The sequence below is a fragment of the Sciurus carolinensis genome, chromosome 7, assembly GCF_902686445.1.
Source record: "Sciurus carolinensis chromosome 7, mSciCar1.2, whole genome shotgun sequence".
Lineage (NCBI taxonomy): Eukaryota > Metazoa > Chordata > Mammalia > Rodentia > Sciuridae > Sciurus > Sciurus carolinensis.
In genome coordinates this window covers 139,362,681-139,505,842 of record NC_062219.1, presented here as the reverse complement: position 1 = coordinate 139,505,842, position 143,162 = coordinate 139,362,681, and the positions used below count along the sequence as shown (strand labels likewise).

General features: G+C 39.7%; 2 protein-coding genes across 4 annotated transcripts; both read left to right on the top strand.

The window, feature by feature from the left end:
- The first annotated feature begins 35,806 nt into the window (after nucleotides 1-35,806).
- On the top strand, nucleotides 35,807-62,418 carry Eef1e1 (eukaryotic translation elongation factor 1 epsilon 1). 2 transcript variants are annotated; one of them, XM_047557863.1, is made up of 4 exons: nucleotides 35,807-35,964; nucleotides 39,790-39,990; nucleotides 44,609-44,704; nucleotides 60,701-62,418. In XM_047557863.1, the coding sequence occupies exons 1-4, from the start codon at nucleotides 35,878-35,880 to the stop codon at nucleotides 60,722-60,724; spliced, it is 408 nt and encodes a 135-aa protein (XP_047413819.1). In that variant the 5' UTR covers nucleotides 35,807-35,877; the 3' UTR covers nucleotides 60,725-62,418. The 2 variants fall into 2 exon arrangements, with proteins under 2 accessions (XP_047413819.1, XP_047413818.1); XM_047557862.1 differs by lacking the exon at nucleotides 60,701-62,418 and adding an exon at nucleotides 52,936-53,586.
- Nucleotides 62,419-64,418: 2,000 nt separating this feature from the next.
- On the top strand, nucleotides 64,419-98,987 carry Bloc1s5 (biogenesis of lysosomal organelles complex 1 subunit 5). Of its 2 annotated transcripts, XM_047557861.1 has the most exons (6): nucleotides 64,436-64,567; nucleotides 64,843-65,104; nucleotides 68,579-68,629; nucleotides 80,242-80,371; nucleotides 89,647-89,705; nucleotides 97,489-98,987. In XM_047557861.1, exons 2-6 carry the CDS (start codon nucleotides 65,078-65,080, stop codon nucleotides 97,813-97,815), a joined length of 594 nt encoding a protein of 197 aa, XP_047413817.1. In that variant the 5' UTR covers nucleotides 64,436-64,567; nucleotides 64,843-65,077; the 3' UTR covers nucleotides 97,816-98,987. The 2 variants fall into 2 exon arrangements, with proteins under 2 accessions (XP_047413816.1, XP_047413817.1); XM_047557860.1 differs by lacking the exon at nucleotides 64,843-65,104 and having other exon boundaries at nucleotides 64,419-64,567; nucleotides 68,579-68,661.
- Nucleotides 98,988-143,162: the final 44,175 nt, after the last annotated feature.

Below are 143,162 nucleotides of genomic sequence, written 5' to 3'. Positions count from 1 at the left end.
TTAGAGGAGCAATAACAACATTCTCCTGGCCCTGTTCTGATGAAGTACACAACATTTGTAGTTTTCCATCAGTTCTCACACTTAGAAAAAAAAAAAAAAAGTGTTGATATAAAGACGGAGTTTTAATTATTTTTGCAATTTGAGATCTTGTTTGTTCTCTGGTCAAATTTTAATCTATTATTTTTACTGAATGCTTGAATCTCACTCACCTCAAATTGCATGACTCAAGATGCAGGACTGTATCAATTTAATTCCATTTTTATGGCATTCTAAATGCTACTCAGTATACACACGGTACCCAATGGTAATGAAACTAAGGATGACGCCGATGAAGATGATGCTGATTAGGTGGCGACAAGACTCACAGCGATTAATGATACATCCTGACTCTTGAATAACTTCTGCATCTGGTACAAGACATTTCTCTATGGCTTCGGAATTTCTTTCCTTCTTTGGTAATATCGAGTTTCACTAAAAGGTTTTTATCTGCTCCTCAGGATGATTTGGTAGGACGGAAGAAAAGAAGTTTTCTGTAACTCAGAACTCTTACTTTATCACAAGGGAATTCAACAATAAAATATGTCAGGTGGGATACAAGAGAAGTTGCAGAAGAAATAAACCCTAACAAGCCTCGGATGACCTTCCCCAAGTAGGAAGCCCATTAAAAGAGAACAGAAAAATAAATGTAAGAAAGTTAAGTTTTGCCAGCAGATGTTTGAAACTTGAGCACATCTACGGAGATGCTGAGGGCACAGAAGCCACCCATGAACAATGCTTGGTCTGAAAAGGCAGGTCTAGGTCACCTCTTCCCCTCAGTTGAGCCAGAGCTGATTACCCCTGACAGGTAGCTCTGAATAATTGCTCTGATCGCTCCAGTGAGCCCCTGACCTTGTCGGAGCAAAGGAGCGATGCCTTAGCCGACTTCAGAGGCCAGGCATCCCTAAATCTGACATCTCTAACAAAGATGCCTTTATTTTAATGGAAGCATTATTTGATGTGGTTCATCAGAGGAAAGGATGGGAGAGAGTTCAGTAGAGGCCTCAAAGCTGGCCATAGATAAGGGTCTCATTAAATGGTTTGGGAGTTTGTGTTTGCAGGTTGATTTGATGATGACCAGTTAGTGGAGACTGATAATAGCAAGAAAGGCACAAACACGTCACCCAGAATCGCATTGTGGATTCTGCTCTTCCAGAGAGTGGAAGATAATTAGGGCCGTGTGTCATCAGAACTTCTCATGTCAACTGAGGAGCACACTCTCTTTAAATAAGAAACTGTCGGATCTGCTTAAAGTTGTGCGAGGCAGGGACTCTTTCAACCTCTACCTTCTCCTTGGATATGCCAACTTATTTTAGAAGACCAAATGGTGAGATGCTTCATTTGGGTCTTTTATGCATTCTTTGGATTTGCTATAAAATACAACAAATGATAACATTTTTAACCCTTGAGGAAACTGAGGATCTATAGGTTACCCCAATGAAAAAGCATTCTGCCTCCCTGTCAGATAATTTTTACAGAAGCCAAATTGTCATTCTTTGTCTGAGCAACAAATTATTCCAACTGTCCAGCCAATGACAAGGAATTTTCCCAGATAAATACGCCGTGAAGAACTCCCTGTAATGTGTTGGAGACTAAAGCGCTTGTGGAGCTAAATTGAAGTCTTCCCTCTATTATAATGACAAGGACACCCAACCATCAATGTGCAGCCTCTTCTTTGTTACAGAATTTGGCCTATCTTGTTAGAGATATTTTTTGTGCCTATTTTCTCACATGAAATTAAACTCCTAGAGGGCTAGCACCTTTGAATCCCTGTACCTGGTACTTAGTGGGTGTTAGATAAATGTACTACCGATTCTTTTTAAATTTTGAATTAATTTCTTTGTTTAGCATAATATTAAACAATCATTTTAACTAACACTGTGTATTCAAACTAATACTCATGTTATATTGATACCATTTCTTGACTCTTTTTTCTCTTCCCCTTTTTTCCCTTTTTCTCCCTTTCTTTTTCCATCTTCATTCATTCCATCTCATTGACTATCAGGTGGATGCAAGGTTTTCCTTAAGGAAAGAGCATGTCAGAGAAAAAACAAAAGGGAGTGATATTTATTGGGTGATTACCATATATTTGATATGATGCTAACTGTTTTCACATATTAGCTCATTTAACCCTCAGAAAAACACTGAGAGACAGCTTACCTTATGTCAACTGAGGAACTGGACCTCAAAAAAGCAAGGAATTTTCCCCCCACGTCTATTCTAACACTAAATTGTGTGTGCTTTTCCCTGTACCAAACTGATAGGGGACAAAAATAGAAAAATTGCTAACTGGACAAAGGTAGATATCCCAAAAAGTCTCAAAGTCTCAAAGGATTCTTTTATTATCTATTCAAGTAACAGAACCAGCTGATTTTTGTACACTTTGCTTCTAAAGAAACCAGCCAAAGCTCTTCAGCCTTGGCTGACTGTATAAGTGTGGAGTTCAAAGAGGTTGCTATGAAAACGAATGTTGTAGAAAGCAACACACATACCCAGACAAAGCCTCTGCTCTTTTCTCCAGGGAACTTTTATGGAGCGAAGGGAGACAAATGGTGGAAGGAGTAGAATCCATATCTTTCTTCTAGCAAATTTCTGGACTGCTGCAAAAGATCCCCTGCCCCATCTCTTCAGTACTACCTGATCATCTGCCCACAAAGCAAACCTTCCAAACCTTCCAAGACTTGCTGTGACTTTTAATCTTGGATGTCAACTTGACTGGGTTAAGAGACGCCCAGAAAATTGGTAAAGCACACTGGGTGTGTCTGTGAGGGTGTTTCCAGAGGCCATTGGCATGTATGTCTGAAAACTCAGTGGGGAGATCTGCCCACTCTGAATGTGGGTGGCACCACCCAATAGGCTGGGGACCAGGATGAAATGAAAAGAGGAAGGGGGTCTCCCACACACTGCAAGCTCAATTGTTCTTGAGCGGGTGTGGCTTTTTGATGCTGCTGATGTCTGCAGACATCGGGCTCCAACTTCTTTAGCCTTGGAAGGAGGACACACATCAGCAACTCTCCAGGGAGTTTCCGGGCTTTCGGCCCCAGACTGGAGCTGCATCATTGGCCCCTCTCATTTGGAGGCTTCTGGCTTTCTTGAAGCTGGTCCTCCAACCTGCAGATGGCCACTGTGGGACGATCCAGCCTCCGATCATGCAAGCCAATCTAATCAACCCTCTCTTATAATTACATACACATTCTATTGTTTCTGGTCCTCTACAGAGCACTGACAAACACTTCCAAGCTCCGAGCACTGACTGGCTGTGGTGGCCATGGTTACTGTGGTCACTATAGCCCTCTTGACCTGGTCCCACTCTTATTCTCCAGCACTCTCTTTTGATGCTTCCAGTTTCACCCATATACATCTTACCCTTATCTCCACCTTTCAGCTACTCAAAAGAAAACAAAAACCTACCATCAGGTCCATCTCACATGCTAATCCCAATTTATATGTGGTTTTACTTCCCAAAGTTTTAGTTACCCATGACCAACCACTGTCTGAAAATATTAAATGAAAAATACAGAATTAAATATTTCAGCCTGGCACAGTGGCACACCCCTGTAATCCCAGTGGCTAAGGAGGCTGAGGCAGGAGGATAGAGAGTTCAAAGTCAGCCTCAGCAAAAGTGAGGCACTCAGCAGCTCAGTGAGACCCCATCTCTAAGTAAAATAGAAAATAGGGTTGGGGATGTGACTCAGCAGCCAAGTGCCCCTGAGCTCAATACCTGCTACCCAAAAAATAAATAATAGTTTATAAATTTTAAATTGTGCACGATGAAATCTCCCACCATCCCACTCCATCCTACCTGGCACCTAAATCATCCTTTCATCCAGTGTATCCATACTGTATAAGCTACCCACCCGTCAGTCACTTAGTAGCCATCTCTGCTATCAGATCAACGGTGGGGGGATTGCAGTGCTTGTGTTTTCAAGTAGCCCTTATTGAACTTAAATACTGGCCCCAAAGCACAAGGATAGTGATGTTGGCTTGGGTATGCCAAAGAGAAAACCATAAAGTTCTTCCTTTATGTGAAAAGGCAGAAGTTCTCGATGTAATAAAGAAAGAAAAAACATATGCTGAGGTTGCTAAGATCTCTAGAACAGAAAGATATTTTGTAAGAAATATTGAGAGAGAACACATTCACATAAAATTTGCTACAGAACAATGTTTTAATTGTTCTATTTTCTTATTTATGATAGTTGTTTATCTCTCTACTGTGCCTAATTTACAAATTAAACTTCATCACAGGCTGGAAATTTGGCTCAGTGGTACAGTGCTTGCCTAGCACACATGAGGCTCTGGGTTCAATCCCCAGCAACACATAAAAATAAATAAATACAGGTATTGTGTCCATCTACAGCTAAAAAAAAATGTAAAAAAAAAAAAAAAAAAAAAAAAAAAACCTTTATTGCAGGTATATATGAATAGGAAAAAGTAGTATATACAGAGTCCAATAATAGTCACAATTTCAGGCATCTGATGCATCCCCTGTGAATAAAAGGTGACTACTGTATTCTCTATGGGTATATCCATTCCACCATTCCATTTCCAATTCTTAAGAAATCCACTGCCTTTGGTCCAGAAAGTTTCTTCCTTCACGTCCTTCAAGCTGCCACTTGAGAGCAGCTTCATAGAAAACCCTCCTTGGGAACCAGTGTCTGGGCTCAGCTTCCCTGGTTGGTACACGGACGCCTGGGAAGCATCCGCTTCACCCACAAGCCACCGAGTTCCCAACAACAGCAAGTCAATTACTGTTTCCAGAGCTTCCATTTTCATAGAAATGATGCAGGATACCTGGCATGCCTCTGTCGCAGCTCTTCTTAGGCTTTATGCTCACTTCCTGTTGAATTATCTGACTTCTTCAATAGACTCTTAAATGACAGTGAGGGAACCAATGAACTGAGGAGGTCTGGGGGCAGACCAAAGAGATCTTAGAGTCCAGGGAATCCCCAGGAGGCGCTGGGGGGATGCCTGGCACCCAAGCAGACCTTACCACACTCAGCACTTCCCTGTGCTGGATACAAAGCAACCAGGAACACCAGGACATCTCAGTTCCCAAGAGACCCATGAGCTTTCCCTTTTGTCATGTCCCAGGAAGGTTGAGTAGGGGGAGAGATAGAGAATTTGAAGTTTATCAATTGATCCAATTTATTTTTTTAAAGAAAAATAAAACATTACCTTTAGTTGTCAATTTTAAGTCCTTCTGAAATCAAGGAGAATGAACATTCAAGCACAGTACATGTTCAGGTTTAAAACAATGAGGAAAATTTCAGTATTTCTTGCACCCCTACATTAGAGAATATTAAATTAGACCCATTTTTACCAATACAGCAAATTATCAAGACCTCTGCTCAAATTATTATGTATGAACATTATAGATGTTAGGAGAATAATTAAATAATACTTTTAAGAAACAGTCAATATTCTTTATATAATATTCCTTCATTATGATCCATTCATGTGATGTATTTAGAATTATACAATGGATGATATTTATGGAGTGTCTGTAACTTCTCAGTACAAGCATTCTCATGTGATAAATGAAGAGCTTGAAGGAAAGAACATCACCTAGGTAACACCACCAGCAGCGGGCTCTAAGCCATTATGTGCAACTACAGAGCCTATGCATGTTCCATTTTTCCAAAACTTTGCAACAGGAACTTCTTCCTTTAAGACATGCAATTTTTTTAAAAATCTATAACACAAGATTTAAACTTCTGTAAACATAAAATGTTATCTATACAAATAAATAGTATCATTTCCTTTAAAAGATTAAAAGGTAAGTTATGATTTTAGGAATCAAAAGTTGAACTCTTCTGTTGATATCTGTGTTAGTCAGCTTTCCATTGCTATAACAAAATACCTGAGATAAACAACTTAAAAGGAGGAAAAGTTTATTTTGGCTCATAGTTTCAGAGGTTCCAGTCCATGATTGCTTGGCCACATTGCTTTTGGACCTGTAGTAAAGCATATTATGGAGAGAGCAAGGGCAGAGGAGGCCTGTTCACCTTATGGTAACTGGGAAGCAAAGAAGGAATATGGAGGGGCCTGAGTTCCAATATCCCCTTCAAGGGCATATCCCCAGTGACTTAACTTCCTCCCACTAGGTCCCACCTCTTGAAACTTTCACTGCCTCCTAGTAGCACCACTGGGGGATCAAGTCTCTAACACATGGACCTTTGGGGAATATTCCAGATCCAAACTATAGCAATACCTATGTGACCTTGGGCATGTGGCTTAACCATGTTGAGCCCTGTGTTTTCTCAGTTGTAAAGTGAGAGGAATGACACTGACATCGAAGGAAGTGCCCAAGGTATAGTGAACATTTAAGGAATCTGAAGTCCCCTTGCCCCTTCTTTTCCCCATGGGAGTCTAGAGAAGAAAGATTTACTTTGAAGACAATGGAGGTGAGTTTTACCTCTTAACTCACCGGCTTCTTCCAACTGCATTGCACTGCATTGTTCAGGTTGTCGGAAAAGGCTGGTGTTTCCATCAGAAAAACAGTCTTTGGTTCCCTTCCACCCTCCCACGTTCCTCTTTACCTGTGAGATCAGCAAAGATGGACAATTTTTCCCAACTGTTGCTCTTCATTGACACCCATAAAGCCAGAGCAGAGCTGGGTTACATGTCCCCAGAATTAGAACTAAAACTGAGGCCCTTCTCCATGTACTGTTGAGTCTCCCAAGAGCAATGACAGTCACGTACCATGGACTTCTGTTCCATGAGTACCAAGATGCAAAACCAGAGAGAAGACAACCACGTGCCAACGCAGGATAGTAGAGCAAATTCAGTGCTGATGGTTTTATTGATTAAACTTCAGATAACAGCGAAGTGATTCTATTTGGTCATATTTTACTGTTGAGAACATTCTTTCCCAAAACCTCACATCAAATTTGGCTAATGCTCGTAAAAATACAGTTGCACAGATAATATGAACCACATCTAGGCTATCACAAACACCTCCACTGCTCTTAGTATGGCGGATTCTGCCCTTGACTAGAATCCCATAAACGGGTATTCATGGCAAAAAGAGAGAGAAATTCTTTTAAACAACAACACAAGCCCCTCTTCCAGTTAAATTAAGAAATCACATTTTTCACCAGCAACTTAGTGAGGCCCTAAGCAATTTAGCAAGACCCTATCTCAAAATAAAAACATAAAAGGGGTTGAAGATGTAGCTCTGTGGTTAAGCACCCTTGGGTTCAATCCCTGATAACAAAAAAGAATCACATTTTTTCTTTAAATAAAATGAATCATCAGATATTAGAATAGGGAGTACAAACGACATGTTATTTGTATCTGTATTGTTTTTAGGTTTTTTAAAGTGCAAGTCATATTCCAACACTTTGCCATCTAACACATTTTAAAATTAAAATTATAAAGTCATTCAAAGAAATTAAACACTGAATATAACTCTCCTGGGTCTAGAGTTAGAGAATTACGGAACGGCTGGGTATGATGGTGAACACTTATAATCCCAGAAGCTCAGGAAGTTGAGACAGGAGAATCACAAGTTCAAAGGCAGCCTCAGCAATTTAGGGAGATTCTAAGCAACTTAGTGAGATCCTGCCTCAAAATAAAATATAAAAAGGGCTGGGAATGTGGCTCACTGATTTAGCAGCCCTGGGTTCAATCCCTGGTTAAAGAGAGAGAGAGAGAATTAGGTAACAGGTTTTCCTTGAAAATGTATTTGATTTTGAGAAGATATTTGATAAAAATGATTATAAGAAATAAATAGGACAATAGCAACAAAATTTCCTGATAAGCAGAACAACCTGACTGGAACTCTAAGTGATCATAATTGGGATGGTGTACGTTGTCCCACATGCTCCTGGGAGGGGCAGACAGGGAGGCAGAGATCAAGTTCTTCATTTAATGCTTATGATCTAAAACCCACTGTAAAAAAAAAATCATTGATTTACTCAAGGAATTGATCCCACTTAAAATGCAAAGCATTTATGAAGGAGTGCAACTTAAGCTTTTATAAGTCACTTACCACTTCATATATATTAGCTCCTAAAAGTAAATTTTGGAAGCACAAATGTGTAGCAGAGGTAAGGCAGGCAAAAAGGTGGGGTGGGGAATCAAAGACACTCACTAGACCCCTGAAAGGTGATGTCTATAGCACTAAGGGAAAATTTACTCAAAATGATATTTGAACTCCTGAAGACCAACTTCTCTTGATTCACAGTTCCATCAAAGCTCAGTCCTAATATTGAGATAATTAAACAATTTCCAGATAGTTTTATCAAGAGGCATCTACAGTCCATTTAATGGTGTCCATTTATATCTTACAAATATGGAATAAAAGATTGATTTAAAATGCTGACACGTTTGCCACATTGTATGTTATTTTTTTATTAGTTGGGCAGAGAAAGTAGAAGGAACTAGACAGGTAGGTCAGGCATTGGAGCAGTATACCATCAAATGTCAGCCTGCAAAGGACAGATGCTCTACTCAGTGCCAAGCACAGACCTCCAGGTTCAATTATTCAATGAACGAGTATCATTGGCCACATGAATGAATACCATGGGACCATCACTAAGCCCCTGACAAGCAAGGGGGGCTACTATCATAAGTTGAGGAATTCCCATAAACTCATGCAGAAACTTGGCAGGAGAACCAGGACAAAAATAAAGGTGCTTCTGGTTCTGACAGTAGACCCAAGGTCATGCCCCACAATCCTGCAAACCACTTCTGTCTACCTGGGTGCCTCCAAGTTTACCTCGAATTTATTTGAGTCACTAATCACCATCTCTCAAAATCTAAAATTTTGACGTGTATCACTATTTTTTGTCCACTGAGGAGAAAACCACTATTTGAACATGCTTCTTTTTTAGACAAGCATTGCATATTCACTAAAAGAACTTTTTCAACTTAATGAGGCATAAATTGTATCATGCATCACCTTTATGCACACATTTTTAAGACATGAAATGAATCAGTTAAGATAGTGCTAATTTTTTTTTCACAGAGTCTCATCTTCCTGAGTTATCTTTCAGCTCAGAGTTGTTTTCTGTTCACATTTTGGCACACAATGTCATTTTTGGTAACTTAAGGTCATTGATCACTCAGCTTTTCTTAAATCTTTAATAGAACATAAATTCTCCTGCATGATACATGTAGGCCTACTGGACCCAGCTTCCAGAAAAAGGCTACATTTCTATGATTGTCACTGCTGCCATCCCACCCACAACCATTGATCATAGAGAATTCTCTGTCTTCACTGGGATTTTCTCCTAAGTTCCTGATGCCCATTTGGAAATTGTTCATTTCCCACGTTTTCAGGTTGTAATGCTATAGGCCTTCAGAGACTGTAAGATGCATCCCAATATCAGAGCTGTTTAAAAAACAAATCACACATTGGAACCAACGAAATGCAGTGTGCATTGAGTTGCTATCTGCTATCTGTGTCCCCCCTCTAGAATGTGGGTGCAAGGACTTGGTCTATTTTATTCACTGCCATGTCCAACCCCAGGATGGCACTAGGCCATCAACGTGTATTGAATAGATGACTGAATTAACCAATTCATATCTTCCATTAAGTTGCTAATTGGAGAGACTTTTTCTTTTCATTTAAAACTTTTTTCTTTGTTAAAAAGCAGTATTTAGGGGCTACATCTATAGTTCATGGCAGAGCATGTGTTTAACATGGATGACACACTGGGTATAATCCCAGCACCAAAAAAGAAAAGAAAAAAGAAAAGAAAAGAAAAGAAAAGCAGTATTTATACTACGGTCTTTGTTTTTTGTTTTGTTTTATTTGTTGTTTGTTTTGTAAAATATGCTTATACACTGAGAGAAATAAGGAAAAGACCAAAAACCCTATATTGAATCACATCTGACGTTTTTTCCTTTTTTACCTTTACTCTCTAAATTTTCTAACATGAACATTTTTCCTTGTGATTTAATAACAAATGCATATTATTTGTGTATTATTTTGATGCATGATGCTTTACTTTTATGTAGTAAAGTATGAAAGTTCTCCATACTGCCTAGAAAAAAAACATATTATCCATTTGATTATATTTGTATTGAAAATTAATGTTTTGAGCATGTTGGTATAAGAGGTTCTTTCAAATGCCCATCTAACACTCAGGAGTAGGAGACCAGGCTGACACTTTGGGATCAATCACAAACTCCTTACGAACCGCAAACCCAACCCAACTCCTGTGTGTGTAAGCAGGTCCCTCGGTTCTCCCAGGTTCTTCCGGAGGTTCTGGGCATCAAGAAGAAATCCTCATAGTCCTGAAAAGGGGATCATAGACTGCTGGCTCTGACTGTACTTTGCTACTCAAAGCAGCAGAAGTTAAGGAAATTGAAGGACATATTGCAGCCATACATGTCAACTTCTGTATAGTCACGTGATGGAGGTAGGCTGGAACGGTATTCCCTAAAATTCATATGTTGAAGTCCTAATACTAGTAATTCAATTATTTGGAGATATGGATTTTAAAGAGGAAATTCAGTTAAAATGAGGGTATTGGGTGGACCCTAATCCAATCTAACTGGTATCCTTATAAGAAGAGGAGATTGAGACACACACAGAGGGAAGACCACGTGAGGACACAGGGAGAAGAGGGCCATGTACAAGCCAAGAAGAGAGGCCTCAGAAGACACAAACGCTGCCCACACCTTGACCTTGGACTTACAGACTATGGAACCATGAGGAGTTCAATGTCCACAGTTGAAGTGTCCCTTGCCCCAGGTTCAGCACTTTGTTATGACAGCCCCAGGTGACTACAACAGGGGTATGCAGTTAGTAAGCCTGAGTCAGCATGCCTCGTAATGCAACTTTGAACTCAAAGGTTTTTCTGATCTCCTGTGTCCTGTAAAAGATGCACACGATTTACAGGAGAAATGCTTCCACCTGTAACTAATCCAAAACTCTCCTTAGCTCCTATCTCAAACTTCCTCTACCAAACCTCCACAATTGCTAAAACTTTGTGTCCAAGAGATGGATTCAAAATTCAAAATCCATCTGGGATTCTCTGATGGTCCAAATGGTTGAAGGGCAGATAGTGGAGAAGAAAGACCCTGAGAAACATACCACTCGCTTCATCAGCCCCTTTACAGAGAGTTCTGGTTCATCATACCTAACAAACTGGAAAAGGAAGTTTGTAGTGTAGGGGAAAGAAACCAATGGATTATTAGCCTGATAGTCCCCATTTGCTAAGTGTAGATCATAGATTCATTACCTCAGCCTCCCTCTCCTAACAGTATAGGTTTGATAGCCCTCTTGCCTATAGGTAATTCTCCATCAAAATTAAATCCATCAGCTAATTTTCAATTTTATAAACTACGCAGAGACGGGGTAGGTGGAAGGGAGGTTATCTTTCCCAGGGCTACAATGCCAATCCAAAGTTTTCCTGAACCAAGATCCCTGGATATACCTGCATTCATGGTCCCATAGTGACATCAGCTGGTCAGATCCCAAACAACACCCTCGGTGGGGAGGAAATGGCTCAGCTGGGCACACTGTGCTCAGAATGACATACACGCAGCCCTGTATACCAGCCAGCTTTCCTGACTGTGCCTGTTCTGAGGTAAATAACATGTACAGTGTGAGGCATCAATAGGCCCATGTGTTTATAATAAATACATAAAAGACACAGAAGTGCATGGATACTTTGGCTTTTATAGGCTCCTCCTCCCTCTCTCAAAATCAACCACATTGTTGATGCTTAAATGTCAGCTTTTTCTCTCCCTAGCAACTGCACACCCAGACCCATCAGATGGGCTAAGTTAGCAGAGGTCCTCACCAGTCTAACAATGAAGGGAAGGTGCAGCTGTGAGACGAAACTGTCTGGAAGTTTGATTTCCATGCGGCAGATGGAGAGGATAGGTGAGAAGGTCAATGTCTAAATATTTCCATTAGTTTCAGAGCTGTTGGATCTCCAGAACCCCCCACCCCACCATGTGCACAGGTCTTTTCCCCAAAAAGGTCCCAAGGGATGCCTTTCCAGGAAGATTCACTTTTACTCCTGATGTTGTACCCAGAATCTTGCAGTCTTTGCTGTAAAGAGGGTGCCTCAAACTGCATATGCCTCAGACTCCAAAAAACTGAGACCCACACCGACAACACTGTATGCTCAAGTGCTATCATCAGATGGTAAATACAAGGTGCTCTGGCATATGCAGGGATGGGAAAGGAAGTCTTCCAGGAACTTCCCACTTAGGAACCATAGCGGCCCCTACAACTAGTCAGCAGAGCAGTCTTTGATTAATGGCCAAGTTGTACAATCAAGTTCATGTACACAGTAGTCTAGAAATTGAAGGGGAGAGGTTAGATACTATTAAAGAACTGGAGCAATCATGGAATGCTTCATTGAACAGGTGGGTTTTAAATAGAACCAGAGAATTATGAGCAAGAGATTTAAAGAAAATGATCTAACCAAGGGGGAGAGTGAATGAGTGGAAGCTTCAAGATGGGAATGAGGCCAATTTTAATGAGCAACTACAAAGCACCCTGGTGGAAGGCCAGCTGCATATTGAGAAATCATGGGAGCATTGGCATGAAGGAGGTGGGGATGGGATTACAGAAGACAGATGAAACCTCTTGGATATTTGTCTTTGATCAGAAATATCAAGTGAGAAAAGCCACACGATGGCATTTTACACAATCCTTACATTCTTCCAATAACTTGCTGAAAATATAATCAGCACAGTGGTGCCATTGACACTCCTCCAGATGGGCAGGACAGCACCTGATCATTGCCTCCACCTGCAGCAATATCGCCCTCAGTCCTGTGGCCATGATTGAAGGATTGAATCATTAGCTTCCCCTCTGTTTGTGCTGAAAGGTCACAGTGCACAATGACCAGCTGGTTTCAGACAAGGCAGGTAGGTGCTAGTGGCAAAGTTTAGGATACAAAATTCTTACACCAAATTCTTGTATTCACAATACCCATTCCCCTTTCACTGCCTAACTTCTTGGCTCTCTAAATATCCAACTTCCTGCTCTCTTTAAATGCCTGTAGTATTTGTAATACTATGTCTTTCAAATAAGTAGATAAGTCTTTACATGCTACCATATAAATGTTTCAAAATAGTCCCTGAACAGGTAAATATCTCTTGTAGTAGCCTAATGAAATGCCAGAATTTTCAGTGCTTAGGATCATTTCCTATGGATTAATCCAACATCACTTTCAGAAAGTCTGGAGTTCCCCCAATATATCCTGTGCATAGCAGTTGCCTAGCACATAGAAGGTGTTCCATTAATGTTTGTGTATGGACAGATGGACCTGTGAAAGAATACATTCAAAACAAAATGAAAAACTGGAAATCTGCATGGCTTGGTTCTGATAGCAGGGGACCCAACTCACTGCCATTGTTTTCAGCATCAGGATCACAAATACATTGACCAACTGGAATAAAAAGAAGAGGAAGGCTATAAAAAAAGATGGATGGGTGGGGAGAACAAATACTACAAAAGGAGAATTCTGTAGACTGACTTTACTTCTCATAGGGCCAGTCCTCTGGCAAGCAAGATGCTGGATGAAACCTCAACTCCATCAAACCTCCTTACAGATCCACCTTGTACCTCTGAAGGCACCAGCAGATCCACATGGGTGCTCAGCCACAGTAGAGCTGTCTGGGCAGATTCATCCTACTAAACATTGCTAACATTTGCATAGCACTATATAAATTAAACACACACACACACACACACACACACACACACACACACACACACATAGTTTGTCCTCCATGTTCAAGAGATCCACATCCATGGATTCAATCAACCATAAATTGGAAATACTCCAAAATAAAACAACAATACAGAATAACGAATATTTATGCAGCATTTTCGTGGCCTTAGGTATTGTAAGCAATCTAAAGATGATTTGAACTACACACAAGGATATGTGGACATTATAGGCATATGCTGTATCATTTAATAAAAGGGACTTGAACACCTCGGATTTTGGTGTCCATGGGGAGTTCTGGAACCGATCTCACTTCAACACGGAGGGATGACTGCATTATTAATTCCTTTGGTCCTCATGACTAACCTACGAGGGGATTGTATTTTAGAAATATCCCATTTGGGCTGGGGATATAGCTCAGTTGGTAGAGTGCTTGCTTTGCAAGCACAGGGCCCTGGGTTCAATCTCCAGCACCGCCAAAAAGAAAAAGAAATACCCATTTTACAGATTAAAAAAATAACTAAAGTACAGAAATGCAGAGTAAGTGGCTCCCAGGCTGCATTCCTAATAAATAGAAGGAGTAATGTTAAACAAAACAGCCAGATACCAAAAATCACTTACTAGTAGCTAAGTAGAGGGAAAAACAATGTGTTGAATCCACACTCTGCAATAAAAAGGAACAAGTTAATGATACATAGAATAGTATGGGTGAATCTTTAAATTATTATGAGGAGTGAAAGACCAAAACAAGAGTAATTCCACATGATTCCACAGACATCTAGAAAATGCACACTAATTTATAGTGACAGAAAGCAGACCAGCGGTGGCCTGGGGAGAGAAGAGGTGGGAGCAGGAAGAGGGGAGATAAGGGAACTTCAGGGGTGATGGATATGTTCATTATCTTGATTGTGGTGATGGTTTCATGGGTGTATTCTTATGTCAAAACTCATCAAATTGCATCCTCTAAGTTATGCAATTTATTGTATGTCATTATGCCTCAATAAAGCTTTAAGAAAAGATACCATATGATTATGTTTATATAAAGTTTCAGCAAAGGCAAAACTAACATATGGTGTTTGAAGGAAGGTGGTGGTTACTCTTAGGATGAGTAACTGAAAGCATTACCAAGGGGTGCCGGAGACGTTGCTTTACGCTGTTAACACAGGTGTGTTCTATTTGTGAAATTTCACGGAGCTGAACCTTTGCAATTGGCGCACTTTTCCATATACAAGTTATTTGGCAATAAAACTTTTTTTTAAATGTGCCATTTCTCTTTTAAAAAAAAAAAAGGTACTATTAGCCCCCTTAAAATATCAAAAAAAAAATCTTTGTAAATTATTTATTTGTGACCAAAAAATAGTAGTTGTGGTGATTGCATGCATTCATCATCTTCTTTTGAACCTCAAAGGTGATAAGTGGATTTTTTTCCAGAAAGTATACATGGCAGGGCTTGTAGGTGACGGACATGGGAGGGAGCAGTTGCAGGGACTGAGAGGGAGTGCATCATCCGCGTGCCCACTATGGCACCATGGCCAGCTCCGGTCTGTCTGTGGGAAGTGCTCACGCTCCTGTTCTTCCCCTGCTCTTAATTTGAATCATGTCCCTGAAATCTCTTCATACACAGAGGCACGAAGGAAGTCACATTGGCAAAATGGAACAAAACCCTGAAAACACAGAGAAGCTATGTTCAATTCCCATGGATGGGATTAAACCGCTGCAGACAGCTGACCTAAGGTGAGAAATGGAAACTCCTAGACACTTTTATGAACCCATCATTCTTACCATTGAATATAGTTTAAAAAGAAAACCCAGCCAGCAGAGTGGTGCACACCTGTAATCCCAGCAGCTCAGGAGGCTGAGGCAGAAGGTTCATGAGTTCAAAGCCAGCCTCAGTAACTTAGTGAGGCCCTAAGCAACTCAGTGAGACCCTGTCTCTAACTTAAGTACAAAAAAGGACTGGGGATGTGGCTCGGTTGTTAAGTGCAACTGGGGTTCAATCCGCGGTACCAAAAAAAAAAAAAAATTTATTCCCACTGATTGATTAAAGAATAAATACATAAGCAATGATTTGGTGATTAGAATGCATTAACTTTTCCTGACTGGCAAAAAGAATTCTAAACAAAAATGAATGGAAGATTTATCTTTTCCAACAACTTCCCCCACACTCCACAAAAAAAAAAAGAAAATCATTTCGGATCTCAAGTGATTTTGATTTTTGTTATTATTTTATGTTATTCACTGGTTCCCAAGAATGCCCCCAAAAGTAAGAACAAAATATAGTGTCTTAAATTATGAATGTTCAAGTAACTTCAAAAGATAATACTTATAAATGTCATTGATCTGCTCTTAAAAATTACCCTCTTCCAGGCATAAGACTTTAAGAGACCCCACTAGATTTCATCTGAGCACAAAGGAAAATAATCACAGCTACCTATGTCTATCAATTAAAATGGGAAAGGGCAATAAATAAATAAAAGAACTAAAAATTGAATTCCACATCAAATAGTCCTATCTAATAGGTGTGATACAGTGTAGATAAACAACAACCAGATTTTGGTACCTGGAAGGGGGGTTCTGCTCTTGCAAAATTCTACACCACATGCCACCAAAATAGGGCTTTAGGACTGAGTGGTTGGAAGTTTCAAGGACCTGAAAAACTACCAGCAGAATCTTGAGGAAGCCCCTAGTAGGTCCCTGAGGAGGACTCAAAGCAAAGTGAAATAAAGGTTACCAGAAGCTAAGGGGTATTTGTTCTGCAATAGCAAAGAATTAGTAACACTGTTGCCTATGGAAAAAGGGAAAGAGAAAGTAGAGCTTGGAAAGGGAAATCCTGCAAAGATTTCCAAGCAAAGCGTGGATAGTGCTACTGGTCTCTTTGCTGCTTATAGTAAAATGTGAGTAGAGAAATACACTTTAATAAACTAGAGGAAGAAGAGTTACTGGGAAGGAGCCAGGTCTTGCTGAACTTAAAAATAGTTTATTTCTCACTCCAAGACTTTTCAGATAGCAAACAATGCTAGCAAAAGCAAGGAATACCTTAGAGCACCACCACCCTTAGAGCACCACAAAATAAAATCTAGGAAAGGATGGCCTAAAGGTGAAGCCAAGGGTGTGACAATAAAACCTTTTGCTAAGCTCACAGAAGGCACTGCCCCTTTCAAACAGAAAGAAAAATAAAAGTCTCTAAGATTAGTCTTGATGTCACTGTCCCTTGCTGCCATACAGTGAATCTTAGCTACAGGAAAGTTCATTGAAGAGTTTGGGGTATGCCTTTTTCTAATGGACTGAATTACAAATCATTTCACACACGTGTGCACAAGGGCTTGCCTTTAACATGCAAGTTGCATGTTCTAGCTTAAATGAAAGCTATAGACAGTACAAAAAGAAATAAACTTTCAAATTTGAGCTCTCATATTCCTATAGGTAGGAAACAGGGTGAAAAAAATTACTCAGTTCCAAACAGGGCCACATTTTCAGGGGAAAAGAAGGATATTTCAGAAGATGGAGCTAAGGACCGCAGCAAATTATTCCCAGGCATTGGAACTGAGCCCTGATCAAGGACCAGGCAACACAGGCTGGATTTCAACTTGTTGTTTATGCCCATAACTGCTGTGACTTTATCCTTTCTTTTTACTCTTAAGAAACAGTTCTATTGATATGACTGACATAAAAGCTATACAATTTATATTGTACAATTTGATATGTAGAAATCAAGAAATCATCACAATTCAGGTAAAGAACATGTATATCACATAGTGTGTTCTTCATGAATCTTGGTCACAAAGATGCCACATCATCCTCCTGCCCATGACAGACATTGTTCCCGTCTTCCTAATAAGCCCAAAGAAGCCTCATAATCCTTCCCACAATGTCCAGGTCATCCCCATCCATCTAACCAGTTCAAGTCTCCTTACCATCCCAACTGCAAAAGCTTCCTTCCGCCCATTCACCCACCAGAGAAGGTCTTCCAGGTGAATGTGTCCGCTGCTGGAGAGAGGAGAGGAAGCAATGCCTCTTCTCCCACCTCTGCATCCACATGAAAGTGAGCTTGAGCCCACAGAAGTTAGAGTATCCGCTTGACCATGGTTCAGTGTAGGATTTATTGACTTTATGATGTGGGAAAGGGAGATGCAGTCTGTAGAAACCACACTTGGAATTTTGAATGTGGCTCTCCTCTGTAGAGATCTGCTGTCCAGTCCTCTCACAGTGCTAGGCAGCAGCAGTGAGCTGCAGTTCCCAGTCAGCTCCGGGATCATGAGGGGACACAACCAACACTCAGCTGTGCACTGTGTGCTAATCTAGAATGGTCTTCATGTTAATGCATTTTCAAATTGTATTGTTTTCAATGGATTGGTTTATTGGGATATAGCCCCCTCATAAGTTGAGAAGCATCTGTATCTTCAAGTCCAACAGTTATTTTCAGGAGAATGTGGTTAAGACCTGAACTCCCTGGTGAAAGGACTTGAAAGCCATTTAATGACTAAAGTTTACTTTAGTTCTATTTTTTTTTTTCTTTTGTACCAGGGTCACTTAAGCACTGAGCCATGCTCCTCAGAAATTTTTTTAATGTCTTATTTTGAGACAGGGTCTCATTAAGTCTTTATGGCCTCACTCAGTTGCTGCTGCTGGTCTTAGACTTGCAATCCTCCTACTTCAGCTTCCGGAGTCTCTGGGATTACAGGCATACACCACCATGCCTGGCTTAGTTCTGTTCTTCACCTGTGTTAGTCAGCTTTCCTTCATTGTGACAAAATACCTGACAAAAAAATCAACTTAGAGGAGGAAAAGCTTATTTTGGCTCATGGGTTCAGAGGTTTTAGTTCATGGTTAACTGGATCCCTTGCTTCTGGGTCACAGTGTGGCAGAACAGAGCTGCTCTCCTCATAGTAGACAGAGAGAGAAAGGGGCTGGACCGAAGACAAGATACTACCTCAAGGACATGAACCCAAAGACCCTCTCCCTTCAACTTGGCCCCACCTCTTACACTTTCCACCACCTCCCAATAGCCTATTCAATTCTGAACCTACCAATGGATTGATCCATTGATGATATAAGCTCTCAAGAACAAACAAACCACTTCCCCAAAGCCCTACCTCTGGACATTTCTGCCTCAGGAACCAAGCTTTCAACACAGGAGACTTTGAGGGACATCCTAGATCTAAAGTATGCCCTCACCAATAAACCACCAAGGATGTTTCCTTCCCTAAACTCTACATTTTTCTTGCAAAGTTTCACCCAAGCTAATCCAAACTTCATTCTTGGGGAAGGGTGTGAGGGGAGGGATTAGGTTTTAGTTACTTGCTGCTATTAACATAAAACCTCTAAATTTATATATTCCTCTTAAAGGAGTCCCTTTGCTCTTTTGGAATAGGAGTGTCTGCAGTGGACATGCCATGTCTTTTCCACCATTGCGTGTTGGCAAAGCGGAGTCCAGGTGACTCATAACTTAGTTACAGTCTTCCCATCACAAGAAAGTCGTGGAAGACTTGTTCTCAAATGAACTTTGAAAACTTGATCCTCACCTTGACCTGACTTTTTTCTTTTTCCCCAGGGGTGGGAATCAAACCCAGGGCTTTACATACCCCAGGCAAGTGCTGTTCACCTGAGCTGCTCTCCCAACCTGGATCAGTTTTAAATGATGAAACACCGGAGATTGAGTTGGAGCTGGTCACAGGAGATGAAGTTTTAGATGAAGTTTTACGTATGAGAGGGAAATACAGCCAGCGGTGTCCTGTAGCAAACTGCATGTTCCAAAAATGCATGTGACAATAGTTTTAGTCCCTTGTGCCCTTCCAGAACCTTGCCATGATCCCTTGAAGAGGAAGCGTCTATGTCCCTTACCCTTGAATCTGGATGGCCTTGATAAATAGAATATGATAGAAATGTCACCATGAGACCTCCAAGACTGGGTAATTTTAGAAGTACATTTTTCAAAATGTCATTGATCTATATGAAAGCTGCAACTCCATTCTCATGCATAAAGCTTTAAGATGACTCCAGTAATCCTCACCATAAAAGAGAAGAAATTGTAACACATAACCATGACCATCACTTGAAATGTAAAAGGGACCAAATAAAGAACTGAAAGTCCAAGTCAATTTTGATTGTCTGACATTTAGCTGGTGCTGTGATAAGACTGGAAATAAGCCAAAAAAAGAAAACAAACAAACAAATATAGTTCACTAGCAGGTAGAGCAGTCATAATATATAAGCCATTAATATGACATAATATAAGTCATTCTAGAAAAGATGTCTTCATACTACACTCTAGATAAGAAATAGGAGCGCAAATGAATCTATTATGGAGAAGACAAAAATAATGACATGAGGTTTATATTTAAGTATTAAAGAATGAATAAGAGGGGCTGGGTTTGTGGCTCAGTGGTAAAGTGTTTGCCTAGCATGTGTGAGGCACTGGGTTTGATCCTCAGCATTGTATATAAATAAATGAATAAAACAAAGAACCATCAACAACCAAAATCATTTTTTAAAATGAATAAGAATTTGCCAGATAGGCAAGAGACATTCAAATAAATAAATAGGACTAGGTTTGGTTATATATGTGACAGAAAAATAATCAAACACAAAAATTAATGACTTAAACAAACCAAAATTTTATTTCTCTATTGAACAGAGGTATCTGAAGCCGATATGACAAATCTATAACTGCCCATGACTTAAGTTTCTCTTGTTTTCTTGCCATAAATTGGGCAGCTTCCCTACTTGTGGTCCAACATGACTGTTCCAGTTTAAGCCATTACATCTGCATTCCAGTCAGCAGAAGGAAAAAAAATCAAAGAGAGGAGTGTTCCTTCACATGACACGTTAGCCCAAATCCCACTAAGCAGACCTTAGCACCATGACCTCACCTAGACACACAGGAGCCTGGGAAATGCGGTCCTCATTTTGGACAGTCATGAGTCCACCTGAGAAACTGGTTCTACAATCGCCTGTCATTATGCTCTACCATCTTCTCTTCAAAGGGCTGCCAAAGCGACCTTTGAAGGTGAAGATTCTGAAGACTCTCCAGTGTGTCTGAAATAAAACCCAAAGGTACCTGTGACATCCTGGTCACTCTGACCTCATCTCATTTTGCTCTTCAAACTATTTCATGAAGCCCTGTTTCACTTCAGGATGTTGTGTGTCTTATACCAGAGAAAACACTTCCGAGCTGGCTCTTTCCCATCATTCACATCTCATTCCAAATATCATCTCCTTAGAGAAGTTGTTCCTAGATCCACTTCCTGATAAATCTCTACTTTATTTTCTTCATAGCACTTATAACCATTGATATCATATAAAGTATTTACTGTTTGCTTGTTAATTGTCTCTATCTAGAAGCCAAAATCATGCTACACATAGAAGAACTTATTCTTTTACGAGGAAATTAAATGAAAATATTAGTTTGTTCTATTTCAGGGTTTCCACTAACGAATAGAGGTGATATAATATTTAATCAAGGTTTTAAGTCACAAACTGCTGAAAAATGAAATCACTCCTTTCCCTATATTCCCTTCCCCCAGATTGTGAGGCTGAGAATGGACCTTAGTATGAAACTCATGAAGTCATTTCAAAACTTGCCATTCATTTGGGGATTTACAGAGGTAAATCGTGAAGAGATGTTTACTCAGGATTGAACCTTTTGCAAAATTCCTGTAGGATAGGGAAAAAGAAATTTGAATGCATGGGAGGTTATAAAAAATGGAACCCTTCTTTGTGCAATAAAGAGAATTGCATTGAGTGTTAACAGGGTGGGCAGGAAAATATTGCTCTTCGTGGATTTTTCATCTATAGACACAAATTCAAATGGCTAAAGAGGCCAGATAAGAAATAGAAATAGTAGAAATAGGCTAATGTAAGAAAATAAAGAGTAACTAGTGCCCAGGATACTAGAAAAAGGATGAGGTCTGTATCAAGCCAAAGAAAGGATGAGCTTCAAAGGAGAGCTACTCAGCTCCTACACTTGGACCTAAGTAGAAATGATGCTCAGCATTGCCAGATTTTCCTACTCCTCAATGAAAATTAGATATCTGGGGTTTTATGTTAACTCTCCTGATTTTAAAGGTTGGCAGCAAATGCAAATTTTCTTAACTGTGTAGGCCAGCATCATACTGGCTAAACAAAACACATCTACAGATTGAGTCTGGCTTACTGACTACAATTTTGTGACTTTTGGTTTCAACAATATAGCCTGAGCTAAAAATTGAAGTTTGTCCTTAGGAAATGGGCGTGTTTGATTTAAAAGTTGCTCACTGAACAAAATAGAGAATACAGGGGGTAGTGGCCACCCTGGAGAGCATTAGACTTGGAATGTCCGTATCTTCCATAGCATTGGACTTGGAATGTCCGTATCTTCCACAGCATTGGACTCGGAATGTCCATATCTTCCACAGCATTGGACTCGGAATGTCCATATCTTCCACAGCATTGGACTTGGAATGTCCATATCTTCCACAGCATTGGCAATGCAAGACCAAAACTACTATCATTCTGGAACCCTTCTCCCCAGAGGGGTTTTCCAACTGAAGGAGTAACATTGCAGAAATGGAAAGAGAGAGACCAATCCCAGTGAGTGTACCATGGTGTTTTCTGAAAGATCAATGGATCTAGCATGTCATGGGAGTTAGAAAAATTAAGAGCACCTTTGTGAAATTGTCAATCTGTGGACACAAGAAATGAGATCTGGCATGTCCATGAGAAGATCCCTTGGGAAGCATAGCTTCTTGAATGGGGACTAGTTCTTGAACCAAAGAGAGTTAAATTTGAAACAGCATTTGTTGACATTCTTTAGAGTTGCTTTGATCCACTGGTAAAGTCTGATGGTGCCGAAGAAATCAAAGGGTGAGAACAGAAAAGGCAGCTGGAACCTGCCCCATTTCCCTCTTCACAGGTAACACAGGGAGTGGGCAATATTTATTCAGGAATTTTATCCAGAACTACCAAACAGTAACCAACAGACAAACAAGTAACTGTTACCAGCAAAGCTGAGAGTGGGGATGAAGAAGACCAATGAAGAAGAGGGCACTTCAGGAGGTGCATGAATAAGAACGTCTTTCAACTTACTTTAAGAAAATGGCACTTTAGTGACCATTGGCAGACAAGTGGGTAAAGAAAATGTAATGGAATAATATTCAGCCACAAAAAATGAAATCCTGCCATTCGTAGCACCACAAGGGAGCCCAGAGGATATCGTGTTAAGTGAAATAATCCAGTCACAGATAGGCAAATGCAGTCTGATCTCACTAAGATGTGAAAGCTTAGAGTTGAACACATACAAGTAGCGAGTAGTATATTGTGCCAGGAAATGGAGCAGAGGGCAGGGAATGGGTAGGAAATAATGGGATGACAGGTACCAAAGTACAATTAGTAGGAGGAGTAAGTTCTAGTATTCTATCACTCTGTAAGTGAACTATAGTTTACAGCACCTAATATTTTATGGAGACCTAGAAGAGAGGAGTTTGAAGTCCCCAAATACTAAGAAATGATAAACATATACAGAGATAGAAATGCTAATTACCTTGATCTTATCATTATACACGTGTGCATATATTGAATTATCACACTATACCCCACAAGTAAGTAAAATTATTATTTGTCAGTTAAAAAGAAAAAAATGGTTCTTGGGGAAGCTGACCCTTATGTTGCCTATAATATTGAATGGTGGGGTCTTCAGACATCATCTAATCCAGTAATTTTTAAACTACTTTTATTAGTAGCCCCTCTTTTCAAAAGAAATTTTATAATTGTTGAAACTCAGGTTCATTATTATTCACTCAACTTTGTTTGTACTTTTAAAATTTTTCCATAGTAAATATTTTTAAAGAAATATTACATTGAAATGTAATATATAAACTAGACTGAATGCATGCAGGTAAAACAACTGCCAAAGTATTCTTCTACTATTTTGAATACTTGCTAAGGAATTCTTGGCAGATGATTTGCAATTGCTAAAATACAAAGAGCATGCTAATTTTGAGGCAGCCATAGCTATCTCTGCCTATGAGAAAATAATGTTTATATTGATCCAAACTATGCCCCCTTATGACTTCAAGTGAGATTGAGACCATTTCTACACCCCAAAAGTATTATTATTATCCTTTTTAAGTTATCCACTGCCTTTTCAAATAATCCCAAGTAACCGGCAAAGTCTGATATTCTGTATCACACTAACGCATGGTACAAAGTCAGCTAGAAAGATGCTAAGGGCTATGTTTTCCTCCTCTGGGTTAAAAAGATGTGAGCAAAATATTTAAGTAAAATTAAGATACCTACAGGCAAAACCTGACAAAGTGTTGCACTCCGTGCTACATAATAGATTGAGATTTTTTTAATATCATGATACTCTCCATCTTCACCTACCTGTCAGCTCTGCATCAGTTGTTATTAATTTAACATCAGAGAGTCTAGAAAGAGCTGCAAGCCAGCAAGAGCACACAAATCAGGAACAGAGATAGCAAAACCTCCTCAGAGATTCTTGTCCACAAACTTTATGGGAATTTGAAAAATGCCTCTCAATGCAGAGAATGCTTGATATGAAATCAAATAAAGGATATGTACAGAGTTTCAGTTGCCTAACTTCATGCAGTAACCAAGTAAGATAGAAGCAGGGAGGTCGTTTATGGAATTCCAAGCAGTGCTGTGGGAACACAGGCCTTTCTTCAGTCCCTGCCCCCTTGATGGAACCCAGCTCCTTCCCAGCATCAGCAGATTTTAGGCTACAGACAGCTGTGCATGTCACAGCAGATGAGTAGAAGGGGTGTGTCTAGTTTGCGGGCTGATTGTTACAGGTGTCCACACTAAGGATCACTTTGGATCCTGCTGTGATTTGAAAATGGATAGCATCCCCACAAAGACCCATGTGTTAAAAGTTTAGTTCTAAGTGATGCTATTGAGAGGTGATGGGACCTTTAGGAGGTGGGTTCTAATGTAGGTCACTGGGGGTGTGCCCCCAACGTGGGTTATGGAACCCCAGGTCATGCAAGTGCACGCTTGCTCGCTCTCGCTCTCTCTCTCTCTCTCTCTCTCTCTCTCTCTCTCTCTCTCCCTCCCTCTCCCCCCCGTTGTATCATTGTAATAACTCAAAGCTGACTCATACTGGCTCTACACTGAGACTTATTAAAATCTGTTTCCTATTACCTAAAGTCCAATCACACATGAGTAACCTCTATCTCAATATATGTCCAAATACCATCCTAATCTCAAAAATGTTTTAAAGCAAAATGACACTTTAGCATCAACTGTTTGATAAAGACCCTTCTCCACTAAATTTATACTCATGCATACACACACACACACACACACACACACACACTAAATGATATGAAACATATATATCCATATCTGCTGAAAGTGAAGGATAAAATTTAAAGGTTGGCACTGACCATGATGAGACAAGTTAATAAATGCTCACCAAACCGTTTCATCTTCTTCTGGTACAATCAAAATCCTTGCAGGAACAGAATCTTCAAGAAACTTCAATGGAAGGACTATATACAGAGACATGAAAGGGATTCAGAAAATGAACAAGGAATGTCAAGATACTGTGCTCTGCAATGCTGTGACCAAGATACCTGACAAGAACAAGTTAGAGGAGGAAAAAAGCATTTGGGATTATGGTTTCAGAGGATTCAATCCACCACCAGCTGGTTCCAAGGCAGAAACAACATGGTGGAAGGGTATGAGTGAGGAAAGCTGTGCAGTTCATGGTATCTTGAAAGCAAAGAAAGAGGAAGGAGTCAGGGTGGGGGGACACTTCCACGGAATATGCTCTGCTTCCTCCAAATAAATTCCATCTCCAAGTTGCCCATGCAGCCATCAATGGATTAATCTCCTGATGGGATAAGAGCCTTCATGATCCAATTACTTCCCAAAAACCCTACCTCTGAACACTTAAGACTTTGGGAGACATTATACATCTAAACCCTAAGAGATACTTAGGTATGAGCAAGAACAGAAAGTCATTAACATCCCTCGATTACCAACTCTTATCAGATAACATGGCTTGTTTTGTGGTCATCCCACAAATAAGAGATGGACTCCTCCCAATCAACAGGCTGTACATAGATGCCGATGACAATTCTTCATTGTCTTAGTTCATTTTCTGTGCTACAACAGGATGCCAGAGATTGGGTAATTTGTAAAGAATGAGGTCTATTTAGCTCACAGTTCTGAGACTGGGAAGTCTAAGGGCATGACATCGGCATCTGATGCGGGCCTTCTTGCTAGTAGGGATGCTCTGTAGGATCCCAAGACAATGCAGGACATCACATGACAAGAAGGCTCCTGAGAGATGGCCCAGTTGGCTTTTATTACAGACTCACTCTCAAGATAACCAACTCACTCCCTTGATCCATAAATAGATTCATGCATTGTGAGGGCAGAATCCTCATGACCCAATCTTCTCTCAGAGATTTCACTTTTCAATATTGCTACATTGGGAACCAAGTTTCCAACTCATAAACTGTGGGAGGACATATTCAAACTATAGTATTCAAATACCAAAATAATTTTAAAGCAAGTTTATTACTTACACACATGGAACTTCTAGGGAAGGAAGGGCAGAGGAAAGCCTTTCTAACTGGAAAGAACAAAGAGTAGAGACTGGGTTTGGCCTTCATAGTGCCTGAGGTAGGGGGTTTGCCTGGAGAAGGGTTCGGGGATTCAAACCCCTGGTGCATGAAGAGCTAAGGAGTTAGCCAGCTGGGTATGGTGGCACATGCCTACAATCCTAGTTACTCAAGAAGCAGAGGCAGAATGATTGCAAGTTCAGGGCTAGCCGGGGCAACTTAGCAAGACCTTGTCTCAAAATAAAAAATAGAAAGAGCTGGGGATGTAACCCAGTGATAGAGTACTTGCATGAGGCCCTGGATTCCATCCTATCCTGGGGAAAAAGAAAAAAAAGCTCAGGAGCTGTTGGGGAAGGGGTCCCTTCATAAAGCACCAGATGTGTTTTGTGTGATTCATCATCATCTGAAGGGTAACACCAAGGACATGTTTTACCCTTGAACCTTTCTCCAGATTGCTGAGTAAAATGTGCTGTTGCTAAAAATCCTATGATTTCAGGCAAGGAGGTCTAAATGCTATTGGTTGTCAAATATCACAGACTAATGCATGGCCAAATGCAGGGAGGGAGCAAGGTATAAATGCTCCCAACCGTAGCTCTCCAGACTGCTGCCTGTGCCTCCCACACTGACCGTATCTGGAAGCCAGAAGGTAGGAGACCTGGGTGATGTCATCCACAGGGTAGATCTTCTGAGGCACTGACAGAGCTGAAAGGAGCAGAGAATGGAACTGGAGGCAGATGCAGAATAAAATAACCAGCAGACAGACATTTCTTGGTCTCCTTCCACCCAGGTGTGGCTTTTGGACAAAGTTCTGGCCCATGGGATGTGGACAGAAGGACGTACAATATTTTCAGACGTGGCCCTTAACACTTGGCATGGCCCTCCATGCCCTCCCTCTTTGACATCTACAGTTCAAATGACAGAGGGGACTTACAGGATAATGGAGCTATAAAACCTGGGTTCCTTAGTGAGTGTCAGAGACTCATACTGACCAGTGGCACAAGGGAGTTGCAAACTTTATATGCTAAGCTTCTAAGACTGTGGAATCACTTGTTATAGAGACAGCTGTATCTGTAACACACGTGAATATTGTTAAAGAGAGAAAGTGCAGAATAAACTGAAGTTGTAAAAGGAAAGTAGAATGAACAAAAGATTCCAAGAATAATTGTCAAATTCATTAGGAGAATGCCTGCCCCTCACACATGAGCACTTGGGTTCCGTCCCATTCTGCAGAAGGTCAGTAGTGGCCAGAAGGTAGTGTGGGTCCAGGCACAGATCCAGTCTTCCCTGAAGTCACCCTAAGATTAATGGAGGATTATTCCATGTGTCCCCTGAGTTTAGTTTAGGGCCTTGTTTTAGTCAGTTTTCTCGCTGCTGTGACTAAAAGATTAGACCAGAACAACTGTAGAGGAGAAAAAGATTATTTGAGGGCTCATGGTTTCAGAGGTCTCAGTCCATAAAAGGCTGACTCCATTCCTTGGGGCTCGGGGTGAGGCAGAACATCAAGGTGGGAGAGTGTGGTGGAGGAAAGCAGCTCACATGGTGATCAGAGAGAGAGTCTCCACTCCCTAGATACAAATACGTACCCCAAAGCCACATACCCCCCAATGCCCCACCTCCTCCAGCCACACCCCACCTGCCTTCAGTTACCACTCAATTAATCCTTAATAGGCGATTAATTCACTGATTGGGTTAAGGCCCTTGTAATCCGATCATTGCTTTTCTGAACCTTCTTGCATTGTCTCACACGTGAGCGTTAGGGACAAATGTCACACAAACCCAAACAGGCCTGGTGCATAGAAACAACTTAGTGAACAGGTGGGGAAAATACAAGGCACACATAGCCGTGAGAGGTGTCTGTGACAAGAGAGATAAAGCACACACAGCACCCGGGTCAGCACTCTATTTACCACACATTCGCTATCATTTAAACCCAAGTTAAAAACCCCAACATACTCTGAAGTGGAATGATAAACGCTCCTAAAACAGAGCAATTTCAGATGATAGTACCACTCAGAGAGACCTCGATACAGGAAAAGCTGCTGGCATGTGCAGCTCATTTTAACAGACGCTAGTGTGACATGGAGAGAACGGTCAGGTCTGCTCCAGAAAGGAAGGCCATCCAGTTCATGTTCCCTTGCCACATTAATTTCATCTGACATTTAATTTGTATCCTAAGGTACCATGGATTTAAACTTTGTGCTATCAGGAGACCTAAGCAGCTTTCTATTTGACAAATTCAATTCCTCAAATTGTTTTTCTTCTGAGTAAGGCTGTCTTGATACAGACATCTCCAAAATCAAACATACAGATCACCCCGAAATTACAAGTATTGATTCTTTGAAATAAAATATAAGCTCTCTCCCTTTCTTATACCCAGTGTTATGCACAGTGGATCACACATCATCTCACCGTCAAAGAAAGGAGATCCCAACATGGGAAGGAGAGAGTAGAAAATTAGAACTCTGGGTTTGAAAACCAGGAATCTGAATTCAGGATGCTCCATCCATCATAGAGCCTCTGAAATCTGGCTGCACATTAGAAGCAGCTGGAAATTTTTGCCTAGTAACCAATACTTGGCCCCACACTACACAAAATAAATATGAATCTCCAATATGACATGGCATCTGCATTTTTCAAAAACTTTCCAGGTGATTTATGCACATGGTTATCTGTTTATGAATTTGAGCATGTGATTTAATATCACTGATATATAAAATGGAGTATAGTTGATATTTGCAAACCCTGGTGCTATTGTTTGAATGTCGATTATCCCCCAAAAGTCCATGTGTTAAAGGTCTGGTCCTCAGGGCAGTGCTATTGGGAATTATGAAAACTTTGGGAAGTAGGTCCCAGTGGAGGTTCTTAGATTCCTGAGGGTATACCCTTGAAAAGGATTGTGGGATGTACCCCAGTTTCTTCCTCTTCCTGTTGCTTCTGTTTCCTGGTTTGTGAGGTAAATGATTTTCTCCATGATGTGCTGCCTCACCACAGGTCCAAAGCAAATGAGGCCTTTCCATTATGGACTGAAACTTCCAAAACTGTGGGCCAAAATAAACCTTTTCTCTTTATAAGTTAATTGTCTTGGATGTTTCATTATAGTGAGGGAAAACTGACTAAAACATGACTACCAACTTTTTTTTTTCAATAGTTTATTTGTTAGAATGAGATTGGAAATAAGTTACATACTTTGCAGTTGGTTGCTATGTCCTTTATAATTCTTTACCTTTGTAGGTTTCACCTACTTCTGTTTTTTTCCCTCCTTCTTTCCCTCCCTCTCTTCCTTCATTTTCTTTTCGGAATTTATTTGTGGACACAACCAGATCACGTTGATATCATTGGGGTGTCCAGTTGGGGTCCAGGTTCTTGACAACCAAACAAAGAATTGAGCAAGACATGTGGAAATAGCAGGCAATGTTACAAAGGTGAGGCCTTCTGAGCAACTGAGACAGTGTGAAGACCTCCTCTCCAGACCCCAATTCTTGCAATCAAGTCAGAAAGAATTCAGAAAAGCCTCTCAGAGTAACGGGAATGAGTTTATCGAGGGATTAAAAAAAAAGGGGGATGGGGATATTTTCAAGGGAGAGAGTGGGTCCTCTCAGAGAGGAGGACAGCATGCTTTTGTGCATTCCAGTTTTATGGGGGATCCTAGAAAAGTTTCCAGTCCCAACCCGGTCCACCTCTTGACTTTTGACTGACAGAAGATGATATCAGACTTTCAAGTTCGGAGTTTCAAGGTGATTCTAGGTCACCTTGGCCCATGCTGACCAGTTTTAACTGGATTCTTAACCATACATTCTTACAGATTTTTTGTGTAGGAGGACTGTCCTTATCTCCCTGAGTTTCAGAATCCGGTCTATGAAAAGGGTCTCAAGAGTCTCCCCCTTCAGGTAACCTGGGTTTTGTTAGGTCCTCAGGCCAAAGTAACTCCATTTTGAAAATCAGAACCTGCCCACCCAGGCATGACCTTCCCATTTATCCCACCCCCAAAGAGTCCCTAACTACCAAAACCACAACAAGCATACCAAATAACAATCTCAGGGCCAGAGAGGTTATTTTTTAACGACTCCATTGTTCATGACTGTATGGTTAAGAAGTTTTTCCCAGCAGGCTGCTATGCCTTGCAGAAGGGCAGCCTGGCAGACTCTCTCTGTCAATAAACCTTTGCTTGAACTCGGATGTGTCTCTTGTGGATATTTGCGCCAGCAACCCTGACAGGGTCCTCCCATTGACATTATCCCAGGCCTGCATTTCTCCTGCAGATAGCCGGTAGTTTGCTGAGGAATGTGACATAGCCTGTCCGTCTAAACCAGGAAGAGTTTCAGGTATATTGTTTCTTGGAAAAGAAAGCATTCTGAGGTCAGCACAGTGGGTCCATTTTATAGAATTATTTTCTTAACCTCCTGTTCCCACTACCCTCATCGGTCTGTCTCCTAACAGCAGCAGATAGATTTATTAAAGTAAAAGTAACCCTTCATAAAGTAGAGTTCAGTGGGCCCCGCTAGAGAGAGAGGCTCAAGCCCTGACGTCCGGACTAGTCTGCAGAGCTGTGCCACCTTCCCCTCTCCTCATGGACCTGATTGAAGGCTCTGCCCACGTCTTTCCATTAGTTACTTTATTTTTGCCTAATTAAAATGTAGAGCCTGTGGCAAGATTGCCATGGGCAATAACCCTCAGTGGTGGAGTCATCGCAGTAATGACAACCACTGTTAACAGGGACAGGGTAACTCATCTCCCTCTCTTGTACTCCAGTCGCATTTTTCTTGTATCCTGCCTCTGCCATCCTGATGTCCCTAAACTCCTATCTCAATGTGTCAAACAGCATTTTCCGTGGTCTAGAATTTGCCTTTGCATCTCCGTGGACACGACACATGGTCTTCTTTCCCACTGCAATTCACTGGAAATTTACTGTCAGATCAGAAGGCTTGATCAAAATCAGATTCATCTGTCAAGCCTATTTCGTGGGCTATGAACAGCTCTCAGCGATCATTACCTAGATCCACTATTTCACTGGAGGATGCAAAACAATGGTATCCTATTATGCTGCCTTCATTTATTAGTTGGAACACATCTATGAAGAAAGGGAAGTCCTTCATCAGTGCCTGATTTCCCTGAAATACAGTTTGTATAGAATAATTAAGAAAAATGTTGATCTCTTTGTTTTTTGCTATCATTTTTCAAAATAATAAATTAGATCTCTAACATCATAATAAATTAGATCTCTAATTAGATCTCTAACTTATCACAATAAATTAGACCTCTAATCAGGTCTCATCTTCAAATGCTGACCAGTACTGGTTGTTTCAATTTTGTTTTTATTTTTGTTTTCCAGTATCATTATAAACTGATAGAATTAAACATATTTTAAGTGTTTCAATTCATTGTAACTACTCTTACTGACCCTGAAATGATCTTATCCTATCCTCTGACATCCATCATTACTCTTAAATAGTTTCTTGGGGCTGGGGAGATAGCTCAGTCAGTAGAGTGCTTGCCTTGTAAGCACAAGGCCCTGGGTTTGATCCCCAGCACCCAAATAATAATAATAATAATAATAATAATAATAATAATTTCTTCATTTTCTGCTCCACAAGATGGTCCAGGCTCAATGTGGACATTTCCTGCTCAGGTTTGGAATTGGCCAATCTCCAAACCGTTTTCAGTTTTCCAGGCATTTTCCTTTTGGTGAGAAATAGTACCTTGAAACTAGAACCTGGGTGCTTAGGGGTGTTCATTGCTACTGAATGGTCCCTGTTTTGAGGCCTTTTAAATAAACAGGAAGGAAATGCTTTTTATTTTTCTTAAGATAAAATCATGAACTCAGATGGCTACTTCAATTCAAATTCAGGACTGAAGAGTTTTGATTTAGCTTTGCCTAAGTTGTATCTACTTCCTTTCTGCAACACCAAAGCTCCAAGTTTCAGCAATACTCCTTAACTCCTCTGGTTTTGTCCCATATATATGTATGTGTGTTGGAATAACAATACCAATACTGACACTGCCAACATGCTCACCAAGTACCACCACCAAAACTCCAAAAACTTGTTCACAACTTTATGTCCTCAGAGCATATCTCACAAAAAATACAATTAAATTGTGTTATAAAGACACAAAAGACTTCTGCACTGTGTAGTCACGCCACCAATTTGATATACAATACGTTTTTGCTTTCCTTTTGTCTCAGTATCTCTTTTTAAATATTTTTATAATTATTTTTAAACATGTCTATCTGGTTCCCAAAGTCAAATCTATAGAAAAAGATGTAGTTTAAAAAGTCTGATTTCGGGGCTGGAGTGGTAGAGCACTTGCCTAGCATGTGAGAGGCACTGGGTTCCATCCTCAGCACCACATAAAAATAAATCAAATAAAAGGCATTGTGTCCATCTACAACTAAAGAAAAAAAGAGTCTGGTTTCAAAGGACAAATGTTCTCTCTGATTTGTGGATACTAACCCAAAACAGGGGAGGTTGGAGAGGGAAATAACAGAAATAGATTGGACTGGACAGGGGGTACCAGAGGAACCAAGTGGGTAGGGGAATAGGAAGGACTTTACTGGTCATGTCTGTCCTAGCCTTGTATTTATACACACGACCAGGATAACTCCACATTATGCACGACCATAAGAGGGGGAACCTAAGAGAATAAGTTATACTTTTTGTATGTATATTCTGCCAAAATACATTACTACTGTCACATTCTACTGTCATGTAAAACGAAAACTAAAAAAAAAAAAAAAAAAAAGTCTGGTTTCTATTTCTGCTTCCTACATACTATTCCCTTCCTCACAGGTAATCTTTTTTCTTTTTTTACTTTTTTGGTATAGAATTTATTTTTAAAATGAAAGCAAAAATGTGTTTATATTTGTACCACCCCAAATTTATTAGATGAATGATATAGCATGCCATAAACACTTTCTCTGAGCTGCTTTTTTCTCTTAACGTATCCTCGAGATCATTCCAATTTTACCAATTCATTATGTAAGAATATCTGTTTACCATTATTATTTTCACCAACAGAACAGCATTCAATAACCTTATGCATGCCTATTTCTTTTTTGGTACTTTTGCCAATATTGCATGGGTTGGATTGTATCATTTGACCCTCACCTGAAATATAAGCAAGTACCTGTTTCTTCACAGTAACCTGCCTGCGTGTGTTGTTACACCTCTGGATGGTTGCCAGTCTGATAGATGACAAATGGGCAAATGTAGGTGTGGTTGTAATTTGCATTCCTTTAATTATGAGTAAATTTGAGCATCTTTTACCTTTAATAGGACACTTGTGTAACATTTTGTGAAATTTCTGTCCATATTCTATTTTTCTATACAATTGGTCTAGACCTTTTCTTCAGAATTTTTTTCATACATTAAGGATATTCAATTTTTATAAGTTGTGTTACCACTTCACCTACCTTTTAAACTTTACATATGACTTTTTTTGTGGGGGTATAGGGAATTGAACCCATGGTCTGGCAAATAGTAGTCAAATATTCTACTGTTGAGCTACATTCCTAGCTCTTTTATTTTTATTTTTTACTTTGAGACAGAGTCTCACTAAAAACCTCTAAATTTTCCCATTAAATAAAAAATAAACTACTACTTTTGCTTTTTTATTGTGTATTCTTAACATGACTGAACAGTAAATGATGTCAAATGACTTCTGAGTCTGTAGAAATGATTCTATTCTATTTTCTCCTTAGCTCTATTAACAAATTATATTAATAGATTTCCTAATACTGTACCCTATTATATTATATATATAATAATATATATATTATATTCTTGAAATAAATTTCACTCAATGATGCTGCATTATTTGTTTTATGATTTTTTTAAAAATTTATGATTTTAATAATTAAAAAAATTTATGATTTTAACTGAAATTGTTCTTTAATTTTCTCATTCATAGAGATCTTTGACAGGTATGGTGTTTAGTGTTTCTGCTCTGTAAAATAAATCTCCAAATTTTTTTTCTATGCTCCGTAATAGTCTTATAAACATTAAGATGATTTGATATGCTCCCCCCGCCCCCCACCCGGTACTGGGGATTTAACCCAAGGACTTATCCCCAACCCTTCATATTTTTTATTTTGAAACAGGGTCTCACTAAAGTGCTTAGGCTGGCTTTGAACCTGTGATCCTCCTTCCTTAGCCTCCCAATCCTCCGGGATTACAGGCATGCAGCACACACCAGGCAAGATACACTACTCTTGTGAAAACATCTGGAGTTGGTACTTTTTATCAGAAATTTCTTTTACTTCTTTTATTTCTACCATAGTAATTGATATATTTAAAATTTCTGTCCCACCAATGTCAGTTAGGTTGCATTTTCGTAAAAAATTATTCTGAAAAATTGTTCTGAAATGCTTCATCCAAGTTTACACATTTATTTACATAACTTCTGAAAAAGTAGGTCTCATCATCTTCTTTTAATTTCCTTTGCTATGCTCACATTTCCTTGTCACTTCCAATTTTGTGTATTTATGCATTTTCCCCTTTTTAATTTTTTTCTTATATTAGCAATTGGTGTGTTAATTTCGAATTTATTAATTCTTCTCCACTGTTAGTTTTCTTATACAGTTCTCTTATTTTTATTACTTCTTTTCTTCTGCTTTTTGTCTTATTTTAAATTCCTTATCTAGAATTTAACTTTATTTTCATTTTTATTAATATGAATATTTCATAGTATAAATTTTCTTCTCATTACTATAACCCTCATAACAGAATCTGCACATTTTCACCCTGGATTTTCTCTTTGACCAAAGAGTTTTCTACTAGAATGTTTTTATACTTCTAGTTTTCAAAAGTCTTTAACATTTTTATTTTATTATTGGTTTCTAATAAATCTTATTTTTGGTTCGTTAGAATTTATGTTTTCTTTGAACCCTAAAATACAATTTTAAGAATGTTCCACATGTTCTGGAAATGAAAGTCTGAAAGGCTGACCATGGGCCCTATCTATATCAGACCTTAATCCCTGGAAGCTGTAAACGTGACTTTTTCAGGAAAAAGGATCGGTACAGGTGTGATTAAGGATTTTCAGGTTTTCCATCACCCTTACATCACAATTAAAATTCCCATGAATCATGTTGTATGTTAGAGACTCTTAATGGACTGTGAACTATTATTCAATCTGTTCAAATTCACAGACTTCTGAGCCAAACTACAGTACATTTCTTTTTTTTTTTTTTAATTTTTTTTATTGTAAACAAATGGGATACATGTTGTTTCTCTGTTTGTACATGGAGTAAAGGCATATGCTGTTCTCATTATAAACAAAGTCTCAGCCTGTCAAATGAAGTAACTAGTTAACTCTGGCAGCCAGGCCAGCAGTCTGCCCTTAAAAAGCTGGCAAAGCCAGACGACGGCAGCAACCCAAGCTCGGTTCTGCTGCTCGCTCTGCTTGTAGGCGAAGGGCACCGAAGGAGACTTGCCATCACCTCTCCACCTGTCCCGCATCCCTCTCTAGACCCCGCCCCCGTTTGGCCACGCCTCTTGCGCGCGGGCACGCCCAACGCTCCCCTGCTTTCAGCCAATCGCCGGTGACGCTTGCGGCGGTCGGCCTTCCCTCTCCGCCAATGCAGGAGGCCTTTGCTCCCCTGGTCCCATCCTCCGAGGAGCTGGGGCCGGAAGATGGCGGCGGCCGCGGAATTGAAGCTGCTAGAGAAGTCCTTGGGGCTGAGTAAGGGAAATAAGTACAGTGCCCAGGGCGAGCGGCAGGTGAGAGGCGGAGGCGGCGCGGAGGGGAAGGAGCGGGCTGGAGCGGGGCTTGCTGAGCCTGGCAGGCCCGAGCCGGCCGGGGTGAGGATGCAGCTCCGCGGCTCCCCACGTGTCCGCGTTTGAGTCGCGGGGTCGGCTGGTCCTCGCCAGGTTCTGGAGGGAGGAAGGGGAACCCGCTCAGGACGGGCTCGGCCTGAGCTTTGCCTCCACGGAAATTCTCAACCATCCATTTAGCGAAAACGAAACCATTTGCGGGAGGGCGCAAAGAACCCTTAGATAGTGCAAGCTGGAGACCGCGCGTTCGCCTTCACCGACTGCTTTTACCAAAATTGCATCTTTGGTTCAGTGACGCAACGACTCCATCCATTACGCAGCGCAAATGGGGCCCGGGTGGTACTGTACTGGGCCTGGGGAATACTGCGTTGAATAAAAGGGGACACGCCTCCTGTCCTCAGGAAGCTTGCCTTTGGGCTGGGTGGACAGACATGGCAGTGATTTAAATTATACTAGCAGAAAGTGCTACTTTGAAGCGTGTATAGCTAAGGGAACACGTGCTGGGGCTCAATCTGGAGGATTCAGGGAAGGCTTTTTGGAGGCCTGTGATCCCAGGTTCAGTGTGCCTTGTGCAAAGAATGAGGGAGAGTTACAGGGCGTGCGACTGACTAATGAAGCGTAAAGACCCAGATTTCCCAGGGTATTAAAGAACATTTGCGTTTTATAAAGGTCGTTGTTTGCCATGGAGCGAATGTCTTACAGGAAGAAACTACTGTAGAAACACTAATGTATTCGTTTCTGGTCACTTTGAGGATTTTCCAGACAAGTGTGTTTTGGCCTTAACTTTTTTCTTTCTTTGATCCATGTTAAAATCTTGTCTCAAGAGTAGCAGTATTGTAGATTTTACATCTAAAATAACTTGAAGCCTGGAGAGGTTGTGACTTGCCTAAGATCGGCCCTCTGATTGGTGGCAGAGTAGTCTAGGCATTAGCCCTAAGATGTCCTGTTTTTTTCTTTTTCCTCCTACCGGTATTGATAACTTCCCGTCAGCCACCTTTCCCAAGTTTGGTTTATATTTTTTCAGAAACATTGGGAACTCTTAAACCTTTTTACCTAGTGTGAGAAGCAGCCAACAGCAATTAATTTAAAGCACAACCGAATATATACTAATGGAAGAAAACAGTGAGAAATGTGAAAGGTGAAGTTAATTCTGACTTGAACATGGGTTTATATTCTTCCCAGAAAAGCTGGCCTTTAGGGATTAGGCTTTGAAAGATGTGTGAAAGCAATAAATTATAAAAGATTGGGAAGTTCGAGGCAATAAGTAAAATCAGTATGGGGATTTTTCTGCAATGACAGGTAAACCCAAAGTCAGTTTGAGAGCTACATTTGAGGGCTTTCTAGTTCAGAATGTTTTTTAATTTTATTTTGATTAAAACATTTTACCGTTAGGTAGCTATTGAAAGTTTCTGTGTATAGGGAAAGGCCTGGGGATAGCAGATAAGTTTCAACAATTTTTTGAGTAAACAACTGACAGCAAATAAGCCAGAATTAAGGCTCTACCACATAACCAAAAATAATAAAAATTGAAAACAGTCTAGCGATTAAGCTGTAGAAGAATGTTTCATTAAATTATGAACCATCAGGGCTAGGGTTGTAGCTAAGTGGTAGAGTGCTAGTCTTAAATGTGTGAGACCCTGAATTCTATCCCCACCACTGCCTACCCCCGCCAAAAAAAAATTGTACATCACCACATTGGAGTATTACTTATGCAGCCATTAAAAGTAATTGCTTTGGAGATTATAAACTGTAAGATTGATGTGAAAGTAGTATGTGTTCCATGTTTGCAACTACAGAAGACTAGCAGTTGTATATTTAGGCTGTATAAAGGAAAGAGAATAGACTTTTGAGATAGTAGTACTTTATTCAAATCCTGACTCTGCCATTATAAACCAGGTGGCCTTTTTTCTTGTTCTTTAAGTGAGAAAGAGATTAATTACCTTATCTTAGAAGATCTAATGATTACATAAAAAGGTAATGGAATTTTTGGGGTTAGCATGGTGGGGTTGTGAGTGGTTTATTTTTGCAAATTGTTTTGCTTTGTTTTGTGCTGGGGAGTGAACCTAGAACCTTGAGTGCACTAGGCAAGCACCTTAGCACTGAGCTAGACCCCAGCCCCACAAATAGTTTTCTTTGGATATAATTGCCCCCCCACCCCCCACCCCGCACACACATCATTCCCAATTGCGAGTTATTTTCTTTCTTCCTGAAGCACATTCAGAAGAATGCACAGATCTTGAAGAGTTACTGCAAAGTGAATGCCCCCAGGTAACCATCTGGTCAAGGAATAGTTTATCAGCACCTGCAGAGGCTTCCCTGTTTTTCTTTCAATGTATGTTTTCAAACAGTGGACCAAGCCTAACTGGCAAAAGTGAGAATTCAAAATACTCATTAGTGAATGGGAAGTGAAAAGTACCTTTAGTTACCCACTTTTCCTTTTAGAAGGAAACTTCTGCATCTATATCTGTAAAATGTTAATCTTCCTGTGTACTTCACAGAGTTTCTGTTTACATAGCTGTGAATATAAAAGTGCCCTACAAAGCATAAATCACTATACAGTACAAGATGCTGTTCTGTGGCTTAAAAGAGCAGTCCTGTCCATGAAAATATTTTTTTATTTGGCTAGGTTGTTTAGATTACTTTTTGGTTTTGGTCAGTCTCCCTGATGGATAATTCTTTCCATTTTCTTTTAAATTTAATGCTTTGTCCTTAGTTGTGCTTCAAGAAAATTTGAATTAATTGGCAAATTTTTATAAGCTATTCCAAAACCGATCTTTTGTATTGTTACTGTAATACAAGAAATAAAGTCAGATTTAAGTACATTCACCTTCTTTTTAACTTTGTATTATAGTTATCATTTGTCATCTCATTATAAAGCCACATTCTTAGAGATTTAATTTTCAAATTTGAAGTGTAAAATAGACAACATGCAAATAGTCATTGAGAAATTAGTACACATAAAATATTCAAATATTCTTCATTCTCATGTCTTCATTCTCATGAAATTTGCATTCTTTTAGAGGGGAAACATTTTCTTTCTTTCTTTCTTTCTTTCTTTTTTTTTTTTTTTCCCCTCCTTCAGTGCTAGGGATCAAACCTTAGACGTTGCACATGGTAGGTAAGCATTCAACTGCAGAGCTATGTAGCTCCAAGAAATCTGTTTTTTTAATCCAAGAATTGATTTTAGGTAAAATCAGTGACAGCATCCATGATAGAGCTTCCTAAGTGTGTCACTTTCTCTTCTGACACCTGGGAGGGTTGCATTTGCCCACAATCTGACTCCTTGCTCTTTCATGATGGGGGTGGGGGTGGAGAAGGTGGTGAGTAGTTTGTCATCTGACTAGTTCTGGCTGTGAGTTGTGTGATGAAGTAACAGACGTCACTTCCAGTTAGAAACATTTGCTTGCTGATGCAAATATCACTGTGGTCTATTCCCCCACTGTGGTGATTATAGACATATTTCATGAGAGAGTTGCCACAGATGGAAGAAGCCAAAATTGTTGGGCTATACTCTAGTCACTTCAAACCTCAGTAGACTTTCTTAGGTTAGAAATGAGCTTATATTGTGCCAAGCTAAGAGCTGAGATTTTTGTTACTGCTGTTTAATCTAGTCTGCCTAGATTAGTACTATTTGATTTATCATTATAGATAATCGTGATTTTCAAAACTTAGACTATTAGAAAAATAGTTGCATGTATAGTGATTACTTAGAACTTATAGTCATGATGGCCTTTAGTTTTTAAATTTATCTGAAGAATTTTCTTTTTTAAGATTCCAGTTCTTCAAACAAACAATGGTCCAAGCCTAACAGGATTGACTACGATAGCAACTCATCTAGTCAAAGAAGCCAACAAGGAGTATTTGCTGGGAAGTACTGCAGAAGAAAAAGCAACCGTTCAGCAGTGGCTGGAATACAGGGTCACTCGAGTAGATGGACACTCCAATAAAGAGGATATCCACACCCTGTTGAAGGTATTGTGATTTGTTGGAACGTGTGGACTCTAGTAAGCTGAAATCTCTCCCCATGGGTGTCAGACCTGGGAACAGGCTGCTTTTACCTGCTGTCTTTTACTGAAGGTAGGCAGACCTATAGCTCTTGGCTGCCTTTGCCTATTGCCTTTTGCCCTCAAGGTAGCTTGTGTCTGTTAGGATCTCTGCCTGGAACAGGCTGTTCTGTCTCTGGTGGGGGAGATGAATGGACTACAGTGTGAATTTTTTCACCGTAGGAGCACAGAGAGGAAAGAATTGTTCTTTTTTGTTTTGTTTGCTACTGTGCTGTTTCAAGACAGTATTATCTTAAAGGCAGTCAATATTGTTACAGAAATTTAGGAAATATAAGTAAGCAAATGTAAGACATTTAAACAGTCATCTTCCCATGATCTAGAGTGAACTATTGGTGCTTGCATTCAGCATCAAATCTCTATTAAACCCCTTTTGTAGTCTTCCTGTGCGCACATGTGCGGGTTTTATTTAAAGTGGACACAGCAACTTGCTGTGGTTTTTGTTCGCTGTCAGTGTGTTGGGAACATCGTTTCATGTCAGTGTGTTCACTTTCCTTTTGATAACCTATATCTTCCCCACATAGTTGTACCACGGTTTAAATCATCTGCCCCCGGCTAGTTACCAGCTTGTTGCTAGATAATTGAACATGTTCCCATTTGTTTCATACGCTTAATTCTTATAAGGGAAGTTGCTAGACAAAAAACTATGCTTTCCACCCCCCACCCCCAGTTTGCTATTTTTTTTCCACCCTTTTTTTTTATTGGTGCATTGTAGTTGTACATAATGGTGGAATTTGTTGTTACATATTCATACGTGCACACAATATAACAATATATAATTTGGCCAATATCACTCCCCAGCACTTCCCCCTCCCTCCCTATATTCCACTTCTTGGTCCCTTTCCATCACTGATCTTCCTTTGATTTTCATGAGATACCTCCCTCCACCTTTCTTTTCCTTTTTCCTAACTTCCACATGAGAGAAAACATATAACCCTTGACCATCTGAGTTTATTCCACTTAACTTAATGGTCTCAAATTACATCCATTTTTTTTTTTTTGCAAATGGCATAATTTCATTTTTCTTTATGACTAAATAAAACTCCATTGTGTATATACCACATTTTCTTTATCCATTCATCCATTGATGGATACCTAAGCTGGTTCCAGTTTAGCTATTGTGAATTGGCTTTTATAAACGTGGGTGTGCATGTATCACTGTAGTATGACTCCATACCTAGTTTTTTGAGGAAACTCCATACTGGTTTCCATAGTGGTCGTACTAATTTAAAATCCTACCAACAGTGTAATACTCTCCAGCATTTTCTATTGTTTATATTCTTGATAATTGCCATTCTGATTGCTGTGATGTAAATAATATAGGTTTGATTTGCCTTTTCTAGTTGCTAATGATGCTGAACATTTTTTTATATTTGTTGACCATTTGTATTTCTTCTTTTGAGAAGTGTCTGTTTAATTCATTTGCTCTTTATTAATTGGGTTTTATTTTGGTTTTAAGTTTTTTGAGTTCTTTATATATTCTAGGTAGTACTCTTCTGTCAGCTAGCAACAATATTATTCTATTCTATAGGTTCTCTCCTCACATTCTAAATTGTTTACTTTGCTGTACAAAAGCTTTATAATTTGATGCCATCCCATTTATTAACTCTTGGCATTGTTTTCTGGGCTTTAGGGGTTCCTACCGAGAAAGTTGTTGCCTGTGCCTGTATGTTGGAGTGTTGACCCTATATTTTCTCCTATGAGTTGCATCATTTCTGGTCTAATTTCTAGGTTTTTTAATCCATTTTGACTTGCTTTTTGTGCAGGATAAGAGTTAAGGTTCTATTCTCTTTCTTCTACATATGAATATCCAGTTTTCTCCACACCATTTGCTTTAAAAAAAAAAAAAAAAACATAAAACAAAAAACCCTTTTAAGGCTACATTGCTTATTTGGACTCCAAAACAGTGTAATCTTGTGATGTGGTAGTATATGATAGTGGCCTCTTCCATGAAATAAAAGTTTACTTGTATGTATTCTTCAACCATGTTTATGGGCTGTCTTTCTTATTATTTATGTTTAAGTCTTTTGCTCTTAGAATATTAAGAAAGGATTTAATTCTTAATTGTCAAAGTTCCATTTTGATGCCAAAACCACAGTTCTTAAGATTAAATGCCTTATAAGTAAGGTAACATATAATTGTTTTAAAAGCATTGCAAAATACTAACATTGTTTTACTCCAGATGAATGATATATGTAGTTGTTGTAACTTTTTTAACTTTTCTATCATATAATATTAAAAAGTTTAATAATAGGTGGGAAGAAAAAGAAAAATCAGGTGAATCTCTAGAGGGAAATATTTTAGCAAGTTTGGCAATAGTATCAGAAAGACTTGTTTTTAAAAACGAAATGTCACACATTTCTCTTCTGAATATTTTGAGTGTGAAATTCTATCTTTTGGTAAGAAACGTTTTATATCACTAATCAGGAAAATATTTCCCATTCATAGTTTATGAAAACTACATTTTAAAAAGTCTTACTGGCTAAAATATAGTTATGAATTCTGTTTTTAGGCACAAAAATAGTTTTTAATTCTCAGTTTAATTTTCTGTATATCCAATGACACAATCATAAGGTTAAAAAGCTAACCTCACTGGGAGAAAAAAAAAAAAATATATATATATATATATATATGATAAGTTGTTAATATATCTGATATGTTGTGACTATCCAGAATACAAAAAAAAAACCCTAATAACTTGATTTTAAAATGGGCAAAAGAGGGCTGGGGAGATAGCTCAGTTGGTAGAGTACTTGCCTCGCAAGCACAAGGCCGTGGGTTCAATCCCCAGCACTGCAAAAAAAAAAAAAAAAAAAAAATGGGCAAAAGACTTTAGTAAACATTTCCAAATAAGATACACTAATTGCAAATAAGTTTTTGAAAAGATGCTGAAATTATTATCAAACTCACAATGAGATACTGTCTTGCACTCTAGGATGACTGCCACCCCCCAAAATAAATCCCACAAAAAACCCAGAAGATAACAAGGGTTGGCAAAGATGTGGAAAATTGTAACTTGTACATTGTTGTTAAGAATGTAAAATAATGCAACTGTTAACAAAAAACAGGGCGGCACTTCCTCAAGACATTCATAGAGTTGCTGTATGATCCAGCAGTCCCACTTCTTGGTTTATACCCAGAAGAATCCAGCATTGTCTTGAAGAGATATTTATACACTTGCATTCTTAGCAGCATTATTCACTACAGCCAAGGCAGGGTGGATAACCCATGTGTCTATTGACAGATGAATGGACAAACAAAATATGGTGTATATGTACAGCCTTTAAAAAGGAAGGCAGTTCTGACATATGTTACAACATGGATGAACTTTGACATTGTGCAAGTGAAATAAGCCCGTCACAGAAGTTCAATTACTCCATGACTCCACTTAAGAGGTACCTGGAGTAGTCAGTCATAGAAACAGTTGAATGGTTGTTGTCAGGCTTCCGGGGAAGGGAAATGGAAATTGATAAATGGGCATAGAGTTCTAGTTTGGCAAAGTGAAAAAGTTTAGAGATTGGTTGTGTAGCAGTGTGAACAACTGCAAACCTTACTGAAGTGTATACTCAAAAGTAGTTAAGATGGTAAATTTTGTGTTATGTGTATTGTATTTCCAGTTAAAGTTTTTAAAATATATTTGTATGCATAAAATATACATACACATATCCAAATGTACTGCAAAACCCAGTAACTTAGAATTCTCAACTTTTTTTTTTTTGAACTACATCTCCCGCTCTTGCTTTTCATTAAACTTGGGATTGAACTTGAGAGTACTTCATGACTGAGCTGAATCCCCAGTTCTTTTTCAGATTTTTTATTTTGAGACAGGATCTTGCTAGGCTACTGAGGGTCTCACTAAATTGCTGGGGTTGACCTTGAACCTGGGATCTTCCTTGCTCAGCCTCCCAAGTTGCTGGATTGCCCTGTGGTTGCCACCATGCCTGACCATCCTCGGCTCTTATTTTTTATGTTGAGACAGGTCTTGCTGAGTTGCCCGGGCTGAACTCAAATTTTTGGACCCCTTACTTTAGTCTCCCTAATTATTGAGGTTGTAATCTTAAGCCACTGTGCCCAGCAAAAAAGGTGGAAATTGATTAGGTGCCTTTTATGTTTTAATGGAAAAAAGTAAATTTGTCATGAGCATGATTTACAGATTGTTCCCAAAACAAATTCTAGACTCTGAAATGCTCATAGATGACACTTCAAGTATCTTTTCTAATGTTTTATTTCTTTAAAATAAAATGAGACCAATAATGTTCATTGTGTTGTTTTAGATGATGTGATTGGAGTCTAATTTGTGAGTTTGAGCGAATTTTTGTCTATTAATGTCAAAGATTAATTTATTAGACTGGGGTGTGGGTTCAGTGGCAGAGCACTTGCTTAGCATGTGCAAGACCCAGAGTTCCTTCCCCACCAAGGCAAAAATGAATGAGTGAATTTATTAAAAATCATTATTTAATTTCTGGTAGCCTTCTAAATGTTTTCAAGTTAATACTGTTGATTAATATTTTATTGTTTTTTTTTTCTAGGATCTTAATTTGTATCTTGAAGATAAAGTCTACCTTACAGGATACAACTTTACCTTAGCAGATATCCTACTGTACTATGGACTTCATCGCTTTATAGTGAGTATCTGAATACTTTCTGGCTTATTTTCTGTAATGTCCAGAATAATTTTAAGATTTGTCATAAATTTAAATCAGATTTGTATTTTTAATTTATCAAATAAAAATGAAAGGAGTATTTTTTATACAAGGTGCCTTGTGCAAAAATTCCTTCCACATATCCATTTAGCCTGCTTACATCCTGTTCCTTGATATGCTGGCTTTTCAGCCTTTGCTTCGGTATTTCTTCGACGACTATTTCTTTAGCCACCCTTTGGACTTTCTGGTCTTCAGCCCACACCACTCCAGGTCTTAGTTCCAGTAGCCCTCTTCCACGCAACCTTTTATTCTAGCTCTTTTAATCCCTAAACCTATCTGATGCAGTCAACTCCTCTTTTTCTAAATCTACATACTTGCTTTCCCATCCAAACTAGACACCCTTATTAACTTCAACTGCATCTTCTTATTACCATCTTCATTTCCTTCATTATCTTGTATAGTCACCATGCTCTCCTGGTGAATCCCCAGTTCTTGATCAGTCCAGATGCAGGTCTGTTTCTGGATCCAAGCTGAGCTCTGTGGGAGAAATCACAAGACTACAGAGTTACTGCCAGTAAAATGTTTTACTGTGTACTGGTTGGCTCGCATACTGGTTGGCTCTCCTTCCTCCTAGGGAGACTTTCAGACCTTTATCACTTTTCCCAAGCCTTGTTCCTCTTCTCCTAACCCTTTGTTTTCAGCAGTTAACATAGAGCCTTCCTCCTCCAGAACATGGAAGCTCTGTTTGAATACCCTGATCTTCCAGGTTGCTTGTTTGCACATCTTTATCTATTTGTTTCCTATTTCTGATTTCAAAAAGGATTGTCTTGCTTTTTTTCCAGCTAATCCATTCTTAGCTAAGCTTCTTTTTCCTTTCCTGCCTACTTTGTGGATCTTGTTCCAAATTCTATTTCTTTTCTTTCTCATACCTTCAATTTTGCCCTTTATCTATCTGGTCAATCTCTTTATTTTAAATTGTCTCTCATCTAAAAATTACATATAACTATATGGTGCGCTATTTTCTTGGCACTGTTCTTCATACTTTATAAATATTGGGTTTTTTTCTTTTTTTTTTTTAAACTCTTTAAAATAGCCCTATGAGGTAGGCACTATTGTTATCAGTTCCAATTTATAGATAAGACAGCTGAGGCTTAGGAAGGACAAGTGTCTTCTTTGAGATCACCCAAGTAATTTGCAGAATCAGGTCCAGAACCCAGGCAGTTTGTCTTCTGAGTTTGTGCTTTTATACATCTGTCTGCTTAGAAACTTCTCTCAACTCCTTTTTATTCCAGGGCCCATCTTTTCCCTATAGAAAAAACCCATACATTTTCCTGTATTCTGCACCTCATGCACCCAATCAATCAGATTCTGATGTTTCTACCACCTGGAAACTTCCTCTTACGTGTGTCTGTTCCTGTGATCCCAGATGACATGGCCCTTGTCTGGGTACCAGTCTCCTCTCTAGTTCACGTAGAGAAGATGTAAAATAAGAGAGAAGATGGATGGAGCAGTCTTTCTCATGACTTGTTTCTTTCCCCAAATAATTAATATCTTTCCTGACAGTAAAATTTGGTAACATGGAAGGCCCCTGGGACTCCTGCCTGCCTCGCTAGCCTCATACTTGTCATTCTCCTAGACGAAAGGTCTCCTTGGAGCCTGCTACCTAGCAGGCTCGTCATAGTGTGTCCTTGCAACCTGGTCCCAGCCCTTCTCTTCCTCCCAAGTGTCTCTCAGCCCTCACAGGTTGGTGGTTGAAGCCCTCACAGGCTTCAGAAGCACACTGAATTCCTTCTCCTGTGTCTGTTTGTTCTTCATGGATGACTCCAGTTCTAGTTTGTTTCACCTGTGCTGTAATGCTTTGAAAATCTCTCTGTTATAAGCTGCTTGAGTCAGAGATTGTAGCGATTCATATTTACAGCACTACTGTCTTATGTAATTCCTGGCACATGTTATATAGTCAACCCTCCATAAACACTGAATAAATTTTTAACATGTGTCTATATACTTTGCAAGGAGTTTTTTATTTTTTACAGCGTAGGTCATAACTATGAGGGAGATAAGATTAGTATTATTTTCCTTTTACAGAGAAGGAAACTAGCACTTAGGAATTTTGAGTGATTTGTCAAAGGCATAGAACTCATTTTTTGAAGGGCCAAGACAAACCTTAGTCTCCTGAATCAAGGGTCTTCTTAGTGTGCGGGGAAATACTTTGTAAACTATAAGATATCATAATAATGTCTGATACAGTTGTATTCAGCCCCTACATCTGCAGGTTTCATGTCTGCAGAGTGAAAGGCTCTTTTAAAAAACATCATCTGTACCGAATATGTACAATCTTTTTCTGATCTTCATTCCCTAAATAGTCTAGTATCACCATTTATGTAGTGTCTACATTGTATTGAGTGCATAACTAATCTAGAAGCGATTTAAAGGACACAGGAGAATGTGTGTAGGGTCTATGTGCCTCTGGATTTCGGTATCCATGGGGGTGGGCGTCCTGGAACCAGTCCCCTGAAGATACCAGTAGACTACTGTATCCTTAGTCTTCCCACTCAAACTATAATCCCATAATTTGGATTTACTTCGCCTTATTAAAAATTGTCCCTCAAACATCCCTAAGTGATTGTGTTTAATCCTATTACATTATTATTTTAATAGCCTAGTTCGATTCTTAATTTAGCACAAAAACTCAATGTTGTCGTTATTGTACTTAAATTATTTCTTGAAAACCTGTGTGCCCACTAGAGAGGAATATAAAAGACCTGTAATCTCAATTTTCAAGGAATTACTAATCATTAAAAAATAAGACTTTTACATGAAAACAATTAGAGAAAATGAAATCAGCAATAACTTCTAGTCAGAATATAATTTGATTGTTTAAAGAGACAAAGTAGGGTGAAGAATCATCAGATAGATTTACAGAGTTTGAATGACCATGGCTATCCAAGGGAATTTTCGTTGTTCTAGAAAGCTTGTAAGTTGGACAGTAAATATTGCTTATAAGTAGCATGACCATATGATTTTTATCCAAACACCTGGGCTATGAAAGAAAGCCTACCAGTCACTCTGCAGCCTTGCAGTCACTAGAAGGAGTGGATGGGATGAACAGCCCCTGTACTTACAAGGAATATGGCTCAATTTAAAATAGGAGACCAGGGAGGATCATGTCATTTCTCTTTGTGCCCTTCCTGGCTCTTGGCCCAGTTCCTTGTACAGCTATGTGCTTGATTAGCAATATTTAGCATTCTGTACCTATTTGTAAAGTATTCTAGATTGTATATCTGTAGTGAAACGTAATCTTCAGTTATGTTCTTCAGTATCATTAAATCAATTTTATTTGAATGTGAAGAAAGTGTAATTGGAGCTGAAATACATCGATCACACCAGCCTCTCTTTATTCCGTTCTAGGTTCAATATATTTTATTAGCTTTTTGAATTTAGAATGATGACGTGGCACCACAAACCTCATTTCAAAACGAAAAAAGCCTCCAAGGTAAAGAGGATTTGCTGTTAAAGTATCTAAGCATCTCTCTCCTGGCGGCAAACCTATAGCCTTCCAGCTTGGGGAGCTACTGACTGTGGTTACCTCACAGTGGGTACAAGAACATTTTATATCTGGGACATCCATGGGCTCGTTGGTGTTTTTTGAACACACATTTAACTGTGGCACATGTTGTGGCATTTTTTACTTCAGAGCTCAACCTTAGGAGAAATGTGCCATGACTGCCGGCAGGCTAGTGAACGTCTGTCGGAGCTCGCAGGCTCTGGCTTCCTGCAGCATTGAGCTGTCACTGAGGAGAACACCTCTCATGTAATTAGAAAAATGAAAAGATGACAATGAAGTGTCACTCTCACAAACCAAGTATCATGTTTGTGTTTCCTCTCTACCAGCTTGTGCAGGTCATGTGGTAGGGCAAGGAAGGACTCTGAAGGGGCAGCAGCTTGCATGGCCTTTACCAGTGGAGTGAACACGGTCAGAATTTCAGAATGCAAAATGTTCTTAGGCCCAGCTGCAAAGTTACTTAATTATGAGTCTGTGTGCCCTGGAGGGCATTTGGTTTTCAGACAGATTAGGAGTGTTTTCTTCAGTTCTCCATGTTGGCATTAGAGTTACTTTAACTATATTGTAACCGTTTTATATTTCCTGTTTTGGTATGCACATCCTTTTTATATATGGTGACTAGGATTTATGATTAAAGAGATTATGCGCCCCTTTCAAAACGACTTGAGTGGAATACTACCTAAGTCATTCTGCTGACCATCTCCTTGGGTTCAAATCTTGAGTCACAGCATCTCTCCCACCCGAGTCCAAGTACAGCAGTGTACTCCAAGATCTAAAGACCTTCTTAAGGAACAGCCTCGCAGACTAAAACCTACACCACAGGATTGCAGTGTGGTGTTGAATAATATTCTTGTTAAATTGGGCATAAATACAGGTGAGAAAAAAGTGATTGCTAGGTATTAAATTCAGAGAGGTAGAAGTCCAGATTGGCCCCCTGCTCATGTTCATCAGGTTCTTCTGCTTTGTTTGCTTTGGCAGTATATATATTTTTGCCCTCTGCATTCCTTCACTTATTGTTTCACATTGTTAAATACTTATTATTTAATCAGCATGGTGTACAAAATAGCAGTCATCAGTGATACCGCTGTATTTTGTTTCATTGTGAGCCCAGTCTTGGTTGGCTGAGATACTCCAAGATCTGATCTGTCTTAATCCCTTTGAGGAGTATTATGTTGTGCTTTCTTTGTTTCAGTGCCCGTCAGTATGGCTGTTGATAACACCAGTGACTCAATGCTTTTCTTCAAGTGATTTCACTAGTAGATAGTAGTCCCTGTGGACAGACTGTTTGTTACTAAGATGATTGAAATCCTTTGGAATGCTATGTGCTGCTCGACTATAAGATTGTTATCAGCTGAAGCATGTTTGTTCTGAAGTTTGGAACACCAGCAGAGTATATGGTTCTTTTAAAAGAAAAGTAAAAGTAAAAGAAATAACTACAAAACAGTCCAGGAACACTGGCCTTAAGAATGTCCCAAAGGCCTCCTGGTTCCAGTTAGAGGGGAGCAGACCCGTCTTTCATGCTGATCTGGAAGGGTTGCTTCAAGTGTTCCTACATGTCTTCGTGGAAAATTAGCTGTTCAGAATATTATCTTTTTGGCTTTAAGATTTAAAGTAATTATAGAGTGCCAGTGTAAACAAAGAGGAATGAGCAGGGAGAAAGAGCCAGGCACAGCTAGCGACACACTGGCATGTAGACCAGCAAGAAGCAGGAAATGGTAACTAGAACAATTTCATGGTGTTTCCTGTTGTAAGAAAGGAAAAAATTGTTAGCCAGCTAGAAAGGGGTGATAGAAAACTGAACTGATATAAGTGAAGCAGCCCAGGGATTCCATCAAAAATGTTCCAAAAAAGGGTAGATTTGTAAGAGGAAAGTCTGTTTGTTTGTTTGCAGTAATTACATGTGTAAAATGTCTGCCCAAAAAGCAGAAGTAAATGATTGAGGTCAGTCATTTTCTCAGACTAGCAGGGACAAGTTCCAAAGTTTAAAAGAAGGTTAAAGTGGTACCCTGATCCTTTCAGAAAAACTCTGTGTATCTCTGGCAAAATTTTGTGAGGGAAAATGAGAAAATTTACACTCCTTAAAGTAGATCAAGTAAAAGTATTGTACAATAGATCATGTAATTGAAATTGCTAGAGTCGATTAGAAAATATTAGAAGCTTTAGAAGGTCTTGGAATAAAAATAATTTTGTTTGGGTGTGTTTATAGTCCTTACATTAGAGACTCTGAATACGAAATTTTTAAGTTGGGGAATATTTATTTTGCTTTGCGTTGAATGTTGTTCTTATTGTTTTAAATCATAGGTCTAGTAGCAACATATGTCAGTTTTCTGTGTTCTGAAATATAAATGTTCACTGTACATTGCCCTTTTCATTTGTTTCAAAATGTGGTGTACAGTTTGAACATATAGAAAACAATTATTGGAAATGCTTTACTCTCTGTGTACTTTGGTATACAGAATACTAAACAATGATATCCCACAAAATGACTAAGTGGAGACTTTAAAATGAAAAAGTTCCAAACTAAATTCTAAGAAGTCAGATTTCAGGCAGCTGATATGAAGTGGAGGTGGAATAAGAGTTGTTACTTCTGTTTGTTTCGACTGTCAGCTAGAGAGTTTGCTAAAGTTGATTTTAAATTCTATTTGTTCGTTCCCCTCCCCCTCACATACTTTGGTGCTGTGGATTGAGCCTTTCAGGCCCCCCACACCACCACCACTGAGATGGAGTCTTGCAGTGTTGCCTGGGCTGGCCTCAAACTCACAATACTGCCTCTGTCCCCTGAGTAGCTGGGGTTATACCACCAGGCTTGCACCACTATGCCTGACTCATGCATTCAGTTTCTTGTAAGAAAACTCAGGCCCAAATCCCGTTAGATTTAGATTTGCAGCTATATTTTCTACTGATGAAGCTTTTTACTTACTCTTTTATTTATTTTTGTGGTGCTGGGACTAGAACACGGCATTTAAAAAAAAAATGCCCTTATAGTTTCTTTGAAGTCTGATGAAATTTACATGTGGTAAAGCTTTAGAAAAAGACTCAAAATTTAGCTCTGTTACAAAATTTTTTTTTAAAATATTTCAAAATATGAACTAATACTCAGTTTGTTCTTCATGTGAATGTTTAAGTGCCTTCTATGTAAGGGTGTATCTTTTGGTTTGAACCTAACAGGAGTATGTGAAACCACGAATTCCATTTTAATAAAATTAACTTTTATGTTAAAAAAAAATCCTTGACCAGACTTCTTGACTAATATGTTAGTTTTTTGTTTCTGGGTCATGGACTCACTACTATTGGAGATGAAACATGTACAGTAACATTTCCATTTCCTCGCATAGTCTTAGGCCCCCTCAAGCAAGATGACCAGATTTTTATAATTTGCTACAGCAGCTTGTGTGTAGGACTTCAGTGTGTATTGCTGAAACCTGAAACTTACTCTAAGTAAACTGAGCCAACAAATGAGTTACACATTGATTAAAAAAATACTACCTTTTTACCGTTAATATTATTTTGCATTCTGTAATAAGTTTTGCATAGTAAAGTGATTTGTCCTTCAATTATGTTGGTCCAGTCACTTAGCAAAACATTTAGTTGCAGCACAAGTGAATGCTAAATTGTGAAAAGCCACAGGATTCCCATCTTACTCAAAGTATCTCCCAACAGTACAACCTCTGATGGGTTCGACCCCTCTTGAGGTGGCTAAGTTTTCTGTTTGTTCCTTTTCTTTGTGCTGTGGGGATTACCCGTTAGGTTAGGTAAGTGTTGAATCAGGACAAGGAACTACACCACCAGTGCATGGGCTCATGACTGTCACTTACCACCCGACCAGCTTTCTTTTTACCTGATAACTCTTGAAAAATTTGCCTTGGAAAGAGTCTCGGCGTCAGCTACTTTGAATTTGAGTCCAGTGGGATGACAAGCAGCTGCAGTTTTCATGGCATCTTTCTGTAGCCACGTCCCTGAGAATGAACTGTGAACTGCTACATCCACAGGAGTCCAGCTTGATTGCAGACAGAATTCAGAAGGCATCTTGTTCTTATGTTTTTATTCAGTGTCTTTCTCTGAGTCATATGGTACTAGAAAGAGTCCTTCCTTCTTATATTAAGAAATAATCCCTTGAAGTTAAGTAGGTCAGTGTCTTGAATGAGGCTCAGCGGAGCAAACAGGCAGTAATATTCTAGGTATACACACCAGCCGTTTGGATGTGTGTGGACACATATTTGTTTTCTTTACCACAGGATTTCCTTGTTAAGCATGTTAATCTTTGTAAATCTTTCTTCCTTTTGAGTTTTGCTAAAAAAAAATATTGGAGAAAGACCCATGTCTTAGCATTTTAGAAGCTATTCTCTTCCCTATCCCATCTTCTTTTCCAATAAAATAAAAATCTTTTGGGGACCTCCCAGCCCTGGATTTATGTAAATTTCACATTTGTGGAGCATTTGCTATTTCATTAGAAAGCCCATCTGGTATTGAACTGAACATAAACACACTTAACAAGTGGACAGCTTTCCCAAGTGACTAAATATGTTAGCTTTTGAGAACTGTTGGGGTTTGTCGTGAGGTATTTTTTCCACATTTTCTATCAAGTATTTCCTGATATTAATAGCTGTGCTCATGTCTGTATTATGCATGTGTGTTTTTAATCTCTACTTAGGTTGACCTGACAGTTCAAGAAAAGGAGAAATATCTCAATGTGTCTCGCTGGTTTTGTCACATTCAGCATTATCCAGGCATCAGGCAACATCTGTCTAGTGTTGTCTTCATCAAGAACAGACTGTACACTAACTCCCACTAGAAGTTATCCCTGCCACACGGCACGGCATGATTAAAATGTTTTAAAGGAAAAGTGCGTTCTGGACCGTAGTAGTAACGTAAATTGATACACTGTCATTGTTTATTTGTTGAAGTTGGCAGAATTTTTTTAAAGTATAAACCTGTCTGAATGTTTTATTTGTTCTTTAGTTGAAGTTTTGCAAATTTTGATGTAAAATTCAACTGCTATCAAAAAAGATAAAATCAAGTTATAAATTACCTGGTTTTTAAAGGATTAAATTTATTTTAATAAAAGTTGCAAATCAGTGACTTAATCTTAAAAAAAAGGTAGTACTTTGAATGGTTGTTGAATGGTTGTATTTGAGTATTTATTAACCTCTTTCATATTTTAAAATTCTTTTTCCTATGGGTATTTACTGTAGTTTGTTTATTAAAAACTGTGACGACTTATACCAAGGATACAGAAGGAGAAGGCAGATATATTTGTTTTACATATTTATGTGAGCTGGTAAATGTGGCTGAAAAACTCCCATTTTGTTTGTTCGTTTCTTTCCTGTAGTCCATAGTCATTGGGGTGAAACTAACTACTGAGCTGCCTTAAGGGAAGTGGAATACGATACATTCTTCTTCAGTTAATGATTCTGTTTTGTTGTTGGACTTACTAGAATATGGCGTAGCTAAAAGAGATGGGAAATTCTTACGATCCCACTAATTTTGGACTTGGAATTACTAGATTTTTCTAAACTGAAAGCCAACTCTCAGAATAAAGCTGTTGTCAAAGCACTGTGTGAAGAAGAGATGTTCAAAAGGTCTGTGCGTTTTATGACTCTTACTGGCAAGTAAATAGCAGTCTTTCCAGACAAAACTCTTTATCTTTTCAAATAAGAAAAGCAGAGTCTTTGGGCCCTTTTCTGGTTAGTGCTGTGTAGTGTTTTGGTGCTGGCACTGGGCCTGACCCGTCTACAATTCAGAGTTCCAATGGGAAGAGCAGGTACTTAGAAAATGTACAGCACTTTGGTTGAGTCCTATTTTTATCAGATTCTAACTGTATGATTTTAAGTGAAGCATTGAACCCTATTTTCTTAGTTTGTAAAGATAAACATGTAAAAATAAAGATAACTGTAACTTAGGCAGAGGGAAAGATCACTGTACAGAAAAAACTTAAGATAGAGCCCATGACTATAAGGAAATCTTAGTTTCCTTTCTCATCTTCATGCAGATGGGACTATTTTTATCGTCATTGTTTGTTTGTTTATAAGGAAATGAGGACTTGCAGGAAACCCCCATTTTTACCCTTCATGTCCTCAAGTCAGGAGATCTGACAGGCCAGGTATATGAGTATCCTAACAATAGATCAAGACAGTTTGATGGGATTGAATTCCATAGTTCATTGCCCTCGGGAGCATTTTTAATGTTATAAAATGGCCTTCAGGTTAGAGAGTGTAGACTTGTGTTTGCACGTGCAGAGACTAGAGGGGCTCAAGCTAATCAAGTTACAAAGGGCACTGTAGGCGCAGGCCCAGCTGATGTACCTTGGGTGCAAGCCGTCCCCTCGCTCGATCTGCCACCAGTATGCCACACGCTTCACTGCTACCAGTGACCCTTCCTCCAGCGTTTCACTCCTGTCCCCCTGGAGAACAGGAGGAATGAAGCAGGGCAATAGGGTTGGTGCTAGAAGGACCACCTAGCCTTGCTGTCCCAACCATTGTGCCCTCTGCCCTCTTCCCTCTTCAACCTGTGAGTCTTAGCCCTCGGAATCCTGACATCTGCTCCTCAGTTCTTTCTTAAAGAGCACAGCATAGATTCAGCAGATAGAAACATGCTACTGCTGTGCGCCAGGGCCTCCCACCCCTCCCACCAGTACTTAGGATCCTCGAGGATGAGGGGATGGCAGAAATATAAAGACCTGGCCAGCCTCTAGCCCAGCGCTGGATGATGCTGTCAGCGTCCCAGTGGAAACAATTACTCACTTCCTTGTGGGATTGCGACTGTGCACCATGAGTAATTTCCGTCTGGTACTTCTCTGCCTAAAGTGCCCTCTCCTTTTCACTCAGTCCTTCTGGAAGTCAGGCCTATCCTGCAACCCACCTCCTGTAACCCCAAATTCTGGCCCTGAACTCCTCTTACAGTTCTTTGTTCTTTCTCTTCCCCAAACTGCCCTTTCCCTTGCATATCAATCCCTGAAAACAATGACTGGCACCCCACAGTAGGTGCTCAGTACTAGTCTAGGTCCATTTTGAGCTGACCAGAAAAGTGTAAATTACAATTAGGCTACAGCTGTATATAGCAGAAAGACCAAATAACATCAAAGAGGTTTTTTTTTTTTTTTTTAAATCTCATGTGAAAGAAAGTGGGAGGTGGTCTATATTAGGTGTAAAGCACCCACCTCCTGTCTCTGCTCCATACTTAACAGGCAGTTTCCATCCTTAAGTTCAACTTAAGATCCGATTTTGATCAGTCAGAGCTGCAGACATCAAGTCTGGTTAAGATCTGAAGGGGGAAAAAGAAAAGCCAACGGGACCTCAGCCAGTGAAGTCAGTCCGTTGAAGGACCTTAACTGGGAGCCCTGTTCATCTATATCTGTTGGCACTAAAAATAGAGAAATACCACTAATAGTTCTTTAGAGGGCACATTACCAACCAGAATAAAAAATTGTCTGCCAGTGAGGAAGAAGGAAAAAAGGGCACTTGAGGCAGTTAGCTGCCTCTGTCATGGTGAGTAGTGCTTCAATCAGAAAATACCTTCTGAATGCCAAATGGTCAACTTTAAAAGAACCTTGTAAATTGGATCACCAGTGTGCAAAGAATTGGGATATAACTTTTCACTGAACACAATTGGATTCTTATGATTCAAAAGCTAGATTCAGGAACCTGCAATATGCAAAATTGTCATGAGGATCTGTAATTCCTTTTTTTTTTTTTTTTTTTTTTTTTTTTTTAAGTACCAGAAATTGAACCACTGAGCCACATCTCCAGCCATTTTTACTTTTTATTTTGAGGTAGGGTCTCAGTAAGTTGCACAGGGCCTCGTTAAGTTACTGAGGCTAACCTCAAGCTTGCAATCCTCTTGCCTCTGCCTCCCAAGTCCCTGGGATTACAGGCACACATCACTGTGCCTGGCTATGCACGTTAAATAGTAAATGCTGTGCTATGGAAAGTATAGCTCAATAAAGCAATTGGCGGGAGGGGAAGTGGTAGCAAACACACCACCCTCTCCATATGTCAGTTATGAGATGTCACTGGATAATTAACTGCCCATGAAATCATCATGTGAAATGGGTGAAGATGACTGATTTGTTTCATTTGCATGGGAATTATAAAAATCACCTCGCCTGGTGTGGAGCACACAGAGTCATAGGACAGATTATAAAATTATAATTATAATTATAAAATTATAATTATAAAATCATAACCTACAATTTTATTAAAGCCAAACTCTTCAGTCTTCTTACCTGCCATCCCTGAGATGCCACTTTGCAGAACAGTGAGCCCCTCTCAGGACACACAGTGGCAGACAATCTTGTCGTTTTAGTAAGACACGAATTCATATTACTTGCCACTTTAAAATTCTGATCCTCATTTCTTTGAAGCTGTTAGAGAAAAGTCCATTTCATTTTTCTTATTTTATTTCTAAAAGATCAGTGTGATTCATCTAAAAGAGAAAGTGCTCATCTGTGCATGCTATTCCTTCTGAAAATGCCCCTTTCCAACCATTTTCTTTCTGTAATTCCCATAAGCCTGCAACACTGACAATTCAATACTTACTGAGCACCTACTATGTCCCAGACATTCTGCTAGGCCTGGCGACAACACAGTTACATCCTCACCCTCTTGAAGTTTATAATCCAGTGATCTGTGGACAAATTCCTAGGGTAGGGTACATGAAGCTTTCTTTGGGAGCTGCCAGCCTCCAGCATTCTTTGAAAATGAATAAATAAATATAATTGGATATCATTTACTGAGTGTCTACTATGTTCTGGGTCCTTACTGGGCACTTCACATTAGTTTTTAATTTCATACTGATTTTGGTGGTAGGCGACCAGAGACTAACTCCAGCTCCAAGGCAGAGACATCCTAATCAACACCTCAGGGACTGAAATGAAATTGTATTTCAGGGTTGGAAGACCACTGGTCACCATATTGTTCACTGGAGTTGATTTGTTGCCTTGATTAGTTACATGTCCCTATTTCACATGCAAATTTCAGGAACATTAAAAATTCCAAATAGGAAAGGATCATTCTTCAGATCTATATGTTTATTTACTAGTTAGGTAAATACTAACTTTAAAAAATAGGAATAATGGAACTGGGAGCATTAATAAAAAGCCATTTGTCTATAGGTTCAGTAATACCCAAAGCATCCAAGATATCATGAAGTATGTTGTGGGTTCTGTGATTGTAAATCTCAGTGTCTGCCGTCCCAGTATGGGTGACATAATTTCAAGAAAATCATTCATCTATGATGTAACTTCCCCGTTAAACACCCTTACCTATCCAATTTAATACTAATATTATTTCACTGAAGATTTTAACAGATAGCAGTAGTTTCCCCTTATCTGCAGGGGAATATGCACTCAGACCCTCAGTCCATTCCTGAAATGACAAATAGTACCAAACCCTACTTACTAATTTATTTCTCTGCATACATACCTGTGATAAAAGCTTAATTATAAGTTAAGCACAATAAGAGATTAACAATAACTAATAAGTAGAATAGTTATAACAGTATTTTGATACTATAAGGGTTAATCTGTTCACCAGAACAGCTACTAAGTAGCCGATGGACAGGTAGCAGATGTAGCATGTATCCATGATGACGGGACGATTCATGTCCAGGACAAGGTGTTATCATGCTACTCAGAACTTGTACAGTTGAACTCATGAATTGTTTATTTCTGGGATTTTCCACTTAATATTACCTATAGTTGACTGTATGTAACTAAAACTGCAGAAAGTAAAACCTTGGATTGGGGAAGGAATACCATATATGGAATTTCTCATTCTTACTCTGGTTTTTACTTTCTCATTTTAAACACTAGTCTTCCATTGACTTCAGCCATTTACACCCATAATCATGGTTCACCAGGGTCAGTAACGGTCACCTCAGGTTTCTTATAGGGACAAAAGGCAGGAATGGTGGTGGAATGAATGGAAAAGATCGCCCACTGCCAGCGCATCATGCTCTGTGTCCCTTAAAAGCATATCTAATTCATGAGAGCCCTGCTGAAAGTCTGTCCAGAATAGCTTCAAGATATGTTGATAAAAATTTAAGCAGATATATTGTTAGGAAAGACTAGAACTCCATTTTAATCAGGTACACGTACATCACACCCAAAGATAAAATACACAGCGATTTGACAGGTAGTCAAATTAGAATGATTGCTTTTTCATTTGTATTTTTTCCCTAACATTTGATTTCATTCCTTTAAAAAAAAAAGTCAGATGTTACATGAACTTTAATATTAATCTAGCTTTGGCAGAGATGTGGTGGTTTAATGGATTAGAGCAGTTAGCTTTTTACCCCAGAGAGCAATATTTCTTCTTTTTCTCCATAATTAGATAATCTGCTGCTACCCATTACCAGGGCACTAAATTTCAAATTCTCCATACACCTGAACAGGCTGCTACATATCTGGCCATCTTAATTTTAGTCTTGATTTATTGAAGCTGAATTACATTCCTAACTCTTCCTGGAGCTCTGGGTGAATTTTTATTGCAAAAGCAATGGGGAGAAAGTTACCATCATATATCTCTCTTGCTGGGCAGAGCTTTTAGATACACAAGGGGCTCCATATCCCACAGTTCCATGTCTTGTATGCTGGATTTATAACACCGAGAAGCCCAGCTCTAGGGTTACATACAGGCATATCAGAGATGAGATGGGGAATTTGATTTTGCAATAATGATTACTTGTTACGAAGCCCACATTCCTGCAGGCTCTGCCTTTATTCCCAACACTGCTGGTGAATAAAACTAATTCCAACTGCTACCTAATCTCACAAAACTCATCTTTCACATACAGGAGAGAGGCCAAAAGAAGGTATATAGGAAGTCAGGAGAATTTGAGATGTTGGCCATTTTTGCTTTTATGTCCCTAGGATCTCTGTTTCCATTATCATGATTCCTTTAGAATCTTTTAATTTTTTAAACTTTTGCTTCTTTGTTGGGGGAATGAGAGCTTTGCATCTTTTCCAACCCGGTGAGTTAATTTGGTGGCTCTTTCGTGCTGTCTCTTCCACTTCAATGAGGTCTGGTCCCTAGGGCTCACCAATTGTATTATGGATCCTGCAGATTTGGCCTGCCGTTCCTGCTGAGTGTCATCTGTCCTCACAGTCTTGCTGTGGATAATTTTTGCCCTCCCTCACATCATCTGCTTGAGAAATTCGTGCCTGGCAGGCCTGTCTGTCCAAGTTAAGCTTGAGATACTGTAGCCATACAACTAATTTGACAAGGCATAGCTCTAAACAATAAGGCCACAGGCTTGCTTTGACCAAGAAGAAAAACGCCCAACCACCTGATTACAAATTCCAAAGCTCCTTTGGAGTAGTCCATGGACTAGTCTGTTTGCATAATCTAAATTATCCCTTCTCTACCACTCCATTTTTTCCCTCACTTTCTGTATCACATACATACCTTGTCTTAAGGGTCCTTAGGAATTTTTAACTTTCAGACTAGCCTCATCAGATTTCCAGTTCCTAACTGTTTTCCTTATTAGACTAGAGCCATGTCATTTGAATAAAAGACTCTACACAGTAGCCACACTTACACAAGGAAGATATGTTGTAAGACTTTCAGTGGATGCCTAAAACCATGTATGGTAATTGTATTAATCAACTTTTTGTTACTATAATAAAATACCTGAGATAATCAACTTAAAAGGAGGAAAGGTTTATTTTGGTTTAGGATTTTGGAGTTTTCAGTACATAGTCCAGCAGACCCATTCCTTTTTGGGTCTGTGGTGACACAGCATATCATGGTGAGGAACATGCAGAGGAGCAAGCTGTTCACCTTATGGCAAATGGGAAGCAAAAGAATGAAAGACCAGCATCCCACAATCCCCTTCAAGGGCACACCACAATGACCTAAGACCTCCCACTGGTCCCCCCCCTTAGAGATTCTATCACCTCTGGTAGCACCACTCTGGGGAACAAGCCTGTAACTCATGGACCTTTGGGGGACATTCCAGGTCCAAACTATGGCAGTACCAAACCCTACACAGACCATGTTTTCTCCTAAACATATGTAACTATGGTAAAGTTTTAAAAATAAACTAGGCACAATAAGAGATTACAGTAACTGATAATAAAATAGAACCACTGTGACAATACCCTGTAATGAAAAAGTTTAGAAGTTAGGATGTGGTTATTTCTGGAATTCTCCATTTACTATTTTCAGGTGCAGTCAACCTCAGGTAACTGAAACAGTAGTGAGCCAAACTGTGGATAAGGGGAATGACGGTAGTCAACTGTCATTACCTGACGTCCAGGGAGTAGGTAACACTGCGCTCAAGCAGGGGTTCTCAGCCTTTAGCAAGTGTGGACATCACCTGGGGCTTCTTCAAATAGGCTTCTGACCTCTGATTTACATTTCTGATTCAGGTATGTGGGGCAGGGGACCTGATACTTTGCATTTCTAACAAATTCCCAGGTGATTCTAATGCTGCCAGTGTGATGTCGACACTGAGAACCACTGTGCTGCATCTGTCACGGCGTAGGACACAGTGGACGTAGGGGCTGGCTGCCTGCATCCAAGGACTCGTGCTTTCGTCTTTTTGCACAGCTGAAGCATTCTGCCTTCCGTGGGGTGGCTCTTGTCACTGGAGCAGTTTCTCTGCAGTAGCTCTGGCAGGAAGACGCCACATGTTCTCCAGATGATGTCATTCACCAGAAGCATCTCTAGGGGGAGTAGCAGAATTTGGTACAGGAAGATTTAGTCCTGGACTCTAAACTTGCTGCCCCTGAGAAGACCACTGACGCTGATTCACAGTGCACTGCTCCACACCAAAGTGACGTTCCTGCCCAGTGTGTCACATGTATTTCCTAAACTTCAGGGAACTAATACCTAGCAATTGATAGTATCTTACCCCCCAGAGACCCTCTGATCTTTCCCCCTCCCTTGCTCATCAGTTTTTGCATTTTCAATTCTCTAACCCTCTTCCAAAAAAGGTTAGAAAAAGGGAGATTAAAAAGTAATGCCAACAGAAAATGTTCCGGAGGAGCATAGGCATAACAACGAATAAAACCAGCAAACATTTTTATTTCTCCCATGACCGTGGCTGACCTGCACATTTCTGGGACCACAGGTGGCTTATGTGACTGCATTCAGCTGGCTGATGTCTGCATTGACAGATTGAGGAAAGTCTCCTTCATATATCTGGGCCAAGGTTCCTCATTCCTATCTCACACAGCGCGCGCCTCTCTCTCTCTCTCTCTCTCTCTCTCTCTCTCTCTCTCTCTCTCTGATGCTCAACTACCAGGACTTCTCCACATGCTAGCATCACTTCCTGTGCTTCTCTATGGGAAAGTCCGAACTTCCAGAAAGCTAAAACAGAAAACTGCTGGGGGACTTAGAGAACTGGCAGGGCATTTTTTCTACCGTGCTTTATTGGTCAAAGCAAGCCACAAGGCCGGTAGGCCTATGATGATTGTGTCTGTGCTGAACACATGAAGACTTTTTCCCTTGCCCCTATTCCCTAAATGATACAGAATAACACTTGTTTTTACAGTGTTTTCATTGTGTTGGGTATTATAAGTCATCTAGAGGTGATTTAAAATCTATAGGAAGATATGCAATAGCTTCTGTAAAAAATGACATATAAGAGACATATGGATTTGGGTTTCAGAGGGGGTTCTGAAATTGATCCTTTTCAAATCCTCAATTAGTTTAATGAGAGGATTAGGAGGTATATGGTATATGATGTGTGATACCATTTTATAAATTTCCAAGTGCTAAGCAAGGAGAAGACATTTTAGTGGTGGGTGATAAAAGTTGATTAGAAGAATTGTAGCAGTAGTTCACAATAGCTAAGCTATGGAACCAACCTAGGTGCCCTTCAACACATGAATGATTAAAGAAAATGTGGTACATATACACAATAGAATATTACTCAGCCATAAAGAAGAATGTAATTGTGTTATTTGCTGGTGAAGGATTGGAACTGCAGACTACCATGCTAAGTGAAATAAGCCAATCCCAAAAACCAAAGGCTGAATGTTCCCTCTAATATTTGGATGCTGACTGACAATAAGGGAGGAGGCAGAAATAAAGGTTCACTGGATTAGACAAAGGAATGAAGGGAAGGGAGGAGAGAAGGGAATTGGAAATACAGTGGAATGAATTGGACATAACTTTCCTATGTTCATATATGAATTTATGTCCATTGAAACTCCACATTGTGTACAACCACAAGAATGGAAGTTATACTCCATGTATGTAGGATACGTCAAAATACATTCTACTGTCATGTATAACTAAAAAGAACAAATAAAATTTTTTTTTTAAAAATTGGAGCACTAAAATATTTTGGGGGTATTTACTATGTTCCAGGAATTTTACTAATTGCTTTACAGATATTATCTTAAATCATCACAACAACCTGACAAGATGAATATTTTGTTGCCACTTTACAGAAAAGAAACCATGGCTAAGTGGTGAGCTAGAGCTTGAATTAAATTCTGACTGATTCTCAAGTCTTACCTAATACAGCCAGAATTTCTTTTATCACTTATAACACAATCATTTGGCAAATTTTGGAAGTAAAATCTGCTTTTTTTAAACAGCCACAGTAACACAGGAGGAGCATTCATCCTCACTGTGCAATAGTAAACCTTCTCAGGTTTTTCAGGAGTTCAAAGACACTAAGAAGACAGGCTTAGAGGTCATTTAGATTTGGCTTAGAGGTCATTTAGATTTGCAGGAACAGCACACCTGTAATCTCAGCAGCTCCTGGGGCGGAGGCAGGAAGATCCTGAGTTCAAAAGCCAACCTCAGCAACTCAGCGAGACCCTGTCTCAAAATAAAAATCAGAAAGGGTTGGGGAAGTGGCTCCGTGGTAAAGCACCCATGGGTTCAATCCCCAATACCAAAAAAAGAAAAAGATTAAAAAAAAAGTTTGCAGGAACAGAAAAAAAGCTTGACTAAGGGAAGTGCCTAGAAGTGGGGAGAATACCAAATGACATTAAAAAGAATTATGCTTTTTAGAGATTGATAATAAAGCTAGGAAAATAAAAGAAAGTTCAGAAGTCAGACCCAATTATTTGCAATTAACTAAGATTTTGTTTATTAATTCATCTGCTTTGCGTTTTTTTTCTGTTTGGGCTTATTATGCCCTCTACTTGGAAACCCCAAGTTCCTTCTTCACCTACCCATCCCACCCAACCCCTGAAGCCTCCCGTTAAGGCCTGGGAACCAACGTGGCCTCCTCTGAGAAGCTTTTTCTAACCCCTCGCCCCAGGTGTCCTGCATGTGTGCGGCACCTTCCTCCGTCCTGTCACTTACGGGACCTGTATTGTAGATGTTGGTTTATGTCCCTTCTCCAGCACTAGACTGTGAGGCCTTTGACCTTCAGGACTATTTAGGAAGATGGGAGAAAGAAGAAGAGAGAGATGATTCTTAGAACCACTGGATAACACAGGAGGTAAAGAAGCTCCTGGGAAGTTGCACAATGTTCTTAGGAAAGCATGAAGACTTTTTTTTTTTTTTTTTTTTTTTTTAAAGATGAACGTTATGGAGTTTATTAAATGGCAGCAAATTAGGTACATGGCAATCCTGTGGTTCTCTCTTCACTACATCAACTCACGGCAGCCAAGCAAACCAGTTCCTTCCATAATTATACGAATTTTATCTTAGTGCATTTTAAAAATGGTTGAAATTTTGTAAATACAAAGTCCGGAGAAGATAATTTTTTTTTTTTCCGCATGGGCATAAGTGAGTCTGATAATCAACTTGTGCAAGTTACTTAACCTCTAACCCCGTTATTTCATTTGTTAGAAATTATGTTTCCCTCAGTTCCTATGATGACCAGATATGACAGTGCAGGCCGAAATGTTTTCTAAAATACTGGTGGTAGATAATAATATAGATGACATATTTATACCACTATTAGAATTACACCGCAACTGCACTCCACCCTCTCCCTGTCTCACTGGAGTTTAGAGAGGACTGACCCAGTTCCGCTCAAACTTTCAGGCACCTTCTATTCCGGAAGCATAATCCCCTAATCCAGCATGGCGGCATCGGTTACTGCCAGTTCACACACTTGGCTTCGCTTCCAGGTCCCTTTCCGGTACCGCCCACTGAGTAAACAACTCCGACGCCTTTGGATGACGCAAGACGTGCGCGCTCTTCAAAATCGGACCGTACGGGTTTGCGCAGGCGCAGCCAGGTGGGCGGAGCCAGTCGGAATGAGTGGCGGAGGGACAGAGGCCCCTGTGGGTGGTGAGGTCGCCCCGGTCGGCGGCGTCAAGAAGAGGGACTCGCTGGGGACTGCGGGCTCAGCACACCTCATTATCAAGGGTACGGAGTGGCAGGGCTGTCGACCCTGATATATCCCAGTGCAGCCCACCTTGCAGGCTGCGCCCTCTGACCCGGGCCGCGCCCCAGGCAGAACCCAGCTCCGGGCGGGCGCGCGTGCGTTTGAGCGGGGTGGGCGGGAGTGAGCAGTGGTTGGTCCCCGCCTGTTTCTCCGCGCCAGCCGCTTTCCGGGATCCTACCAGCCCACTTGCTGTTGCTCCTGGCTTTCCTCCGCCGAAGCCCTCAACCATCAGGCCTGCCCACTGCCTCCTCCCCAGGCTCAGCAACCCAAAGAAGGGCAGTTATGTCGGAGAGCCTATGCGACCGACCTGTAACGCAAAGGGCACCGCACTTGGGAAGAGTTTGCGTCCCCAGACGGTCACTTAGGAGTTGTGTAACTTCGGGTCATTCCGGTTCCTCGCTCTCCGACCCTGTCTGCTCCTGGGTCAGGCCAGGAGTAAATGACACCAGCAGAAGCGTCCTGAGGCAGTGTTGCATTGGGATTCGGCTCAAATGACATTTACGTGCAGTCTTAGTGAAGTACGACTTGCAATTGTTTTATGGTTATTGGTAAAATAAAAAATGAATTTTATCATCCTCACAGTTTTAAAGTGTATAATTCAGTAACTTCATTCACATTGTGCTACCTCTGTACATCCAGAGAACTCTTGTCGCCTGGTAAAATTGACACAGCATCTATTTCATATTAATTTCCATTTCTTCCTCTCCTCTCCCAGCACCTATCAACCACCATTCTAGTACTTTCTGTGAATTTGTCTAACTCATATGAGTGGAATCATAAGGTATTTGTACTTAATTATAATACCCTCAGTGTTCCTCCATGTTGTAGCACGTATCATAATTTTCTTTTTAAGGCTGAATATTAGTCCTTTGTGATTTCGAGTAATGCTGCCATGAACTTGAATGTACATATATCTTTTTGAGGCTCTGCTTTCACTACTTTGAATTTATACCCAAAAGTGGACTCTCTGGATCTTACAGTAATTCTCATCAATTTTTTGAGGAACTGACATACTGTGTTCCACGTATTTTACCTCTTCACCAGTACAGGGTTTCCAATTTCTCCACATCCTTACCAACACTTTTGTTACTGTCTTTGGTAGTAGCCAGCCTGATGGTTATACGATGGTGTTTCACTGTGGTTTCAATTTGCATTTCCCTAATATTTAGTAATGATAGACATCTTTTCATGTACTTGTTGGCCATTTATACATCTTCTTTAGAGAAATGTCTATTCAAGTCCTTTACTCAGTTTTAATTGTTCGTTTTGTTATTGTTGTTGAGTTGTAGTTCTTTACATGTTCTGGGTCTTAACTCCCTTGAAAAGCAGTTTGCAAATATTTTCTCCCATTTTGTGGGTTGCTTTTCATTCTGTTGATTGTGTGCTTTGATGTACAGTACAGAATTTTTAAATTTTTGAGGTAGCACTTTTTTTATATTATTTGTATTTATTTATTTATTTATTTATTTATTTATTTATGTTACTGGGAGTTGAACCCAGGGTTGCTTAACCACTGAGCTGCATCCCTCCACCCCCCGCCCTTTTTGTTTTTTATTTTAAGTGAGGGTTTGGCTAAGTTGCCAAGGCTTTTTTTGAATTGTAATCTTCCTGACTCAGCCTCACAAGCGACTGGGATTATAGGCGTGGGCCAGAGCCCCTAGCAGTTTTTTTGTTGTTGTTGTTGTTGTTTTTTTAGGAAAGATAATTCAGTCCTATTATGTTCTAAGACAGTAGATCTTAAGTGTTCTCTCCACAGGAGGAAAATGGTAATTATATATGTGAAACAGTGAATGTGTGTGTTAGCTTAAGTGTGGTAATCATTTCACAATGTATGTCTATCAAATCATCACTTTGTTACACCTTAAATGTATATGATTTTTTTGTCAGCTTATACCCAAATAAAACTGGGGGATAAGGGAGGAAAAATAAAAGTTGAGAGGGAAGCAAAAAAGAATTCCAGGAAAGCCCCCCACACCTTGTTTTTTGCAGTGATGGGTGTAGACCTCTGGACCTCGAATATGCTAGGCAAGCACTTCACTGAGTTAACCCCGACCCCGCTTGGTTTCTCTTATGAGACCAGTCAATCTTTCATTTTGAAAATAATTTCTAGTCCATCTTATTTTAAGACTATCAGGGGCTGGGGAGATAACTCAGTCGGTAGAATGCTTCCCTTGTAAGCACAAGGCCCTGGGTTCGATCCCCAGCACCACAAAAAAAAAAAAAAAAAGACTATCAGGTATAAACAGGTATATGTTGAGTGTTAATTGCTGCATTCCAGTGAATGTGTAAATAGATATTTCAGTACTTGTGTTCTGGGTCTGTGAGAGATGCCAGCAAATGGTTGGGAGTAGGAGGAGAGGACTGGGAAACAGAGGAGGCTTCTGGAAAATGTGTGGTCTGAGTCTTAGAGAATGCAATGCTGGGAGTTGAGAAAAAAGAGGATGAGTCGTGGGGACAGTTTGGAACAACATGAGCCATGCATGGAGTTCCAAAACAGGATAGTGGGTTTGGGAAGCTACAGATACTGCTTCAGTGTGAGGGGTGAGGCTAGGGGAAATCAGACCACAGAGGATTTCTTGCATTTTTAAGGAAAATAAAACTTTTCTTGAATAGCAGGAAACTGTGGAGCAATATTAAACAACCATGTGGTTGGATTTGTTTTTTAAATATAGCTCTTAGGTAGTTACAACCATCCTCATAGAATTCACTTAATTGCCAAAACAAACTTGGAACCCCAAATCAATATTGGTGGTGATTTCATGGTCATTTGCAATGTCAGAGTTCCAGTCACCTGATTTGCACATTTCCCAACTGAGGTCAAACAAAGTGATGCTCTACTTTTTGTCTCAACTGTCGTATTGTAAGCAAGTGTCTTTTTCCACTTTCAGTCTTGAGCCTTATTTTTCACATTTCGAGATTTTTTATAGGTGCTTTCTCTGTTTAAAATGGCCTCCCAAAATAGAGAATGATTAATAAGTATAGGAATGCAACTGGATTTTAGGACTACCTTCTAGCGTCCTGTAGCACAGCAGGATAACCTATTAAATATTTCGGAAAACTACTAGAGATTTTGAATGGTTGAGGTGAGAGTTATACTAATTAATCTTATAAATGAATATGAATGATACATATTTTTATTTGGATATTCAGTTTCTCCAGGAATCTTGTATCTTAATATCTTAAACTATTTGTTACTAAGAAGAATGAGTAGACTTACCAAAAACTCTGAAAATTCATAACTTTTTTCTTAGCTACAACTTTTTCAGACCTAACAAAAAGTAAAGATACTTATAATGAACACTTACCACCCACCTTATTAAATCATTAAAAGTCCCGCTGTGCACCTCACTTTAATTACATTTGTTGACTTCTCTCCTCTGTAAAGGTAAACCACTGTCCTGAATTTGGTGTTTACCATTCTTCTGAATATCTTTATATTTTTATTACTTCTGTGTCTGAAGTATCATCTTACATATCTTTAAAGTTTGTGTAAGTGCATTTAATCCTTCTGAAACTTGCTTTTTGTTCAACATTACATCTGTGAGATTTGTCCATGTTGATAAATGTTACTCATATTCATTTTTTACTTGGTCATTTGTAATATCCCACTGTGTGAATGTGTTTAGAATGCTTTCTTTTATTTTTTTTTTAATTTTTTAATATATATTTTTTTTCTTTTATTTTTTTTAATAGTACAACCATGCATAGTAAATAATTACAGATGCCTTATTCATTTTTGCAAGATTTTTTTCATGGAGGTATATCTTGGCATGAAATTGTCTTCAATTTTATTAGATATTGCCAAGTTGCTCTCAGAAGTTGTATCAGTTTACACATCCACTGGCAGTGGACGAGATTTCTTCCTAATACGTGGTTAGAAATGGATTTTTAACCTACCTTTACTTATTTGTGGGAAAGGGCAAGAGTAAAACAAGCTAGAGATTATGCCATTTAGCATTGATTAACTCAGAATTTCATTTTATCTTTTTTAGATCTTGGAGAAATTCATTCAAGGCTTTTGGATCACAGACCAGTTATTCAAGGTGAAACTCGTTATTTTGTAAAAGAATTTGAAGTGAGTACCTAAAGCTTATTTTGTAAATATACTCCCCTACTTGTTAACATGGTAATATACAGAAGAGAAATTCCCTAGTTTTAAAATCTGATTTCATTTCAAAGGTTTACAAAATATGCAAAGTGGAAATTATTATTATTCTATACAAAGAGGTGAAAATATTTTGGTGGGACAAGGAATTGCTGGGAATTGAACCCAGGGCCTGGTGCATGCTAGGCAAGTGCTCTACCACTGGTCTATATAACTAACCCCAGAATCTTATTTTTGCACTTGGACGAGTGCAAGACCAGACAGCAAGAGACTCAGGTTTAAATTCTGAGGCTTATACTAAAATATTCAATGCCTGTTGCATGCAGGGTTTTTATCCACAAAATGAGAACAAAATTTTAGGGATTGATGAGTCTGAATTTTCCAGCTTGTTTTATAGAAAGTAAAAATTTTTCTGTAGCCGGGCATGGTGGCACACGCCTGTAATCCCAGTGACTCTGGGGGCTGAAGCAGGGAGATTGCAGCTTCAGCAACTTAGCAAGGCCCTAAGCAACTTAGTGAGACCCTGTTTCAAAATAAAAAATAAAAAGGACTGGGATGTAGCTCAGTAGTAAAGCCCCTCTGGGTTCAATCTCCAGTACCAAAATATAATTTTTTTTCTAGAAAGAAATTTCTGTAGAGATTTTTTTTTTTTTTTCTCAGTTGGAGCATCAGCACCCACTCACACACTCAAGTTGAAATTGAAAATTCCCTTGAAGGCCCATGTTTAGTGGGTAAGTCTTCTAGATATTACGGCATCTAGGAATTCCAATTCCTTCTGACTGGTGTGCCTGCTTTGTCAACTGAGTTAGATCCAGTATTTGCCCTGCTACCAAAGTGATATAACATTATTTTACTTTTTAAAAGCCTTTGATAAGCTACAGGGTGAAGTCCAGGCATCCTATTATGTCCTGCCTACCCTCCTAGCTTTACTGCTTCCCACTGTTCACCTTGTATCCTGGGTACCAGCAACATGCTGTCTTGTTCTTGTTAGTTTTGCTCGTGTATAATTGATTCATTGTGTGTTAAATAGTAACTTCCCAAGCTACTGTTGGGTAGATGGTAAATGGCATTACACTAATTTTGTGATTCTGTGTAAGTTGGGGTTCTCTTTTCAAATAATACTTCAAGTAGGGTATCTAAACCTGCCTAAAAGAGACCCTTTAATAAACCCTTGAAACTACAGAAAGCCTGTGTTACTGAGCACTCCAGATAAGACAGAGCTATAGCTTTAGATAAACATTTCTTAGTTCAGCAGACTCTGTAACTCAAAAACTGCATTTCTTGCCTTCCTTCACAAGATCATGAAGATTAAAGTTGTGTGAGTGTGTGTTCTGTACACATGTATGTGCATGGGTGTATCTTAGAATATTGTGTGGTACCTAGGAATAACCATCAGTTATTTTCATTGTCATTATTATTACAGGAAAAGAATAAGGTAGGACCTCCAGAAAGTTATCTTGAGATTGTTCTTTGTATGCTGTGTAAAGATTACCATCAATTCCTTAGTGAGAATATAATAGAAATTTCTATAGAAATTTGCTATGATTCCTTTGCAGTGTGGTGTATAAATATGTTTAAAGAATTGCATTAAATATTTCAGGTAGGGATTGTGGATTTAGTTATTCTTAAATGTGGGAATTATAGTTGACTCAGCAACTACATTATCAAATTTACCTCCAAAACATACTTTAACTCTTCCTGTCTAGCCCTCTCGCCTCTACCCCTGCTCTCATCCAGCCTACCAGCAACTGTCCCGTGACACCTGCCATAGACTTCTTCCTGGTTTTCCTGCTTTCAGCATTAGTGGGTATTTTCCACACATTAGCCAAATGATGTTGCATCTGACTCTCAAGACCTTTCTTCATACCTAGAGTAAGTCCAGCTTCTTAGCTCTGCTCAAAACTCCTGGGTGATCATGGACTCCGGCTTGTCTTTCATACCTTATTGCACACAACTCTGCTTCTACAACATGTTCTTCCTTTCTTTAACACATCACGGTTGTCTCTGCTCCCACAATTCTTTCTTTCTACAATGCTCTTCTCCATTTTTTGTTCAGCTTGCTCTTTTTTGTTTAGGTTGCAGGTTAAATGTCACTTGGTCCCTTACTTCACAGCAGTCCCTGAGGCATTCCATCCTGTCACCCTCTGTGATGATCTGTATAGCACCTTGCTTGTTTTTTAATGCCATGTAATAAATTACCCCAAGTTTAGTAGCTTTTAAAACATTGCCCATGTATTAGCTTAGAGTTCTCTAGGTCAGAAATGTGGGCACCGCATGGCTAGGACCTCAGCTCAGGTTCTCACAAAGCTAAAATCAAGGCAGTAGCCAGGCAGTATTCTCATTTTGGGTTCAGAGTTCTCTAGCAGACTGACATGATTATAGAGGGACTCAGTTCCTCAGCTTCCAGAGGACACTCATGATCCTTGCCACATGGTCCCTTCCATCTGCAAAGCCAGAAGTGAAGAGTCTGTCTCTCAGGAAATTCTTCTCATGCTTCAAATCTTTCTGACCAGGAAGAGCTCAGTCCCTATTAACAACTCACCTGGCAAGGCAGGCACGCTGAAGGTGATCTCTCTTAAAGTCACTGATTCGATTCCTTAATTACACTCAGAATCCCTTCACCACAGCACTTAGAGTTTAAGTTAACTGTGTGTGTGCCTAGGGGTGGGGATCTAGGGACCATTTAAAATTTTGTCTGCCACAAGCACTTATTATTCTTATTTACTAATTTATTGCCTATCTTCTCTCTCTAGAATGTAGGTACCTTGAGAGTAGGGGCGTCTTTCATATTCTTGTTTGTGTGTAAAATTCTTAAAACATTGTCTGGTGCATTTTAGGTGCTTAATATGATTTTTAAAAAGAGTTTGAATTTAAGTTTGGGTTTTCTTGACATTCAATGTGCCCTTTCTTATAAGTCATCAATTTGAAATACTAAGTAGTTTTAATTAAAATAATATTTAGAAATAAACCCTAAAGATCCAGTTTATATTAAAAGAAGAACAGGATTTTGGAATTGGGTTGGTTTCTCTAATCCAACCCCTTCACCAGAGTTGGACAGCAAAAAGTGAAAAGTTGAAGAGCTAATCAATTAGTGTCTGAGTTGTCCTTAGGGTACAAGTGGCATTATACTTCTTTTGGTGATCTATGTTAGTGTAAAATAGGACTGTAAAAATAAAGATGAAAGAAGTGTTACTTTTATACTTTCGAATACGTTACGTTCAAGATGGCTTCTTGTTGAAGCCAGCACCTGTTTAACTGAGCTGGAAGATAGCTGCCAAGAGAAGATAGGCATGTTTTTGAGAAGAGATGCATTATCTGCTATGTTAGTTTTTCCTCACATGAAAAATACTTGAGAAGAACAACCTAATGGAAGAAAGATTTATTTTAAATCACGATTTCAGAAGTTTCAATCCGTAGTTGACTGGTTCCATTACTTTGGGCCTGAAGTAAGGCAGAGTAAAACTGCTCGCCTTATGGCCCCTCGGAAGCAGAGAGAGGGTAGGGTGGTGGTGGGTGGGGGAAGGCTGTGGATAAAATACACACTTCCAGGGCATGCCCCAGTAACCTGCTAATTCCTCCAGCTAGGCTTTACCTCCTGCGTTTTCTACCACCTCCCCAAAGGATCATCAGCTATGAATCAGTCAATACATTAATCCATTGATGAAGTCAGAGCCCTCATGATTTAGTAGTTACTTCCCCAGAGATCCATCTCTGAATCTTGCTGTATTGGGTACCAAGCCTTCAATGTATGAGCCTTTGGGGGACATTCCACACCCAAACCACAGCACCTTCATTCTGCACTATTAATCCTTCAAAATCTTTTTGAAGAAGAGGCACTAAAGAAGGGTAGGAAGAATATAGCCCTTAGAACTTGACATGTCTGGATCCAAATCCTGGTATCCCTCTAAGTAGTTATGACACTTGGTTTACAAGGCTCAATTTCCTCATCATTAAAATGAGAACAACAATAGATACTACAGAAGTTTTTAGTTTTTATGAGTATTCAATGATATATCATTTTTTTAAAAATCCTGGTATATAGGTGTTAGACAACTATAGGTGTTTCTAACTATTGTTAAAAGAGAGATTGTAGTACAAACAAAAATGTGTTAATTCAGAATTTGCAATAACTTAAGTGAGTTTAGGTCCAGTTTTTATTATCTCAAGGGAAAACAAGGCTTACCTGAGCTGATGCATAAAGCACTGTCTTAGAAAATGTTTACTGAAGAATAAAACTTTCACATTGTCTGTATTGGACACAAGCTTATTCTATAGAGTCCAGAAAAATTGTATTGAGTATTTATTTGTGTGAGACATATTGTTAGGACCTAAAGATACATTTCTAACTGGACAGGCATACCCATCTTATATTGCCTTGAAGAAGGGTCTCTGTCATTAAAGAATGGTCTTTGAAGGGCTCAGAAGTACCTGATCAGCTGTGTTTGAGTGCTCTTCTTGATCCCGGCTTTTTACATAATTGTTTCCCCATTTGGTCTTTCCCAGGCTTAGAGTAGCATAAAAATTTTCCTACATACAGGGCTCAGGTCCCTTTTCTATTTGTTATCTTCTCACATTTCCCCTCAAATTAGAAGGGAAAAAGCTGAGAGGCTTCAGATTTGAATATATATCTGCATTATTTACACATTTTTTAAAACTATTTTGGCCCCACCAATAACATCCTATATTTAATAAAAGTGTCCTTTGCTCAGAGTGGCCTGGTGGGACCGGATGCATTGATGAAGCGGAGCTGTCAGTGCTTCCTGCAGGTTTCATCTTTTGTCTGCCACTTAAATGTAGTTTGCTTTAAGAAAAGTTGACTAGCATTTAAAACTAAAGTTGTTTCTGTATTTAAGAAGATTTAATGCATATGGCAAGTTCTCTTTTCCGTGTTAGAATTTTATTTGTAGAAGGAGGAAATAAGTGCCACATGGTGGCAGCATTACTTAAATGATTGAAGTCCTGGTCGTGTGGGCTCTCCTTGCGTTTTCTGTAGTGTTGGGTGAGAGTTGACGGTCTTGCTCCTGACTTTCCCCATTCGGTTCCCACAAAAATTATGGACAGAGGTTCCTTTCAGGTGGAATCTGTGAGTCGAGGTGCTGTCACCTTTCTAACTGGAGAGGACACATCATGGCCTTTCTTATGTGGAGCCCAGGAAAGACACGTTAGTCCATGAGTATTTGTGAAGCGCATATGGAATAGATAGAACTACAATGGGTCAAGTCCCATTGTAGTTTTTAGCAAACCCCATTCACCTAGTGCTTTATTGAATAGTTATTGAATACCTAGGCATATCAGTAAGAATGTGTGTAGTTGTTATTAACAGCTGAAAAACAGAGGCTTTTTAAGAGGTAAGGCGTACGACTTGAAATTAGACTGACCCCCTTCCTTCTAAAAATAGAGGAAAACTAACCTCAGTTAAACCTGCACAGGAGTTAAATTCCATAGAAATTTATTAAAAGATAAAGAGCAGAATAGTGTCCTTCAAGGAAATAAAATAAGAAAAATTATTACCATGAAAGATAAAAAACTATAACCTGATATTTCAAAATGAGCTTGAAGAACATAAGGAAATTTTGGAAGTGAAGAAAGAATGATGACATAAGTCAGAAAAACTATTGAAATGATTGGATAAAATAGAACAGAAAAATAAAACGAGGTGAATGAATTCAGGCAAAAGAAATTTTAGAAGTATTTTAGAATTGAAAACTAAACAAGAAAGAAGACAAGAATGAATGAACAAAATGCTAGTCCTTAAGTGAAATTGAAAATAGAAAGGTTTAAAATTGAAGAGAAAGGGATAAAGAGATGAGGACTCAAGAGGAAGGAATGTTCCTTGATGATAAATTCAGACCATCCAAGATTATGTGTGATAATGAGCTCCTAGAGAAGAAAATCAAAGCAATGTAAAGGACAGATGTAAAAACAAGAATTCAAGAAAACTTTCCTATATTAACAGTACAGTTGGAATCGTATTGAAGGGCACTCTACTTTCTGTGAAGATTAACTAGGTATAACCAACACTGAGACATTTTCGGATAAAACTGTTGGATTTTATAGAAGAAAATTCTCTGGGCATCCAGACAAAGTGGCTAAATCCCTTATGAGAGGAAGAAAATTAGATTGTTAACAAATTTATATGTGTTATGCTAAAAGACAGTGGAGTAACAACGGGGGATTTTGTATTTAGCCAAACTGACTCTCAGACATAAGGACCACACTGTGAAGGTCCTGCAAGGACTCTGGAAATACTGTTCAAAAGATCATTTCCAACACAGTGAATTTCAGACAACCAAAAAGAATTGGTAAGCTTTAAAGATATGTTGAGCTATAGAATTTAATACTAAAGAGTGTATAAGAGGGACAGTGTGACATGTAGTGACTTCGTGTTCTGACCATGAAGATACATCATAACTGTCAGCAGATGGAAGGAGATGAGAAGGTGTGTGAAAAGTAGAATTCCCTTGCTGATGCCTTATGAATATTAACTGAAAATAAAAAAGACACTGTATTAGTCAACTTCCTGATGCTGTGAGAAAAAAAAATACCTGAGAAAAACAACTTAAAGGAAAGATTTATTTTGGCTTACTCTTTCAGAGGTTTTCATTCACAGTCACTTAGTTCTGTTGTTTCCAGTGGTAAGGCAGAACGTGGTGGCAGGGAGCACATGGTGATAAAGAGCTCCTCACCTCCTATCAGCCCGGGAGCAGAGAAAAAGGGACAACCAGGGACTGGGAGAAAATGCCTTTCAAAAGCACACCCCCAGTGACCAGTGAGGCGCCATTGCCTTGAGTTTCTACCACCTTCCAGTAGCAGGGATCAGGCCTTCCACACATGAGCCTTGGAAAAGTCATTTAAAGCCCAACCCATAACAGGCACTATTTCAAATTAGATCCTGAGATATAAGGAAAGGCTAGAGAAAGAAAAGATTTTCACCTAATTTAATATTCTTTATGTAGAGAACAAATAAACAATAGCTGAAAAAGTAGAGGTATTATATACAAGTGTATTGCATAAATTTTGGCATAAACATAACCATGAAAACAAAGATGCTGACTTTTAAAAATGCAGTCTCCACTTAAAACAGTTCAGTTTAGGATTTTTCACCTTTATGATGGCATGGAAGTGATACACAATCAGTGGAAATCATCTTTCAAATATTTTGAATTGGATCCGTTCCCAGGTTAGTGACATGAGGTCCAGTCCTCTCTTGCCATGTGGCCAGTACTGCAAGCCATAGCTCTCAGTCAGTCACACAGTCATGAAAGGAAACAAACAGTACTCAGAAGCATATGTGTTAAGCTAGGATGTTGGTAGGTTAGGTGTATTAAGTGCATTTTGACTTACAGTATTTTCAACTTCCTGTGTATACATTGTGTGTCTGTACTTATGAATTTGACTCATGAAATGATAAGCAACTGTGCATCAGTTTCTTCCTTTTAGAAGGAAAGAACTTTATATACACTTACATATATGTGTGTACACATTCACACACATGGTGTTTGGATGTATAGCCTTACACTTAAAACAGTGGTTGGGTATGTTTTTAAAAATAGTTACCTGAAGAGTACAAAGGGCAGAAAGGATAGAGATAGAAGCTAAGTGTCTTTGAATTTGTTTTGTTTCATAGATATAGTTTTGGAGCCATATAAATATTTTACACAATTTAAACAAAATTAAATTTTAAGGAGCAGTCCCAAAACATTGAATTAAATGTAAAGAAGCAAATCTGTTTCTGGATGATAGTTACACAGAAAGAAATTATTCCAAATAATGTTAAAACACAGTGATTTGATTATCACTCTTTCTTTAGTTCTCTCTTTGATTCTTTAGTTCTCTTTCTTTCTTTCTTTCTTTCTTTTTTTTTTTTTTTTCTTTTTTGTATTGGGGATTGAACTCAGGGTCACCTAACCACGTCCTGAGCCCCTTTAAGTTGCTTAAGGCTTATTAAGTTTCTGAGACTGGCTTTGAACTTGTAATAGTCCTGCTTCAGCCTTCTAAGCCTCTGGGATTACAGGTGTGCAACACCATGCCTGGCTTAGTAATATACTTTCAAAACACATAAGATTTTAAGAAATCTTAAATGGTTTTCAGTAATCTTTTTGTTAATGCTAGTATTAGTATTTTTATTTGATCAAATTAATGATAAGTAAATGAGTAATTGGGTTAGTGTTTTGAAAACCGGAAAGAAACAGTTAAGACAAAGGAAAATCATTTAAAATTCTGTAGTCCTGGGGAGTACTGTGCCACATCCTGTAATCCCAGCTACTTGGGAGGCTGAGGCAGGAAGGTTGGTCATAAGTTTGAGGTCAGCCTTGGCCATTTAGGGAGACCCTGTCTCAAAGAAAATTAAAAAGGGCTGGTGATGTAACTCCATGGTGGAGTGTCCCTGGGTTTAATCCTCAGTACTGGGAGGAAAAAAAAATATTTTATAGTCCTGACTTTGACTATCAATATGACCACATGATACATCTTTTCTTTCTTTCTTTCTTTTTTCTTTCTTTCTTTCTTTTTCTTTTCTTTTCTTTTTCTTTGTCTTTATTTTTGTCTTTTTCTTTTTCTCATATTTCCTAGCCTTGTCTACTGGAAGGTTAGAAATAATGACCAACCCAGTAGCAGTGAGCAGCCCTTGTGCTCAGAAACTGAATTCCAACTCCTGGTGCTGGCATGGTGGTTAGAGACCTGCTGATTCTGGAGCAGAAGTACAGGATGAGTATGGAGCATTAGGTTATACCAGAAAGTAAAGAGTTGACAGAGAACCCTGTAATTCTTATAAAGCCTCCCAGAGCCAATTTGAAGAGACTTCCACCAGACAAAGCAGTATTGAAATAGTTTGGAAAATCCCAAGTAGCTTTAAATCTATAGGATGCATATAAACAAAAACTCTTTCTTTTCACCCTTAGAGAATACTAAGGGCTTAGCTCGTTATTTTTTAAATTGGAAGTGAAGGCGGTAGGGGGTTGGAATCAAGGGATTTTTTTGTTTTTTGGTTTGTTTTGTTTTTTGCCTTTCATATGTGAACATTCCTCAGAGTAACCAAATAATGGCGTAAGGGCAGTTTCTCTTTCATAGAAGTAGCCCTGCTGATAAATGAGGACCAAATGCCAACATCCTGTTGAGAGGGCATAACCCACCTCTGAAAAATTCATACAAACAAAAAACAAAACAAAATCCTGAATCTGTTTGGACCTTTAGTTCTAACTATTAATTTACAGGAAAGGGAAGAGACAACGGAATATGTTAAATTACACCACAGGGATTCATTCATTAAAAAACAGACTATGGGAAATTATGCAGAACAAATGACTCACTTTATTTTAACAAACCACAAGGAAAAAATATGATAGAGAAGAAATCTGTAGATTAAAAAGCACTTAAGAAATGTTAACCAGTTGCAATATATGAATCTTAATTTAGGATTTGTTTCAAACAAATGGAGGGATGAGAAGAACATTTATAGGACATTTGAGGGAATGTGAGTATACTTGGATATTTAATGATATTAAAGAATTGTTGACTTTGTGTACAGTATAGTGTGTGTGTCTGTCTGTCTGTCTGTCTGTGAGAGAGGGGATATGTGTCTTATATTTCTTTTCCTAAGAGGAACCTTTGTCTTATAAAGACATGTTGAAATATTTACAGTGAAATGACACATTACCTGGGATTTTCTTCAGAATGTTCCAGGGGGCATCAGTGAAGTATTAGAAAGGGGACAAAAATCAGTCATGAGTAGAGAATTGTTGAAGCTAGTTGATAAGTACTTGAGGGTTCATTATATTATCCTCTCTCAACTTTTATTAGTTTTTAATTTTTCATTATGGGAAAATTAGAAAAAGTAAAAAACTGACCATGACTGTTTCATAGGAATGACTAAAAATAAAACAAAAATCCCAGTAATAGAACTTACTATTTTCTTACAGTTCAGTTTACCACCCTTTTTAAATGAACTTTTTGTTTTGTATTAATTTTGGATTTGCAGAGATAGTACAGAGTTTATCCTTCACCCAGTTTTGCCCATTACTGATGTCTTATATTACCATGCCACATTTGAAGAAACTAAAGAAACCGACATTGGCACATCGCTGTTAATGAAACACCAGACTGTATTTGGATTTCACGAGTTTTTCCATTACTGCCTTCTTTCTGTTCTGGGATTTTATCCAGGGTACCACCTTGCATTTAATTATCATGTCTCCCTAGACTTCTTTGGCCTGAGACTGTTCATCAGTCTTTTTGTTTTTCTTGACCTTGACAGTCTTGTACTAGCCACGTATCCAATAGAATGCCTCCCAGTCTGGGTTTGTCTGATTTTGTCTCGTGATTAGGCTATTGAGGGAAGAAAACCACAGAGTTGAAGTTTCCTTCCCATAGCACCACATAGGACTGCATACTATCAACATGATTCCACTGATCACACGAACCTTCATGGCTCAGTTGAAGTCACGTCAGCTAGGTTTCTCCTCACTATAAATAAAGTGAAGGGTTTCCCCTTTCCCTTATCTGTTTTTTCAAAGCATGTCACTAAGTCAGCCCATGCTCAAGTTGGGTGGGAAAGGTGGTTAAGCTCTACTTTCTGGAGGGGAATATAGCAGGATCCCCAAGACTCTCCCCAGGCTATGATTCATTACAAGAACTCAGGGGACTCAGCAACGGTTGTATTTGTGGCTGTGCTTTATTATGGCAAAAGGATACACAGCAAAGCCCATGAAGGGAAGAGGTGTTGGGAGAAGATTGGAGGAAACCAGGCAGAAACTTCAGGACTTCTCTCCCAGTCACAAGGATATGGCTGACTCTCCCAGCAACAGGCTGTGACAACACATGCAGAGTGCATTCTATTCTTCCTGGGCAGCTTGCCTGAACCTGAGAGTCCAGGATTTCTACTGGGACTGGTCCCCAGCCTAGCATGTACCAGAATCCCATGCCCCTGGAAGGAAGGCGTTCAGTGTTAACCACATTCTCTGTACAGACGGTGCAGGCACGGTGAGCTGTTTTTATAATTTGCAGAAAGTTATACTAGTGTAGAGTACTGTTTACTGTTCAGGATTCCAGTCCTCAGCTCAGACCAGCCTCGCAAGCAGGCCTTTCTAAGGACAGCAGACTCAGAACTGTTCCGTCTGGGGAGGTATCTATCTATCATTACTTTCACCACCCTTTTTTATTTTGAGGGTAAAAAAGAAATGGTAAAAAACATAGTGCATATTATATAATAGAGGCAATATGATAGATGAAACAAAATGAAATTTAAAGTGGAATCTAAAGTGTCTAATTTCTAGTGAAAGGTGTGGTACTCTAAGCCTCTTGTTCTTTTAGTATTTCTCTTGCCCATTTTCAAACATTGCTATAAAAATATTACTCATGTGGCAACTTTTGGAGATTTTCATAATTAAAAAAATGCCGCCAGGTGGTGACCTCATTTATTGCCAAATAATTAGAAGGCTGTAAATTTCAGTAGTAAGTAATAAGATAACAACCAGAACCTGGGTGGAAAGCTCAGAAAATAATTTCTAAGATGTGAGACACAATAAGAACTAGTTATTAACTTCCTTTTAATAGGAAAAACGTGGTCTTCGAGAAATGCGAGTTCTTGAAAATTTGAAGAATATGATCCATGAAACAAATGAACATACTCTTCCCAAATGCAGAGAAACGATGCAGGACAACTTGAAAGAAGTTCTCCAGAGATGTAAGCTTTTGATTTTGATTTCAAATTAATGCTGTGCCAAAATTTATTTTCTTGAGTATTATGGTGGGAAGGGAAAAGAAGGAACTCCTAATCAGGATATATTAAAGTCCTTATCTGATGACTAATGCTTTGATGTGTTGCCTTGATGTTAGGAGCATTCATCTTCAAGCAAGATGTGTGCATTGGTGGTACACAAGGCACTCCTTGTAGCATGCAAGAAAATCAAAACGTTTTTACCTTTTAAAAAGAAAGTTACCTATAAGAAGATGTGTGATGACCTGGAATTAGAATATGAAGCAGAGATATTTTTCCAAACAGACTACTAGAGGTTTTAGGGCTTTTTTTTTGCTTTTTTTTTTTTTTTTTTTTTTTTCAAAAAATGATCCATTCATAAATGTTTATATTTTATCACTTCTCTTCATTAAGTGAAATATTCTAATGTAGAGTGATAGTTGATCAAAACAATATTTATTAGTATTTTTAATATTAAACCATAACATAAGAGAAACTTTTTTAGTAACTGATTTTAAAATTAGCAGTATATCAGAAATTTAAGTCTTCTCAGATTTATATTGAGGACATTTGAGATATGATATACTGGCAAATATATTGAAGTACAAAATGGAAAAGTATCTTCAATGGCTGCGGGGACAAGACAGACCTGTAATAGATTGGTCTGTGAAGGAGATCAGCAAAGACCTTGGTAAATAGTGGAGGTGAATGTCTTTGTGTGGAAATAAGTCCAGGTTAATGGTCTTGTGTACTCTTATGCTAAAAGAAGTTTGGAAAGATAAATCCCCCAAGATCACATTTGGTTTGAGTGGAATAGCAAGAAGTCTAAAATTGACCATAGGCTTTTCTAAATTACTTAAACATGAACATGTTTGTACAGAACCCTGACCCCAACAAACATTCCAGTATTATGCTAAAAGGAAAATTCATTGTTATTAATTAGAGGGTGTATGTATGCGTTTGGTATGTGCCTATAACTCTTCTTTTCCACACTTTGAGTATATAAAAGTAAATTGGGTGAAACTCAGTAGAAAACTATGAACAGCTATTTTGACTGGTTGCCTTCTTGGTCTAAAACTCTAAGTAAGGACAGCCTCTTGAAAGTAAATTCTTACCAGTGAAATAGAAAACTGTTAACTGGTAGTTTGTGATCTGGACTGAAAATGTGTTTTCTTGAATGGATGAGTTAAAACACAAAATGTGAAGTTAATGGGATTCTAACATCTGTGAAATGCTTTGGTCTTATTGGCATTAAAACCTGGCAGTGGCTTTTGGAGCTGTCTTTCTGCTAACAGCAGGAATAGCTTCTTCAGTAGGACTCCAACATAAGAATGTTCTTGTGCCTATTATGCTGACTGTCAACACTTATAATGAAGAAAATTATCTGCCTTTAAAGCTGATGTAGTTTTAAAACTTAGTCTGAACTTGGCTGTCATTCCTAGCAAGTTTCATTTTTAAAAACTTGACATTTTAAATCATATGTTAGCTTATTTATTTTCACTACTGATCGATCAGGGAGTTTTGCAGAATCATGCAAGCATGCTTACATATTGAATATGAAGTATATTACAAGACTAGTGGCAAGTTGAGTTTTGTTTGGGGCTTATTAGTAGAGTGGCTTTGTTTGTATCTTTCTGTACACGTTTGAGAACTCAGGGGGTTCAGTCAGTTGTGCCCCCAGAACCCTGCAGATGGACCGCACTCCACTGGCCTGGCACTGTACGCAGGAAGCCCCCTGCTCCACAGCCCGGGAGTGTCCCAGGGGAGAGCTAGTGCAGGTCCTCAGCTTGGCATTGTTTCTTCTTTGGGCTGCACAGCCACCCAGTTTGCAGAGTGTTCTGGGGTTGGGTGAGCAGATGTTTTAGAGCCTAAACTCACCATGGTTCCATAAAAACCACAAAAAGTAAATGAGAGTCTACCAGGATACAAGAAAGCAACCAATAAGATAACTTGTCATCAAAATTCAGCCTTTCCATTGTTCTCGTTCTTAATACACCAGTGGTGTTTGGGTTCCACTTATTGATTAGCCAGTAGGCTTATAAATTTCACCAAGTTTGCGGTCAGAAGATCTTGCTTCGAGATCAAGGGTGCTTGATTTTAGAGAGTGAGGAGGACAAAAAGCTTCTAGGTTGTTCCTCAGATAGCCTAACATGGCCATAGTTAGAGTATTCTCTCCCCCTTCTCCTTCTCTTTAAGTGCAGTGATTTTTCCTTTTTTTAAAGGCTATTTTTAAGTGATAAGAAATAAAGAGGAAATAATTTCTCTCTCTCTCTCTCTCTCTCTCTCTCTCTCCCTCCCTCCCTCCCTCCCCCCTCCCCCCCTCCCTCCCTCCCTCCCTCCCTCTCCCCTTCCCTCCCTCCCCCTTCCCCCCACTTTTTTTTTGTGCTGAGGGTTAAACCCAGAGCCTCACATATGTAAGCATATGATCTGCCCTGAGTTACATGCTCAACTAAGAACTTTTTTAAAAGAAGGAAAGAAACAAAAACAAAACAGAAAACCATAAATCACATTAAAAAATTTCCTAAAAATAACCGTGCTTTTTAACTTTGGTGCAGATCATTTTCCGTATACCTATACATTTACCCAGATAGTAGGATGGATGAAGGAGTGATCGCTGGATGAGTAGCTAGGGAAGGATTGAGAGGAAGAAATGAAGAAAAGACATTTGGCAAGAATGGGATTGTGTGATTTTTACATTGAAGTATTTTTAATTTGTTACACTTGACAACAAAAATTTAAATAAATCAGAAGGCAATACCTTAAAACAAGTGTTTTTTACTGTAAAAGATTGTAGTTACTAATCATTCTAAGGAGAATTATTATAAAAAAAATTTAGAAGGTGCAGTCATCCTGTTCTTGCTTCTGTTTCTTCTTATTGTTTCCATTGTTGGCAGATGATTGCTTGCCTCCCCAGGGAGAGAGGGTTAGGGCTGGTGTACCTCTCCTCTCCCTTCTCTCCCCCACCCTCTTACTATTAAGTTTCCCTTTTCCGATTTATTGTATCTGTAATGATATTATAGTTCTCAGTTTGTTTTCTTAACTCTGCAGCCTCACTTTTCATTTCATTCTGTGTTTTATCATCGAATTTGATCTCTTTCATTAAACTCTTATTGTTGATTTGTATGGAAAAGGACCTATGAGGAATTTTATTAGGTTTTCTTTCAGAATGAATGCTTTGTCTTATCTGTCTCTCACATATTATGTTTCTTTCTCCCCTCTCTCATCTATTTTTCAACAAATTATAGTACATTGGAATTCTAAGAGTTTGGGCAACTTGTTTTCTCTTTCTTACTTTGACTTTTGGGAGATGCGTTGGTTAGAGTCAAATTTGGATTTTCAATTCTTTACTAAAATCTATGTTCCTATTCTTGGCCACCACTTTTCAGTGTTTATAGTATATAATCATAATTCCTCTTTTTTTGCTAAGTGATGAGTTTTTGACCTTTTTAACTTGTTTTGCAGAGTATTTAGGGAACTAAGATTTTACTTCACTCTGCCATTTTTACCTAGAAGTCTTTTAGAATTCACTCTGATTCAAAATGCTAATTCTTATAACATTTTACTAGTTAGAATTGTCACCTATTTTTTTAATACTACCATAACCCAGTAAAATAAATATTCATCATCTTTCCCACTTCATAGTTGAAGAAACTGAAATTTGTAGTGATTTAACACTGCTGGTTCTCCCGTGATATTTGGAGGAACTCTTGTGCAAAGCGAATTCTGCTGACTCCAGAGCTGAAGCTCAGCTTCAGGCCGTCCCGTTCTGCACAGCTGAGAAAAGTCCTCCTGTCCTCTGGGTCATGCTCTCTGGATTCCCTCCTGACCCAGCTTCCCTCTTAGTCGGCATTGTAGTTCCACCTGGAGCTTTGACTCCAGCGTTGGGGTTCCCCTGCTGCCGTCCTGCCAACACTTGCTCAGTGACCTCACACAGAAATGGGATCACACCTTCGGTGTCGTCTGCGTGCCACATTTTTGTTTTCAGCCTAGGCCACCCCCCCTGAATTCCAGACGTCTGTTTCCAGCTGCCTGATCTACTAAACACCTCAGTATAGCATATCTAGAACCAAACTTCTAATGATTTGGTTCAACTTTGAGACTATAACTAGAATCTGATCATCCTTACCACTTCACCAACTGCTCCCACTCTGGTTTAAGCCACTCTTCTCCCTTATGTGGATTATTCTAGTAGCTTCATAACTGATCTCTTTACTTCTTTTTCCTCCCAATAGTCCATCCTTCACATAGGAGCCTGAATGACTCCTTTATGTAACTCAGTTCTGTCTTTACTGACTTCAGAATCTCTTCATCTTTATAGATTAAAAGCCCAAATCCTCACAATGATCTGGAAGTTACTATATTATGTCCCTCATTCTGACTTTTTGTTGTTCTAATTAGTTACATAGGACAGTAGAATGCATTTTGACATATCACACATAAATGGAGTATAAACTTCTCATACTTGTAGTTGTACATGATGTAGAATCACACCTGTTGTGTAATCATATATGTACATAGGATAATAATGTCCGATTCATTGTACTGTCGTTCCTACTCCCTTAGCTATTCCTGTCCCTTCATTCCCTTCTGCCTAATCCAAAGTACCTCTGTTTTTCCCTAGTTCCCCTCTTATTGTGAAATAGCATCCACATATCAGAGAAACCATTCAGCCTTGTTTTTTTGGGATTGAATTATTTCACTTAGCATGATATTCTCCAGCTCCATCCATTTACCATCAAATGCCATAATTTCATTCTTCTTTAAGGCTGAGTAATATTCCATTGTGTGTGTGTGTGTGTGTGTGTGTGTATATATATATATACACACACAGACACATCACATTTTCTTTATGCATTATCCATTTATTAGTTGAAGGGCATCTAGGCTGGTTCCATAGCTTAGCTATTGTGAATTGAGCTAACTTAGATATTGTGAATTGAGCTGCTATAAACCTGGATGTGACTGTGTCACTGTAGTATACTGATTTTAAGTTCTTTGGGTATAAACCAGTGAGTGAGATACCTGGGTCAAATGGTGGTTCCATTGCAAGTTTTCTGAGGAATCTCCATACTGCTTTCCATAATGGTTGCACCAGTTTGTAGTCTCACCAGCAATGTGTGAGTGGACCTTTTCCCCCACATCCTCGCTAACATTTATTGTTGCTTGTGTTCTTGATAATTGCCATTCTGATTGGAGTGAGGTGAAATCTTAAGAGGAGTTTTGCAGTTCTCTAATTGCTAGGGATGTGAACATTTTTTCGTGTATTTGTTGATTGATTGTGTTTCTTCTTCTGTGAAGTGCCTGTTCAGTTCCTTAGCCCATTTACTGATTGGTTATTTGTTTTTTCTGTCCTATCATTTCCTTTTTCCCTCACTTCATGCCAGCCACTGTCTCCTTCATCTTCTCTAATGTGCCAAGCACACTCCCACCCCAGTGCCTTTGCACTCACTGCTCCCTTGGGACTCTCTTCTCTCAGATGCTGTGCACTCTCATTTCCTGTAGGTCTCTGCCCAATGGCAGTGTGAGAACTTTCTTGGCCACCTCTTTCACTTGACATTCCCTGGCTTCTCTGCCATGCTTTGTTTTGTCCATATCATCCTTCACCAGGTGACATGCTAATTATTTACCTGCATATTGCCTATCTTCCATACTAAAATATAAGTTCCTGAGCTCAGGGACATTTTGTTCACTGTAGTCTCACCGAGGACAGTGCCTGGCACTTTGTAGCTACTCAGTAATTATTTTGTTCATTGAAATAAATGAGTGAGCATTTAGCCAACATCTGCTCCTAGCACCAAACCAAAATTATTGTCATGATAGTATTTCTCCTTTACATGGTAAAAATCAGGACATTGCTAGCTGTGTGTATGGCACAATAACTCTGTCAAGGTGCTAACTTGAAAAATGTTTTGGTTAAGAGAAAAGCACCTGATAAATTCCTGACCTATTTTTTTCTTTAAGTCAGTATAGCCTCCTAAAACACTGAGACAGCAGGGGGAATTTCTTTGTACTGAATTAGCTAGAACCAGTAAGTGATAGGAAGTAAGAGGAAAGATCCCAGAAATGGACCTTTTCTTTTTGAAGTCGGTAATTGTGAAGGAAGACAATGTTTGGTGGAGTGAGGTGATTCTCTTAGATTTTATAAAAGCAAATTTCAAAATTCAGAAAATAAACTTTTTCTGTTGTGTGACTTAGTTAAAGTATATTATTTCATAGGGGCTGAAATTTCTTAAAATATATGTTCTGTCCAGACATAAAGACAATTCCGTTGAGAAACCAAGTATGCCTTTGTCAGATGTGTCATAACTAAAGGATGTAACAAATGACAAAGTAAGTGGCACAGTCCTGTAACTCTGAGATTACTCAGAATGATCTGAACATGGCAAACCAACCAAAGACAGCAATTCAGATTTTTAAGTTACATTCACAGAGCCAGGAAGGGAAGAAAAAAAACAGGAAATGATAGAACCACTGCCTGGGAAAGATGATGTCATCTAAATATGCTGCAGAAAGGAGGCAGATCTAATCAACTCCTATTTTCTTTTGTTTTCATCTTTTCTTTTAGGAAAAAACAATGATTGGGAACCTAATATTCAGTCCTTAAATATTATCTTTGATAATTACAAAATTAACAGTTGCTGATAAAAACATAACTTTTTGAAAACAAAATCCTCCTCTTTTACCATATTCCCAGAGGGAAAAGCCTAACATTTTCTAAAGAGAAATCACAGTCCCGCCCCGTTATGGAACTCGTGACCTAGTTGGGCCTAGCCTGGGGTGGGGTAGGAAGGCATGATTGTGAAAGATTAGGTCAACCTCCAGTTTAAGCAAATGCAAGAGAAGTGGTAGAATACACGTGTATCTGATGAAGGAATCTCAAATAAGGGAGAATCTTTATAGAGAAGAACTAATCTAGGAGGGCTTTATGAAGACAGTGACCTTGAACTCAGCTTTTGAAACAAAACATTTTAAAAAGAGGAAAGAAATAAGGAAAGCACTTTCAAGAAGGATAGGGCAGTAAATAGAATAATAGCAATAACATTTTACAACTAATAGATGTGTGAAAAGAGCTATTTTGGGTGGTTTTTATTAGTAGTATTTGAATTATTGTGAGATTAATGTCTGCTGTTATCTCATGTAACAGTCATGTCAGTCCTAAAGTCCTAGTTGCTGTGCTCATTTTACATGCATATGTTAAAATGTATAGCCAGTATTCTCTCAGAGAGTCATTCTGCTTCTCAGTAACAGAAATGCTCCCGGGGCCTCCAGTAACAGATGCTTAATAGAGGATTTCAGCTCCTCTTCCACCTCCAAAAACAACCCCTTGATGCTCACACACCGGCTCCCTGAGACCACTGCTTTCCCGCATCTTTTGCCCTTGCATATATCACATTCCTTCCCCTGCACTATCTTTCTTATCTTCCAGCAACCGAATTCTTATTTACCAATCAAGGTCAGGCTTGAATGTCACCCTCTTCCTGATAAATTATTTCTCTGACAAATCATACAAATTTCTCTGCAACTTGATCACAGTTTTACTATCCTACATTGTATTAGTTTCTTGATTGCTTGCTGTGTGTGTAAAGAACTATTGTAAGTGGTTTGTATTGGTCATATTTTAAGTTTTTTTATGAATATCTCATGTAATTATTGTTCAGTTCTGAAGTCCTTTTACTGATTGTCATGCTCATTTTATAAGTGAGGAAGTGAGGTCTAAAAGAGTAGGAGCAGCACAGGAACAGTGCCTGGCACATGGTAAATGCTCAGTAAATCTTTGATGAATGAATGAGTGAATGAATGAGAAAACTTCCACAGCTGAGGGCTCAAGCTGAGACTGGGCTGACCACTGACCCTTAGCTTGCATACCAGATGTCTTCATTTGGATCAAGTAAGAACACTTGTGAGCAGAAATAAAATAAATCTGGTAAATGAATAAATTTGAGTGACTGCAGAATTGAAACTGGTTTCATTGATGAAATAATAAGAGGAATAGAGTATCGAGCCAAGTCGTAAGAGTCAAAGATCTGATTTGAAATGCTGTTTCCTGTCCTAATTAGTTGTATGACCTCTTCAAGTGACAACTTCACCTCTCTGTGCCTCAAATGTATCATTCATAAAATGGGATGGTCACTTTTCTAAGAAAAAAGTGTGATTAAGTGGAGTAAAGCATGTGAATTTCTTAGTGTAGGTCTTGGCACATAGTAAATGCTCAAATAACTGTAGTAATGAATACATGAGTATCCTGTATCTGAAATGCTTGGGACTAGAATTGTTTTGAATTTTGGCTTTTTCTTTTTTGATCTGAGAGCATTTGCACATATGAAATGAGATCTCTTGGGAGTAGGACCTAAGTCTAAAGAGGAAATTCACTTATAATTCGTATATACCTTATATACATAGCCTGAAGGTAATTTTATACAGTATTTTTAGTGTGCCTGCATTTTGCCTGAGACCCTTTGCAAGAAGTCTGGTGTAGAATATTCCACTTGTGTCATCATGTCAGTACTCGGAAGGGTTTTGTTTTGTTTTGTTTTGTTTTTAGTATCAGGGATTGAACTCAAAGTCACTTAACCACTGAGCCTTATCCTCAGCCCTTTTTATTTACTTATTTATTTTAATTTTGAGGCAGGATCTCACTAAATTGTTAGGGCCTCAGCCTCCCTAGCTGCTGGGATTACAGGCATGTGCCACTATGCCTGGCTAGTGCTCAGAATTTTGGAGTCTTCTGGATTTTCAGTTTAGGGATACTCATCCTGTGCCAGCAGCTTAAGTTCTTAAGAAATGGAAATGACTTGATAGAAATGATCTGGAGAGGGTTAAACTTGTGCTGGCTACTAGGATGCTTTAGAAGACAGAAGAGCTGGGGTGAGAAGAAAAGTAGAAAGTTGTGGAAGCCAGCTAGAGGTGAAGTGCTGCCTGCAAGAGAGCAGCGGTGTGGGTGAGGAAGGGTGGAGTTAATGTGTTAGAGAGACGTGAAGCCATGATTCCTCAGAATGCCGCCATCAGAGAATTCCGAGGTGGTTCTTGACAACTTATCCTTGAGTCAGTATTCATATGCCCTTTGGCTTGCATCTCAAAGCTCAAAAATGATGATTGCACAACATCTCAAATATGTTGGCTAGACTTGTTTTCCCTTCTAGCCACCCACCAACCACCAAAATGATCAGTTTCTTGCGTAGTTTCTTAAGATATAACAGAATCCAAGTAAGTCTTTCCTTGAATAAAGGCTGCCGATTATAAACCAATGTCTTGTTTTATTTCAGTGCAAGCAGCTAATGACTCCGTCTGTAGACTACAGCAGAGGGAACAGGAACGAAAAAAGGTAAAAGTAGATAATAAGCATGTAACTCCTGGATGTTTCTTTTCATTTTTTAATTTTTTTTGCTACTGTTGATGGAATCCAGGGGCACCCTACCACTGAGCTATATACCCAACCCTTTTTATTTTTTTATTTTGAAACAGGGTCCTGCTAAATTGCTTCAGACCTCTCTAAATTGCTGAGGCTAGCTTTTTCCTTGCAATCCTCCTTCCCTGGCCTCCTGAGTCACTGTAATTACAGGTGTGCACTACAGCACCCCTCTCTCTGGGTGTTCATTATCATCATATTATTGGCAGTTGCTTTTGATCAAAAAATTCTCCAAATTATTTTGTTTTATTCAGTGACCTAAGGAATTTAAAACTGGCTATTTCATTGAAGATGGGTTGAGGAGATGTAGTCACATGGTCACACCATCAGTATTTTTATAATTCAGATTGCAGATCTCTTTTTTTATCTTTTCAATGTTTTCATCTTTTCCCTGAAAGTGGCATTTGTCTCATGAAGGAGAGAGAAAAATGGAACTTTTATATGAAGCAAAAAATACCCACCAGATTGGAAATATAAATCTTTCCTTTGAGCCTTAAGCATAGGCTATATTATGTATATTTCTTCTAGAAAAGGAAGCATTCATGCCTGCAGATGGGTTATTTAATGAATAGTCATAGGAGTGTGTGAATCACTTGCTGGGCAGTGCTTTGCTTATTTGAATTATATCTTAACTAAATTCAGATGTGGAAAAACAGCATAAGAATTTAAGTTTCTGTGATAATTTGTTGTTTTCACTGGAACTTTTCATAAAGTTCTTTTGTAACTTGTTCATCACTCTAAATAAAGGTATGCCTTACAGTTACATTAAGAGATGCTGAAAATATTAAGTCACTCCGAAAACAATGCCTTTTTGCGTGTGTATATCATTACTAGCTCTGTCTCTTTGGAATATGTCATTAATCCACAGTACAAAGTTTAGATCTGTCACTGTATTAGTATATAATGGAATGAACCTTTCCAGTTCTTTAATTTGTACACCCTATACTCAGTTTTAGATGTAAAGTTTAGAAATTAAACATTTTGATGATTTAAGTCTTACTGAAAAGACTCGACATTGAAGACAGATGGGAAGACTGCCCAAGGGTACCAGGGTCCCAGCAGGCAGGGTCAGGAAGCAGGGCCACTGCTGAGCACATGGATGAAATAGCAAGTCGCAGAGCCATAGTCAGGACTGTCCATGTTGGGGTATAGTGCCAGCATGGTGCCCAGAGAACTGTGCTGGCAGATGTGGGTCCTTGAATGGGTCATGCCAGGCTGGAGAGCAGATGATTTTTTAATCCTCTACTTTGCTGGGTGCCACCGAGGATGAAAGCTTTTAATTTGTTAAGACAATTGCTACAGTCAAGGAGCTAAAAGTTGAGGTGCTCCAAACTCCTAACACTAATACAGTGTAGGATATTTAGAGCTGTGATCAAGTTGCCAAGAAATTTGTGCACTTCTGCAAAAGGAAAAATGAATTAGGAAGAGGGTGACATTCAAGCCTGACCTTGATTGGTAAATAAGAATTCGGTTGCTGGAAGATAAGAAAGATAGTGCAGGGGAAGGAATGTGATATATGCAAGGGCAAAAGATGCGGGAAAGCAGTGGTCTCAGGGAGCCGGTGTGTGAGCATCAAGGGGTTGTTTTTGGAGATGGAAGAGGAGCTGAAATCCTCTATTAAGCATCTGTTACTGGAGGCACCGGGAGCATTTCTGTTACTGAGAAGCAGAATGACTCTCTGATAGAATATTGGCTTTACATTTTAACATGTACATTTCTCTTGACTTTCAAAATGAAAAAGCACTCTGCGCCTCATTTGCCTCTCTGACACGCTGCTTATGTAACTTAAGCAGATTAGGGTGAGTTCACATTCACACGAGTCAGTCTTTCAGAGACACTGTCAAAGCAGTTATAATTCTGATAAACAAATTTTTGTTATTCTTGAGTAGGATGAACCCTTAAATTATAATTGGAATAGTCCTCTTGTCATTTTGTATTGTATTCACATTTAACATCTTAGCTGTACCTATATAGGAAGAAAAATGACCAGATTGCATTAAAAATATCTGGCTTTTTCTATTTGTGATGATTGGTTCTTTTTACTAGCTAGATGTATGCCCTTGGATGAGTCCCTGAGCTTCAAGCATGAAGGAGGCTGAGGCAGCATCACTGGAGCCCAGGAGTTCAAGATCAGCCTTGACATAGTGAGCCCTGTCTCAAAATAAAATAAAACAGAAAGGACTGGGGATGTATCTCAGTGGTAAAGTGTTCCTGAGCTCAGTCCTTAGTATAGAGGAGGGAAAGGGGGGAAGAGAAGGAAAAGGAGGACCCCCCAAAAAAAAATGGCCTCAAGAAATAAGACTATGATGATATTATTTCTTACTATCATTATATCTGAGAATGTTGTTATATTAATTTTTGTAAAATACTAAAAATTAATATTTTAGAATATGCTGCAAAGTAGAGTTTCACTGAGAGTTACTGTAGATTATATGAAACCTGTATTAGTAAGGAACCACCCCGATTTTCTTCTCTCAAGATGGTTAGTAAAATTAACCAGCTTAAGGGTATTAAAGGGGTACATTTTCACAGACCAGCACAAAATGAAAAAATTTTACAGTCTTGGTGGGACAATGAACTTTTGTCTTAAATTTTCATTTTTTTAGTGTTTCTCTAATTAGTAGAATAATTTGAAGTATGACTCTTTAGGATTTTTTTTTTTTAATTGCCATATCTAGCTTTTTCTGAAACTGACTTTTCAGAGAGGTTAGACTGCATGTATAGCCCCCTCCCCATGTATGTGTATGTCATAAAGCTTAATTTCTCCTATTACAAATATGTAGAAAGTAAAAATGACCTCTTCTTGCATTTTACAAGCTAATATTAATTGTTGCCTTCGCTTATCCTGTTGGCAACATTTTGTATATTGGAAAGGCTTGCAAAACAAAGAAAGATGGGAGTAGTAATGGAATTAAATAGACTATTGCCATTAATCATTAATTCTTCTTTGCCAAGACAATTTGTGGAATTCTGTGGGAAGTAAATTGATAAACGTCATTCATCCAAATCACATTTCCCACAATTGATATCTAAAAGTACATTCAAAAGAACAATAAATGCACATTCCCTGGTTATTTAACATGTCTTGAGAACTGCCACTAATACAAAGGTCGCAGTGTGGGTGCTAAGTAACGAAGTGAGAGTGCAGTTGGCTTGTGAAGTTCACTGGCTCTGAAGAACAGGCCATCAAGAGAGGGGGCTGACTCTGTGAGTAATTTAAACCTAGGTTTGTGCACAGCATCCACTATTGAAGCCCTGTCCAGCCACACTGGAGACAGTGATGAAGTAAATGTGACTGTTTTGGTTTCATCTTGTCCACAGATATTTATTAGACTTAGTTATGCTTCTTCATAATTTTTTTCATGATGGAGGTGAGATCCTAAAAGCCATATTCTTCATAGAGTTTGAGAATACAAAGTAAAATATAATGCTGTTCTCTTTAAAATAATTTTTGTCACTTGTACTGATATTTCATACCAAAATTGTTTTTTCTGTGCCTGTATAAGGTACGCGTAAAATTAACAGCATGTGTATTGCTGACATATGTTCCAAAAGACCTTAGAAACCTTAGTTGGATTATTCAGAATTGTCCTTTAGACCAGCATTTCTCACCTTCAGTGCTGTTGACATTTTAGACCAGGTAGAAGAGTCTTCCTTATGGTTGCTGCCCTGTGCACCATGGGCTGTTTAACAGCATCCTTGTCTCTACCCACAAGCTGCCAGTAGCTCCTCCCTGACTTCTGTTAAAATAACCAAAAATCTCTTGAGAAAGAAGCACCCTGCTTTGAGGGGGTGCTCACTGATGTATGTGTAAAAATATATCTATTTTGTATTCCAGAGTTTATTTATTTAACTGGTTCTGGATATAGTTTAGCTTCAGAATTAGTTTCTATTTAAGTTTACCTTTTGTGGGAGATAAATATAGAGATATCTCAGTATATTATTACTATTTCTTTCTCTGTTGTGACTTAATTTGTATAGTTACTAAGTAGAAGGATGTAACTCCATTATGACTGATGACTTCTACTGCATGGTTGTAGCTCACTAATAAACTTCCTCTTCATTTTTGTTTAGTTAGAATTTTCTAAGTATCCTCCAAAGAAAGCAAATGTATCCATCTGAAACTTTATTTCAGTTTTTTTATTGTGGTAAAATATATATAGCATAAAATTTTCCTTCCTAACCATTTTTTAAAGTGTACATTTCAGTGACTTTAAATCATTCACACTGTTGCGCAGCTGTAACATCACCACCTTCTCTCCATAGAACTCTTTGATCTCGAAAAACGAGACTCTACCCATTAAGCACGTTACCTCCACTCCCCTTTGCCCGCACTCCAAATCACTGTTCTACTTTCTGTCTCTGAATTTGGCTACTCTAGGTACCTCATGTAAGTGCGATCATATACAGTATTTGGGGTTTTTGTGATGTTTCTTTCTTTAGTATTATGTCCTCAAGGCTCATCTTGTGTTTGTAGCACGTGACAGACTTAAGTTCCATTTTAAGTCTGAAGAACTCTTCCATTAGATGTATACAACACATTTTGTGCAGCTGTCCATCTGTCTGGGTGCTTGGGTTGCCTCCCCCTTTGGGCTGTTACAAATAATACTGCTGTGAGTATGGGTGTGCACGTATCTGTTCACATCCCTGTTCTCTACTCGTTTGGGTATGTACCCCAAAGTGGAATTACTGGATCAGGTGTGATTCTATATTTAATGTTTTGAGGAGCCTCCATAGTATTTCATAGCTAGGTTTACCACACAGCCCAAGTTTTTATCTTCCTTAAGCACAGAGCTCTTAGAACTTTTTAAAACTGTTTTGGATGGAAATCTGTATTCTTCTGTGCTTTATGAATTTATTAAATGTTACCCATTAGTTTTCTGTATTTAATATTATTGAAAATAACATTTTACATCATGGTGAGAGACAGAGAGAGTTGTATTTCTATGCCAGATGCCCTGACTGTGCTTTAGGTTTTTCTGTCTGTCTTCTCCTTTGCCATAGGCTGATGACTGTCATTTCTTCACATCTCATTTATCAGCTCTTTCTTTTTCTTATTTGTGATTTTTAATATGGTGTAGTCCTGAAACCCATTTAACTGGTTAGAATTGTGTGTCACATAGACCAAATACGTTTAGAATCTTCTGAAAACAGCAGTTCTTGCCCATGGACTTTGTAACGTCATTTTTTTTTTTCTTTTGATAGCTCAAAGACTCTGCCACATAGTTCTCAACTCAGTCTCGTGGATGTTCTTCCCAGGTAGATGAGTTTTGCATATGTGAAAACTGCAGCATTGTTGATAGGGGAATGTACAGTCAACCCCCCCATTTTTTCTGTACTAGTTTTTGTGAAGAATGCATAGCGATCACTATTATTAAAGGTAGGAGACAAAGAAAGATCAAGTGGACTGACCTCAAGAATGTCAGGATAAGAAAGCAAGACTGGGTTTTCATTTGGATTGGGGAGTTGTCAGCTTTCAACTTGTCTCTTGAACTTTGAGGGAAAGAAGTGATATACCTGATGTGGACATGCTGTGTGGGTATTTATATCTTCAGTTATAACGTCTGTAATACACAGTGAAACGCTGATCATTGGAGCCGAATCATTAGCAGTGACTGTATCAAGGAGGAATGAATGCATTGCATATGAAAAATGGGAGGGGCAAACATTTTATTTGCATTACCTGTAATATTTAATTTATTATTAGAATCCATTGTTAAAATTACTGAAATTAAAGAACAAAACTTAACTGCCGGGGGATGAAAAGTGGAGTGATCTGCCTTATAGATGCATTGCCTTTGATTTCTGTAATGATATTTAACTTATCTTAAGCACCTCAGGCACTGGGCTAGGAATGTGACATATATTACCTTCAGTCTTCATAAATATTACTTATGAACAAAGGAGTATTATTCTCATTTTTAGGTTAAACTTTAACTTGCTCAGCATTGTCATATAACTGGCAGTGGGTGAGCTGGAACTTGAAGTGAGTTTTATGTGGTTCTGAAGTCTGCATTTTTCTCCACTGACCTGCACTAGATGAAAAGTGCTGCCTGATAGGAATGGGAGCTCAGGCTATTGCTTCATCAACCAGATCGAAAGATCAGCTAAGCCAGTGACGTCTTTTCAAATAAAAAGAAGTAAAAATCATAAAATAACACCTGAATGTGCATATTTGGTATGCTCATCTATTAAAAATAAGGTTAAGCCAAGTGTAGTCTCACAAGCCAGTAATTCCAGCAGCAGCAGAGGTTGGGACCAGAGGATTGCAAGTTCAAGGCCAGTCTCAGCAACTTAGGCTGTCTCAAGATAAACAAACAAAAAGGGCTGGGTGTGTAACTCAGTGTTTAAGTGTCACTGGGTTAAATCTCCAGAACTATAAATAAATAAGTAAATAAATAAGAAAGTAAGTCAAAGCAAGATAACCATTTTTGATGAAGTGAAGTTTTCTGTTTTTTGTTGTTGTTGTTTTTTTTTTTATTTAATCTGACTGACTTTTCTTTGAGACTGTTAATAGTTTTTGGCAAAAGTTCTACCAAAAAATTACCAAACTCTTCATGTGTTACCCATTTTTTTGGAGTCGAAATTCATAAGGCCAAGAAGTTAAAAAGGAGTGTGCTGACATTTGTTTACCTTTCCCTCAGCCTATTAACCCTTTCCCCAAACACTCTAGTACTTATTCAGATCCCAAGGGAAGAAAAGTTGACTAATAGACAAACTTCAAACTCTAGCTTCTGAATCACCAGTCTTGTCTCCAAGCACACCAGGTACCCCTTTTTCATTAGAGCTCTAGAATTAATACATAGGAGTCCCTTGTGACTTCAGATGCACTGTAGGCTTCTATGGTTTGCATCTGTCACAGGTTCCCTTGGTTTGTTTAAAAAAACATATGGCATGAATCAAAACCTCTGATGACATGTATGTAGAATACTTGAAGAAAAGATAGAAATTTACTTTTCAATTTACTTTTCATACTATTTCTATTTAATTCTTTGTTGTGTGCGTTCAAAGATAGCAATTGAAGTTTTTCTCTCGGGTTAGAAAATTAAGCTTTTTTTTTTTTTTTTTTTTTTTCCCAATGCTGTGGTATTCCCTTTGTGTTGTGGTGCTCCAAAGAAAATCCCTTTTATCTTTATAGAAATGTTACGGATCATCTTAAAAAGAATTTAGATATTTGACTTGTCTGATCTTAAATATTTGAGAAAACATTCATTTGCACGTTTTAGATGTTGATTTGCTTAAAGAACTAGAACTGAACTAAAGAGATTTCTCGTTATCCTCCACTAATAATCTGATTCTTTCTAATGTACTCAAAATATATTATGTGAGACATTTTAATTTCTTATAATATTCTCTTAGCATATGTTCTTTAAACTTGATAAAGTATATGTAGTTTGGAACTTGAGAAGAAATAGAGGTATTAAAAATTACTTGGATTTTTGTCATTTAAGGATACTAGACACCTATGAATTTTCAAAAATGTGAGTATTCATGTTCATTTATAATAAGAAAAGCCTTCAGTTTTTCTAATATCTCCTATTCTTGGATGTTGAAATGATAATGGGGTTTTTTTCATCGTGATTTACAGTTGATTGCTACAATAACCAAATATCAAGAGATAAAGTTATGTTTGTCTCTTCTGCATATAGAAGTAACTGTCAGGGAGATCTTACGGGATTTTCATATTTTCTTTTCTCAGGTGTATAATGACCACTTATTAGCTAGTGAGAAGCAGCGTCAACTCCAGTGGGAGGATTTCATGAAAGAACAACCCCTCCGTCAGGCTGAGGTGGATGAAGAGCACAGGAGAGCCATGGAGAGGCTTAAAGAGCAGTATGCTGAGATGGAGAAGGACCTAGCCAAATTTTCAACTTTTAAGAACTTGAACTATAACATTGACAAAGGAGAAGACATTGACTTCCCCCACAAAATGCTCCCACCCACATTTAGCCTCTGCTTCAAGCTTAGCAATACTTTCAGTGGCACTCTTATGTCCAAACGGAAACTTCAGCTCGAGCCTGATTGAATGTTCAGTAGAGGAAGAGTGCTACACCATTCCCATTTTAAGTGCCTATATATGATCATTTGAATGGGGAAGAAGAGGAGGAAAATGGGACGAATTTACTCATTGTCAGATTTGACTTGTTTTCTGATCATTAGCTGAGAAGTAAGTACAGACTTCTTAGAAGGAACTCATTCTCACACAGGGTTGGTTAGTTTATCACCATGGCTGACAAGGCAGGTAGAATAGCTGCCTATCACAGCTTCCCTGGCTGTGAGAGGGATAAGAATGCGTAAAGCGTCATTCCATGAGTGATATAAACAAACAGCTGGCCTTGGAACAAAGATCACATTTAAGAGAGGTAATGATCAAAATATCGTCTCCACTATCACAAAGATGGCCACAGTGGTCCTGGCCCTGCCTGCTGGGAAAGATCACAGATTTTGCAGTGCAGCATAATGCCTGCATTTCCCTGGATGACAAGACGTGTCTTAAGCTTTGTGGCCTTCCAGCTCTTAATATTTTCATCTTTCAAAACATGCTTAGGAGGAAAAGCTTACCAAAAATATATTTTGGCTTTTAGCCTTTCCAAGAACCACAGTCTTGCCCATGGTATTTACCTCATTTTTGTGTCTGTTTTTCTGTGGGTAAGCTTTATAAGATAAATAACGTCTATACATGTTTCAACTGTTTAATGAGTAATCAGCACAATCTGCCAAGGAGTCCCTCTGGAACCATATAAGCATTCTGGCTCTGAATGAATCAGAAGTGTTTGCCCACATGGCAAATGATCCGTGTTAAATGTAAATCCTTTTTAATGTTCACGTCTGTTCTCTTAAGCAGGTGTATTAGGATGAAACTTGTACCAATTTTGTCATCACTGTGATCCTTAAAATTCTGCATTTAACAATCAAATTGAAGAACTAAGTTGATTTTGTTTGCCATAAACCAAGCAAAAGTAAATGCAATAAGTTCAAGAGATTTATGGCAAATGAATTTGAGGTATGGCTGGATCTTTCTAGTAGTTTTGATTGCTTTTTATTAAGGAAAGGTACAAGAAAGAAAATATCTAACGCTCATGTTATCTCAGTGTTATGACTGCAGAAAATTGACAATGCTTGACTGTGTAAAATTATGGCTTACTGTCAAAGCTTCATTCTTGGCTGCATGTTGAAAATGTGATTAAAGTTAATAGAGGAGATGAAATAAGTATTTGAGATTTCTTTCAATAACACTGAACTTCTGCCAACTTTCTCTGTCTGCTACTGTAGGCTTGACAGGTTCATCAATCATCCTCTGGTACCTGGACTAAAAAGAGCACTTGCTGACACTAAGGCATGCTGGAATTCTCTTAATTCTCTTTTCAGTGGATGGGGAAAAAAAATTCTTCCAAAAATATCCCACACATGAAAAGGGAGGGGAGCCTTAAATGAAAATTCCCTTTGTATCAAAGGCACTTTACGGAATGCCATTAATCGCCAACACACCATTGAACAGATGCTGTAGCCAAGAACTCGGGATTATATGTGTGAGTGGGAATGTGTTCTGCGGTCGCTCAACTGGCACAGGAAAGGTCTCTAATAATAGTTTTTGTTCATCTCACATGAATAATAAGTACTGTACCTTGTAAGTTTGTATATCTTACACAAGTACCTAAGAGGCTTCTAGACCAAATGAATTCATGGGCGTCTTGAGCTTTAAACAGTAAGATACTCATCAGTTCTTCCTTTGTAATTTTGTTAGCTATTCACCCTGACTTCTAAAAGGACTGGTTTGTTTACCCTCCTTTGGATATTTTTAGTGGTGAACACTTTTGCTTCTGTTTCCCAGTTTTCCAAACCACTTTTGTTATGTATTTATTTTATGTAAAAATTAATTTTAATGATTTCATAATTTACATTTCTGCTATGTTGAACAGAGGTCCTCTGAAGCTTACAGGATTATGATAAGATGAAATGAAGTAATGTTTTGTGATTTTTAAAGCACCTTAGAATTATTTTAAGTTCTAAGTATTTTTAAATTTTTATTATGATTTCTGTTTTGACTAGAGGAGGCTTTTTCTCTTCATTTCCTAACATAGATTTTTAAATTCTGGTTTTATTTTTGATTCTTCTTTTAATGGAATTATAGTTAGAGCATAGGAACATATAAGACTGATATGCTGAAATTTGTTGAAACTGCTTTATGACCTGGAATGTGCTCAACTTACATAAATATTTCTTGAAAAGTATACATATTTTCCAGTTGTTGCTTGTCCATTAGGCCGAGTTTGTTTTTTGTATTGCTCAAATGCTATATTTTACTGTTATTTTTTTCCTACTATTTGATCTCTCATATTCTAAAACATGTTAGAATTTTCTATTGGATTTACTAAATTCTCCCTTATAATTCTCTCCATTGTTTGTTTTTTGCATTTTGAAGTTTTGTTATTAAGTACATACAAGTTTAGAGTTGTTTATCTTCCAAGTTTAGAATTGAATCTTACATCATAGCATCTATTTCTAGTGATACTTCATTTTGTATTGCCTTAAAATCTATAGAGTTTTAAATTATAAGTTAGTTTAGTATTTATGGGATTTTTATCCTTTGGTTGAACTTTTCTGTTAGGTTTTAAGGAGGTCTCTTCAAAACTAAATGGCTCTGTATTTTTCCCTCTCGTTTTCCATTTTATTCTGCAACACTGAAGCTTGGGGAAAGATCATCAGGATTAGATATGCCCCTTACATACTTGTCAGCATGGTGGTCCCCTGACCAGTAGAATTTGAGCTATTCCATGACGTGCCAGAGAGCATTGAAGAGCTTCAAGTTACTTTTCTGAGATAAAACCTGAGGTGCCTGAATAAGGTGCTCCACCGTGGGCACACTTAGGTCTTCTTTATAGTGACCCTCAGAGGTAGCTGAGATTCCTCACTGGGCCCTGTGGAAGTCACAGGGAATTTCACTAAAATATCAAGTCATAGCTTCCTCAAACCAAAACTCATGATAAACTTAGTATTTTCCATCACTTCACTGAGTGAATACAGCTCTGCAGTCAAGCTACTTAAAAATGAAAATTTTCTTTTTGATTACTTTTTTAATTGGCGAGTTTAATCTATTTACATTTATTGAAATTACTAATTTTAGAGATTTATTTATGTCATTTTTTTTTTGTGGTTTCTGTCCTGCCCTTTCTGTTTTTTCAAAGCCCTTGTTTTCTTGCCTTCTTTTAGATTGACTTTTGTTATGTTAACTTCTAATAGAAGTTAAACATTCAGATTTTATCTTTTAGTGCTTATCAGGAAATTTAACTTGCATATCTAACAAAATCTAAAGTTAACATTTTTACTCTTATTAAACATCAGAGACATTGGAGCTGTCTGATATTCTCCCCTAAACTTCAAAATCAGTGATCGTCTAGAATTTTATATCTGTCTTGGTTTAACTCCAAATATAATTATTTTGTAGATCAGTGTTTGTTTGGACTTACCTACAAGGTTACCATTTTTTTGTTCTCAAAAAAGCTAACTGGGTGTATACTTCTAGGTTGACAGCTGTCTTCTCTCTGTTAGATATCACTCCACTTCTTTCTTCCATTGTTCCATAGCTTCTCAAGTGACAGCATTCAGTGTGATCAATATTCTTGCAGCTACTCTGTCTTCTCTCCCAAATCATCTTTAAAATTTTTGTCTTTGGTGTTCTCCAGACTTATGTCATTGTGTTACTGTGTGTTTAGCTATTCGATTTCTTGTCTTTATCCCGAATTAATGCTTGATTAGGGCCTTGCGTGAATTCTGGAAGATTCTTAGCTATTATCTCTTTGAATTTTTATCTTCCGTGTTCTATTTTGTCCTTCAGGAAATCAAATTAGCCTCCTGTTTTACCTTCTCACTCTCTTCTCCAGATCTCTAAATCTTGGTTTCATATTTTTCTCTATTTCTTGAATTCTGGGTAATTTCTTTAGCTCTATTGTCCAGTTCACTACCTCTGTCTTCTCTCTCCCTCTTCTCTCCACCCCCTTACCTATTTAACTTATCTATTGCTATTTTTTATAGTTACTGTGATTTTTTCATTTTTAGAAGTGTTGCTTTATACTTTTTCAAACTTTCCTTATTAAGGGTAGTTTTGTTAGTCCCTTTTTTCTCTTCTTCAAAATACTAAATCCTTACTTTGTGTTCTGTGTGTTAAATTGCAGTATTTGTGTGGGGTGTGTGGGTATGTGGGTGTGTCTGAACCTGTAGTTTGTTGCTATGGCTGAAATAAGCTTTTGGTGACTAGTCTCTTAGTGTGACTGACGATTCTTGATTGTGAGTACATAGTCCTCTGAACCTTTACTGGTACCACCAATGTGTTTCTCAGGACACTGCAAACTCTAGGTCACTTCAAAGTCGGTTTTCTCCTTGGGTGCCCTGCCTCTCCAGTTCCTGCCCCCAAGTGCTGTGTGTGAATTTAGCTCTAAACGCATGTGACTGTGACAAGGCTTTCCCAGAGGACTCTCTCGGTCCCCTTTGTATCTTTGCCTGAGTAAAGAAGCAGGGTGGGTGTAGCTGTTTTCCTCCCTCATCTGCGGAAGATGGTGCCCCTTTTGGTCTCCCGGTCCTGCTACTCACCCAGCTCAGCTCGTTATGGATTGAATTGTGGACTCCCCAGAATTCATTAGCTGAAGCACTAATGCCATTGTGACAGTATTTGGACATAGGACCTTAAAGGAGGGTAATGAAGGTTAAATTAGGTGATAGGTGGGACCCTAATCCTCTGGACTGATGGCTTAGAAGAAGAGCAGCAGAGATCACATGTTCTCTTTGCCCCTTTAATACCTGGGCTTTCTATGTGAACATTTCCATTTACTTTCTGAACTGTGTTCGGATATACAAGCATTTAGATGTATTGGGTTCTGGTTGCCACACAAATTAAAAGTGGAGAGTTTTATTGCTTGGAATTTAGCATACTGCCTGCCTTTTCCCAAAATTGTACCCTAGGGGCTCTTTTTTGCCATTTGGGGCTGTTAGTCTGTGTCTCAGGATGAAAAATACCAGAAAAGTATTTTAAACATAAATTCAGTCAAAATATTTGAAACTACCATTAGAGAAAATATATTTTCTAGTAGTGTGCTCTTCATCTTTCGCTAAGGTTTCATAATTATTTCACTAATTTCAACTCTCATAAAATGTTAATGTTAATATTTTATGACTTGGTACAGCTCCCAGTTATTCAGTGAATGGGGAATAGAAATCAAATTACTTTCTGCCTGCTCTTCCTCATTCTGCTCATTTTAAAATTTTATGTATTTGTTATGGTACCAAGGATTGAACCCAAGGTTGCTTAACCACTTAGTTACTTTTAGGGCCTTGCTAAGTTGCTGAGGCTGGCTTTGAACTTGCAATCCTCCTGCCTCAGCCTCCCACGTCACTGGGATTACAGGCAAGCACCACTGCACTTGACTTGTTCACTTTAAAATTTTAACTCCCCAAAACAGCTTTCTTGTGACTATTCTGCCAACAGCAGCAAAGCAGTATATGTTTGATATTTGTATTTGTGTTCCACAAGCAAGAAAAAGCAAACCTACGTTTCCAACATTTCACAGAGCAGTAACTTAATAACTGTACTAATATTTGGTCTTAACAAAAACTCGGGTCCAGATCTCTGAGGAAACAGTCGACATCAGTATAAGGTAATGAAACACAATACATATATTTGTATAATGTCACTTACAGTGTACTTTTTTTTTGTATTGCAATATTTTTTTTTATTTTGATTCATTGTATAAAAATGGGGGCAGTGTACTTTTAAGTGCTGTGTATATAATTTCATCTTAGTTTGTAGTAGAAAGTAGTACCCACTTGGCTCTTCTAAAGAAAAACAAATCAGTAGGGAAATGGGAATATAGTGTCTGACCCGCCTGCTCTTGCTCTACCAACAATACATCACGAACCTAGATGAAACAGTACTTTTATGCTTTTTTTAAAATTTCATAAGTGATATCATGAAAATCCATAGTACAGATGGATCAAAACATTTTCCTTATAATTACATAACTTTCTAAAAAGAAAGTTTCCTGTACTTCAAACATTGATAAGTCAATAAATGAAATCCTGTTTTTCTAAAATACTCTGAATTATTAAAGGTACTTACTGTTGTTTCATTATTCACTGGGTCATCAGACTGAGCCACAGCCTGATGTGATAAAATGTGAAGTGGTGGATATGGTAATGAGCCTGATCTGGTCTTTCCACAGGGTAAATGTGAATTGAAATATTGCATTGAATACCATAAATATGTGCAATTATGGTTTGGCAATTTAAAGGAAAGACATAAGAATGGCCAGGTTTGAAAAAGCAGTTAAGTGCCACCCTGCAGAGACCAGTGAGTGACTCAAGGATTCTCAGAACCAACCACTCCCAGGTGAAGTAGCATGGGGCAGTGCTTACTGACAGCAAGAGAAGGGAGTGTGCATGAGATCCAGGGCGGGGCAGCACCAAGGTCTCCCATGGCCAGCGGATCCACTCTGCAGCCCCATCAGTCCTGAGGGGAATGAAGTTACGTGCCTTCTCAGTTCCCTGGAGTAATCATTTCCCCCCTTAAATTTCAAAAAGAAAAGGTGGTAAGACCAGACAGGAATCAGAGTCAACCTACAGAGCAAATATCAGCACCATCTAAGAGTGTTAAGTTTGACTGTGGGAGAAGATTGTGTAAGTTGGCTAGAGAGGGCTTCAGTATGCTCCACGTGAATCTGCCTCTTGACATTTACCAAGTTGCCCATTTACAGAAAAGATGCTGTAAATGTTAAGATTTAATATCATTCTTTTCTTAAAACAAGTGGTGACGAGCTTGAAAAGAAAATCTCAAGTTAATTCACTTTTGTAAAATTTCATATCTTCAGAAACAACTAGTTTTTTTGGAAGTGTATTTTTTTTTAAGAAAAGAATTCATAAAATTTCAGTAAGATCATTGTCACAAAAAAATGATCTGGTAAATTGTATACTATGCAAATTTGTTTTTAAGATTAATTACACATCAAATAATTTACTAAAATAGAAAACATTAATTTTTTTTTACTAAGAAAAAAATTTTACATGAAGGAATTTACCCTTCACTTGGAATCTAAAATTTGTAGCTGAATACTCACCAGCAGGTGTCACTATGATAACATTTTTTTTTCCCTCCTACTTTCTAAGCAATTTTGTGTAGATGGGCATATTACATTAATGGACAAAGATGTATAAAAATCCAAATTACATAACTGAATGAAAATAACAAAATTTAGGAAACCACGCACAGTATCCCCAGATGGTTAGAAGTGCTGTTGATAATTGTGTTTTTTCCCAACTTTCTTCATGTCTCAAACATATAGATTCCTTTATTATGTAATTAATGTGATGGGTTTATCAGGAATAACAACACAGTTTAAAAACACGAGTAATTTTTTGGCCTTTATATGGAAGTACAGAATAGTACACAAATCACAAGGTTACAGTTTGTATAACCAAAACCGAATCAAGAAATATTTCCAATAATGTTTTTATATGGAATCTGAAAACAACTCCCTTATTCCTTTCCTCCAAATTAAGATAGAGTCAGAATTCTAAATCCGCATGTAGAGACATAAAGACAGAATAATTGGTGGAAAATAGCAATAGAAATATAAAGCTAGTTGTTAGGTAATTTTTCTTACCTAGTATGGAAGTGAAAAGTAGAATTGCCTTTTTCATTGGAGCACTGTGCTGTGTCAGTGTTTTAAAAGAAATCCAGGCAATATGACACTCTATCCTAAAGGCCCTTACAATCCAGTTGTGCACATACAATAATAAAATTGACAACCAAGACCAAAAATGTTTTTAATACTATATTGAAGACCATACTATTCCAAGCGAAGAGTACATGATTAAAATAAGTGAATTCCAGTAGGAGCCATCTTTGTGACTCATGATTAGGAAATTTGTTTGTAATAAAAACAAAGAATTCATTAGGATTTGGGTAATGGAGAGCTGGCAGAGTATTTCCCAATTGGTTTAGTTCAGTGAGCATTTAGGATCACCTCTATTCCTGGCACTTTGTACTCCTAGAAGATATTAGGGCTGAAGGGTGCCTCGGGCTTATTTTCTGCCCTTATTTGTCAAAAACACAACTGGAAATACTCCTGGCAAATCCAAACAATAATTCGTAGATTTTTTTGGATGTTACAACAGTGGTAGATAAGACCAGAAACTGTAAAGCACACCGGGTTGAGTCAGCCTTGAATCTTAGCCATGTTTACATCTCTAAATTTGTAAAGGGACTTTAAAGACATCTCTTGAACGGTTCCCACATTGTTCCCCACTTCCATAGTGTGAGCTTATCCTTCAGGTAATGAGACTATTAAAGTAAAGGCACCACGGCAGTGTTAGAGGAAGGATACTCTGGGGATTCAGATGAATGACCCATGGATCAAAGAATTTGCCAGCCCACTCGGGATTTTTCAGAATGTAACTCAAAATAGATTTCCTAGACAGGCAGGGTTAGAGGTGAAGATCTTGGTTCAGAATGTAAGATTATGGGAATTCTAACATCCATATTTAGATATGTCTATGTACTATTTATATTCCTTACAATTACTGGCACAGCTTTGGATTCAGATAATCTGCCCTATCTTCCTTCTATGTATATTTGTAATTGTTAGCCCCCATGACTGAATGTTTGCTTTTGAGAACACTACCACTACAAATTAGGAAACTCAAGAAAGTTATTAAAGCTATTTCTGTATGTCTTTCAAAGAAATGTTTTGCTTTTATCTAATTAGTGAGGAAATACTATGAGGTTTTATTAAGCAGCTACTCCTATTTAAGGATTTCCCATTTCCTTTCCCAGAAGACTAAATTGTTCAAAGACAAAGAATATGAGGTTTTTTTTTTAATACCCCATGCTTAGGACATGCATTGACTATGTATTTTTAAAAAGAGAAGTTCTCCACATTCATTATAAGGCCCATCACGAGTTTGGTTAAAGAAGATTTGAATTATCCTTGCTATTTACATTTGTGTGGAATATGAAGAAATATATAAAGATTAGATGTGTTTCATTATTTTTAATCTAAACTGTCAGGTTTCTAAATAATCATTAAGTCTTCAATCACCTAATTGAGTTTTTTTTTTTTTTTTTTTTTTTTTTTTTTTTTTTTTTTTTTTTTTTGAGACAGAGTCTTGCTGAGTTTGCCTAGGCTGACCTCAATCTTGCCACCTTCCTACCTCACCCTCCCAAGAAGCTGGGATTACAGGCTTGCTCCATTGCACCTGGTGTATTTCTGGAAAGGTTTTTTCTGTTGTTTTGAATGTATTTTTTATTTTGAATGACTATTACTATACAGTGAACAGGTTGGCTGTGTGATCATTATGACCACCTTCCATCTTAAAAGCTGTATGATGCTATTCCTAAGTTCTACTTCAGCCATCGGATTTATGCCAAGTGCATCTCTTAGCTGATTGTCTTAGCATATAATTGTCTGGAACATAAGTACTCCAGAAGGGAATTTCTGGATTTAAATACATGGAAGTTTAGTTTTGTTGTTGTTGTTGTTTGTTTGTTTAAGGCTCTGGATTCGTGGGGCCAAATGTTTTCTAGATAGGCTGTGCTATAGAATAATGGTTAGTTTTTTAAAGTAGGAAAGTTGTGACCAAATCCTGGATCTGCCCACTTCCTAGCCAAATGATTGAGGATTTCTTTAATTCCGGTTCCTTCAGTTCTTCATCTGGAAGTCTGGAAGGATTTTTGTTTGTTTGTCTTGTTTTGTTTTGTTTTGTTTTTGCAGTACTGAGGATTGAACCCAGGACCTTGTGCATGCAAGGCAAGCACTATACCTAAATTGGGCTACCTCCCCAGCCCATGGAAGGTTTTTAAGGTAAATTATATACAGCAAAAGTAGAAACTTGAAATCTTACTACTTTGGGGAAAAAAACACAGTTACCCCCAATTAACAAATAGTTTATTTTTCTAAAACTTCACTTAGGTCATCTGTTTGGAACTCAGACTGAGTCTCCTAATAGAAACAATGATGTCCATGGTGATTAGGCACTTAGCTGGCCCTCAAAGTCAATCATGTCTCAAAATATTATAGTACCAGTAGCAGTCTGTAAAGCTATAAGCTCATAATCAGCCACTACATTTGATGATTTTAAAAAATTATCCACAGTCTTACATAATAGGAGCTGGATGTAGTGGGCTTTTGCTGCAGCTCTGAAAGCCACCCTGTCAGGTGGGATCAGGGGATGCAGAATCTCTTAAGTCCTGGTCACCGAGGGAGGCTTCTGCTATTGAGGCCAAGTCCTCTTTGGCCCCAGCACGGCCTCCCACCGTACTCTTCCCTTCCTGTTGCTGCCATACTGCCTCAAAGCAGTAAGTTCTCCATAGCTCTTAAAACAAACGAACAAAAAAAAGGCTCAGTTTCCCCCTTAAGTGGTGCTGAAGAGGTTTATGAGGTTCATAATGTGATTTCTTAAAAAGTAGATGAGAAGCACCCCTTTTCTCCCCCCTAATACAAATACACACATTTTTAAGTGTGCTCAGGTGACAGAGATGGTTTTCCAAACCCATCACGAGGTAAAGGCACCTCCATTTGCAGATTCGCTGAGCTTCCATAACATTCCAGCCTGGTTCTCTGATTCTCTGAGGTGCTCACGTTGGCATGAGATTGCTGCCTGCAGGCTAACACTGGGGCTAGATAAAGGACAACTGAGGGTAAAGAGCAGCCCCCCAAGAATTTCACTTCTCTTCCCTTTCTACACAACTGTGCCTGTCCTTACAGACCCGGGGTACTGTGAGTGGGTCAGGGGCTGTTGGAGGTCTGAGTCCCTCAGTGTCTACAATCATGAGAGGGTGACATCACACCCTCCTCTCTTCTGTGTCTGATACTTGTGCCTACGTGTGTCTCTTGTATTCATATTACTGTCCCAGAATCTCATGAAGGTGTTTTGTTAAGGCCACAGAGTAAGACCATATTAAGTCCTGAAGGGAGGAGACATGACTAATGTAAATGGCCTGAGAAAATGGTGAGTTCTGAGAGAGGACCAGGTAGGTGTGAGGACCTGCCTCGCTCACCTCCTCTTGGTCTCCCCACCTTTCTTTCTCTCTCTCCTTCTTCCACTGAGGTGGAGTTCCGGATGACCTCTCCCACCTGGAGGTGGACTACATCGGCCAGTCGCCTTCGTAGGAGTGCCTGAGCCAAGGAGGCGGGATCTATGCTTTGTAAACCAGATTCTCTCGTTTTATTTGTGACCGTTTCCATTTTGTAACCCCCAAGTCCTCAATGAAACCATGCTTAACTGTTCCAACATGATCTCAGCTGTGTAGAGGGAATTAAGAAAGGAGCTTTCCCTCCGCATCGGAGTTGCGGGGCGTGATGGCTGGGAGTGACCTCTGAGGAGAAGGTGGGTGTCCAGCCTGGGAGGTCGTGACTGCTCTCCGTGGTGGACTCATCTCCCTCACCTACCAAGAGGCAAGTGTTCTGGATCTCAGTAAAGAAGAGGTCAAGTTCCCGTGTTAAGTGTAGGAGAAAGCAAAACTCCGTCCAGCCACTGAAAAGTAAGCGGGAAACTCAAGGTTGCCGTGGCCCGCTGACTGGCTGAGCCAAGTCTGCCCAACCATTTGTATGCTACCTCATATCTCAAAAAGTCATACTGCTCTGCACACAGATTAAATGTTTACAGAAGAAAAATAAATACTAAACAGTTGTCAAACTAATTTTTTTATTTTCACTTTTTTAAGAGATGAAGAGATATCAATTTAGAGATCATTAAAAAAATCACTAACATATCACAGATGTGTTCTAACTGCCACCCAAGCCCAAGAAGCACCCCCGAGTCTCCACATCTGTCCAGCAGTTAGGACCCCATTACCTGTTCATGTTTATGCCAAAATTCCTGGGAAGAGCTGCCAGTGTTTCCTGCTGTCCCAACGCGCCTGACTCCGTACTCTCCCCTGACGCCCTTTCAACCCACTTTCAACACCACCCCTCCCTGAAACCATTCTCATCGAGGTCACCAGCATCCTCCTTGGAGCCAAATCCAAGCCCACCTTGGTCCTGGTCCTCATGGTGTTCCACCTCAGCTGTTGGCAACATTGGGTATCCCTCTTCTGGGAACGCCGTCTTCACTTGGCTTTGCCACGTTCCTGGCTTGCCTTCTGCCTCCGGGTGCCCCTCCTCTTTCCAACCTCCAATGGCCAATTCGGCTCAAGGACAGGCCTCTGGCTCTTCTCTTCCCTACAGGTCATTCCCTAGAGCCGGTCCCCAGACTGTCAACTCCCAGTGGACATGTCTAGCCTGACTTTCCCCTCCACACACTCAACTGCCTGGTTAACAGCTCACTTGGGTAGCTAATCGGCATCTCCAGCTTCGGGATCTACACAGAACTCTTGATGCCTTTCCCCATTCCGGTGTGTAGCACCACTGTTACTCAGTTGCTTGGGTCAGTGTCTAAGCATCGTGCTTGGGTCTTCCTTCCCCTCCGTATCCAACTCATCGGCTGGTCAAGCTGACCCTGCCTTCATAATACTTCCCAGATCAAACCGCCAAGTCCCGCCATCTCCCCTGCTGCAGTTCCAGCCTAGCCTCTCGACCAGTCGGCTTTCACGCTTGCTCCCACTAACCATTTTCACACCACAGCCACGTCTCTTATAAAACACCAGCCACATCATGTCCTCTTCTTCCTTAGGACGCCGCTGACTTTCCCACACAATGAAATCCACAGTCCCCGCCATGGCCTCTGACATCCTGGCTGTCGCAGGTCTCGTCTCCCATGCCTTGGCATTCGCTCAGTCCCGAGTTGTGCTGGCTGCCTTGCTGATCTCCAGACATGCCAGCCTCAGACCACCTGGGGCCTCTGCCTCTTGTGTCTTCCCTCAGCTCCTCTCAAGACCTCCTCTCACTTCCGCTAGCTCTCTTCAGACGTCAGCTCCTCAGAGGGGCCTGCCCTGGTCACCTAGTCTAAATAGTGCCTTTCCATTTTTATTTATTGTTCCCCCACTAAAATATAAGCTCTGTGAGAGCAAGAGCCTTGTTCATCTCATCCATCCTGTATTCCCAGTGTCTGGAACATGGATGGACTGATTGGATGGACGGGTGTGTAGTTAGAAGAATGTGCTACAGTCTGGCACTTTTCACCTGGATTTCTTCACACTTGATATTGAAAATATTTAGCTCATAACTAGAAAATGTTGGTACTTGTCATTTCACACTGACAAAATATCCAATTAATCCCTCTGTTAAGATAGAACCATTGTCGCCGGGTGCAGTGGTGCATGCCTGTAATCCCAGCAGCTCAGAAGGCTGAGGCAGGAGGATCGAGAGTTCAAAGCCAGCCTCAGCAAAAGTGAGGCACTAAGCAACTCAGGGAGACCCTGTCTCTAATTAAAATACAAAATAGGGCTGGGGATGTGGCCCAGTGGTCAAGCACCCCTGAGTTCCATCCCTAGTACTGCCCGCCCCAAAGACTTAACCATTGTCTCATAACTGAGTCAAATAAAATTGTCTTCAAATCATGGGAGGTGGTATAGCAGAAGGGATGCAAGGGTCACCAGAGTTCAAATTCCAGCTCTGCTCCTTGCTAGCTGAGTGACCATGGGCAATTTACTTAACATCTCTATGCCTCAGTTTCCTCCTCTGTAAAGGACAGACGTAAAAGTACCAATACTTACCTCATAGATTTGTTTTGAGAATTAAAGGAGTTAATGTATATAATGTTTAAAAGAACCTGACATGAAAGTACTGCATTTAATGTGTGCTTTATAGCAATTTCATCATCATCATCATCACATCATCATCATTGATTTGAAATGTCCACTGGGGAATAACTCTGCATGATCAGCCATAAAAAGGTTGATAGGTTATGATCATAAGAAGTTTAAGCTTCTTAAATTGAAGTCTGTAATGGTTCCCCTTGGAGCACTTAGCTGGATTAGACTGCTTTCTATGGTCTTAAAATACCCATTAAAGGCAAAGAAGTACTAGTTTTGTAAATCCTTAGATGGCACACCCATCCAGCTGGTACCACAAATGATGTCACATTTCAGGAAGATCAGCTAATATATTCCATGGAATCAAAGGTACTTCTCAGGATGAAATGAGTTTTACTTCTAGTTCCCAGGCTGGCTTTTGATTTGGACCCAATATGGAGAAAAGTTTAGCCTTTCCAGTAGATCTCTGCTGAACCCATTCTGATAGCATTTAAATGACCAAAGCTATTCATGACCACATTTAGTAATTTTGGTGATTATTTCTCATTTCTCAAAACAAATTGTGCTTACACTCTTTCAAAAGAATGTGATTGGTATGTGGGTATGTTGTCTGGGGCCAGCCTCTTATCTGGAGACCAGATTCAAAAAGTCTGAGTTCAGCAAAGTGACTTAGATGGCATGCTTTGTTTTGTTTTGCTTTAACATGCATGTACGGGTCCTGCTACGGCACAGTGCCCCCCCAACCTAGGAACAATGCCGCACACATCATTTCCTGAAATAATGGAGTTGGAAGGCAATTATCTGCTCACAAAACAGGCTGAAACAACAGTTCCTGATATTCTTCTCAAATACTTTAACTTCCCAAGGAATCCGGAAAAAATAATTCCATGAGACGGTGTTGTGAATGAAGGTATGAGATTCCAATTTCCTTCACTAGGACCCAGTGACCAGAGATAATAAATTACTAACCACTCGGAGTTACTGAGAAGGACTCTGGTCTGTGAACAAGGTGCTGCCTATGGCTCCTGTAGGGTCAGGGTCTAGGTTCCCAGGGATTACTTGTGGTTCATTATTACTTGTCGTTTACTCATTTTATGACATAGTTTTCCTTTAATCCTAAAGGGAATTCAGGACTTCTGTTTCAGACTCCCCAGATAAGAAATGTATGCTTTCTAGAAAGAAAGAATATCCACTGCAGCAAAGCATGTTTCCTCGTGGTGGGAGAAACTGTGGAGCCCTGGCTCCTTCATCTTGGATGTGGATCAGTAGATGTTCCTCATGGCTGTCTTCTCTCTAGTCCTTAAGACTGTCAACATCACCAAGGCAGCTTTATGGAAGTCATGGTGAAAAACAAGAAGAGGTTTGGTAATATTTAGACATTGCCTTCTGAAATTCCATCTGAAGGGACGCTGGCACAGGCGATATTTCGTCCATTCTTAATATCTTGAGAAAAGCTATGGGGACAGTCACCTGTTCATTGGGCCCATTCACTGCCAACTGTAAAGCTATTTGGAAACTTTCAGAGGATGGCCCCCTTCACATTTCTTCTGAATGTTGGACTCTGTGTTGAGAGAGCCTCCCCCACTGCCAAAATAATAGCTAGGTGTCACAGGGAGGGACCGCCTGCAGGGTGAAGAGAAAAGTGAGACCCTGCCGGGTTCCTTAGGGCTGGTTCCAGAAGCTTTGCCAAAGGCCGTTCTCGGTCTGGTTTATTTGGGTATTCATAAATCTCCCTCTTTGGAAGCTTGGCCTATTGATTTTGTCTTCTGATGCATCAGAATCAACTTGTCTGACATTTTCTCAAATGAATCGAGTAATTGAATTGTAGTATGAAATTTGCCTTTAAAATTGCTTCTTTTTTATTATATCAGAAACATAGCAGTTCCCATAAGTCCTAGGCCGAGTTGCTGTGGTATATGGCTCTGTGTCCCCCAAAGGCCTGCGGTAAGGGCTTGGTCCCCAAGATGGCACAGTTGGGAAGAGGTGTGGCCCAGTGGGAGATCCTTGGGTCACTGGCCGTGTTCCCTCAACGGGGACTGTGGGACCCTGGTCCCTTCCTCCCTCTCTCTTTTGCTTCCTGGCTATGGGAATGGCTGGTTCTGCTCCACCACAGGCTCAATGCAACAGGGCCAATCGACCATGGACTGGAACCTCCAAAACTGAGCCAAAATAAAGGCTTTCTGTTTATAAGTTCATTGTCAGATATTTTGTGATGGTGATGGAAAGTTGACTAACACAGAGGTACGTCGAGGTTTTCTTCTTTGAGATCTCTCTCCATTTGGCCCGGCCTTTGCCTGATGGGACACTATGGCTGGCCACATGTCCACTGTGGAGAGTCCCTTCTCTATTAGCTGCTGTGTCATTGGAATTCCCACTGACTCTTCAATCCAGGCGACTCAAATTGAGGAACTGTATGTGGAAATGGGTCCGCTCACTTCATTAAGACCATAGGTAAAATTAGTTACATCCAAAGAGTCAGCGACAAAAGACAAAAGCCAGAGAAGGGTCTGTGTGGCCACGCATGATGGATAGGAAGTGGACCACGTTCAACTCGTTTCTCTGGGTGGTAGAGGGCCAGATATGAGGTCCTGGCATCTCACTCATTCTGGAGAATATTCTGGAACCCGGTTTCAGGGGTCCAGGCCTCGTTAATAACTTGAGAGTGAGCAGTATCTGCAGTTGAACCTGCTGTCTTGGTTCTGTTGGCTCTCGTGTGTATCAGTGGAATCACTTCTGGCTTTCCGATCTTGGCCCACTCCCAGGACTGGTTTAACACAATAGTTAGCCAACTCTATAAATTACAGTTACCTTACTGGTCTTTATAACTTATCCCGGAGGGAAAGCACCAGCCATGAATAATCGACATGTCTGTGAAGCACTTCAATCTTAATAGGCTGCCATATACATGGAAGGCTGAGGCTACGCAGGATTTTAAATGTGGACATTATTTTTCTGGTAGTACAGGAGTTCAGGAAGATGCAGTATCACTTTTTAAGCAAATACCAAGAGTCTGTTAGCCTTCCACAGCTAGGCACATCGTCACCTAGGCTATCCACAGGTAAGAAAATTAAGTCTTCTTGCTCATTTTTAATCCATTTTTACCCTTTCTGGATAAATGGTAGATTGTGAATCTACATTTACTGTAATACCTACTTATATGCATTTCTTAGCACAGAATGGACTTTTCTAGAGCAGGAGCTATTTTAAATTGCATTTAGAGGGCTGCGTCACTAAGTCAGTCAACATTTATCTATTTCTCACTGTGTACTTTTCTAAGTATAGGAGATATCGTGAAAGGTAAATGTGGCTACTGCCCTGTAAGAAACTTTAGTTGAGGAAGTAAAGGCTAAAATCTAAGTGAAATAGTTGGAACGCAGTTTTAAACTAAGTCTTGACAAGCTTGGATTTTATGAGGAAGAAATCACCATAGCCAGGTTTGGTGGCACATGCCTGTAATCCCAGCGACTCCAGAGGCTGAGGCAGGAGGATTCCGAGTTCAAAACCAGCCTCAGAAATTTAGCAAGGTCCTAAGCAACTCAGTGAGACCCTGTCTCTAAATAAAATACAAAAAAGGGCTGGGGATGTGGCTCAGTGGTTAAGCACCCCTGAGTTCAATTTCCAGTACAAAAAAAAATAATGAAAATGGTCAATAGGCATTCCATCTTCCAGAGAGGCTGCACAGAAGAGGCAGATGTGAAAGATGAGGGGAGTAGAACTGAGCAGAAACGCAAGGAGACTGCAGTGTTCACGAAGCCTTTCATGAATGCCCATGTACACATAAGCTCATGAATTCCACCACATAGACATTATATCCCTGTTTATCCAGGAGAATATCAGGGATTGGAGAGGTTAAGTAGCTTTGCTCAAGTCTACACGACTAGGAATTCCTAATAAGCTGTGGTTAAGGTTAAAGGCTCAGAATTCCAGACAGTTTTGGATTTGGATCCCAGCTCCTCCACCAACAGGCTTGTAATGTGTCTCTTTGTACTTTAATCTTTCAGTTGTTCGTAGATGGCAATAATAACGACTCCTTCAAAGGTTTATGTGGTGAAGAACCAATTAGTGAGACAGGGAACTCGGCACAGTTTGTGACATACTGTGAGCACTCAACAGTTATTTAAAAATCATATACATAGATGTGTGTGTATGTATATATACATGTGTGTGTGCGTGTGCGTGTGTGTGTGCAATTTGACTGAGAGTCAGAGCTACGTCTCGTCTGGCTCCAGAGTCTATACTCATTGTATTATGTCACCCTATAGAGAGAACAGGTAGTAAATTCCAGACAAGAGAATAAGAACTCAAGAAAGTGAAGTTCCTTCATGCCTGAAGTGGGGTTGGGTTGGTGAAGTAATGAAAAACTTCAGAGAAGCCAGCTCACAGTGAGGACGCCAGACCAGGTGCCCTAGGGACCAGGCAAGCCAGCCCCTTCCGGGCAGGAGGGCATGGGGAGAGTGTCGCTCTGGGCCGTGTCGGGGAAGGGGCTGCTGGAAGTCCACCTGGGAAGCAGAAGTGGGAGGTAATGTGGCCCTGCACTGGGGGAGGAGGACAGAAGGGCAGAGAAAGACACCCGTGGGGGTCACTGGTGCCAGCCGCCGCACAACCTGGAGGCACAACCACTGGGCCCTCCTGCCACCCTCCTGCCTGCACAGTTCTCTGTTAAACACCCAGAATCTGCAGTCACCCTTAAGCTCACCCAGAGTGATTCTGCCTTAATCAGAGGACAGACTCAGTAATGTTTTCTTCTAAATAAATCACAAAACAAAATGAAAGAAAAATACAGCATAGTGTGGTAAAATCCTCCGCCTTGGCAAACCTCACACAGTTTGAATGCATCCATTTAATTTACCAAAGATCTGCTCAATCAACCACACTTCTCAAAGGCCCGACATTTCTAATTCTGTATCCCATCCCCTCGTTCTTCACCCAGTAACGTATTTCCAGTTCGAATGTGATAATGCCCAATCCTTTTTCTCGATAATGTAGATTAGTGCTTATAGCGGCTAGGTCTTAGAATTAACTAGAGGTTCACATCAAAACATAAGAAAACAAGGGGCACCTATTAACTGAATGGCTCCTGAGCAAATCCTCTGCTTATGGAACTGAAAGCTCTCATCCAAAGTCTTGCTAACATATCAAAAGAGCCTGAGTCGAACAAACTGTTGATAAATATGTTTGCCCACTAGATGGAATTAAAATATGCAAGAATGATAATACATGCAGTAGTCATCATATCATTAGTTAGGAAAGTGTAGACCATAATGATTGAGAATATGGAGAACTGGGTGCAGTGGTACATACCTGTAATCCCAGCAGCTCAGGAGGCTGAGGCAGGAGGATCACAAGTTCAAAGTCAGCCTCAGCAACTTAACTTAGTAAGGCCCTAAGCAACACGGTGAGGCTCTGTCTCTAAATAAAATATAAAAAGGGCTAGGGATGTGCCTCAGTGGTTAAGTGTCCCTGGGTTCAATCCCTGGAACCAAAAAAAAAAAAAAAAAAAGTAGTCATGAGGTGCTCTCCTAACCTCGTGCCTCACTGGGTGTTAAATTTAGCACATTGCTTTACCCTCCCTAGGCCTGTTTCCCGAAAGAGGGATAGATGACATTATATTTATGAAGCTTTAGAACAATAGCTGGCACTTTCAATGCTAGATAAATATCAGTATGTAATTGTATCACCTTGTAGTTCACAAAAAGAAAAAAAAACTTGCTCTCATATTCATTTTCTTTGAGTCTGTCACTCCCATGAAGTGGACAGGAAATGTATGAACGGTCTTGCCGGATGTGAACTGAAGTTGAAGAAAGGTTAAGTAACTTAATGAAAGTTAATGAGTGGCAAATCCCGGACTCAAAACTCGGATGCTCTTTCCCCTAGCTTTCCCAACTGCACGTATCAAAAATAAGACTGGTAGGCAGGGAACCCTGGCTTCTGTGAGCTGAAGAGAGGGCTCCTGGTGGCAGTCATTGTCCAACTGCCGGTCCAGGGACAGTGATCCTATGTGGCAGAGGTGTCCTGGGTGCGTATTCAGACTCTCGGGCCGGCTGGTGAGGGGAGGAAATGAGCCTCCATATGGTGAGATTACACAGTTGAATTCTCAGCTCCAAGAAGAGCCTTTTATGCTCAGGCTGTAGCTTTCCTACTTTTCGGTGTCAAAATAATTTTATGCAGTGACGACAGAGCAGAGTAGCTATTTTTTTGGTTGACATCTCTGGGTGATATAATAGAACTTTGGCAAAACCTACTTTGGGTCACAAAGTGTTGTAGTCCGAAATTTGAGAATCACTGCTCGAGAGTGACTTCATTATTTTACATACATATTTTATACTTAAATTATTTTATAGTAATTTGAGTGTGTAGTGTTAGTTTATCTACATGAAATCATAAAGTCAGGCATTTGGATATTTATCCAAGTGCAATTTTATCTGTCTTTTTTTGAATCATATGGATCACTGGTTCTTAGCTTCTTTGGCAGGAGTTGTGAACCATTTTGGAAGTCTGATGAAAATTCTAGCCCTTTTCCCCACCTCCACCCCCACAAACACATACTCAAGCAGTCGCTGGTGCAGACTGGCTAACTGGCAGTTTGGTGACCCAGGGACCTGTAAGTTGACCCTGGCTGGCCTGTTCGTATGACCAATATGCTTGTGTTTCATTTTGTTTTTTCCATCTCATTTGTTTTGTTCTGTTAGATTTTAGGGTTTGTGAAGATGAGATTGGTGTCAGAAGAAGCTGGAAGGAAAGCTCAGAGTCAGGACCCAATTTATAAAATTTCTTATGAGGATCAAACCCAGGGCCTCACACTTGCAAAGCATGCATTCCACCACTGAGTTGCACAAGACCTGGGGTTTATTTGAAAATCCTCACACCACATGTGAGTTTTCAAGCAAAACTGGAATAAGATGGGAAATTGAAAAATATTATCAGAATTCCCATGTTAGCAAGGAAATGGGAAACAAGGGCTCTTATGTACGACTGGTAACAGTTTAAATTGATATGACCTCTTTGGAGGGCAATCTGGGAATAGCTATCAACATTTAAAAAGCACGTACTTTCATTTATGTTAAGACCTACAAAGATCTTTGCTGGAACTTTTCATATATAGACAAAATACTGGAAACAGCATAAATATCCATCAGTATGGAACTGGTGAAATCAAACTGTGGTACATTCAACCTGGAACACGAGGCAGTCATGAAGAAGAACACGGCAGCTCTGTACATGGAATGTATAGTGGAATGTGGAATGGATGAGGTGGAGTAGTGTCCAAGACGTGTTGGGATACAGGAAAGCAAGGTATATTTTAAAAGGAGGAAGCACATATGCATGTGGGTTTGGATATTTCTGGAGTGCACCCCAGCAGCTGGTACTAATGCCTGCCTTGGTAGACTAAGATTCTGCAGGTCTCCAATGGCAAGGATATTTGCTTTTTCTGTTTATTGTACGGCCCAAACATCTGCAATCAACTCTTTTTCATAACTCAGATTTTAAAAAAAAATACTAGCTTAAAAATGGAGTCAATTTTTAAAATTACTATGCAATATGAGAAAAAGAGGTTAGAGGATATTTAGATTAAATTGTCTAACTGAAAGGGAATGACGGAAAAGTAACAGAATGCCCCCCTTTTCTCCAGTGTGAGAACAGGGGGTGGCTCCTGGAGTTAAGATCTGGCAGATGAATAAATCAGAGGAAATAGCTTTTTGCACAGCATGTAGCTCATCTAAGGAATTTGCTGCCCTAGTCATGGAGTCAAATATTGAGGGAGATTTTTTTTTTTTTTTTTTTTTTTTTGGAAGTCTGGTCACTAAGACCAGTCATAACATTTGTAGTTATGCAAAGAAAAAAAAAAAAGATAAGGACAATCAAATCTGATGGTGCAGGATGTAAGCTGATCCCTTCTTTTTTGGCTTCTTCCAATGCCATTACACAATTAGCTGGGTCTGCTTTGAAGAGTTGACAGTACTTCCTCTGAATCATTAGGTATTATCCTCAGCCAGGGGAAGGAGTCCAGACCTGCCAGAGAAAGCTCATAACTCTTTTCTCCCTCCAGAGCGATGGCCCCTTCAGTTCTGAGTTCAGCCTTTTGGCAGCTCAGTGTCCTGCTGCTGGGCTACCCCTGCCAATCCTGGGGGGAACACGTTCAGAGGGAAAGAATGGGTTTCGCTTCTGTTGAGCTGGCAATCACCTGGAAACAGCAGACCCTAGATTATGGAGGGATGGAATAGATATTCAGGAAATAATTCATGTTTATTTCTCTTTCCTTCTTTGGCTTCAACTAGTAATGAATCCTTCCACCAGGGGGTGGACAGAAGTTATCAAAGAAACCAGGGCTCACCGATGTCATTTAATCCCAGTTACAGTTTTGACATTGTTATAGGCCTCGGTTAGTCACCGGGTCCGAGAAGTACTGCGCCCAGGTCCTTCTGTCTTAGGTTTGAAGATCAAGTGTAAGATGTGTCAAATTGACTTGGAGTCAATGTGAGCAAGTGAATGCAGCATAGAATTCATGCCCGTCAACAGAGCCAAATGAATTGCATTAGCGGCCATCAGCTACAGAATGGCTTCGTCCGATCCCTCCCCAGTGACAGGTCAAAGGAGAACTTTAAAGTGTCTGGCCACTTGAACAAGAGGACCTTCTTTGTAAACAGGCTCTCTCTGCATGATGGAAGGCAGTAGTAGGCAGAGTGTGTTTGTGTATGGGTGTGCGTGTGTGGGGCTGTTTGTGTACGAGTGTGTGCAGGACCAGGGCCTCCCTTTTTCCAGATCTCTGCTTTGCAGAATCTTCTTTGTCAGCCAGCAGCTGAATGACACAGAGACAAAGCTGTTAGTGATCCCGGGCCCATCTGGTGGCTGCAAACAGGGACACAGCATCTTGCGTGTCCCACAGACCAGATTCAAGACACTCAGTCACCCAGACACCCAAAGTGTCAGGAGAAAGTTTGTGTCCATCATTTTCAAGGCTTAATTCCATGTTAAAAAGTTTCATCTGCAATTAAAAAAAAAATCTCTTATTTAATTGTAATTTTTCAGAATTACTCTTTTTTGCTCTTCACACTCATTCAATCCCAACTTTCCGTTTTTTTCTTTTTTCTTTTCTTTTTTTCTTTTTAATACTGGGGACTGAACACAGAGGCACTTTACCACTGAGCTGCATCCCCAGTTCTTTCTGTTTTGTTTTTTGGTTTTTTTATTTTGAGACAGGGTCTCTCTAAGTTGCTGAGGGTCTTGCTAAATTGCTGAGATGGGCCTCGGCCTCCCCAGTTGCTGGGATTACAGGTGTGTGCAATGCACCCAGCAACTTTTCAGCCTTGTTAGGGGACCCGTTACATCCCAGTGTTGTGCAGCGGAGCTTTCTGTGCTGGTGAAAGGTGGGCACTGTGACCGCCGCCAGCCTCGCGTGACTGTTGAGCACCTGGATGTGCCTAGCAACGTGACTTCGTTTTAGTTAACTTGTAAACAACAATGCCTCCTGAGCGTTAGTATTCCTGATGTCAACAGCCCGTTTTGACTTTAACATCTAGCAAACATCAGAGCGGGCATAACCATTTTCTTCCTTCCTGAACAGAGCTCTGGCTCTCTTTATTGTCATTAAGATCTTTAAAAGCAGCCCTAAGGTATCATTTTGCTGTTTTCACGGTTTTAGGGAAAGCAGCACAGACCGATCCTGCGCGCAAGGCTGGGGTGGTTGCGCAGATCCCCCGGCTCACGGGGCCGCCCTGAGTGCCCGATACCCCAGGGGCAGCCTCGATCTGCTACACTAGCGAGCTCTCTTTCTTTCTCTAAGGGCCATGGCCTATAATTTTTTTTTATATAACAATAACATTTTTTAAATCTAATTTTTGCATAGTCAAGAGTAACTTGGGGACTAGGAAATTCCATCAGTAATCCAAACAACTTCTTGGCAGCAGCGATCATGTCTTTTATCTGTTTCCCTAGTTCTTAGCATAAGTTTTAATAAGTGCTTCTCCGACTGTTGAATTAGTATGAGAATGGATGACTTAACGTGGCTCAGAAGTGATGCTAGTACCCTAACTCTGGAGAAGTCTCTCCTTCAAGTTTCCAGCCCCCTAGCAGGTGCCTTTATGAGCAGATCCATTATGGAAATATACCACGTAAGTCATGGTGCCTTGGACTTGTAGAACAGCGATTGCAAAAGACTGCAAACCCATCCAAGACCAGTTTGATACTCTATAAAACAAAGGGCGCCCTACGTTTAAAGTGTATGGGTTCAAAGAAAATCTCCATTTTCCACAAAATGTTGACTTCGGTTGCATTTTTTCTTTACAGTGGACACCATCCTTCCCTGGTCATTCCTTTTCATTTTGTCTTGCTTCTTATCACCACACTGGCAGACAGACAGCATGGTGGGCTCCTCCCTCCCATTATTGCTGTCTGGTCTCACCATTATTACAGCCAAGACCCCCCAGTTTCTTAGGATGTTTGACAGGCAACCTAGTTTCTATCTGATTTCTTCGTTGTTCATTTCAAAACGATGCATGAGTGTCTTTACCTGGTCAACCCATGCCTACCCCAAGCCTCTAAGTCATACCTAGTTACTCAAATGCCCTGTCATCTCAGCACTCTAGCTTCACTTACCTCTTAGTATCAGAAACACTTGAACCCCCAGTTCATGTATAGAAACTTTCTCCAACAACAAAACGGACCTGTTGCAGGAGAAAGAACTCAAGAGATGGAGGAAGTGTCATAAGAGACTTAGAAATCCACTTGTGTTTTTAGATGGTTGTGTGATCCTGGAAAACTTATTCAACTTCCTTGGGCCTCAGTTGCTGTCCCTGTAAAATGGGAAGGGAGGGGAATTCAAATGGTCCCGCCATACTCTAAAATCTGTGGAATTAAGGAATAGCGTTCTTTCCTTAGCATCCTGTCAAAACCCACACTAGTGATATGTTCTCTATCAAGTCATGCTGCAAATGTATTCTGTAATGAAATGGAAATAGTTTTACACTTAATTTATGAAAGGCATTATGTGTACTGCTATACTCACTACTATCATGCATGGATAAGTATTTAATAAGTAAATGTAATTAAATATTTATAGTAGAGATTTGCTTCTGTTCATAGCAGTGTAGTCAACTTAGACCGACCCTCCTTGGAAAACAAAATTTAAAACATTTTTTGTTTGAATATGTCGACATGCAAACAGGTTAGTGAATAATTGTATTGCCAAGATCTGAGAAAGAAAGAATTACACAAAAGGGAGCATTTGGGCCCACTTTTCCCCATAAGGACTGTTTCAGAAGAGGCCACAGTTAAGATGATAAGCTAAGCAGAGATTTTAACAAACTCAGGAAGTTAGGGAACAAAAAGTTAAGATCTGACACAGCAGTTAGCTGGTAAACTTATAAGACTTTAGATCAGATTCCTGGAAGGCTACACAACAGGAGTAAGTGTGGACATAAGTAGATCATCCCCCAAAGACCTTGCAGTTCAACAGTAGGATTAAGGTAATTGAGGCCTGCACCATGGTGCACGCCTGTCCTCCCAGCGACTCCAGAGGCTAAGGCAGGAGGATCGGGAGTTCAAAGCCAGCCTCAGCAATTTAGCAAGGCACTAAGCAACTCAGTGAGACCCTGTCTCTAAATAAAATACAAAATAGGCCTAGGAATGTGACTCAGTGGCCAAGCACCCCTGAGTTCAATCCCCAGTACCCACCCCACTGCCAGCAAAAAAGATAATTGAGATTGTCAATGTCCCTAGAAGTCTATAGAGAGCAAAGTTATAGTGCTCATTAGAGAAAGATGACCTCCTCCTGGGCCTTAAATTCTCCCTACAATTTTTCATGTACAATGTAAAAAACTCAGCCTAAAGTAATCATGCATATGAGGAGTCCAGACAACGTGATTGAATGGCGAGAGAAACAGGAAACAATAAAACCTGGCAGATCCTGATATTGGTATTCTCTTTTTTGGGGGGTGGGTAGGTTCTGGGGATTGAACCCAGGGTTGCCTAACCACTGAGCAACATCCCCAACCCTTGTAATTGTTTATTTTGAGACAGGGTCTCGCTAAGCAGAGGCTGTCTTTGAGCTTGTGATCCTCCTGCCTCAGCCTCCTGAGTTGCGGGGATTACAGGCCCACACACTGTGTCTCACCCTTGTCACTCCCTACAATGGCATGATGGTTCTCACAAAAATATTGTTGAACAAAAGAAGTTGAAAATAAAATTAAATATTCTGTATGGTTCCATTTATATAGTATTCAAAACAGTAAACCTAATATCTGGTGGTGATAGAAGGGAAAATAGTGTTACCTTTGGGAGGTGGGAGGTCATAGTGATAGGGAGGGGCTACAGATAGGGTGTCTGGGGTGCTGGTCATTTTGAAATTCTTGACCCAGGTGATAGTTGGGTTTATTCTCTCCAGGTAACTCAATGAGTAGTACACGTTTTCAAAAAGATTTTTTTAAAAAACGTTATTCAAACTACAATTTAACATTAACTGTAAATGCTAGAGTTGAAAAGGTAAGTCAGAGATGGTGTCTGGCTTCCAGGAATTCAGATTCTGGCTATCGACAAGGACCTGGAGAGAAACTGCTATGTTTCAATGCTAAGTGTCCTTTGAGGATCAATCTGCAGAATAAGAGTAGGGCCCAGTCCCCACAGGAAGAGGACTGGTTTCTCTTGAGGGGTTGACACGTGAATTGGGTCTTAAAGCATAGTTTCCTTTTAACAAATGAAGGGGAGAGATGTTCTCGGTCAAACATGCACAAACAAGAACAAAGTTTAACAGAGCAGGCCTGTCCACTTAGCCACTAAATAGATAATGAGAAAGCTCAGTACCTCATAAATTTTGCATTAGTGCTAAGGATTGCTAACAGGACTGCTAACAGGTCTGCCTCCAGGAGACACGAGTAAAAATAGAATCAAGGAAATTTGGCTTGTTGATCCTAAACTCCATGCCTGGTGCTTTGGACTAAATGTTTGTGTGCCCCCAAATTCATATATTGACCTCCTAATATCTATGCTGGTGGTATTATTGGAGTTGGGAACTTTGGGAGGTCGGTAGGTCATGAGGGTGGAACCTCATGAATGGAATTAGTGCCCTTATAATGGAGACCCCAGAAGGCTCCCTACTTCTTTCCACCATGTGAGAACACAGCAAGAAGTTTCCAACTATGAAGCAGGAAATCCCTCTCCAGACTGAATCTGCCATCCTTGATCTTGGACTTCCAGCCTCCAGAACTGTAAGCAATGATCTTCTGTTGTTTATATAAGCCCCCAAGTTATGGTATTTTGTTACAGCAATCCAAGCGGACTAAGACCCCTGGATCTTAGCTTCTTTAGGGTGGGTTTATTCAATATATTTAGTAGTATCCAAGCACTAATAGAAATAAATGTTATATTTTTTAAAGTGTGAATATCTTTAGGGAGAAAAGTGTTTCCATGTCCCATATGCACTGGGTCCTCCAGATGTTGGTCATGCTCCCCAGAGCACACGGGAAACACGTCTACCGCATGGTTTTGTGGGTTTCTGCTGGTTATCGGTGCGAGCACCACATCCCAACAGGGACCTCCCCTGGGTAGTTCCCCACACGAGTGAGCAACTCTTGACCACGCTGCAATTGAGAGGAGGCACTGAGGTCCTGTCTTGTGCCTGCTCTGCTGTCCCTGTCACACAGAGGCCTGTGGGGAGCATCACCATGTTCATGTTGTCCCCTCTGCCAAGCACGTGGCTGGCATCCCATGGCACTAACAAGTGTTTGTTGAAATCGGATTCAATAAAAGCCCACCCAGATGGTAGCCCTCGCAGGGTAACCATGGCACAGGTAAAACTCATCTTTAGCTCCTTCAGGTGGGGGCTGAGAAGGGGCCATTGGTCACCCAAATGAAGACTCTTGAGCATGAAAGAGGGTGTCACTATCACACATGCCGAGACGAAAACCAGAATTTTCTGGAGGAAACTGAGCGATTCAGTCAACCTCTATGACAGTCACTGCAGGATTATTATAGGATGTCCCTGAGTCACCCTAGAAAGTTCCATCTCTCCTGCCACTGCAATATTAGGGTGTCTAACATATGCAACATTGCTTTTGGACAACCCTGTCAGTTCTAGATCTCTGGGAGGGAAGGAGGCCCTGGAACTGGAGTTAGCTCCCTCCCCCTGTTGTCCGAAAAACACTGAGAGTCACACACCATATTTTCAAGAGTTGAGCTCTTTAATCTTGTGGAGCCCTTGGCTCCTGCCAAATCACTGAAGCCTGGTGTTCAGCTCACCACGCTGGCCATTCCAGAGACCCAGGCGGGCGCTGAGAAGTAGACAGAAGTCGGCTCTGTGCTTCTGCTTCAGAGACAGAGCCTGCCCCTGAGCAGGGTTGTCCACACAGGCTTGTCCAAAAGCAAGTCTGCACATGCTAGACCCCCATCTGCTTCTCTGTCCATGTCAGGAGCAAGCCGGTCATTGCCACCTCACTGCCGGTACTTCTGAGGCCACAGTTGGGAGGCATTTCCCTGAGGGTATGGGGAGCCAAAAACATCCTGGTAGCCTGAGGATTTCCTAGAATATGGAGTCTGACAAAAAGAGAGATGGATGACAGAGAGAAGTTTGCAGTGAACGAAAACTCTATCCCCGGCACCAAAAAATACTTTCCGTGCTATGTCAGTCAAACATAAACATGGTAGCTGATTCACATTTGATAAACTATTAACTTCCCCATTTCTTCGATAGGAAGGCTGTGGAGTGAGATAAAGCCGGGTTGAACTCTGAAGGACAAACATCTCGGCATCCAATAAACTTCAAAATGTTTCTTTTTTTGTTTTTAAGACTGGTTGCTATTTCCTCCATGCCTCTTGTTTATTAACGCGTTGGCTCCTCTCGTGTCCAGCACCCTGTTTCCACACCACAAAGATGGACTTGCACCTCTGCCAAGTGCAGTCGGCCCGGAAGATAACAGCCAGCGACAACAATGGTCTTCCTCAGTCCCTCCGCCAAGAAAACTTTTGGCAGAGTGGACTAAGAATGACTTATCATCAGTGTCCTGGAAGGCTCTGAAGTTCTGGAAGCACAGAGGGGGGCTTTGCCAGACAGAGATAACAGGCAGGGTGCCACAGAGGGCCAGACGTGCCCTGGAAGTCAGGGCCCCACCTGGCAGACAGGAAAGGAAAAAGAGGGAGCAGCCAGTTAGCACCGGGTTTCCTGGTCGCCTGGTCCATGCTGTGAACATAATCAAATGTCCTTAAGTTTAGCCAAAAGGGTTTCATTTATTTCTGGATCCTGTAAAGAATATTTACTCCTTTTTTGGTTGTTAACACGAGAAAGCCATCTCGAAGAGAACGTGTTCATATTCTGTCACTCTTGGAATAAGACACATGATCGAGTGAAGACACAAGGTGAAGCTTTGATGGTCAGACAAGTGGTCCTCTCAATGGTGGATGCACCCTTGATTCTCAAAGGATGGGAGTCAACAACTCAGAGAGGAAGCTGAGAACAGCCTGGTGATGGGACTTGCTTGTTCTGAGCTTCCAAAGAGCCTCTCAAACTAGCATGGACTGTTCCACTCGCTGAGCTTGCATTTCCGTGGAGAGACGAGACTCTCGTTCAGACCTGGAATGTTCCCCAAGGCCCATGTGTTACAGCCCTGTTCCCCAGAGTGGGGTTTTGGGATGTGGTGGGAACTTGAGAGGTGGGAGATTTCAGTCAGTGGGGTGTGCCCTCAAAGAGGATTGTGGCATCCTGGTCTCTTCCTCTCTGTCTCTTTGACTTCCCAGCCATGCGGTCAAAGTTTCAATCCTCCATGCTCAACACCCGCCCCCATTGCCATCCCACACCTCCACCAGAGGCCTAAAGGCAGTGGATCTGCCTAAGTGTGGACTGAATCTTCCAAAACTGGAGTCAACATAAACCTTTTCTCCTTATGAGTGGATTATCTCAGTTATCTGTTATAGTAACAGAACACTGACGGATAATATGCACTGCTGTGCAGGCTTCTTCAGCTGGGTCACTAGATACACAGGTAAGCATCATTGACAGTTTCTGTTGTAGACACGTGGTACGAATGCTCCTTACGGTCTCATAGACTTTTTTAGAATATTAACTAAAACAGTGATAAAGGAATGACTTAGCAACAAGCTCCGTACTGTACTATAAATCACTTAAACTCTGAAGTGCTTCATACATTCTGTTCAGCAATGTCAGTGCTACTAACCACTGTTGCTTTGAGAACAGTAGAAAGTAAGGAAGCCGAGTTGCGTTTCATCGTTTTTTCAAAGTCACAGAGTTCGTTCTTCAACAGTGACTCAAAGCAAATGCCCCAGGCGGCCGAGTTACTGGAATTTTGATACATAATTAGTATTTACATAATGAAGACTCAACATGAAAGCACCCCTGTCAATGCTAAGTAACTTAATTACACTGCGTATAAATACAGTATGTTCTTTCGCCTCACCTGACACCTACTCACTTTCAGGCAGGTACAGTAAAATCATCAGCATCATCTCCAGGAGTATGTGTCAGGCATCTGTCACGGTCTTGTGCCAGGTCATCTTAAGGAAGGTGGAACATGGATAGGTTTATTTTCGTATGTTGGTCACTTAAATTCCCTGAAGAGAGGGACCTCATCAGAGGTGAGTCCAAACTTAATCAAAGCCAACTGCACTAGATTTTGTACATGTTTCAGCAAATTATTTCTCAAGTTAAGGTAAGGCTCAGCTGAACTGCTCAGGCCTGAGCAAGGACCGCACTCTTTGGTGGTAGCATTTTTATCACTTTTGTCTAATCAAGATTGGAACTCTCGAGCCAGTTTCTCACACTGGCAGTTTACTAATTTCTTGTAGACACCTGAAAGAAACTTCAAGGAGGTCAGAAAGACATAAAATCGACTTACTTGTGAGGAGGGGATTTTCCTCCACAGAGTTCTAGAAATACAATTGCGAATCTCTGGATGCTGCCTTCTTTGGGTCAGCCATCTGGAGGCCAGGTGGGAAGCCTTGGAATCCTCTAGAAGCTTGAGGACTACAGGTGGCTGCTGGCCAGGGGACCCACCGTCCAGCCCCTGCTGTGTCAGGAGCAGGGGTAGCTCTCCTCCCACGCACCTGCTGCCTGCGAGGCTCCGTGTTGCTAGTCTCCCTTGCTACCTGCTTCGGCCTGCAGGGCTCTTTCTCTCTCTGGGTACTTAGAACCCTTGGGAGTGTTTCCCCTTTTCCCCCTATTTCTGTGTCTATTAAGTTAAGACCTATCAACCAGGGTCTCGTTTCCATTTTCTCCAGAGTAAAACAGCACCCTTAGAATAAAATCTGTTTGCTTCCCGAAGGCCTGCAGTTTATGTGCACACATCAAAAGAAGCTGATTTCTGTCAGTACGGAATGCACTAAGGTGTGGTGAGTGAAGAGTTCTTTTCCAAGATTCAGTTAATGTGAAAAGGAAGTATTTTTTAAAAATTTCACAGTGCTCATTATGAAATGAATTAGGCTCCTGTCCTATCTCAGCCACTTTACCCTCAATCTGGATATTTTATAATAAGTACAGATATGCTTTGAGACAGTCCTATTTTTGGAACATAAAAATTTTAAGGAAAAAGTAGTTATATTCAGCATATGTTGTAAGGCAGATTGCTTGAAAAAGAGAAGCAACGACTATCTTACTACTACATTACAATATTTTGTGAAATATAAGGTACCCTTTTGTTTTTTTTACATTACCTTACTGAAATGGGGTACTGAGTTATAATGGATCTGTATAAAGTTGGTCCTCCATGTCTGCCAGTTGCTCAGGCAAAACCAACCTTGAATTGAAAATACTTTTAAAAATTGCATTTGTACTGGATATGTACAAACTTTCTTCATTCACAGTCTCCTAAACAATATAGTGTAACAATACCTACATAGCATTGTATTAGATATTATAAGTCAGGTGTACATTGATTTAAAGCATACAGGAGGGAACTCAGTAGCAGAGCATTTACCTACCATACATGAGGCCCTGGGTTCAAGTTCTAGGACCACAATAAAAAAACCAGAGAAAAGCATACAGGAGGATGTGCATTGGTCATATGCAAATACTATTCCATTTTATGTAAGCATCTGTGGATTTGGGCATCTGGGGAGTCCTGGAACGAATCCCACCTGGACAAAGGACAACTGCACTTCTGATCGCAGTTGTATTATGGAGGATACAGTGTGAGTCCAGTCAAATGGAGGAGGCATGTAGGGTGGGGTCTGGGAGGGTTCTGGATGCAGCCCTTCCAAGCCCTCTTCTCATAGAGGCTGGTACTTCACCCTTCTAGTTTATCAACGTGTTCACCAACCAGGAAGCTCCTGGTGTCTGGAGGTTTTTTTTTTTTTTTTTAAATTGGGGTTTCATTATATAAACATGGATGATTAAATCATTGGCTACATGCCCTCCCTCCTCTGGATAAGTTACTGGCCTGAAATTCCAACCCTTTAATCATGTGGCAGTTCTTTCTGAGGCCCAGTCCGTCCCACCAGGGCCACCTCATTAGTGTAACAGGACACTCTGCCCCCTAAAGAAGTCCCAGTGGTTTTTGAAGTTCTGTGCCAGGAACAAAGACTAGATATAAGCTCTGTTATGCCAAAGCATTCATCCAGGTTTGCAGAGGTTCTCTTCCATGTTTCCAACTCTTTCCTTTCTACTGACTGACTTGCTGAACACTGCAGTCTCTACAGGATGGCTTTCTGTCAGTTGAAGCTTAGCCAGGTTGAAATTCTGCTTAGCTTTATCCCCCAAATTAGCTTGTCTTAAATTCTCCACTGTCCTTCTGGGCATTAAGCTCCAAATTCCAGAATCATCCTTGTCTCTCTCCCTTTATTAAGGTTTCTTGCAAATATTATCCAATCACATTATTTAGGCTACTTTCCAGGTTTTTTGAATCTACCCCTCCCAATAATAAGTATTAAGATCAGTTAGATGCAGCCCATCTCAAATTCCACATACTTCTTCACTGGGCCCTCCTTCCAGAGATTCCAGTATGTCCCTCCTGGTCAATGAGAAATTGCACTCCACTTATGTCTGATCTATCAAAATGTATAAATGTGTGTCACATACAACAAATTAGAACAAATAAAAATTTTTTTAAAAAGTTCTGTGCTAGATTATAGAGAGGCTCCACAATTCGTGGTGGAATTACATCCCAATAAACTCATGATAAGTTGAAAGTATTTTAAGATGAAAATGCATTTAATCCAGCAGAATTCCCTAACATCCTGAGTGTGAGTTGCTTCGCCTCAGGTTCACAGGACTGGGTGGAGTTGGAGCTTCCAGCAGCAGCCCAGCGTCTTCAGAGAGGATGGATGGTGGCGTTTACAGCCAGACTGCGGAAAGAGCCCTGTGTTCATCAGCTTTGCCTTGCTGTCACCAAAATACCTGACAAGAACAAATGAGAGGAGGGAAAGTTTATTTTGGCTCATGTTTTCTGAGGTTCATTCCATGGTGGGCCAAGTCCATTGATTTGGGCCCAAGGTAAGGCAGCACATCATGGTAGAAGGGCATGGTGGAAGAAAGCTATCAGCTCATGACAGCCAGGAAGCAGAGAGAGAGAGAGAGAGAGAGAGAGAGAGAGAGAGAGAGAGAGACCTTTCCAGTGACCCACCTCCTCCAGCCATGGAGGCCCCTACTGCCTCCAATTATCAGTTCATTCAGATTATGATGGACAGATTGGATCCAGCTTTCATAATCTAATAATTTCTCCTATGAACATTCCTACATTAACACAGGAGTTTGGGGACAGGGGACACCTCATCTCCAAAACCATAACAATCCCAATTCAAAATGTTTGTTTGTATTGATGACTTATCACTTTTGCACCATCAATCAAGTAAAAAAAAAACAAAAACATAAGTCAAACCTTTGTAAGTTGGGCACCATCAGTAGTTAAATGACAGATGTGACTTTAGTCATCCTGAATCAAAGTTCATCAGTAATGTTTTGAGGGAACCTGCTCCCTGTGTCCTGCAATGAACTGCCACTAAGTAGCTTGCAAAGCAGGTTTGGGGATTTAAGCCTGTGAGGTGGCTGGTGAGTGGGGGTGGCAAGGAGGGAGACTTGGCAGACAGCAGGTGATTGCAGATTGCAAAGGAACTAATCTCCTCTTTTCTTTCCTCTGTTCTTTTCTTTCCTCTGTCTTTCCCATACATCCCTCAAAACAAAACTTCCTGACCCACTTCTTCAGTGCATGCTTTCAGCTACGTGATCACTGAAATGATCCTTTATTTATTCATTCATCCATTGTCTGTCCTCTGGGTCAGGCACTGCCAGAGCACCAGGACAGAGCCTTAGGGAATCCCCAGAGCAGTACCTGCAGAACAGGTAAGCAAGCAGATACACACTCGAGAAGTGCTCCCATTGTGAGCACTGCTAGGAACCCAGGGTTAAAATGGGCTCCAGTGGCCGTGGCGGGTGGCCTGGTGCCTTAGGTTGGGTGTTCAGACAAGGCCTCTCTGAGCAGGCAGCATTTGAACCCAAATCTCAATGACGTGGGTCCTTTTCCCAGAATCTTCACACCATCCTCTACGTAAAGGGAGAGGAGAGAATTTTAGGATCACACTGCAAGGAAGTCAGGGATGTGTGGTATTGGAAAACACGGGGTTTCGGAGATAGATTGACCTGCCTCCGAACCACAAAAGACTATCTGATCCTAATATCAAGTTCTGAAATTAGGGAAACTGGGCCCAAATTCATTCAGCTTGGTTTTGTTATGAGTTCACACCAGGGAAGCCCTCTCTGCTCTGAGAGAGCCCTGACATCCCTTCCTGGAGGTTCACATGATCCAGTCACCCTGTCCTCCTGCTTCACTCCCCTTAGTGTCCCCAGAAGAACCTCCAGGGCTCATACTGGTTTCCTGCTGAAGTGCCAGCTCAGGACTGAACCTCCGATTCTGCTCCTTGACATGCTGCGATCCAGTCTCTCCCTCCCTCCCCTCCCTTCCCCTCACCTCTTCCTCTCTCCATAAATAAACTTTCCTCAGTTTATTTGGGGGTGGGGAGTGAGTCTATTTTCGTGGCACGCAAGGTCACGGCAGCCCGGGCCCTCCGTGAAGCCTGCTGCTTTCAGGCATCTTGGTGGGGAGCGCACCTCTGGGGACTGATGGGAACAACCAGGCGACCATGAAACCTGAAGAAAGTTCCGGGCTGGGCAGCCCTGCAGGTACGAGCTGCCTTCACGTGGTCAGGCAGCCCCTAGGTGACTGAATGCCTTATTATTAAGTCATGCAGGGGAGGAAGATCACTCTGGACTGAGACCAAATGTCCAGAAACATTCAGTACCAAAGGCAAATTTGTCAGAACATTTCACAAGGAGCCATTTTTTAAGTCTCAAGTCAATATAATTTCCTGGCTTAAAGATACAGTTCTGTGACAGTCCTTAACTGTAATTCCTCTGAAATACATCAATTTCCACTCATCTGCTTTGAGACATTCAGGTGAAATGTTTGATCCAAATTAAGCTAATAGAGTATGAAATGCTTTTCTAGAAATACTTGCATCTTAGGAGGTCTGAAGGTTCATTCTGACTTCCTGTTCCTTTCTCTCTACCCATGTGGTGCTCACTCTCTCTATATCTCTCTTTTCTTTTCTGTCTCATTCTTTTCTCTGAGAAATAGAAGTGGAAAGAAACAGAACTCAGCAGAGCAGAGCATTGGTGTTTCCCAAGGAGAGCTGGGATTCTTTACAGGTGTTTCTCCAAGTTCTTGCTAAACTGATGACCATGTTCCTTATGAATCCACAGAAGACATTCAAAAGGCAACAGAGGATTTGACTCTGCACCGTACCTCCCTTGCTGTACTGTAGTCACTTTGTAAAGACTTCATTGAAAACTTTCCAGGTGTGCTCAGAGATAATAATAAGTTATCCATGGAGAGTGCATTACCCCCAAGACCAGTAGTACCAATGCTAGAAACAGAAATAAACGCCAGCAAAATCTCAAAGACCTCTCTACCTGGAGGATCCAAAGTCTCCAATTAGAGCCCAAGGTCTCTGGGTTCTTCAGCTCCGGAAACTCTTGATTCCATATTGGACGGCTCTGACTATCATCCAGTTCTTTTACTTATTGAGCTGGAAATAGCTCTAGGTCCAGTGGTAAGGCATACAGAATCAGCCCAGTACTTCTTTTGGTTGAAAATAACTGTTAAATTAATTGGTGGAAAGCTGTGCGTTGGGACGGCCACCTGCAGTGGGCCCAACTGACCAAAAAAACATAGAGTTGAATCCCATTAGGGAGCTTTGGTTGGTCGCAGGGGGCCCTGTGGCCAACCATGTAAAGTGTATGCAATTGATTTGTTGGTTGACTCTGCTGTTACCCAGTTAAGCTGTTTTCTATTCTCACTTCCATTTTCTTATAAATGCTCTCTTATTACTTTTTTGGTAGGAATTCTTACAACCAGCTTTGGTTTTGGGAGTTGCCTGATTTGTGATTTTTTTTTTTCTTCTTCTCAGATGAATTCTGCTAGATTTAATTGGTCTAAGGAACTTGCCTTTTAATATAATTTATTCAGTCTTTGTGATGGTGGAGCTTTCGCAGTGCTAGGATAGAACCCAGGGCCTCCTGCGTGCATGGCAGGCACCCCACCACTAAGCAATACCCTAGCCCCTCCATTCAGTATCCCAATGTTAAACACACTGATTTGGGGGGATAGTTTTCATATCAGGTTTTCTCACATTCCCTCACCCACCTGCTTTTTCTCCTTCTGGATTCTTTCTAATGTTTCTCTACCTTTCTTGTATTATTACAGGCTAAACCTCTTCTTTTTGTGTCCTCTCACATTCTTCCACTCTCTGTCCCTTCCATCATGAACCCTTCTATCATGAACCCTTCTGTTCTCTTTTCCTATGATGAGACTACAGGGATAGTATCAATTGGGTGCTATATCCCCACCTGTGAAGTTTGATTATATGGCTCTACTCCTTTTATAAAAACAAAAATTGTATTCATAAAAGCATTGATGATGTGTGTGTGAATTTAAATACATATTTTTAGCATGGTTGGTAATTCACAGGTGTTTCTTCCAGTGTTTAAAAGTCCAGGAAGGGTAGTCCACAGAATTGTGGGACCCCAGGACAATAAACTTCCAAGAGTCACAACCACACACATTAATTTCAAGGGTATTTTTTTTTTCAATAACAGATGCTGTTCTCAAAACTTTACATGGATTTCCCATTTAATTTAACACTCACAGACTTACAAGGTAGAAAAGAAGCCAAGGGTAGGCATACAGAAGTAGCATGGTCTATCCAATGCTCGGCAGCCAATATGGTGGAGCCAGAATTAGAACCAATCTTCATAACCACTGTGGTACTCTGCAACCACTACCTTGGTTTTTATTATGGTGTTGTCTTGGGCAGTGCCATAGTTAGAATGTTCGTCCCTTCCAAAGAAACATAACTGCTGCTGTAACAGTATACTAAGAGATTTCCCCACATGATCACGCAGCAAGAAGGCCCTCTCTAATGCTGACACCTGGACTTCCCAGCCTCCAGAAGTGTGAGAAATAAATTTCTGTTGGATATAAATTACCCAGTCTGAGAAAATGGACTACGATAGTCAGTTCAGGCTACTATGACCACACACCAGGACAGGGTGGCATTTAAACAGTTGAAATTTATTTCTCTTACTTCTGGAGGCTGAGAGTCCAAGATCCAAGCTCCAGCAGATTCAGTGTCTGGCAAGGGCTGCTTCCTGGTTCTTGGATGGTCCTTCTCCCATGTCCCCACATGGTGGATGGGATGAATTAGCTCCCTTGAGGTCTTTATATGAGGGCACTGATCCTAATCATGAGGATTCTGCCGACATAACCTGATCACCTCCCAGAGACTCTACTTCTTAGTATTATCACATTGGGAAGTAGGTTTCAAGCTACAAATCTGGGGAGAAGGCACACACATTCAGAGCACAGCAGGTGTCTAATATAAATTATTTACCAATTTACTAATAACCTAAACCTAACCTGTCTTTTAATTTTGTCATTTTGAGTATTTATCTCATTAGTTTTATGCAAACTCTCAAGAAACTTTAAAATGCAATTCATTGGCTAAATATCCAAGGATTTGACCATGTAAGGACACATGCTTATTTTCTTCTTGGAAGAATTTATACTGTGGTTTTCACCAACACATCAACAGTGCATGAATGTCTTTTCTACTGTAAGAACCATAACAAAATGGATGCTTTCTGTGTTTTTTTTTTTTAAATAAACTTTATCACGGTACAATTTATATACAATAAAATGTGTGCACGTAACCATTTGATGAGTATTGACAAACACATAAATCCATGCAGCATCACCCCACTCAAGGAACAGAACATTTCCATTAATCCAGAAATTTAACATAAGACAAAATCATACATACCTAAGTGGAATCTTTCATACACACCTTCTTTCACTAAGCCTGTTTTTAAAGATTTATTTATGTTCTGCATATCCTTCTTATTGTTGAGTAACATTTTATTATACGAACATACTGCATTTGCTTATTTATTCACTCATTGAACAGTTTCCACCTTTTGGCTATTTTAAATAAAGATGCTATGAATATTCATGAGCAAGTCTTTTATGGTTCTATATTTTCATTTCTCCTTTGCAAAAACCTAGGAGCAGATTTGATAGGTCCAATTTTCCAACAAACAATCTTAAATTGCATGCTTTACGCTATAAGAAATGGCAAACCTTTGCAAAGTGGTTGTACCAACTTATATTCCTACAGCAGTGCATGAGTTTCAGGGGCTCCATATCAATGCTAACACTTGGAGTTGATGGTCCTTTTTTTGTTAAGAATATAAAGTATGCAATGAAAGATACATCATTATCAATAGAGAAGAAATGGAATCAAATCCCTGTAATCACAATAATATAATAATTCTACATTATGGGAAAGTTTGAAGTCTTGCAGGAGTCTTTCAGGTAATGGAAAAATTTTCTATAGCATCAATGGCCTTTTAAAAAAATGCATTTAAACATGTACCAATGTATGCTTTGCCTGGAGAGTGTCATTTTCCAACAAACAATCTTAAATGTTCACATAGGATAAACATATATGGTTTTCCCAGCCTCTCCCATTTGCCTGCCCTCTGCAGAGGGTGCTGACTCCAATCATTTAATTTCTTCCTTTCAGTTGCTCAAAATGGACTTCTCCATTTCTTGGTCTCTTGGATTTTTTTGATGTTCAGGCAGCAGGCAAAGCTGTTGATTTGAGAGGTCAAAGTATCACTGAAGAATGGAGCATGATAGAATTAATTCTGAAACTATTTTAGAAGGAGGAAGTTGTATGTATGAAAAAGTACATGGAAGAAAAATTATTGTGGCAGATTATGTACCTGACCTTCCCATCATCTAAACCAAAAGTACTCATTTTTCCTTATCTTTTTGTGGTGAATGTGATATGTTTTTAACCAAGCACTGTCTTAGTTTCTACCAAAGGGAATATATATGTGCACATATTTGTGTTTGTGTATGCTTCCTGTATTGATTGTTTATCATCCTGTAATCTGTGTGATTTGGGAGATTGAGGCAGGAGGATCATAAGTTCAAGGCCAGTCTGGACAACTTAGTGAGACCCTGTCTCAAAATAGAATATAAAAAGGGCTGACTTGATGGTTAAGTGCCCCTGGGTTCAATCCCTGGTACAAAAAAAAATTGTTTATCATCTATCTTCATATTCACACCCTTGTACATATCTATATTTTATACCTCTAACCTTGTTTCAGCTTTAGTAAGCTAAAATTAACCAATTATATATATTTAAATCGAACATGAGAGTTATGCATATCCATTGCCTCATGTATTTACTGTGTGTGTGTGTGTGTGTGTGTGTGTGTGTGTGTGTGTGTGTGATGAGAATACATCAGATCTACTCTTTTAGCAAATTTCAAGTATACAGTACATTACTATTAGGTACAGTCCATGGTGTGCATGAGATCCCCAGAAATGATTCATCTTACAATTTCAAGTTTGTGCCCTTTAACTTACACCTCCCCATTTCCTCCACTCCGCAACCCTGGGTAACCACCTTCTACTCTCTGTTTCTACAAGTGGAACTTTTTTAGATTCCAAAAGTGTTATTGGTAGTCTTTTTTAAAGCTCTTCTAGGGTGTGGGTCATGGGATCTCTCTGTGGTCCTGAGTTGCGTTTCTTGGTGACTAAAGATATCGAGCACCTTTTCATGTTATTTTTGGTCATTTGTGCGTCCTTTTTAAGAAACGCCTGTTCTGTTAGTTTTCAGGACATGTTATGCTATGGTGTTTGTCTCATTATGGAGAAGTAAGAGTTCTTTGTATGTCCCAGATAGAAGTGCTTTGTCAGATCCATCGATTACAAATATTCTCTCTTGGCTGGTGGGTTGACAGTTTATTTTCTTCATAATGCATTTTTAGTTCATGTTTTTAGAAGTTTTATCTAGTTGCCACAGTACCTTCATTTCCGATTCTCTGCTACAACCTCATTGAAGTGTACTTAACAACGATAAGCTGTGTACATGGGTTTTGACACACAGACGCTGTTGGAACCATTGCCACAAATCAAGATGATGAGCGTGTCCACCCACACCCGAAAGAACTGTTCCTTTTGAAGCACAGAAGTTTTTAATTTTGATGAAGTTCTAGTTATCAGATTTTTCTTTTATGGTGATTTTTATGTTCATTTTAGAAAATCTTTGCCTAAGAGAGCCAAATTTGTCTATGCTTTCTTCTAGAAGTTTTGTATTTTTGGACTGTGCATGTAGGACAGAGAACTGATCGATGTGATCCTACAATAGGTACAATCAGAAAAATAAGAAATGATACTCCATTTATGTATGATTTGTCAAAATGCATAAATGCATTCTACTTTCATGTATAACTAATTAGAGCAAATAAAACAATTTTAAAAAATAACCATCATAAATTAGTTTTTGTAATAGAGAGGTAGGATTCAAGGTTCATTTTTTTTTCCTGCAGGAATATCCAGTTCTTCAAATGCTATGTTGAAAAGACTATCCCCACCATTACCCTCCCTTTGTGACTTTGTCAAAAACTGACCATGTATGTGTGAATCTATTTCTGGATTCTCTATTCTATTCCACCGATTTTACATGTTTAGCCTTACATCAGTTCCACATTGTATTAATTGCTATAGCTCCATAGTAAATCTTAAAATTAAAGAATATATCACCTCCAAATTTTCTTTTTCAAAATTATTATGGTTATTGTAGGAAATTACAGAATTTAGGACTGGGGTATAGCTCAGGGGTAGGCCACCTGCCTAGCATGTGTGAGACCCTGGTTCTATTCCCAACACAGCAAAAACAAAAACAAAAATCGTAGAGTAAGGCTCAACAATTTCTTTTTAAAAAATGTTCTACTGGAATTCTGTCTGGGCTTGTACTGACAATGTAGATCAATTTGGAAAGAACTGATATCTTAATATTCCATAAACATGGTATATCTCTTTTAGTTGAGCTTTCTCATTTACTTATTTAAGTATTTTATTCTCTTAATAATGGTTTCTGGATTTCAGTGAATAGATCTTGTATATCTGTCATTAAATTTATTCTTATTGTGTGGTTTTGATGCTATTTTGAATATTTTTAAAAAGCCACCATTGGTTGTTTGCTTTAGTTATATTTTGCATCACTGTGACCAAAATATCCAACAAGAATAACTTAGAAGATGAAAAGTTTATTTGGAGCTTACAGTTTAGGAGGACTTAGTCCATAAACAGCCAATTTCATGGCTCTGGGTCCAAGATGGAACAGCAAGTCATGGGGGGAGGACCCCATGGAGGAAAGCCATCCGACTCATGGTGGAGTCAGGAAAAAGAAGCTGGGGTGTGGGGAGATGCTGCAGGGAAAATGCACCCTACCAGGGCACGTCTGCAGGGACCCACCTCCTCCAGTCATATCCCACTGCCTGCGTTACCAGCCAGTCGATCCATTCAAACTCGGATGGACTGATTAGGTTACAGACTCAAGGCAAACATTTTGCTGTAAGCCCCTGCAAAAATCAAAAGCAAGTTACATATATCCAATATACAATAGCACAGAGCAAATATTCCCATTTCAAAAGGATCTAGTAGAGGCATAGAAAGAAGGGATGGGCCAAAAGAGACTGAAACCCAGCTGGAGAAACAGGCTCCCTACCTCCACGTAAAGCACCTAGAACATATGACTGCAAGACGTTATTTCCAAAGGGCTTTGGCAGCTCCACCCCTTTGTCCTTGCTGGTTGAAATACAGCCGGACTCCCAGCCTGGCTCTCTCTACAGCCAGCAACTTCCTTGGCAGATGGTTCACATTACTGGCATCTCATAATTCCTGGAATCCCCATTCCAGCCTTGACTTCACCTTTACGGCTTCTCACCCTTTCGTGGGCATCCTATGGGGACTCTGACCCTGTAGGCTTCCCAGGCCTTTCTTTGAAAACCTTGGTGGAAGCTTCCAGGGCCCCCTAACTCCAGTTGGGAGCCTGCATTCCTGGAAAGCAAAGCACCACATGAATGATACCGAGGCTGCTGTCAGCCCATATAACACCTGGGGTCTCTAGAATTGTGACTGTAGTGACCTCTGAGTGCCTGGGTAGTTAAGCACCCTGGACCAACTTCCTAGTGCCCCCCAATGCAAGCAGGGTGCCCCCATGTTCTCCTCTCAACGAATGTTTTACTTTTACATCCTAGTGCCTGTAATGGGTGTGGTCTTGCCAATTCCTGAGATGCCCTTAAGCCATCTTTCCTATTGTCTCTGTGTAAAGTATTTAGCAACTCTTTAGTGGCTATCATCTCTTCAACAACCACACCTTTGTTGGCCCCAGTTTTATATGCACTTATCTCACCAAGCTGCAAGTTTTTAAAATCCTTCCATTTTTTTGCTCCCAATTCTACAGTAATCCTGGCTAAAAGTTGTCCAGAATTTCCATGCTGCTGCCTGAATGCTGTGCTACCTCCCAGATTAGTCCATCACCTTTAAATTTAATTTCACACAACGTCTCAGGACATCAGCAAAATGTAGCCATGTTCTTTGCCAGAATATAATAGAAGTGGTCTCTGGTCCAGTTCCCAAGAGAGTCCTTATTTCCCTCTGAAATCTCATGAGTCGTCTGCATTTCTATCAGATTCTAATTTTTTAAACTGCATGTACAACATTCTAAAGCTTTTCCAGCTTGCATCTCTAAACTTTTCAAAATTCCTCCCACAACCAGTTCCAAAGGCTTCTGAACCACATGGTCAGGTTAATTACAGTAACGGCCTCACTTATATTATCAATTTCTGTTTTAGTTATCTTTTGCATTGCTGTGACCAAAATATCCAACAAGAACAACTTAGAGAAGGAAGTTAATTTGGGGCTCGTGGTTTTGGAGGTCTCAGGTCCTAGACAGCCAACTCCGTTGCTCTGGGACCAAGGTGAGGCAACACATTACCAGGTAGGACACAGTGAAGTCAGGAAGCAGAGAAAGAGAGAAGAGACCACAGGAAAGACACATGCCCCAGTGACCCACACCTCCTGCAGCCACACCCCACCTGCCTACAGTTACCACCCAGTCAGCCCATTCAAACTAGGATGGACTTATTAGGTTACAGCTCTTATAATCATTTTACCTCTGGAATATTCCTATGTTGCTTAGAGCTTTTAGAAGGTCCTTCATATCTAAACCATAACAATGTTAGGATATAGAAAGATAATTGATTTTTGTATATTGACCTTGAATCCTATGCCCTTGCTAAATTTACTTATTAATTATATTAAACTCTTTTTAAGATTTCTTAGGAATTTTTCAATGGAAATGATCACATCATATGTAAATGCAGAGAGTTTTAATTCTTCATTTCCAATGCCTATGCTTTTTATATCCTCTTTTTGCTTCCTGGGTAGGACCTCCTATACAATATTGAAAAGAAGTGGTAAAGGTAGACATTCTTACTTAAATACTCTTTGTGGAAAATTGTTAAATATTTTACCATTATGAGTCATGCTCATTATAGATTTTTCACTGAGCCCTTTATAAATATGAGTTCCTTCAACCCCATGTTTGCTTAAAGGTTTTTTAAAAAAATGATTAGTGGATGTTTACCTTTTTAAATACCTTTTTGCATACCTTAGAATCATGATTTTTCTCCCTTGTTTCATAATGTATTAAATTGTACTGATTATTTTTTTAATGCGAAATAAACCCTTTCATCTTTGATAAAACACCCACTTAGTCATGAATCATGACTGTTTTTGTATTGCTGGATTTACTAGTGCTTTGTTAAGGATTTTTGCATCTTTGTTTACCTATTCGTGTTTTATTGTGTTTTGTAAACCTTTTGTAATCTCTTGGCAGATCTTGGTGCCAGAGTTATGCTGGCTTCATTATATGAGTGAGGAAACTTTTTTCCTATTTTCTGAAAGAGTTTGCTTAAGATTATTATTTCTCTCCTTCATGTTTGATAGGATCCACCAGTGAAACAGCTGGGCCTGGAGTTTTCTTTATGAGAAGATCATTATTATTACTAAATAGCATTAGTAGATACAGGACTATTTCAATTTTCTATTTCCCCATGAGTCAGTTTTGGAAAGTTGTGTTTTTTGACACATATAGTAGTGTGTAGCTACTCTCTGGAAATTCCTGTGTAGTCTGACTCTGTGTGTACCGCCCGACTTTGGCAAAGGACCTTCAGGAAACTCTCACACTGATATTAATGCCCCCCACTCCACACACACACACTCAGACCCTCAGCATATTCCTCTTCTCTTGTATGCAACTCCCAACAAATTCCAACCACTTTAGAACCCTAAACTCTTGATGTCCCCTTCCACAGCTCAGGGGACTGCCATGCTCTGTGGGGTAATCAGCTTCCTGTACCACAATCAGGAAACTGTCCCTGGGAAATAGCCAGAGCAATCAAAGATGGACCTCAGGAGTTTCTGTTCTTTCAGGGATCACAGTGTTGTAACTCCCTTGGGTCCAATGCCAGAAAACGTTTGCTTTGTATATTTTGTCCTGCTTTGTAATTGTTTATAATACTAGATACTCGATAATGGTCATAAGCATAAATCACCTCTTGTGATTTTAAGAATGACAAGCATTAGCAAAGATACTTAGAATGTGTGGCCTTCCATGACCCGGCTTATCTGCCCTGTCTGCTCCAGTCTGACCAACTGCCCTCCTACCAGCACTTTATGCTTGAGCAGACTAGCCTAGTTGGTTGAATTCATTTTGCTCTAAGTGGCATGCAAGCTGGTGTGCTTGCTCCTCAGGACTCTTGAGTCTTAACAAATACTGTATTTTTTGCCTCATGTTCCCCTGCCCTTCATCTAGCTGAGGCAGGCTCATTCTTCACAACTTAAAGGACCCTTTTCAAGGTCGCTATAGACCCCCACAGTGGATCATACCCCCTACCCCTTTTCTCTCTAGGCTTATTCACATCATTGAATGAGCACAGCCCATTAGAACTCTTGTCCCTTCTTTTCCCACCTCCACTTGTGGGAAGTAACTATTTCTTATTTGTCACTCGATGAAAAAATATCCAGAAGCGTATGCACCACCTAGAGAGTCCTTAATAAGTACTTTCAGAATGACTAATGCACTAGCACCATTAATGGACACTTTAACCTAAGGCCTATTTTAAAGTGTTTTCTGGTTTGAAATAATAAGCATTATTAACCCTATTGTGCTAGACCATGGAAATAGCACTTCTTCACGCCCAGTTCTGGTCCTGCAAGCTCAGTGGGTCAGCATCATTAAGAGCGGGCCTGCAGGGGAAGGGTGCTATCCCACAGCCCAGACGTCAT

Coding starts and splice junctions, on each gene's coding strand:
- Bloc1s5 (XM_047557860.1), top strand. CDS start 64,456: ATGAGTGGCGGAGGGACAGAGGCCCCTGTGGGTGGTGAGGTCGCCCCG. Junction 64,568..68,578: donor AGCACACCTCATTATCAAGG/GTACGGAGTGGC, acceptor TATCTTTTTTAG/ATCTTGGAGAAATTCATTCA. Junction 80,372..89,646: donor GAAAGAAGTTCTCCAGAGAT/GTAAGCTTTTGA, acceptor GTTTTATTTCAG/TGCAAGCAGCTAATGACTCC.
- Eef1e1 (XM_047557862.1), top strand. CDS start 35,878: ATGGCGGCGGCCGCGGAATTGAAGCTGCTAGAGAAGTCCTTGGGGCTG. Junction 39,991..44,608: donor ATATCCACACCCTGTTGAAG/GTATTGTGATTT, acceptor TTTTTTTTCTAG/GATCTTAATTTGTATCTTGA. Junction 44,705..52,935: donor ATGGACTTCATCGCTTTATA/GTGAGTATCTGA, acceptor ATCTCTACTTAG/GTTGACCTGACAGTTCAAGA.